The 144,179-nt window shown below is 42.7% G+C and overlaps 1 protein-coding gene across 3 annotated transcripts; it reads left to right on the plus strand.

Annotated features, from left to right (window-relative positions):
• Nucleotides 1-18,353: 18,353 nt before the first annotated feature.
• On the plus strand, nt 18,354-108,265 carry LOC144498672 (uncharacterized). Of its 3 annotated transcripts, none has more exons than XM_078220133.1 (5): nt 18,354-18,435; nt 76,976-81,331; nt 82,464-82,532; nt 84,771-84,854; nt 107,450-108,265. In XM_078220133.1, the coding sequence occupies exons 2-5, from the start codon at nt 77,104-77,106 to the stop codon at nt 107,599-107,601; spliced, it is 4,533 nt and encodes a 1,510-aa protein (XP_078076259.1). In that variant the 5' UTR covers nt 18,354-18,435; nt 76,976-77,103; the 3' UTR covers nt 107,602-108,265. The 3 variants fall into 3 exon arrangements, with proteins under 3 accessions (XP_078076259.1, XP_078076260.1, XP_078076261.1); XM_078220134.1 differs by lacking the exon at nt 18,354-18,435 and adding an exon at nt 72,379-72,493; XM_078220135.1 differs by lacking the exon at nt 18,354-18,435 and adding an exon at nt 72,379-72,482.
• The last annotated feature ends 35,914 nt before the right edge of the window (nt 108,266-144,179 follow it).

Consider the following 144,179-nt stretch of genomic DNA (forward strand, 5'->3'; position numbering starts at 1 on the left):
GCTGATAGATGGTGATATGGAAACATCCTGGACCTTCTAGATGATGATGGTGAAACAAAACTCTTCACAGATGTCAGATTCTCTGTCCGTTTGTTGCTGCAGGAGTTTCTCGGTATAGAATGAGAGTGCAGCATCGTCCTGATATCTCTTTAACAGGTCTTTCAGTTCAGTTCTCTGTTCTTGGGACAGATGACTTAATACCTGATTCCAGTTTTCAAGGGCTTCTGCATTGTCCAATTTGTTTTGAGACGCATCAAAATCCACATCCTCGGGATTTGATGGCTCACTCTGAGGGTACGTAACTAATACCAGTTTCTCCGGTTCCCTCTTCCTGTCATAATATTGCTTGAGTGTGTTCACATAACACACATTAAGAATCTTTTTTCTATCTGGCACTTTCACCAGATAATTTACCTCATTTAATTTTTTTCTAATTTTATAGGGACCACTAAATCTCGCTTTAAAAGGATCTCTTAAATTTTATGAGAGCACCAATACTTTATCCTCAGGGAAAAATATCCAAATTGTAGATTTCTTATCAGCTTCTTGCTTCATTAGGTGCTGTGTCACCTTCAAATGCTGTTTAGCTAATTCACCTACCCTACTTAATCTTTTGGAATTAAACGCCTCTGTTTGATCCTTTACCTGCTCAGGTTTTTCTTTTACCACTTCATCAAACATAGTGTCAACTAACTGAACCTCACCTCCTTCATCTTTCCTTTGTGCTCTCCTGCTTTGACTCATGGCTGTGGGATTTTATCATCACACATCTGACACATTTCTAGGGCATTTTTCTTTTAATTCCTCTTTCCCTGGTTTCTTTCTGACTTTTCTACTACTGTGGGCATCACTCCCACTTGTGATCCAGCTATATCGTTTCCCAGAATAAATTGTATTTCTGAAACAGCCAGGTTTTCTATCACTCCCATTATTAATTCCTCTGACTGGATTGGACTTTCTAGTCTTACTTTATACAGGGGAACACTCCTCCTCCCTCCATTTGTTCCACAGATTACCCTTCTTTCGGCCAGTATTTCAGAAGGAGTGCAAATATTTTCATCTCTTACCAATAGAGACATACTAGCTCCCGTATCTCTCAATATTTTCACTTCTTTACCTACTTCCCCTGTTCTACCTGAGTAAATCTTACCCACACAGGTAAAGTCTTTGGAAAGATCGGGATCTACTTTATCATCCAGCCTGTGCCTCGGCTATGCACTCTCCTTCATCTCCTCAACTTCTTTCGAGATTTCTTTTACTACTTTAACTAGTTGAGCTCTTTTATCACATCCTTTTCCTCAGTGCCTTTCTTAAGCCACCAACACTGTGCCTTTATATGTCCCATCTTATGGCAGTTAAAACACCTGAGGTCTTTCACTTCTTTTCCACCCTCTGGGGTGTCTTTTTTCACAGGCGGTAAATTGGTTCCAGTGTTATCTACCTTTGGATTTTCATGGAAGGATCTCCCCTTCCCCCAATCTCTATCCTTCATGGCATAAGATTGCTGTCGGAAGCCAAATTTTAATTTATGCACAAATGCAAATTAATCCGCCATTTCTGCAGCTCTTCTCGCAAACTGAACCCTCTGCTCCTCAATATGAGTTCTTATCATGTCTGGAAATGAGTTTTTGAACTCCTCCAACGGAATTATATTTCTAAGGGCCTCATATGTCTTTTCCAGCTTTAATGCTCTCATCCATCTATCGAAATTGTTCTGTTTCACTCTCTCAAATTTGATATAGGTCTGACCTGGTTCCTTTCGTACATTCCTGAACCTCTGTCTATATGTTTCTGGTACCAACTTGTAAGCACGCAAAACAGCCTTCTTTACTTCTTCATATTTTCCTGACAACTTCTCTGACAACGCTGCAAACACCTCAGTAACCCTGCCTATCATCCTCACCTTAGTGAACCTGGAATCAATGGGTATCAGGCGACAAGCTCTCTGCTGGTTGGAGTCACATCTGGTACATAGGAAGATGGTTGTGGTTGTGAAGGGTCAGTCATCTCAGCTCCGGGACATCTCTGCAGGAGTCCCTCAGGGTAGTGTCCTAGACCCAACCATCTTCAGCTGCTTCATCAATGACCTTCCCTCCATCATAAGGTCAGAAGTGGGGATGTTCGCCGATATTGCACAATATTCAGCACCATTTGCGACTCTGCGATACTGAAGCAGCACATGTTCAAATGCAACAAGATCTGGACAATATCCAGGCTTGGGCTGACAAGTGGCAAGTAACATTTGCGCCACACAAATGCCAGGCAATGACCATCACTAAGAAGAGACACTCTAACCAACGCTCCTTGACATTCAATGGTGTAACCGTCACTGAATCCCCCACTGTCAACATCCTTCGAGTTACCATTGACCAGAAACTCAACTGGACTCACCACATAAACACAGTAGCTACAAGAACAGGTCAGAGGCTAGGAATATTGCGACGAGTAACCCACCTCCTGACTCCCCAAAGCCTATCCACCATCTACAAGGCAGAAGAATGTGGGAGGAATCTCCAGTTTCCTCCCACATTCTGAAAGACGTGCTGGTTAGGTGCATTGACCTGAACAGGTGTTGAACTGTGGCGACTAGGGGAATTTCACAGTAACTTCATTGCAGTGTTAATGTAAGCCTTACTTGTGACTAATAAATAAACTTAACTTTAAAAAGTCAGGAGTGTGATGGAATACTTCCCACTTGTCTGGATGGGTGCAGCTCCAGCAACACTCAAGAAGCTTAACACCATTCAGGACAAAGCAGCCCGCTTGATTGACACCACATCTACAAACATTCCATCCCTTGAGCACCGACGCTCAGTAGCAGCCTTGTGTACTATCTACAACATACACTGCAGCAATTCACCAAAGATCCTTAGACAGCACCTTCCCAACCCATGACTACTTCCACCTAGAAAGACAAGGGCAGCGGATATATGGGAGCACCGCCACCTGCAGGTTCCCCTCCAAGCCACTCACCATCCTGACTTGGAAATATATCGCCGTTCCTTCACAGTCACTGGGTCAAAATCCTGGAATTCCCTCCCTAATGGCATTGTGAGTCAATCCACAGAATATGGACTGCAGCGATTCAAGAAGGCAGCTCACTACCACCTTCTCAAGGGCAACTAGGGATGGGCAATAAATGCTGGCCAGCCAACGACGCCCATGTCCATGAATGAATTTTTAAAAATTACCCACACATCCTCTAGCCACTTCATCGTAGCCAATTTCTCAAAGAATATGAAAAATGCTTTTCCGTCCTTCCCATCAAATTTTGGTATTATTTGGACATATTTGTATCTATCCTTACCAGGCGGTTGGCTATGCTGTGTCTGCTCATTATCACTTCAATCTGATACTCTTTCTCCTGCCATTTGAAGTATTTTTTCTTCCATTTCCAACTTTTTCTTTTCTAACTCAAACAACCTCTCTCTTTTTCCCTTCTCTCTCCTTTTTCCTTTCTTGTACTAGGGCCTTCCTCTCCCTTTCATTTTCTTCTGCTAGGGCCTTCTCTTTTTCCTTTTCTCCCTCTCTCTTTTTCCCTTTCTTCTGCTATGGCCTTCCTCTCTCTTTCTTTTTCTTCTCTCTCTTTTGCCCTTTCTTCTCTCTCCTTTGCCCTTTCTTCTGCCTCCAATCGTCTCATTTGCAATTTAATTCTTTCTAACTCTACTGTGTTTGACTGTTTCTCTGCTATTCCTAAATGCTTGACTAACTCCTTTACAAGTTCAGCTTTCTTACTATCCCTGGTTAAACCCAATTCCATTCTGTCTGCCAATTCCACAAGTGTCACCTTTCTCTGTTTTTCTAAAGTTTCTTGGCAAATTTCTAACAGGTCTTTATTTTTAAACTGGTGACAACCTTATTAAAACAATTAACAAACTAAATCAAAGCCCAATAGAATGCTGTTCAAATATTACAAGACTCCTTCAGGAATAATGAAATAAATCATTACAGAATTCAGTCACTCTCAATCAGGCATCTTTTTGGAAGGATGAACCTTCTTCAGTGATATTCTCGTCTGGAATACTTTCTGAGTTGGTCTCTCTATTTAGATGGTAATTTTATGATGACGTATATGAAACTGTAGGATTTACATGAAAGCCTCGCCTACCCCCCTTTCAATTTAAGAGATGGCAAGCATACACTGACAGCTACCTGCTCTTGTCTTCCTGCAATCTGACTGGCTTGAGGATGTCAACAACCCTCACATTTGAATTCCATTGGTTCTGTGTCTCTGCATGCTTGCTTTAAATTCACTGATCCAATTCAAAAGCCTGTTTTGGTTAGGTTGGAACACTGACTGCTAAGCTTTGGTACAATGTTGTGAAAACCTGCTTCTGCAATTTAAAATCCATGCACCTGTTCTTTTTAAAGAGACAGTTCTATATGATTTCTCCTTTTTGTTTCAGCATTTCTTTTCACTATTTACTTTTGTCAAACATCACATTTTACATATGCAACTTCACAACATAAGAGAATGAGGACAATGGTGTGTTGGTGGAGTAACCGAGGTGGCCGGTAGTGAGGCCGCAGCTGGAATACTGTGTGCAGTATTGGTCCCCTTATTTGCGGAAGGATATATTGGCCTTGAAGGGAGTGCAGAGAAGGTTCACCAGGTTGATACCAGAGATGAGGGGTGTTGATTATGAGGAGAGACTGAGCAGATTGGGTTTGTATTCGTTGGAATTTAGAAGGCTGAGGGGGGATCTTATAGAGACCTATAAGATAATGAAGGGGCTGGATAGGGTAGAGATGGAGAGATTCTTTCCACTTAGAAAGGAAACTAGAACTAGAGGGCACAGCCTCAAAATAAAGGGGGGTCAGTTTAGGACAGAGTTGAGGAGGAACTTCTTCTCTCAGAGGGTGGTGAATCTCTGGAATTCTCTGCCTACTGAAGTGGTGGAGGCTACCTCGCTGAATATGTTTAAATCACAGATAGATGGATTCCTGATTGGTAAGGGAATTAGGGGTTATAGGGATCAGGCGGGTAAGTGGAACTGATCCACTTCAGATCAGCCATGATCTTACTGAATGGCGGGGCAGGCTCGAGGGGCTAGATGGCCTACTCCTGCTCCTATTTCTTATGTTCTTATGTTCTTACTGCCCAAAGTTTAGACAATACAAGACTCATGAGGCAGGTATCTCTGTATAAAGACCTAACTTTATTTAAAGCAGCAGCAGCTGCCAGGAGACCATCAAAGGGTCAGATGTATACAATTCAAAATAGATCAATTATAGGTTTTTTTAATCAATCATTCCTTCCTTTCAGTATCTTTAAATCAATCATCTTCAATATACATAAATCAACAATAATACCTGTCAAATACTTTAGCCAATCACATTCCACTCCACAGCATAATAGTACTTTATTAGTCCGTGAAATCCGGAAGCTAATTCCTGTCTTGTCTGCCTAGTAGGCTAAGATGCCCTGCCCAGAGTTCAAATAAACATTCTCATGGGTTCCCTTAAAGTTTACTGTCTAACCAGGCTAACTTGTGACACGATGTCTGGGCACCAATTCATCTTGTCCGGATAGTGAATAAATTCTATCCATGAAATATGATTAAGTGCTCTAAACATTCTTTCCAGCTGAAATTTTAACTGATAAATCTTGCATATTTCCAAGGTTCAATTATTCTCTTGAAATATGGCTTCACCCTGATGCCTAGCAGTAAATTGCTTTTGGCTAAAGCGAACAATATTACTTAAAATAATAATAATACATTCAAAATATCAGCATATATGTTTTACAATCATAATCATTCGTTTGAATCAATTATTGCATCTCATATGTGTAAATTGCTTCTTGTTAGTTCATAAACTTATTTTAAAAGTAATTTAACTGAATGCTGCTAGTTCTGTCAGTGCCTTAATGTCTAATGGTTTAAAATTTTTACCAACCATTTAGGTGTTCCACTTACAATTCCCTCCTTCTGGCCATTGGCTAGCCCAATACTAGGCCAGTAAATGAAATGTATCTAATGTTCTAAAAAGTGCTTGGCTCCTTGAGCCCTTTCTTCTTTACCTTGATTATCATTACTAATACTGCATTAAAATCATAATAGCCATTAATGCTAAAAATCACAAGGAAAAGTAATATCTCCTGTATGTCATCAGATAGATGTCTGACAGTACATAATCTCATATGCTGGAGGAGTTTTTTGGGAATAAAGACATCTCTTTGTCCACCTGGATTGATGGTGGAACATGCTAACAAGAAGCAATTTATACATATGAGATACAGTAATTGATTCAAACGAGTGATTATGATTGTAAAACACATATGTTGATATTTTTAATGTATTATTATTGATTTTAAGTAATATTGTTCGCATTAGCCAAAAGCAATTTACTGCTAGGCATCAGGGTGAAGCCATATTTCGAGAGAATAATTGAACCTTGGAAATATGCAAGATTTATCAGTTAAAGTTTCAGCTGGAAAGAATGTTTAGAGCACTTAATCATATTTCATGGATAGAATTTATTCACTATCCGGACAAGATGGACTGATGCTGCACCCGCTATGGATTTTGCTGCCAAAGAACAACAGCATTTAAACATTTGTACAATTACAATGAACGTTAAGATAACAATGAAGAAGAACACTATCCCTTGCATTATGTTTGATCCTCGAGAACTCATCCAGCCAGTTGCCCAGTTCCACAAAGAAAAGGATGTTGGTTTTTTAAGCTTCTTGACCTCCTTTCGAATGTATATGACCAAATTGGTTATGGTTCTCTGAACTGTCAGGTATGTATGTGCAACACTTTGATCCAATCAAAGCACATGTTCCACCCTTAGCAGCTAAGATGACGCCTAATGCTAACCGATGGCCTAGTGGTATTATCGCTTGACTATTAATCCAGAAACTCAGCTAATGTTCTGGGGACCCGGGTTCGAATCCCACCACAGCAGATGGTGGAATTTGAATATAATAATAAAAATCTGGAATTAAGAATCTACTGATGACCATGAATCCATTGTCAATTGTCAGAAAAACTCATCTGGTTCACTAAAGTCCTTTAGAGAAGGAAATCTGCCTTCCTTACCTTGTCTGGCCTACATGTGACTCCAGAGCCACGGCAATGTGGTTGACTTTCAACTGCTCTCTGAAATGGCCTAGCAAGCCAGTTGTTCATGCAGGCAGCCCACCACCTTCTCAAGGGCAACTAGGGATGGGCAATAAATGCTGGCCCAGCCAGTGATGCCCATGTCCCACGAATGAATTTAAAAATAATTGAATTAAAAGAATGACCAGTGAGGGAGAAGGGGGTCCGCTGCCACTCTGCCTGTGATCGGTGGGGAGGGGCCCGCAATCAGTCTGGATGGTGGAGGGGGTGGGGTATAAAGGGATCAGTAATGTTGGGGGTTTGGGGCAATGTCTGTGGGGAACAGGTGGAGGCATTATCCGGCCCAGAAGCGATGTGGCAGGGGAGCCGCATTCTATCTTTTTTTTCCTGCCATGCGCAGTTGGAGGCGCCAATTGGAGCTGCAGGATTTTGGGTGTGTTAAGTCCCACCCACAGGCTTGTGCAGCGCCATTTGGAATCACTGATATTTTTACAGGCAGAGTGTGCATGGTGGGTGCCTGAGAAATGGTCTAAAAGTCAGATCTGAAACACTCCCAGTTTCAAGTCCGCCCAGCATTTAGAATCAAAATGGTAAAATAGGGCCCACAATATCCCTTTTGGTTTCGATTCTGCTTCATTCAAAATAAGGCTGGGTGCTGGAGTGGATGTGTTAAAAACAGGTGAATTCCTATTCATGTGACCTGGCCTACCTGTACAAGATCTATTTCTATAAAGCTCTACTCTATCACAATCTCTAGGAAGACCCAAAGCTACTGCCTTATGATCTCTAAAAGGCTGAGTAAGCTGATTCCATACAATTAAATCTGACCGTGATAGAGGCACTGGATGGAGAGGTATCCCTCCCTCCACATGTATAGGAACATATTGGCTGTTCTAGCATAATTGTATGCCATATACAGATAAGTATTATAGTATGCAGTTCCGGATGGACTGTCTGTGTTAAACATAATAAATTCAACATCAAGAGAACAGAAAAAGTTTGCAATCATTTTGATAATTATCAACTGATGATCTCAATATTATCTTTTATATCTCCCAGCTGATGGTCAATATTAAAGAAGATAAAAATTAATTTACAGAACCGCGCCACCATTATGCCACCTTAAATTTCAAGTCTTGGCCTTGACAATCCGTCTTGGGATTTGATTGTTGATTTTTATGTTCTGTTGACTGCAGTTCTCCAGATAGCTTCATACAAATTCTGTAAACACAAACAAAGTGCCCTGAGGCACTTGAGTTAGTATTACATTAACTAAATCATTTCTCTTTCTTCAACTCTAATATTACCCTGATTTCCCAGTGCCATAATCTGGCCTAATCTAATAACTCGTCTGCAAAACCAAATTAACCCTATTATCAGTAGTGTGGCTACAAAAGCCATAATGATCCTCTGTTCTACAAGATTATCCACCCTCTGGGACAATTTCGTTATTGCTGGAGTGCTCATTAGGGTATGGTTGCAGGTGTGTCCGGTGTCACCATTGCGGACTGTACTTCTCATCAGTTAGGGCGCATGTTAGTCCAGTGACAAATACACTAAAAGACCCTTCCCATTGGACCCCTAACCCTTTATCTGTCAAGAGTTTCACCATTACCTTATCCCCTGGTTTAGGTCATGTAGGAGTGTTTTCCTCTGCCAATTTTATTCAATCTCTATGCTGCTGTTGAAGGATCACTTGCCTTTTGAGAGAATGTAAACAGTCTACTAAATCTCTCATACACTGAAACACTAATTCTCTGCCAACTTCAAGTTCTCCTCCCCTGTTATTACATCTTCCGGGAGGTGCATTGTCCTACCAATCATCAGTTCAAAAGGAGTTCATCCTGTTCCTCGGGATGGAGTGGCTCTCTCTCGCAATAATATTGCAGGCAAAGCCTGTAATCAATTGTTTCCTTCTTCTAAAATGGCTTTGGCTAAACTATTCTTCAATGTTCAGTTCATTTGTTCTACCATTCCTAAGCTCTGTGGATAATATGGTATGTGAAAGCTTTGTTTTATCCCCAACATTCGACAAACTTCTCTTAAAACACTTCTTGTTAAATGAATTCCCTGGTCTGAGTCGAACTGAAGAGGCATTCTCTACCTCGGTATTATCTCATTCGCCAATATCAAAGCTACAATTTTGGCTGTGGCATTTTTACATGGGAAAGCTTCAACCCATCAAGTAAACTGATCAATAATGACGAAACAATAGGCCTCCCCTTTTATCCTAGGTAGTGGTCCTGTGAAATCCATCTGCAGATATTCTCATGGTCCTTTGGGTCTCGGCTGGTTCCCCATTTTAACCTTGCAATGACGACTCGTTCTACCGGGGCACACTGCAAACATCTTTGACAGAATTTCACTACAATTTCCCCCATTCCTTTGCAGCACCAACAATTTCCAATTAAATTGACCATCTTACCTCTGCATGTGTGGGCTCATCCATGGTCCACTTTTAACAAAGTTTGCTGTACTGCTTCTGATGCTATTATTTTCCCTTTTCTCCTCCATATGCCATCTTGACCTTTTTGCCCCACTCGTTTTTCCCACTTCTTCTTCTCTTCCTCTGACACTTTTAATTGTACTTGCCTCACATCAATGTCTGTATTATCACTAACTTGTAATGTTGGCACACCTGCTGTTTGTGTTCCCTTCGAAATTTGTTCTAGCAAATCTTTTGCTGCCCTGTCGGCTTGACTGTTTCCAATCTGGGCTTGACTCTTAATTTTCTTATGTGCCTGTACTTTGATTACAGTTGTTTCTAAAGGACTACGGGCTGCTTGGATTAGATCTCTAATCAAATTTTTATGGAATACATGTCCACCGCTTGAGGTAATGAAACCTCGTCTGTTCCAAGCTATTGTATGGCCATGAATTACCCCAAAAGCATACTGACTATCTGTATAGATGCTAACTCATTTTCCTGTACCCCATTCTGAAGCTTTAGTTAAAGCTAACAACTCTGCTATTTGTGCCGAATTACTTCCTGGGATTTGTTCTCCTGCAATCACTGTTCCTTCGTCATCTACCACTGGCCATGCGGTGTGGGGTTCTCCATTAACATATTTTCTAGCCCCATCTACATATAGGTTAATCACCCCATCACCTTTGAGTGGTTCTTCTGCTAAACCTTCACTTCCTCCCTCATTCACTTCAGCTACACATTCATATTCTGTTCCTTATATTGTCAATCCTCCTGCAGGATTTTTCTTTACATCCCTGCTGATTTCTACATGTCTATCTCCTGGTAAGAAATTTGCTTTCCATTTTGAATGTCTTCCATCAGAAACTCCTTTTAATCTCCCTGCTTCTAAAAGTTGGACAATTGTGTGTGGACTGTGGAGACATATTTTTCCATTCAAGGCGAATGGCACTGAAACGCTTACTGCCCATGAGGCACAGGCTAGTGCTCTCACACACCGATGCATACCTCTAGTAACTGAATCTGGTTGGGTTGAGTAGAAGCCCAGTGGTCTTCAGCTGTCTCCATGTTTTTGGGTTACCACTATGGCTTGCATTCCATAATTTTCCTGACAAAAAATGTGAAATGGTTTCGCGAGGTCTGATAATCCTAATGCAGGTGCTTTTACCATAGCTTGCTTTAAATTGGGAAAAGCCTGTGCTTCTTTCTCTCCCCATTCTATTCTTTCACTGCTAGTCCTTCCTCCTTTAATCAAATCCTGTAAAGGTTTTGCAAACACTGGATAATCTTCCACAAAATGCCTGCAATAGTTAAAAAGCTCTAACACTTGTCTTACTTGTTCTACGGTAAGTGGTCTTTGCATGTTTAGCATAGCTTTCTTTCGATCTTCTGGAATCCCTTTATTATCTTGGGATATAACATGTCCTAGGTATGTCACCTGTTCCTGTCCCAACTAAGCTTTGCTAGGATTTAGCTTGAGACCTATTTCCTGAATTGCTTGAATCACTCTGTGTACGGCTTAGCAATGTGTTATTGAACTGTCTGATACTATCAAAATGTTGTCCACATATTGCAAAATGGTGGTTTGTGCACATTCTAAGGGTTCTATTATCTGTGCCATGTATTTTTGAAAAATCGATGGAGTGTTATGAAATCCTTGTGGCAGACAGGTTCAAGTGTACTGCTGATTCCTAACTCTCAATGCAAACTTATACTGGTATTCCTCAGCTACAGGAATTGACCAAAATCCATTAGCTATGTCTAGTACTGTAAATATCGTCTGCTCTATTTAATTGCGTTCAAGATGCAAGCAGGATTCGCCACAATGGGATGCTCTCGAGTCACGTAGTGATTCAGTGCTGTATAATCGATATTAATCGATAACTGCCATCTGGCTTCCTTATTGGTCAAGCAGGTGAATTAGTCTCAGAAGAGATTTTGGTTACTACCTGCAATGATGCTTTTAACTGCCTCCATTGCTTCTGGTTTGAGAGGATATTGCCTATGTGGAGGATGAACTTTCCCACGAATTGTTATTGGAGGGACATATAAATTTCCACAATCTTGTTTGTGTTCAGTCCAAACCTGGGGATATTGTGCAGTCAAATTTCTCCATATTATTTCACTTTCCTAATTTTGTCGGAGTATTGCTACTTTAGATAAGGAGCAGCTATTCCTCTAAATTGAAGGGTCAGTCACAAGGGAACATAGGTTCAAGGTGAGGGGCAGAGGTTTGGGGGGATGTAAGGAAAAACGTTTTTACCCAGAGAGTGGTGACGGTCTGGAATGTACTGCCTGGGAGGGTGGTGGAGGCGGATTGCCTCACATCCTTTAAAAAGTATCTGGATGAGCACTTGACACATCATAACATTGAGGGCTATGGGCCAAGAGCTGGCAGATGGGTTCAGGTGTTCAGGAGTTCAGGTGACCAATGGAGGAGAATCTGAGAAGAATTGAAGAGGAACTGACTTCACTTGAGGGGAAGATATTGATGTGTCGGTGAGGACTCAATGAGCCAAAGCCTCTTCTGTGCTTTATAATTCTGTGATTCTATCTATGATTCTATGAACAGCTTTGGTGGGCAGTCTATTCTCTTCAGTAACTTAAATAAACTGCCTCACTCTCCTTTCTTCTCTTCTCTGCAGTTGCCAGACCAAGAAGATCGTGTCAATCGTAGATCTTCCAGTTCTGCAACAATGCTGGGATTCAGCGTAGATGTGTTCAGTCAGGATCTGCAATCAGACAGGGGCAACATGCACAAATACCTTTCCCACAACACCTAGTGGGAGATGCCTGGAATGTTGTTACAATTGCTGTGGCCGCCCTTGCTCTTGTACAATCTTGTCACAATCTTTCCATCATGCATATCCTGTGGCAATGCCCCCTCCCTCCCTCCCTCCCTCCCTCCCTCCCTCCCTCCCTCCCTCCCTCCCTCCAACAGAGCAGAGAAGTTTGTGCATATGTTGCAGAAGTGCCATTTCTCCATACTTAATGAGTTCAGGCAGTAAATACCAGGACCTGGAGCTTTGCCCACACCAAGCAAAGCAAAGCAATAACTTTGCTAATTTCCTCCACTGCAGCTTTGATATTCAGCTCTTCCATGTCAGGAAGGCTTTTGATTGTGTCCAGAGTTTCCTCAGTGACAGTGTTCTCCCTAGAATTCAACTCAAGGTAGTGTTCTACCCATCTCTCCAACTGTTTATTGTGATTGCAGTAACCACCCTTACCTTTGTTTTGGCAGAGCCATTTTCTTTGCTGATGGACTTGTTTCCTTTTGAATCATTTCATACATGTCCCTGACATTCTCTGTATTAAAGCACATCAGGAATTCTGGCTGAGTTTTAACCAGTAGTCATTGATGCACCGCCTAGCTCTCTGTTGGATTTTACTTCGAGCGGCTCTTAATGCATTCAGAGTTTTCTCCCTTAGATCTCTCTCTTGTAATGAGGGTGCTTGGCTTCAATGACAGGTTCCACCATAGTGATGTTGGCCTCACACTGTGAAGGAATATAGATTTGAGTATATAAGATAATGTTGACAAGGTGCATATGAAAAGGATGGTTCCCCTTGTGGGTGAGTCCAGAATGAGGGGGCACTGTTTTAAAGTTAAGGGTCGCCCTTTTAGGACAGAAATGAGGAGACATGTTTTCCTTCAGAAAAGATGTGTGACTTTGGAACTCTCTGCCTCAGAAGGCAGTGAAGGCGGGTCATTGAATATTTTTAAGGCAGAGCTAGATTCTTGTTAGGCAAGGGAATCAAAGGTTATCGGGGTAGACAGGATTGTAGAACTCAAAAACACTGCTCTGATTCAGGCAGGGATTTCATAGAGACAGAATAACGTATAGACATATTAATGCAAAGTGCCTGAAAGTTTAGAAGAATGGAGCGTTACAGTCTGTAGGAATACAATTCCATGAAGACTAATAGGCCCAAGTGATAGAGAGCCAAATAATACAACAGATTGGTAAACTAAACTACTGTTCTATTTCATCCAGCCTTTGATAATTCCACATCAAAGTAGTGGAATAATTAGCTCCGTTCTGCATGAGATCTTCTTTCTGGGACATCTTCCAAGATGGATCTTCTATCTTCCCTATCCACTGCAGCGTTGAAAGTTGGTTAATGGCCCACTTATGTTTTTAGTTTTCAGGCAGGTGTCAATGGATTGACTTGCCTCATTGCAAAGTCCTTTTGTAATACATCCAGTTGCAATGGGAATAGGTCCATCTCAGTCTCAGGCGTTGCATTACCTCTGATCTCAAATAACATATTTATTTGGTGTCTCAGTATCTGCAGTTGGGATCACATGGTTTCCAAGTACTGTTGATATGCCAGGAAATGATGACAGACTTCCCATTGTTATAGATTGATCATAATACTGTTATATACTCTCCATTACAAGTATCACACATTTACAATCTGAGAAACCTCAGTTACGCCAGTGGTGGTTGTTTTCCCAAGGTAATGATGATAGTTTTATTAATTTTCTTTATATGAAATGCTGATGATTATACATGATGTTTGATTGCTGTTTTCAGGCTTATCTGACATTCTATAAAGGGATTATCGCTGAGGAAACCGATAATGATATATTTTATCCACCATTATTTGGCACTACTCCAATATCAATTCTGCAGAAATCCTATTAATGTTTCTCTTGAAACAAAGTAACCTCATGTATATAAAGATTTGATAAAGTTTGTGGGTATTTCTCAGATTGTGGTGGGTACCTAATGTAATGGCTGAGCCCTTCCTAATGTTTAAATGGGAGGAAATTGCATGACAACACAGAAGCCATTCACGGGTTGAGGGAGATGGTGGAGAGGTGGATTTGAGTGTTGCTACCATATGTGCAGTATAGCCAGTGATGGGGAGGGACCCTTCGTATTTTCCACTCCCCACCTTCCACTACAAAGAAATCAACATCTGCTCTGTGAAAACAATGGATGTGTGTTTGGGGCCCAGACTCTCCTGCACAGCTGGTGCTGCTGGCAACAGTTGAAATTTATGCAGCATTTTTCACGGCCACCAGACACATTAAATTGCTTTACGGCCAATTAAGTACTTTTGAAGTAAAGCATAATATTGCGGATGCTGGAAATCTGAAATAAAAACAGAAAAATGCTGGATAAACTCAGCAGGTCTGGCAGCATCTGTGGAGAGTGAAACAAAGTCAATGGGCTCTATTTTACCATTTTGATTCTAAGTGCTGTGCGGACTTGAAACTGGGAGTGTTTCAGATCCGACTTTTAGAATCATTTTCAGGTGCCCCCATACGCACTCTGCCTGCAAAAATATCAGCGATTCCAAATCGCGCTGCAGAAGCCTGTGGGTGGAGCTTAACATGCCCGAAATTCTGTGGCTCCGATCGGCGCCTCCAACTGTGCATGCGCAAAAAAAATGATAGAATGCAGCTCCCCTGCCACATCGCTCCCGGACCGGATAATGCCTCCCCCTGGCCCCCACAGACATTGCCCCACTCTCCAAAAAATACTGACCCCCTTATACTCCACCCACTCTGCCACCCAGACCTATCGCGGGCATCTCCCCCCTTCCCCCTCACTGATCTAAGGCAAAGTGGCGGCAGACCCCCCTTCCCCCTCACTGATCTCAGGCAGAGTGGCAGCGGATCCCCCTTCCCCCCACTGATCTAAGGCAGAGTGGCAGCGGACACCCTTTCCTACTCACTGATCTCAGGCAGAAGGGCAGCAGACTCCCCCTCCCCCCTCACTGATCTCAAGCAGAGAGCCATCAAGCCCATCTTCCCCTCCCCACTCTCCCATCGATCTGAAGCAGAGAGCCATCGGACCCACCTCCCCCCTCCCCCACCACTGATCTCAAACAGAGAGCCGTCGGACGCTCAGCACTTACCTCCCTCATTAACTGGAGAGCCCGAATCGGACTTTTGTGGAGCATGCCTGTTTCACGTCGATTCTGGATGGATGAACATGGTGGTAAAGGGGGAAGTGCTGGTAAGGTTGGGCGTGCAGCAATTAAGTCAATTTAAATGCATGCAAATGCAAATGCATTTAAATGGCCGTTGCACCTGTTTCGGTCGCGGTCCTGATCACAGCCATTTTCAGGCATTGGTAAAGGGGGAACCAGCACGGAGGCAGGCGCAGATTGTGCTACTCGGCCTCATGCCCGATTTTACCAAGTTTTTGCACCCGAAAACAGCCACAACTTGATGGTAAATTCGGGTCCAGTGTTTCAAGCCTTTAGGACTCTTCTTGAACAAGCAAAATACCGAGGATGCTGGTAAAACTCAGCAGATGTGACAGCATCTGTAAGGAGAGAATGTAGAGTTAAAGCAGACATTTTGAGTCCTTTGACTCTTTATCATTCAGATGAAGAACCAAAGGACTCAATACATTAGCTCTATTTCTCTCTCCTTCCAGATACTGCCAGACCTGCTGAGTTTTTCCAGCATCATCTGACTCTTCTTGTCATTGTTGTAATGTAGGAAACACAAAATGAGGGCAACATTTTTAAAAATTCGTGCATGGGCTATGGGCTTCATTGGCTACCTGGTGTTGTTAAACTTCTTACTTCATTGGCTACGCCAGCATTTATTGCCAGCACCAATCACTCAAAACCCTTCATGCATCACTTTCCCCACATGTGGCAGAATCTGCAGATTGCACATTAGACTTATTAGCCACATCAAAATCCATTGAAACAAAGTGGACACAAGTCTTTTTTAAGCTTTTTATTCCATTCTTAAAGTTACAAAGCCAGGCGGACCCAACTCCATCTCCTTGCTTGCTCCAAAAACCAAATTCAAATTGAATCCAATTCATGGCCCCTCAAGAGAAACAAACAAGATCAAAGCTGACAAGAAGAGGCATTGCACCCATCTTGGGCTTGATGTTACACTTGATCTTTGAGGCACTGCCTAAGAGAAGTAGGAAGCATGACAGTCAACATGCATGCAACCAACACCCACGCACAGAAATGTAATAATCACCAGATAATCTGTTTCTGTAATGTTGATGGAGGGATAAATATTAGGCAGGACACCACGGTGAACTCCCCTGCTCTTCTTCGAAATAATGCCATAGGACTTTTTACATCCACTCGAGCAGGCAGATCTGCTGAATTTTCTACATTACAACAGCAGTTGCTACAGTTGGCTGTGGAGTGCTTTGAAGGATCTAGTATTTGTGAAAGGCAATTCTATTTTTTGTAAAGGAGGCAGTAAACAAAGTGGAAAAAATGTTTTTCATGCCCCTATGATATTTTTTGCTCTCTCTCTCCTTCTTTGGTTGCTGTCTCCAGCAGTGTCCATATAGAGGCATTCACTATGTGTGAGATGGCTGTGGAGAGAGACTCTCTTGTGGAGTGTTTGTAAAGTAAAAGCAAAAGTGGCACAGTGGTTAGCACTGCAGTCTCACAGCACCAGGGACTGCATAGGTTTCCTCTGGGTGCTCTGATTTCCTCCCACAGTCCAAAAGATGTGTTGCTTAGGTGCATTGGCTAAATTCTCCCTCAGTGTACCCGAACAGGCACCAGAGTGTGGTGACAATGGGAATTTCACAATAAGTTCATTGCAGTGTTAATGTAAGCCTACTTGTGACACTAATAAATAAAACAAAACACAGTGGACGCTGGAAATCTGAAGCAAAGATCAGAAAATGCTGGGGTGGGATGGCTGTGTGTATATATTATATATATATATGTATATATAGAGAGAAAGAGAGAGACTCTCTTGTGGAGGGTTTGTAAAATAAAAGCAAAGTACTGCGGATGCTGGAAATCTCAAAACAAAGAACAGAAAATGTTAGGGTGGGGGAAAATACTCAGTAAGTCTGGCAGCATCTGTGGAGAGAGAAAACAAGTTAATGTGTGGAGTCCAATAGATGACTCTTCTTCAGTTGAGCTACAACAATGATAAACTTCAAGAAGAGTTTGGACTGCAACCGTTAACTCGTTATCTTCTCTCTCTAGGGATGCTGCCTGAGCTTTGCTTTTGTGCAGCATATGCTGATATTTGGAGGGTTGCTTCTTCCCTGTTGCCATCGGACTTTTGAATGGACCTACCTCATATTAAGTTGATCTTTCTCAACACCCTAGCTATGACTGTAATACTACATTCTGCATTCTCTCCTTTCCTTCTCTATGTACGGTATGCTTTGCCTGTATAGTGGTGCAAGAAACAATGCTTTTCACTGTATATTAATACATATATTAATAATAAATCAAATCGTTTATGGGTGCTAACTGTATTCAAAGTGGAATTTTAAGTCTGTAACAGAAATGTTGCTTATTTGGAAGTGAAGCGGACAGAGGCTAGAAATTGAAGTTGTTCTTTCATTTTTAAATATTGTTCGACTGATAATAGTTAAGCTGCATCATTTGTTAGAGTTATATTTAAACAGTTATTAAATAAATTTTGGAGTGAAATTTTGGGGTGAAGCATCCTATCCACACATTTATGCTCAAATAGAAATTGTTGGGAGTCTGGCCTGGCTTTCCTCATGTAAGTTAGAATTTCATAGAAATTCTGGGATTTGAGTAAATTCTGGAGTTTTGGGTCCAGGACCCTAAATGATTGGAAAGGAAGCGGGGGGGGGGGGTGTCAACTAACTCCACAAATCCTAAATTAAAAAAAAGCTCTGGCTGCAGGAAAGCTGGAGTTGACTCTTTCTTCGAGGAAAGGTTGCGAACTCTGGCGCGTGGGGGTAGGAGGGGAGGGGCTGGCGCGCACGCGCCGGGCTGCAGCAGCTGTCGTTGCCACGGAGGGAGGGAGGGGAGGGCGAGTGTGACGTCACAATGGCCGGGCGTTCCCGCGGCGGGCGCGCAGGCGCACGGGCGGCCAGCTGCAGTTGTTAGTTTGTGTTGAGAGCGAGTCGCGCGGAGTTCCGGCTCTCCTGGAGGGAGGGGGGAGGGAAAATCCCGCTGCCTCTGTGCGTTCACCTCTCTACCGCCCTCGCAGCCTTTGACGTGAGTACTTTTCCTTGTTATTGTCGCCTCCCGCACGCTTTCAAATCCCTCGTTTCGCCTCGAGAGCCGCCGCCGGCTGAACCTTTTGCAGCCTTTGTGCCCTTTCTCATTGAGAATAAATCACACCCGCTACCACCCTCCCCACGGTGAGATTTTTGTTCCAACAGCACCCAGGACGGACTGTGTGCCCCATTCCCGCCCAACTGGGCTGGTTTCTCCTTTACGGGGGTTCCCTTTAAACTCTGGGGCGTTTTAGTGGCGTTTTCTTCAGAATCGCCCCCCCCCTCCATACCTATATTTTTAACCGTTTTTTTCAAAAAAAAGATATGCAACGTATCAGGAATCCGGACACAGTTGGAAGTACAATCGTCAGTCAGATGGTGAATACTTTGCCACTTTTTTTTTGTAATTTGAGTGCACCCACAGTGTGTGAAAGATTAAAATTTGTGAAAGCCAGACAGACAGGTACGGGCTTTATTTAATTCTTCAACTACCTGAGGGTGAGAGCCCTGAGAAGTGCCACATTTCTTATCCTTCGCGGGGGGGGGGGGGGGGGTGGGAGTGGGGGGAAGAGACATTCCTATAAACCAAAACCTCTTCCAAAAAAAAACAATGCGCGATGGAAATGCAGGTTTGGATGGAACAATCGTAGATAACGTTCAGGATACCCTGCTTTTTTTCTCAAAAGAAAACCATGAAATGAATTGAACTTTTAATCACAATCCCATTGAAAATGCTCGGAATGGGAAGGTCATCAAAGGGATGTCCAGACACTACATAAGGAGAGCCCCCCCTCCCAGTCAGGAATTCACTTTTACTTCTCTTCGAGCCCATCCTCGAACCAGCAGCTGCACAGCCGTTGCCATGGTTTTGCCAGTCTTGTATCTCACCAGTCCTTTATGACACATCGATTTTTTTTTAAATTCAGGATTTTGGCTGCACTCTGACCATATTGTTTACCTATCCCATTGTTGTTTCAGCTGCCTTCTACTGAATTATCTTAATTGCATTGAGGTTCATTTTAAAATGTCACACAGCGATGCCCATCTTCGAAAACTAGAATGTGATGGTGCACACCAAGCAACATTCTCTTTGTGGTGATTTAATGTTATTTCAGTTACATCGATTATCCTTTCCATCATCCGAATGTTGAAACAGTTCTTTCTTGGGTCCATTTAAACTTAAGTACATAAAATCTCTCCAGGGTTCAGAAAATACTCGTTTAAGAAACCTGTTTGCCTGCATCATGCCAATATTTATCCAAATCAGTATGCAAACTTTAATAATCTCAGGTATCTGGTGGGAGTTTATTGGCTTGGATGAAGTATGATTGAGGAGAGCATGTCCATGTTGCACACTTTTTTCATAGGGATATGATGGGGGGGACGGGACACATCACGCTTGTATGTAATTGTTTAAGACTGGAATTGGTGCTTTGGTTGGGTTTAGATTATACCATTTATACTATTTTATTTCAACTATTATAAAGCGGGGAGGTTGATTTCCCCCTCTACCCCCCCCCCCCCCCGAACTAACACCAAAATCCCAAAAGGGTTTCGTCTCATAATCTGTAACATGTAGTGTGACCTGTGCTTCAGCAACTTCTTTAACAATGATGAAATACAAAAATATCTGACGCACTCTAAAATCAACTCGTAACAATGTATTTATCTAACAGTGAATAACCTTACTAAACTATTAACATACCGAATAAAACAAGATTTTAATGGTATCCTGTTCCAATAAATACAATTCCCATTCATTAACAAAACAAAAGAATTTAGTTACACTCTAAATTGCAACCAGGTTTTGTGTCTTCTGGAACATCTGGGAAGGGCCTTCTCTGTTGATTCTTCTTTGGTACCTTTGCTATCCAGATGGGGCTTTGAGCTAAGAGCTGGGGCAGTTGCTCACTCCTTTTTGTCCCACTGCCCTTTTTTTTTTAATACTTGTATGACATATCAATATTTCCCACAATAGGATTGGCCCTAGGTTGTCAATTTTTTTGGCAAAACAATTAAACCAAATCAAATTAATTGAGGGACAAATCAAAAGGGGCAGTGCCCGAAACAATAGACAAAGTAGATGGGAAACTTAAAACATCAAACTAAAATGTGATTAAAGGGGTTGATGACGCACCCCAATCCCAGTGCTGCCCAGCGGGCATGGAAAGCCTCAACAATGTCCTCGGACACTGCATACTTCCTCTCCAGGGACACTGGCTGCGAATGTAGCCGCAGTATAGGGCAGACAGTTGGGTCGGATGACCCTCCTCTGTCACCCGCTGCCTGGACCTGTTTAAGGCAAATTTAGCCAGGCCCAAGAGCAGGTTCATGAAGAGGTCCTCCGCCTTCCCCACCCCCCTCCACACCGGTGTCTGTAGATCAGGAGCGTGGGACTGAAGTGCAAACAAAACATCAAGATTTTTTAAGTAACTAAAAAGGGTGTGCTGCCTATGACATTCAACGTAGATATGGCTCATGGACTCCATAAGTTTGCAACAAGGGCAGATCTCTTGGGAGCCTGTGAACTAGTGTAACCTTCGATTGTATGGAACTGCTGCATACACCACCCTCCACCCCAAGATAGTGGGGGAGGATCCCTCTGTTGTGGGAAATCACCACTCGGAGTAAGACTTAAAGATTCAACATGCAGTTTATTGGACAAAGCTTTGGGAGAAGTGCTTGGCACCCCGCAGTGCATGCAGTCAACTTTTCCATTTTAGAGCGGCGGTTAGCCTTTTGTACACTTTAATCATGCAGACAACAGCAGTTATCTCATCATTAGCTTTGGGTGGTTACACACATTAGCCAATTAGGTCCCCTAGCAACAATGAGTTTCCAAAACCTTTCCTTCGAAAACAACCGTTAACTAAAACCCACAACTTATTGTTTCGGTTCCGCTTTTTATACAAAAATATGTAGCTCAAAAGTTAGTTCGTTATTGAGTCAGCAACATTAACCACAGAGCCCAGTAGTCACGTACACATTGGTTTCCAAAAGTCACCGTCTTAATTTTACTCCAGCACCTTCATTGGAGACCACTGCCGCTGGATGGCATCAGGGCCTGTCAAGGTGTATCTGGGCGACGGGCAAGGAGACGGTAGTCGAAGGTGTGCAGCAGCAGTCCGTACAGGAAACGCTTCCATGCAGTGACAAAGGGCACAGAGGGCATTTCCGCGAGGTGGCTCGAGCTGTGAAGCACCTGACCCATGGGAAGGGGGGGAGGTCCAGGTTTTTGGCCAATGTGAAATTTCATCTGAGCAGGGGTACGCTCAGATGGGATCCCACCGCACAGTTGCGTGCCTCCTTGAGACTTCGGGTCCAAGCGCAACCGTTCTAAGGTCTTAAATAGCATTGGCTGCGTGCCGGTCAGCCACCCCTGTGCACTGTGAGCTCGTGGAGGTTCATCCAACCCACACCTCCACCACCCAGCACATCCTCGACCCTGGTCGCTCGGCATCCACAGCCCTCCACTCTGCCAGCCACCTGAAGTTATATTGGTGGAGGAGCAGATTCCTGAGCAGCAGCTCACGATCGATAGTTGCTGCTCCAGACGGGGGAGAGCAGTGGTGCGAGGCAATCATGTTCCAGACTTTGAGCAGTTCCTGGTAAAAGAGGGGCAACGTTTGCAAGGAATTCCGAAGACCTTCCAGATCTATGTACAAAAGCTGCACGTCATAATTCAGGCCATGCACTTAGAACATAGAAAGCCACAGCACAAACAGGCCCTTCGGCCCACAAGTTGCGCCGATCACATCCCCACCTCTAGGCCTATCTATAGCCCTCAATCCCATTAAATCCCATGTACTCATCCAGAAGTCTCTTAAAAGACCCCAACGAGTTTGCCTCCACCACCACCGACGTCAGCCGATTCCACTCACCCACCACCCTCTGAGTGAAAAACTTACCCCTGACATCTCCTCTGTACCTACCCCCCAGCACCTTAAACCTGTGTCCTCTCGTAGCAACCATTTCAGCCCTTGGAAATAGCCTCTGAGAGTCTACCCTATCCAGACCTCTCAACACTTGGCGGAAGAAATACGTCGCCAGGGCACACCATAGTGGAGGAGTAAAGGTATCTCTGTAGGATCTGAAGGCAGAAGGTTGCCACCTGGGTGCGAAGCCACACCAGCACCTGACCCCTCCCTACCTCCCTAAGCGGGAGATTCAGAACTGCAACAGTGCAGCTTATTTTCCCAGAAGAACCAGACAAAGGTTCTCTGGATGTTTGTGACAAAGTCAGGGGGAGGGGTCAAAGTGACCAGCTGGAACCACAGCATGGAGGCAATCAGTTGGTTTATGACAAGAACTCGTGCCCTGTAAGACAGCGCTCGGAGCAGTCCTGTCCAGCGACTCAGGCGAGTGGTGACTTTGGCCTCCAGCTCTTGCCAGTTCGCTGGCCTAGATTCCTCAGCTGGGCAATGATGGACTCCCAAGTGGATGCTGGTCTTGTTCCAGGTGAAAGGCCTGAGCTCCTCTGTAAGGGGGTCCATCTGCCACAGACCGATCAGGAGTCGGGAGAACTTGACCCAGGTGATCCTGGTAGAGGATGCGGCAAAGTACACGATCTGACACTATTGCATCGCAGGCGGGCCCTGATGCCATCCAGCAGCCGAGGTCCCCAATGGAGGAATCCTCCCTCACCATCTTGGGGACCTGGGGTGGAGGGTGGTGTATGCAGCAGTTTCATACAATCGAAGGTTACACCAGTTCACGGGCTCCCAAGAGATATGCCCTTGTTGCAAACGTATGGAGTCCGTGAGCCACATCTATGTTGAATGTTATAGGCTGCATCCAGCCGAGTCTATGAACATGAGCATGTCATCAGCGTAAACTGACAGGTTGTCAAAGCCATCAGATTTAAATTTAATAGGTTCTTGGTATCTAAGTGCCTAATTCAAATTGACAATGCAAAAAAATTTAAAAGTCTGTTGTCTTGGTAACACTGCTGCTTGGCCTTTCGATACAAATGTTTCATTTTAGACATTCTTATGTGCTTGCAATTTTAACCTCCAAGCACAAAGTAAACCAACATTTTTCAACAGAACTATGCAATGCTTTCTTATCATTTCACAAACGCCAATCTACAGTTACTCTACCCAACTTCACAACACAACCGCTTGCATCTGTTTATTGAGATTTTTTTTTACCCCCCCACAAAACTAGTGGTAGCTGGGAAGGTCGATTATTTTTACAAGAACAGGAGGTCAACTCAATTTAACAGTTTATTTGTTCTTAGATGGAATTGTTTAATGTAATCTGTCTTTTAAAGCAGAAGTCTCGTTGCAGAGAAGTAGGTGGACAGTGAGATTAGTGTAAGGGCTGATTGCTGTAAATAAACATTCCTGAAGTCGGTTACTGTGGCAATCAACATGACACATGTTCTGTTCGCAATTCCTTTTCCTCTCCATACCAAGACTGAGAAGATGGTCTGGCTTGTTTGGAACACTGTTGTTCCAAACCAGCTAAATATATTGTGATGATACCGTGCCCTTATGAAATGTATTTTAGTTATGTTTCTTGTGTGGGTGGGATCTGCTGAATGTATTCAAAGCCGTTTTGTCTGGTTTCAGCAGCACTCTATTACTGCATGTTTGCTTTAATCTGAACTAATGCAGGGTTCTATTATTTTGCTTTCCACTGGGATATTTCAGAGTGGGGCTTTATTAGATTGACAGGTAAGGTCATATGACTGGGTACAGTTTAGTTTGCACAGAACTCAAGCAGCCTGCTTTTTGGGATCTTGAGAGAGAGAGAGATCACTTTCTCTATTTCTTGCTCTGTCTGAAATGGAGACTGAAATCTGTTAGGAAATAAATCTGAGATTCTACTGTCTGGAGATGACACTTTCTCTGGAAGTGGCCGCATGACAATTAGAAAATACATATCTATCTGGATCACTTTCCGGAGATGTTAAAAGGCCAGAGATCTAGTAGCCACAGAAGCATATTTGTTTTTTAGTGCTAACTGGTTCTAAAGCAGGGATTTATATCTATGGGAGATACTGCTAGATTCGTCCAACAGAGTTGGCTGTTGAAACTTAATACTTTATCATGTTTAAGTATTTTAATTGGTGACAGTTATGGCAATTCTTTTTGTTGTATTCTAACTTTTAAAATAAAGTTGGTTTTGTTAAAGTTTCCTACTGGGTCACTTCAATCAGAAACACTTTATGCTCACCTGAATGCCAAAACCACGTCTAAAAGTTAGGGTCCAGTGTTACAAGTCAGTTGGATACTTCAAGGTGTTCTATGAAGCTCGCCTGACCTGTAATGTTTTGCGTTGAATTTGTCTAGGATGAGCATGAGGTTTCACTCCAGGTGTGATTCAACTGACCCACGAGGGGCTTTTCATCAAAAATAAAGTTTAATTAAGAATATTGTTGACACATATAGTGAGACAATTAGGAAGAACCGTTAACAATTACAAACAAGAAACACAACCACGATAATGTATAACTCTTAAGGAAATATCTCTAATGTGTTCCAACCAAAGCCAACATCCAATATACAAAATCCTCCAAATGAACACAATACAGCATAGATTAATGCCCATTCATTATAGGTATCCAGCCTCCTGGGTTGAACGCTGAAAATCTCTTGTGAAGAAACTTGAGGTTGTAGTCAAATCTGTTTCCCAAAACACAGCTTCTTAAAGAGAAGAACAGGGAGAGGAAGAGACTGCTTCTTAGCTTGCTGCTAAACTGCTTCCCAAACACTGCCCAAAACGAAACTAAAATCCCAAAGGAACAAACCCCTATCACCTGACTGCCACAAAGGAAACTGAAAGCCCTATCAGCTGACTGCTGCAGTAGCTCCACCCCTCCCCCCCCCCCCCCCCCCCAAATGACATTGCTGCAGCTGTAATCTGCATGATTTAAAAAAAAGACTTTTCCTAAAGGTACACTCGCATGACACTAGGCAAACTTCATAATATACCTTGGAGTTTCTGGTCTAGTCCTTAACAGTATTGCAAAGGCACGAGTGAGCCGTTGTAGTAATCTGGTTAGAGACTGTTAACTTTAAAAAAAAATCAGGGTACCTCATTTTAACCAAGTTTATTTATTCGTGGACATGGGTGTCATAGGCTGGCCAGCATTTTGAGGCCCATTCCTAGTTACCTGAGGGCAGTTGAGTCAACCACACTGCTGTGGGTCTGGAGTCACATGTAGGCCAGACCAGGTAGGGACGGCAGATTTCCTTCCCTAAAGTACATTAGTGATCCAGATGAGCTTTTTCAACAATGGTTTTATGGTCATCAGTAGATTCTTAATTCCAGATTTTAAAAAAATTTAGATTTCATCAACTGCAGTGGCGGGATTCAAACCTGGGTCGCTCGAACATTAACTGAGTTTCTGGATTAATAGTCCTGTGACAATACAACTAGGCCATCACTTCTCTACAAACTGATTTCACTATTTCATACTTGAGTCTGGCGTGGGCCTCTAGAGAATTTTCCTTGGCTCCAACCATTCTGAAGTAAAATTTTCATTTAAACTCGAATTTGGGGGTCTCAGTCCCTCGTTCTGATTGCTTTTCCAATACGAGCACGCGAATCTGATTTTTTGCAGTAAGACATTGAGGCCCACTGTAGATTATCTTATGAGTTTCAAAGTAGGCAATCTTCACAAAATTCATACTGAGCGGTCATTGAGGGTTAGTTTTCACTTCACTTCTGGTACAGGTCTATCTAATGTCATTCATTTACTTTGGCTTCCTTCTCCGTGAGCTGCAAGCCACATAAAGTCCAAACTGCAACTGAGAAGCTCTCCCAGCCAACACCCAGATAAATTGCAACTCAGTGTCTTAAGTGTCTGTGGTGGTTTAACCTTGATGTGGAGATGCCGGCTTTGGATTGGGGTAAACATAGTAAGAAGTCTCAACACCCAGGTTAAAGTCCAACAGGTTTATTTGGTAGCACAAGCCACTAGCTTTCGGAGCGCTGCCCCTTCAGGTGAGTGGGAGTTCTGTTCACAATCAGGGCATATAAAGACGCACACTCACTTTACAAAATAATAGTTGGAATGCAAGTTTTTACAGGTAATCAAGTCTTCAAGAGACTTTAACCTGGTGTTGTGAGACTTCTTACGTGGTTTAACCTGCCCTGGGCTATTATCAACAGACCTGTAAGTTAATATCCCTCACTTCCAATTTATTTTTTGATCGGATGAAGGAAATGGATTTTACAGCCTTTCAGGTTTACTAATTTAAGTCTTCCTCCCAAAACAAAAACATCTCTCTAGACTCCCATTGTACTTGAAAGCAAAGTAGACAGTTCTAGCACTTCAGCTCAGAAGGCCCACATGGTGTTTTATAGCTCTTAACTTTTCTACTCTGACTTTATTAAACAAATGTGGGTCACCTTTTCAACTATTTCCAGGAATATCTGAAGCCATTTTAATGATCATATCTTTCTAGCTGTTGACATCCTCGGGCACAATGGCCCAACCTTTAAGTGTAATAGACTTCAAGCTTGCTTTGATTTCATTTATCCCACTTTCTGCAGTTAAACATTGCAACTTGTTTTTAAAAATTTTCTAAAACTATAAGATATGTTCTAAAACATGTAAACCATGACTAAGTTATTCACAACGGGGTCAAGTCATTCATTTCTAATACAAGTGTCCTGTGGGTTTTTTGTGATTAGTAGCTTCATTTGAGCTTGAGAGGCACATTTAAATTTCTATTGTCCTTTTTCAATTTGCTAGAGCATGTTTCAGCCTCACTTGTTCTAATTCAGTTGTTACTCTGAAGCCATGAGAGAGGCTTGTGCAAACTAACTGGTTAACAAACTGCCAGAGAAGGTTAATGTTGGAGGATCTTGCAGATTCTGTCTCCACGTTGATGTGTAGTGTAGTCATTATGTTTGTTACATTGTCTTCCAAAATGATGGTTAAACCTGTTCCATGATGTGGAGATGCCGGCGTTGGACTGGGGTAAGCACAGTAAGAAGTCTTACAACACCAGGTTAAAGTCCAACAGGTTTATTTGGTAGCAAATACCATAAGCTTTCGGAGCACAGCTCCTTTGTCAGATGGAGTGGATATCTGTTCTCCAACAGTGCAAACAGACACAGAAATCAAATTACAGAATACTGATTAGAATGCGAATCTCTACAGCCAGCCAGGTCTTAAATGTACAGACAATGTGGGTGGAGGGAGCATTCAACACAGGTTAAAGAGATGTGTATTGTCTCCAGACAGAACAGCTACTGTTCCAATCAGGGAAAAGAGGCAAAACTGAACTAATTTTATTTCTTGCTTTTCTTGTCTGTAAGCAGAAGTGTTTTTAAATTTTTGCAATTGGTTGAGGCATGTTCCCCCAAACCCTTTGTTTGTGAAATCAATTTTAAAGCTTCTGACAACAGCTGCCTTTGGGAGTGAATCAGAATTTAATTTTTTTATTCATACTGTGATGATCCGATGCTATTTTGCTATTTTTATGTTTAAAGTGGGGCTGCTTTAAGCGTCAGTGTTTTGTTACAAGAGTTGATTTGTCTAGGAAAGCATGCACCTCAAATGCTGAGAATGCTTTGAGCTTGCAATGTGGGCCTTTTGTTTACTTAAGTTCTCCTTGGATTTTAGACTAGGTTGCACAGTCATGAGAGTTTTTCATTACGTTGATTGATGGATAGAATCATGTGGTTAATGGGAGGAACTAAGTTTGCAGGGAAAACAGCTTCATTTTCATTTTAAAAGGGAGCAGTTGCTACCTGGAGCTGATGGAAGAAAGAAGTGTCTCTGTCTCTCTCCAGAGGCTTTCTGAAAGCTCCAAGACTGTTAAATCAAAGCAAGTATGCCTGTGTTTTTCTAACTAATTTTAGAGGTTCAAGTCTGAGAGAAATATTGCTTGATTGGAACTCATAGCAAAAGGTTAGTAGTTAAGAACAGTATTTGTAATAGTTAAACTATGTTAAATTTTGTTTTGACAAAAGCTCCCTAGCTTGTAGAATTGTGATTGGAGTGAAACATCCTATTCTCTCAATGCCAAAATAAAAACATTTTTGGGGTCTATTCTGGCTTCATAATATGCCTTGGGGGTTTCTGATCTGGTACCCTAACAAAAATTGGGGCTTTTTTCTGGGATTAAAAGCTATAAGACAGTGGGTGTTGGGGTATTGGTGTTTTTTTCAGATGGTACATTCGGTTAGTTTAGATGGGGAGTGCCTGGTGGAAAAATGCTCTTTCAGTGACTGACGATTTCCTGGGTCTGGAAGAGGTCACTCGGAGTGGGTTACAAAGGGTGGTTAAAACAACACTTTTGGATTTGGCGAACAAGCTGCAGTTGACTATGCCCGAAGGAGCGAGGAAAGGCAGAGATAATTTCAGTGAAAGCTCAGAATTAAGGGTTATGAGTTAGTGGAGCTGATTCCATGAAAAGATCAGCCATGATCTTACTGAATGGTGGAGCAGGCTCGAGGGGCCAGATGGCCTACGCCTACTACTCCTAGTTAAGTTAATTTAAAATAGACAGAAACACAGTCTTGCTTGGAATTTTCTAAAATTCAATTATGAATGAAATGGTTGCAACAAGAATAAAATGAAACCGCTTGAGCACGGAAAAGAAATGACAGTTGCAACAAGAAAAATAATTGAAACAGTTGCAACAAAAAGATGAGACGCTTGAATTGCAATTACTAGCAAAAGAGAGAGTAGCCCTGGCAGAACAAAAGGAGAGAGAAAAGGGTTTTAAAAAAGCATTAGAAGTTCAGGAACTGAAAAGAAAACTTCAGCTGGAAATGGTGGAAGAGCAAAAATGGTGTGAGTAGCAGCAGCAAAAATGGCAGATGATTTTGAATTAGTTCATAAATCGGTTTGGTTTTCAACATCAATTTCAATCTGTAAAGGATAGAAATTGGGGAAAAGAGAAATCCTCAGGTGGTCAAGGCAAAGGAGATCTCGGTGGAGATAGTAAGGATAGTTTACCTCAGGTTAAAAAGGGAACCAATGAAGGTAGAAGAGAAATAAGAAACCTTAGATGTTTTCATTGAAATAAAGTTGGACACACAGTTGCAGTGTTTGTGGCTTAAGAAAAACACTGGGAAGACAGACATGGTTAAACAGTGTTGTACGATTAAAAAACAGATCAATTATGGTTTTTTTCTTATCAATCATTCGTGCCTCTCAGTAACTTTAAATCAATCATCTTCAAGATACACAAATCAACAATAATTCCTGTCAAATACTTTAGCCAATCGCATTCCACTGCCCAGAATAACAGTACTTTATTAGTCCATGAAATCTGGAAGCTGACTCCATTGCCCGGTCCCCTAGTAGCCTAAGGCGCTCAGCCCAGAGTTCAAATAAATGTTCTCACAGGTTCCCTTAAAGGTCACTGTCTAGCCAGATGTAACTCTTGACACCACGTCTGGGCACCAGCCCATCTCATCCGGACAGTGAATAAACCCCATTCATGAAATATGATCAAGTGTCCTCTATGTTCCTTCCATCTGAAACTTTACTGATAAAGCCTGCATTTTTCTAAGGCCCAAATACCCCCTCGAAATATGGCTTTGCCCTAATGACTTTTACCATGATGCCTTGCGGTAAAATGCTTTTTGACTAAAGTGAACAACATTCCTTAAAATAAATACATTCAAAATATCAGCATGTGTGTTTTACAATCACTCGTTTGAATCAATTATACTTCTTGTTAGCTTATAAAAACTTATTTTAAAAGTAGTTTAACTGAATGCTGCTAGTTCTGTCAGTGCCTTAATGTCCAATGGTTTAAAAATCTTACCATCTCATTTGGGGTTCCGTTTTCAACATAAGGGTTTGAAGTGGCAAAGGAAACAATGATTGAAGCTAATGAGGTGCAAAAGAATGTGCAATGTTCAGAATTGGTTGATAAGCAAGTGACAGATCTTTTTAAAGCTTTTATTTGTGTGGGTAAGGTTTACTCGTCAACTAGGAGGAGTAGGTAAAGAAGTTAAGATCTTAGGATCAATTCAATCTTTCATGGTGAGAGATGAGGAGATAATGTAGTTTGGAAGAAGTATTGTTGCCAGAAAAGGTGCAAATATGTGAAATTAATGGTGAAAAGATTTATGTTCCATTATGTAAGGTAAGGTTGGAGAGTCCGGTGAAAAGTCAAGTGATGGTAGGAGTAAAACAGAAATCTTTTTCAGGAATACAGTTTATCCTGGGTAACGATATAGCTGGATTCCAAGTGAGTGAAGTGATTGAGAAGCCAGTGGAAAATCAAACAACTGAAGTGTTGCAGGAAGTATATCCTGGGATGTTTCCTGACTGTGTGGTTTCAGGAATATAAAGACATGTGCTGAGACAGGAGGAGAGATCACTGAATGAAGATACTGAGGTTCAGTTATCAGAAACAATCTTTGACTATATTGTTGAAAAAGAACAAGAATAGCTGGAAGATGAAGTAGACATCTTTACTTCAGGAAAGTTGGCAGAATTGCAACAGAAAGATGTAGAGATAAAGCAGTTGTATCAGAAAGCGTATGCAGAATGTCTTAATGAGGAAGTGGAGACCTTTACATCAAATGAAAAATTGGCAGAAGTTCATCAAGTTGTATGACTGGTGGGTTGTAGAAAGGAGGTGTTGAGAGTAACGCACGAGGTTCCAGCAGGAGGTCATTTAGGACTAAGGAAAACTCGAGCAAAAATACAAAAAACACTTTTACTGGCCTGGTCTGTGTAAAGATGTAGTAGAATTTAGCCCTACATGTCAGGTAATAGGAAAATCTCAAGCGGTAATCAAACCAGCACCCTTAATACCCATTCTGGCATTTGAGGAGCCTTTTACAAGGGGTCTAATTGATCCTGTGGAACAAAAAGTGAGAATCAGTATTTGACTGTACTGGGCGTGTCTACTGGATTTCAGGAGGCCATACCATTTTGTAATATTACAACTAAAAGGATTGTTGGAAAGTTAGTTAAACTTTTTACCAGATACGGGCTGCCCATAAAAATCCCATCAGATTGATCAAGAATCTAATTTTATGCCCATGTTTTAGGAATAAACTAATTTAAATCAACTGCGTATCATCCAAAATCGCAGGGAGCATTGGAATGGTGGCATCAAACTTTATATACCATGTTGAGGGCCTATAATCAGGATTATCCAGAAGATTGCGATAAAGAAATTCCTTTTGTACTTTTTGCAATTAGGGATGCACCTAATGAATCAACTAAATTAGGTCAATTCGAAATGATTTCTGGGCATGAGATAAGACTACATTATTGGACTGTGTAAAACTTTAGGGAGAAGTTAACTAGGGCTGGTAAGTTGGCTAGACATCATTTAAAAGTGACATGACGTGATGACAAAAGAAGTGCATAAGAGATCAAAAATTGATAGTTTTGTTAGTGAAGAGGAAGTATTAGTATTATTATCAGTAGTAAATGAACCATTAAAAGCAAGGTTCAGTGGGTCATATCAAATTGAAACAAAATTGAGTGAGATGAATTATTTGATAACGCCAGATAGAAGAAAAACTCAGTGTCATGTTAATATGCTCATGATATTTTGATAGGGAAGCAAAACAGGAGGCTAGTTGTTAAAACTCAGGGTAAAGAAACACATTCCGATGATTCTGAATGTGACATTCCTCAAAAGGAAGTAATCAGAAATTGGGATAAATTACTAACTTGCCTTCCAGAGGAAAATCAAAATGACCTGAAAAAGTTTTTACAATCACATAGCTATATGTGGGAACAAACTAAAATAATTGTGCATAAAGTAGATGTAGGAAATGCAGCTCCAATTAAGAAACATCCATCTAGACTAAATCCACGAAAGTTGCCACAGGTTCAAAAAGAGTTTGAAAGCATGCTTAGAATGATATTGACGTGAGTTGCAACGATTGGTGCATAGCTATTGTAATGGTACCAAAGCCAGATGGTACACAACGATTGTGTGGACTATAGAAAAGTCAATGCAGTTACGAAGTGAGATTCGTATCCTATTCCTAGATTGGAAGATTATTGAAAAGATGGGACAGGCAAATTTCATTACAAGGCAACTTGCGTAAAGGATACTGGCAAGTATTTTTATCAGAATAGTAAAGGAAGTTTTGGCTTTTGTGATGCCAAATGATCTATCAGTTTAAATCATGTCATTTGGAATGAAAAATGTGCCAGCAACATTCCAAAGACGAACCAACAATGCCATTTCTGGACTAAATAATTGTGCAGTGTACATAGACGATCTGGTGGTTTCCAGTCAGACATGGAAGGAGCTTTTGGAACATTTAAAGGAATTGTTCATCCGACTACAGGAGACAGGCTTATAAACTTGGCTAAAAGTGAATTTGCAAAGCCCAGGTTGCGTTCTTGGGCCATAGGATTGGACATGAACAGATGGCCCCACAAAATGTTAAAACAAAAATTACTGGGGCGTTCCAAATACCGTCCACAAGATGAGAAGTGCTGAGCTTTCTGGACATAAAGGGTTTCTGTGGGAAATTTGTGCCAAATTTTAGCAGTGTGGTTGCTCCACTGTCTGAACCGCTGAAAAAGCGCAGCACATTTCAGTGGACTTCTGGACGTCAGGAGGCATTTGACAATCTGAAAACTGTGTTAACGAACACCAGTTTTGGCGACACCAAATTATGCAAAGCAATTCAAGGTGGACATTGATGCAAGTGATGTGGACATTGGTGCACAGTACTGTTACGAGAACAGAGCAGATGGATGGATGTATTAATCATTTTTCCAAAAAACTATAAATATTAATCAAAAGAAATATTCAACATTCGAGAAGGAGACATTGAATTTGGCATTGGAATTGCAACATTTTATCATTTATGTGGCCAGCAATTCAAAGACAACAGTTTACACTGAACATAATCCATTGAAGTTTTTGGAGAAGTTTAAAGATTAAAATGCAGGACTGTTTAGATGGAGCTTATTGTTATAGCCGTTAATTTGAAGATTATACATGTGGGAGGAAGAGAGTGCGTGGTTGCAAATGCTTTATAACGACTATGATATGTAAAAAGGATGAAGCATTGAATGTTGGAAAAAGACTGAACTAGGTGATACTGCTCTTTAAATTTACACGATTAGATGTAATAAGATGTATACCCTATAGAGTACTGATTGTGGCTTTAGGTAAATGAAGCCATATTTTAATATTGGGTTTATTTTTTTAAGGGCGGGGGGAGGGAGATATTTTTTATGTTTGAGGGATGTTTAAAAATTCAGCTTTTTGCTACAGGCAGTCAGCATGTTTAGAAGGAATGCAGCTCAGATTTTGGGAAAGCAGGGTAACTCATTTCAACCCTGCGAGTTTTTATTTTAAGTAGAGCTAACGGACTTTTTTTGTCTTAGGTTCCCCTGGGATTTCTGATTAGTGATTGACAGGGTCATGTGATGTGATGAATGTGCCGAGCTGGGTCTGCAGCAGAAAGAAGGGAATGCTTTTTCAGAATGTTCTAGCTGAGTGAAACCTAGTTGAAGTTGCAGGCTTCTAGAACTCTCTCTCTCTCTCTCTCTCAAAGCTCCATGACTGTTAAATGTTAAAACAAGTAGTGGGTTTGATCTATGCATTAATGGGACTTGTTTGGGACTGGAATAATAATTAGCTAGAAAGTAAAGTCGCTGTCTTTTTTTAAAATATTGAGCTGTTCATGGCTAAGCTGAGTAATTTGTTCGAGTTATATTTAAACTGTTGTCAAATAAAGCTTATTTCACCATAAAAGATCCATACTTTACCAGTGGAATCATTCCTGGAAAGAAATATCCTATCCTCACATTTGTGCTGAAAAGGAAAAAATATTGGGCTCTAGCCTGGCTTCCTAATGTAACTTGGGGTTCTGGTCTGGGACCCTGACAATATAATAGACCAAAGCCTGGTGCAGAGTTGCAACAATGTCTAGTTTTAGCGTTTTAACTTTTAGTTTGGGAATTGAATTTTAAATGTATGATAAATGGGGGCGAGGGGAGAAGAGGATTTGAGTTTAAGAAATTAGTGAACTGACTTAAGGTAATTGCAATTTAACAGGGTTAGAGTTCAAAGATGTGGTTCTAGACAATCTCTCAGGATTAAGTTTGACTGCATCAGCCAACTTGGAGCCCAGTGTTGGGTCTGCTAGGAAACTTTTATCAAAGCAGACTCTATTTAGGAACACAGAATATAACAAAAAGACTTAGCATAACTTTTATCCATTAAAACACTTAAACATGATAAAGTATAATTCTTAACTATCTATCTCTATTGTTCCAATTTAAAGCAATATCCCCATAGACAAACACCCTTCTTGAGAATTAGCACAAAAAGACAAGTAAGCTCATGTGGTTCTGGATTTGCAGCCTTTTAATACTTCTGGACAGAGATCCAGTCGGTGGTTTTTTGAGAAGGATACATCTTCAACAGCAGAACTTCCGAAATGAACCCAGTCTTTGGCAGCTCCCAGTCTCCTGACCTCAGACAGAAAGGGATACCTCTCTACAGTTTCCGAAAACAGCAACCCTCAGGGAAAGAGCCACTGTCATACAGCTGAATCTCCCAGAAAGAGACTGATCTACCTATCAATCAACCTAATCAAGTCCTACTCTGCAAAACCCCAGGGAACGTCTCAAAAATGACTAAGCGTTAGTCCAGATTAAAACGAACATTGTAGCAATTGGGATGAATTGTGCTACTGCAGTAACAATACAGGATGCTGGTCACAGACAAAACGGCACTGATAACGCAAACAAATCCTGCGCAAGATACATTTCTTAAAGGCACAGTATCATCTCGCAATAGTATTGGGAGTGAACTGTTGAGATCTTCAGGCCTAAAGAATAAAGGTTTACAAAATAGCGCAAGTTAGGAATACTTTGTTTAATTCTTGTACAGTGAAAGTTTCTGTTTAAAATGTGAAACCTTAATAGCTGGGAGTTTGTTTTCAAAAAAAAAGTTATTGGTCAAGAACATACGTGTTGTTCTACCTCTTTACAAAGTTATCATTATGACTGCACATATATAGCCAGCTTAATTACTGTCGATTCTTACAGATCAGACAAATTGAAAAGCATGGATATACCTTGTCTGTTACCATGATTGCCTACTATCTCTATAACAATGCCCTTCTTCATCCTTCTCTAGCTCATTATGCTGAAATCAATATTTCTGCACTTGTCTCCTGGCTTTGTCTATTCTAATTTGTCTATTCTCCTTTTGGCTGGCTTGTTGCCTTGCACCATTTGTAAACAAGAGCTTGTACAAATCTCCGCTTCGCATCTCTTAACTTGCACCATTCACCTATTGCCCTTGTGCTTGGTCACCTATATTAACACTGTTCCTTGTGTGCTAATTTCTCAACTTTAAAAATTCTCATTTTTGTTCTCAAATCTTTCCATGTCAATTTTTGTTTGATTCTCATTAAATGCTGGCCTAGCCAGCCAATATCCACATTCTGTTGATGAATTTCCTCCAACCCCACAACCATCTTGAGATCTGTGTACCTCCAAATTTGCTCTCTGTACATTCCTGATTTCCATTGCTGTACCATCGGCGACCCTGCCTTCAGTACCTACCCTGCAACCTCTGGAATTTCCTTCCTAAACCTATTTATCTCTCTTTTAAGATGCTCCTTAAAACCTACCTGTTTCCTGTTCCAATACCTCGTGGCTCAGTGTTTTCTTTCAAAAACACTCGTGTTGGTCTTTAGATGTATTATTACCATGCAGGAACTATGCAAATGTGTTTCAGATGTGATGGGGGAGAAAAAGAACATTTCAAGATTGCCTTTGCACCTGTGTGAAAGAGGATCTAAGAGGTAGATAGTGTAAGCTAATCATAAAACCATTTCTTCAAGTCTAAATTTTCCAACATTTAAACCTACCTTCGCAGGCGAAGTTGCTTAATTTTGGTTTAACTTGCTGGTGTGCTGCGTTTGTTGAGAGAATGAAAGATCAGGATCTGGAAGGGTCCAGTGAAGACCAGGGCTGACTCGCAGGTTAAAGATTGGTTATGGGATCTGGGTGTCTTGTGGGGAAACGTAATCGGGTTTGGGAGCAATAAGGAATTTGTAGGGATTGAGTTCAGTCATTTGAGTGTGATGTGGGAACTTTGGGACTCTGGCATGAATAGGTTTAGGAGCATTGCCAGTATGTGTCAGTATTAGAGAGGGGCTTTGGCTGTCCAGGTCCTGTGATGTGGAATTCTCTCACTTAAAGCTTTCATTTCCCCCTCCTCCATTTAAGACCCTTCACAAACCTATTTATTTGACTAAACTCATCATTAATTGTTTTACCATTGGTGTTTGTTTGATTGCACTAAAATTAAGTTATGATGTGGAGATGCTGGCGTTGGACTGGGGTGAACACAGTAAGAAGTCTCGCAACACCAGGTTAAAGTCCAACAGGTTTATTTGGTAGCAAATACCATAAGCTTTCGGAGCACTGCTCCTTCGTCAGATGGAGTGGAAATCTGCTCTCAAACAGTGCAAACAGACACTCCATCTGACGAAGGAGCAGTGCTCCGAAAGCTTATGGTATTTGCTACCAAATAAACCTGTTGGACTTTAACCTGGTGTTGAGAGACTTCTTACTAAAATTAAGTGCCATGGTAAGTTCCTCAATATAAAATGCTGTAAGCTACAGGACTATGGGTTGGGTGCAGGATGCTGGGAAAGAAAACACTGAGCCACGAGGTATTGGAACAGGAAACAGGCACCTGGGTATCCACGGGCTGGCGTGGACGAGATGGGCTGAATGGTCTCCTTCTGTGCTGTAACTTTTCTATGATTCTATGGTTAAAGGCACTATATAAATGTAGGTTATTCTTGTAGTTTTTGTGAAGGATGGAGGCTAAGAAATGGGACCTGAATTGAACTAAACTGCAGCACTTCCCAGCCCATTGACACTCATTGGTCATCCTGTTGTCAGCTGGTTTCTACCTTGTACCACTTAGTGCATTACAAGCTGACTTGCTGACTTGCGTAGCATCCTAGTACTAGGTATTTCTATAAACAAACTGAGTGCTCAGAAATAACTTGTCTAGTTTCCCAGTTTTAAAAATTTCAAAATAGTCTTAATTCTTAAACTGAATTTTCACCATTTTGAGCAAAGTACGTACATTATGAATTAAATTTATTCTGCGTTCCTGTGGTTTATAGTAGTGACTACATTTCAACAGGACTTCATTGGTGGTGAAACGTGCTTTGGCCCATCCTTGGCCCAAGAAAGCACATCTGTTGCTACATAGGCAGTTCTTAATTGGAGTTCTTTTAACTTATTCATCTTGTAATGAAGCTCTGGAAATTTAATCTCCAGCTACTGTTGTTCCCTAAAAAGGCAAACTAAAAATGATCATAGAATGAGGAGGTGTGCCCTTTTAAGTCGAACCTAGAATTGCTGGGAAATTTAGATGTGGTTATAAAACTTTTTCAGCTGATCCAGAGGAAAGTATCTAATTGAAGCTTGAAATGAGAGAGACTGAAGACTTGAAAGTAAAAATGGAGGCGTTAAAACGCAGCAAATTCAATGGGTAAATCATGCAATGGTGATTACATATGCGATGTTATGCTTTTGTTTGTGCCTTATTCTTGGCATTGAAATTTCAGTTATCTGGTTTGTTGTGTAAATGGTCAATTTGACTCCTATGTTTTAGGAATAAAACTTTTAGATTGGGTACTAAAGTGTTAAATGCAAGATAAGTGGGGGGGGGGGGGGGGGGGGAGGGGCTGGGGCAACTGAGCCTGAGAGGTTGGTAAACTCAGGCCCAAGATTACCATTCCAAGGATGTCCTGTGTGTACTTAAAAGATTAGCAATAACAGAGTGAGAGCCATAAAATAGATGGATTTGTTTGGCTGACAACCTGAGAACAGTGCATATGGTAAGATTGCAGTGTTCCCCAATCGAGGTATTAGTTATGTAATGTCTCATTTCAAAAGGGGGTCTAGCAGCGAGTAAACAAAGTAAGGTCTTAAATCCACATTTTATCAGGTCAAAGGTCTAGTCTGGAAATTGAAATTAATTGGTTGAAATCTTGATCTGCATCATGCTAGGTATGCCACCGTGCTGTGGGGAGATTGCAGAGAAGCAGTCCTATTTTGGATTTATCTGCATGTGTTTTACTATTTTTCTGACAAGAAAAGCCATTTCCTTTGAGCTAAAGTAACTTTTATGTGGGACCTTAACAAAAGCTTTCTGAAAGTCTAAATACACCACATCGATTGGTTCTCTTTATGCTACAATTAACACCCTCTGGAAACTTGTGACAGATTTGTCAAGCATGATTTCTCTTTCATAAATCCATGTAGACTCTGCACAAAGTGTCTAGTTATCACATCCTTTGTGATAGATTCATGACATTTTCCCAACTATCTACGCTAAACTTGGCGTCTGTGGTTTTCCATTTTCTCTCTCCCTCCTTTCTGAAATAGTGGGGTTATATTTACTACTGTTTTCCAGAGTGCAGGAACCTTTTCAGAATGTACAGAATTTTGCAAAGTAACTACCAATCCACTATCTTTATAACCACCTCCTTCAATACCCTGCGATGTAGGTCATGAAATCCAGGGAATTTATTAACCTCCAGTCCAATTGATTTTTTTTCAGTTCCTCATCTTCAAAGGTTACTTGATCCCTTGGTATTTCTGATAGATTTTCTGTAGCTTCCTCTAAGGACAGAAACAAAAGTAATTCTTTAGTTTTTCCTCCATTATAAATTCTCCTGTCTTTGCAAGTAATGGACTCACTCACATTTGTCTTTGCTAATCTTTTCCTATTCACAAAGGAAATAAGCTTTATAGTCCACCTTTATAGTTTTCGCTGGCATGTATTCATATCCTCTTTACTCTTTCTTTATCAGTTTCTTGGTCCTCCTTTGGTGAGTTTTAAGTTGCTCCCCAATCCTTGGATTTATCATTTTTTTTCTGGCAACTTTAAAAACCGGTTCCTTTGATCTAAAATCATCTTTGACCTATTGTTGACCACAGTTGATTTACCTACTTACTCTGGGTTTTTGGAACTGAGGAAATACATTTGCTGCAGACCATATAATACTTTAAATACTGGCCGTTGCCTGTTTACTGTCAAAGTTCTTGGCGTATATTCCCAATCTACCATAGCCAACTCATCCCTCATAAGTTCATGTTTTTTGTTGATCAGAATGAACTATGACTTTCAAACTTCTATCATTGTCACTATTTGCTAAAGCCTCCTTCACAGCAAGGCTATTAATTAGCCCTCTCTCATTGCATAATACTAAACCTAAAATAGCCCAATCCCCCCTAGTTGGTTCCTCGATGTACTCCAGAAACCTATCTCGTATGTACTCCAGGAATTCATCCTTCAAAGCATTAGTGCTTATTAGGTTTACCCAATCTATATGGAAATTCAAGTCGCTCATTATTCAAATATAACCCATGTTACATGTGGCTCGAATTTCCTGATGCAGATTGGTGTTCTATAAATAACTGCCACCAGTGTTTGCTGCTATTTACTGCACCAAGTTAATTCTACATTTTGAGCTTTCGATCAAAGATCCTCTCAGTAATGTACTATACTTAATATCAGTGCTACTGTGCTTCCCTTTCCTGATTGGAATTCCTTCCTAAATGCTGAATATTCAGTTCCCAGTAAGTTCAGTTCCCCTGGTCACCCTGTAACCACACCCATAATGGCAATTCAGTCATAGTAAGAAATCTCAACACCAGGTTAAAGTCCAACAGGTTTATTTGGTAGCACAAGCCACAAGCTTTCAGAGCGCTGCTCCTTCATCAGATGAGTGGGAGTCGTGTTCACAAAGAGGGCATATAAAGGTACACACTCAATTTACAAGATAATAGTTGGAATTCAATCATACTCATTTGCCTCTATTTGTGCCTTCAACGCACCTACTGTTGCGAATGCTACTTGCATTCAAGTAAAGTGCCCATAACTCTGCCTTTTTAATATTCTGTCTTCTAATTCTATTGGATGCTAGTCTTCGCTTCGTCTGTCTTCTAATTTCACTTAATTAATTTTCTGCTTGTTACCAGTTTTGCTTCCCTCCAACTGATCTCCCTCTGAGGCTCTCGTTCCCCTGCCAATCTAATTTAAATGTTCCCCAACAGCACTAGCAAATTTCCCTGTGATTGTTAGTCGTAGTTCTGCTCAAATGCAAGCCACCCATCTTGTATAGGTCCCACCTGCTCCAGAATCATTCCCAATGCCTCAAATCTCATGCCCTTCTAATTCTCTAGCCACATGCTCAATCCTCCTCTGCTCACAAGCATGTGACACTGGAATAATCCTGAGATTACTGCTTTTGAGGTTCTGCTTTTAAATGTCTTTGCTAACTCTCTGCTTTGAGGATTTCATCCTCCTTTCTTCCTGTTGGTACCAGTGTGGACCATGGCCTCTGGCTGTTCACCCCCCCCCCCCCCCCCCCCCCCCCCGAATAATGTTTTTCAGCCACTCTCAGACATCCTAGAACCATGAAGGCAACATATCATTCTGGAGTTGCGCCCAAGAACACACACATGCCTTTTTGTTCCCCAGTTTAACAAATTTGTACTGCAATTGCTTTTCCAAACTCCTTTCTACCCTCCTGTGAGCTAAGCCATCCATGGTGTCATGCACCTGGGTGTTGTTGCATTCCCCTGAGGAACCATCGCCCTTACCAATATCTAAAATGCAAATATGGTTAGAGAGTGAGATAAACTCAGGAACTCCTTCATTATTTACTTGGTTCGCTTAGGCTGACTGGTCACCCATTCTCCCTCTGCTTGCATGTTCCTTACCTGCAGTGTGACCACATTCCTAAATTTGTCACCCCTCTAGTTCTCTGCCTTGCGGATGCCCACAGTGACTCCAGTCATCGCTGGAGTTCCTAAACCCAGAGCTCAAGCTTCTGCTGCTGGTCTGCAGACATTTTTGTCTCAGACATATGGTGTATCCATGTCTTCCCACACACCACAGGATGCACATTCCACTCAACTGCACTGCGTTGCCAAACCTTAACTTTCCTATGAATAGACAAACTTACTAGTTGCTCACCAATCAGCTTCCTCTACTGCGTTCAAGTAAGAACCAAATATTAGAGGCTGAGAAAGATAGAGAAGGATAGGAGCACCTCTGCCCCTCCTAAACTGAACTCTCACTTACCAAACACTCAGCTGTGCATTCTCCTCTTGTTTACTATTTGACTGAGAATGAAAAGAGACTTGCAGCCAGCATAAAAGGGAATCTCAACTGTTCTGTACACAAAAAATAAAGAGGAGTGGAGCTAATTAGGGACAAAGAGGATTGATCCATGGAGGTAGAGGGCTTATCTAGGTACAAATTAATTCTTTGCAGCTGTCATTAAGTGTCATTTACATCTGTGAGGGATATTGCAATTTTGGAAGTGAAATAGTGATAATCTAAGTAAAGTTGCTTCCTTTCAATTTCAAATATTGTTCAACTGTTTATACTTAACCTGTGTCATTTGTTATATTTAAACTTTTAAATAAAGTTTGTTTTATTATGAAAAATCCCTAATTTGAGAGTGGAATCATTCCTGGAAGAAAGTATCCTTTCCTCACATTTAGAAAAATTGTTGGGGTAGAGTCTTGGAAGTTTCAGATGAGGCCTTTGTTACAAACTATGGGGCACTGGGACCAGTCTGTACTAATTAGTGATTCACCAGAGAGCGCTGATTCAAGAATTGTGCAGACACTTAAGTTCAGTTACAAGAAATTAGTATATAACCAATCAAAAGATGCTCATTTGCACTGGAATATATCTATTTCCACTCACTATTATTGACTAGGCTCTCATTATGCCTAAAATATGAAAACAATTGACCATTTACAACATGTGCATGTCGACTGGCGGCACAGTGGTTAGCACTGCTGCCTCACAGTACCAGGTACCTGAGTTTGATTCCGGCTTGGGTCACTGTCTGTGCAGAGTCTGCACGTTCTCCTGTGTCTGTGTGGGTTTCCTCTGGGTGCTCCGGTTTCCTCCCACAGTCCGAAAGAATTGCTGGTTTTGATTTGATTTATTATTGTCACATGTATAACATGCAGTGAAAATTATTGTTTCCTGCGTGCTATACAGACAGAACATACCGTTCATAGAGAAGGAAACGAGAGAGTGCAGAATGTAGTGTTACAGTCAAAGCTAGGATGTAGAGAAAGATCAACTTAATGCAAGGTATGTCCATTCAAAATTCTGATAGCAGCAGGGAAGAAGCTGTTCTTGAGTCGGTTGGTACGTGACCTCCGACTTTTGTATCTTTTTTCCGATGGAAGAAGGCGGAAGAGAGAAGGTCTGCAGTGTGTGGGGTCCTTAATTATGCTGGCTGCTTTGCTGAGGCAGCAGGAAGTGTAGACAGAGTCAATGGATGGGAGTATGGTTTGCATAATGGATTGGGCTGCATTCATGACCTTTTGTAATTCCTTGCGGCCTTGGGCAGAGCAGGAGCCATACCAAGCTGTGATACAACCAGAAAGAATGCTTTCTATGGTGCATCTGTAGAAGTTGGTGAGAGTCGTAGCTGACATGCCAAATTTCCTTAGTCTTCTGAGAAGCGTTGGTGGGCTTTCTGAACTGTAGTGTCAGCATGGGGGCACCAGGACAAGTTGTTGGTGATCTGGACACCTAAAAACCTGAAGCTCCCGACCCTTTCTACTTCGTCCCCATTGATGGAGACAGGCATGTTCTCCTTTACGCTTCCTGAAGTCGATAACAATCTCTTTCATTTTGTCGAGAGGGAGAGATTATTGTTGCCGCACCAGTTCACCAGATTCTCTATCTCATTAGGTACATTGAGCATGCTAAATTCTCCGTGTATCTGAATAGGTACTGGAGTGTGGCGACTCGGGGATTTTCACAGTAAATTCAAAGAAACAAAGAACAGTACAGCACCGGAAACAGGCCCTTCGGCCCTCCAAGCCTGTGCCGCTCCTTGGTCCAACTAGACCAATCGTTTGTATCCCTCCATTCCCAGGCTGCTCGTGGGACTATCCAGGTAAGTCTTAAACAATGTCAGCGTGTCTGCCTCCACCATCCTACTTGGCAGCGCATTCCAGGCCCCCCCCCCCCCCCCCCCCCCCCCCCCCCCCCCGCCCCCTGTAAAAAAACATCCCTCTAATATCTGAGTTATACTTCGCCCCTCTCACCTTGAGCCCGTGACCCCTCGTGATCGTCACTTCTGATCTGGGAAAAAGCTTCCCACCGTTCACCCTATCTATCCCCTTCATAATCTTGTACACCTCTATTAGATTTCCCCTCATTCTCCGTCTTTCCAAGGAGAACAACCCCAGTTTACCCAATCTCTCCTCATAGCTAAGACCCTCCATACCAGGCAACATCCTGGTAAACCTTCTCTGCACTCTCTCTAACGCCTCCACGTCCTTCTGGTAGTGCGGCGACCAGAACTGGATGCAGTACTCCAAATGTGGCCTAACCAGCGTTCTATACAGCTGCATCATCAGACTCCAGCTTTTATACTCTATACCCCGTCCTATAAAGGCAAGCATACCATATGCCTTCACCACCTTCTCCACCTGTGTTGCCACCTTCAAGGATTTGTGGACTTGCACATCTAGGTCCCTCTGTTTCTATACTCTTGATTGCTCTGCCATTTATTGTATAACTCCTCCCTACATTTCTTTCGAAATGCATCACTTCGCATTTATCCGGATTAAATTCCATCTGCCACCTCTCCACCCAATTTTCCAGCCTGTCTATATCTTGCTGTATTGCCCGACAATGCTCATTGCTATCCGCAAGTCCAGCCATCTTTGTGTCATCCGCAAACTTGCTGATAATACCAGTTACACCTTCTTCCAAATCATTTATATATATATATAATAGCAGAGGTCCCAGTACAGAGCCCTGCGGAACACTGCTGGTCACAGACCTCCAGCCGGAAAAAGACCCTTCAACCGCTACCCTCTGTCTCCTGTGGCCAAGCCAGTTCTCCACCCATCTAGCCACTTCTCCTTGTATCCCACGAGCCTTAACCTTTTTAACCAACCTGCCATGTGGGACTTTGTCAAATGCCTTACTGAAATCCATATAGACGACATCCATGGCCCTTCCTTCGTCAACTGTTTTTGTCACTTCCTCAAAAAACGACTCCAAATTTGTAAGGCACGACCTCCCTCTTACAAAACCATGCTGTCTGTCACTAATGAGATTGTTCCGTTCTAAATGCACATACATCCTGTCTCTAAGCATCCTCTCCAACAACTTCCCTACCACGGATGTCAAGCTCACCGGCCTATAATTTCCTGGGTCATCCCTGCTACCCTTCTTAAACAACGGGACCACATTCGCTATCCTCCAATCCTCAGGGACCTCACCTGTGTCCAAAGAAGCGACAAAGATTTCTGTCAGAGGCCCAGCAATTGCATCTCTTGTCTCCCTGAGCAGTCTAGGATAGATGCCATCAGCCCTGGGGCTTTGTCAGTTTTAATGTTCCCTAAAAAACCTAACACTTCCTCCCTTGTAATGGAGATTTTCTCTAACGGGTCAACATCTCCCTCCGAGACACTCCTGGTTAACACATCCCTCTCCTTCGTGAATACCGATGCAAAGTATTCATTTAGGATCTCCCCTATTCCCTTGGGTTCTAAGCATAATTCCCCTCCTTTGTCCCTGAGAGGTCCGATTTTCTCCCTGACAACTCTTTTGTTCCTAACGTATGAATAGAATGCCTTAGGATTCTCCTTAATCCTGCCTGCCAAGAACATTTCGTGACCTCTTTTTGCCCTTCTAACTCCCCGTTTGAGTTCTTTCTTACTCTCTCTATATTCTTCCAGAGCTCCATCTGTTTTCAGTTGCCTGGACTTAACGTACGCCTCCCTTTTCATTTTAATTAGATCATCAATTTCCCCGGTTATCCACGGCTCTCGAATCCTACCTTTCCTATCTTTCCTTTTTACAGGCACATGCCTATCCTGCAGCCTTATCAATTGTTCCTTAAAAGACTCCCACATGCCAGACGTGGACTTTACACTCTAACATCCTCTCCCAAACAACGTCCACCAATTCCTTGCGATGTTAATGTAACCCTACTTGTGCCAAATAAATTTTAAACTTTCAAAAGAACTTTTGTTATCTATTTTGATTTACTGCCGGCTACAATTGGTTTTTAACAGAACCTGTGTCTGGCCTGTGGACATCAATTATACTCCCTTGTCTAGTTTTTCCAGTGCTTAATGAATTCTATATTATTGTCTCACAAAGTTAGTTATCTCTAGACAAGAACAATCTCTCATTGTTTTTAAAGACCTTGAAATCTAACACTTGCGAAGTCCTGCCTGGGCACTAACCCCTGGCTGATTGTGCCCTTGGGATGTCTCCCTCCAGCTAGCAGCTTTCCTTTCTTAGACTGAACAAGATTTTCAAACCCTTTTAGTAAGTAGCAGAGATGATAAACGTACTAGAGTTTTAAACTATTTTTTTTCGATATAATGCCCAACACTTGCTTTCCCCCACCCCCTTTTCAGGCTCCAGTCTGGCTTCCTAATGTAATTAGGAGTCTGCCCCAAGCACCCCTATCAAAAATTGGGAACTCTTGCTGGTTATATTAAATGTATAATTCCTAATTTGGCTTGGTAGCTTTGGATTTAAGGGCAGTGATTGTGAGGGACTGCTCTTTTCTTTCAGATATCATTTAGTAATTACTCATCACAAGTAAGCTCACATTAACACTGAAAATCTCCTAGTCGCTGCACTCTGGCGCCTGTTTGGGTATACTGAGGGAGAATTTAGCATGGCCAATGCACCTAACCAGCACATGTTTCAGACTGGGAGGAAACCGGAGCATCCAGAGAACACCCATGCAGACATGGGGAGAACGTGCAGACTCTGCACAGACAGTGCCCCAAGCTGGGAATCGAACCCAGGTCCCTAGTGCTGTGAGGCAGCAGTGCTAACCACTGCCACCGTGCTGTTAGTTTAAATAGAAATAGAATCCCTACAGTACAGAAAGAGGCCATTCGGTCCATCGGGTCTGCACCGACCACAATCCCACCCAGGCGCTACCCCCATATCCCTACATATTTTACCCACTAATCCCTCTAACCTTCGCATCTCAGGACACTAAGGGGCAATTTTAACATGGCCAATCAACCTAACCTGCACATCTTTGGACTGTGGGAGGAAACCGGAGCACCCGGAGGAAACCCACGCAGACACGAGGAGAATGTGCAAACTCCACACAGTGACCCAAGCTGGGAATCTAACCCAGGTCCCTGGAGCTGTGAAGCAGCAGTGCTAACCACTGTGCTACCGTGCCGCCCTAAAATAGGGAGTGCCTTGTGAAAAATGGCTCTTTCAATAGCCAAAGATTTTCTGGGTGTGGTCCCTCAGAATGGTTTACAAGAGGTGGTTAAAACAAAGCTTTTGGAGTTGGTGAACAGGCTGCAGTTGACTGATGGCTGCCATTATGACTGAAGTTGTGGGTGATGGTCTCAGATCCCTGGCATAGTTTATTGGTGCTCAAATTGAACTAAGTGATGTCTAAAGAGACTGGATCTAGTGGAGAAGAGAATCCTGTCAGTTAAGAGGGCAGTTTCCCCTAGTGTTTTTGAGGATTTAAAAAGCAGGGGAGATAAAGGGGAACAAGTAGATGTGGTTATAATGGGGAATTTTCGATGGTGGCCTAATCTCTTAGAAAAACTAAGTATTCTTCTGAAAATTAAATCTCGCAAAAGCAAATTCTCAGCTTAAAGCATACTAAAATGTATTTAGAAACATAGAAAACTACAGCACAAAACAGGCCCTTCGGCCCCACAAGTTGTGCCGAACATATCCCTACCTTTTAGGCCTACCTATAACCCTCCATCCTATTAAGTCCCATGTACTCATCTCGGAGTCTCTTAAAAGACCCCATTGAGTTTGCCTCCACCACCACTGACGGCAGCCGATTCCACTCGTCCACCACCCTCTGTGTGAAAAACTTCCCCCTAACATTTCCCCTGTACCTACCCCCCAGCACCTTAAACCTGTGTCCTCTCGTGGCAGCCATTTCCCCCCTCGGAAAAAGCCTCTGAGAATCCACCCAATTTATGCCTCTCAACATCTTATATACCTCTATTAGGTCTCCTCTCATCCTACGTCTCTCCAAGGAGAAAAGACCGAGCTCCCTCAGCCTATCCTCATAAGGCATGCCACTCAATCCAGGCAACATCCTTGTAAATCGCCTCTGCACCCTTTCAATCTTTTCCACATCCTTCCTGTAATGAGGCGACCAGAACTGAGCACAGTACTCCAAGTGGGGTCTGACAAGGGTCTTATATAGCTGCATCATTATCCCCGGACTCCTAAACTCAATCCCTCGATTGATAAAGGCCAGCACACCATACACCTTCTTAACCACCTCCTCCACCTGCGGGGCTGATTTTAGAGTCCTATGGACCCGGACCCCAAGGTCCTTCTGATCCTCCACAGTACTAAGAGTCTTTCCCTTTATATTGTACTCCTTCATCCCATTTGACCTTCCAAAATGGACCACTACGCGTTTATCTGGGTTGAAGTCCATCTGCCACTTCTCCACCCAGTCTTGCATCCTATCTATGTCCCTCTGTAACTTCTGACATCCCTCCAGACTATCCACAACCCCACCAACCTTCATGTCGTTGGCAAACTTACCAACCCATCCCTCCACTTCCTCATCCAGGTCATTTATGAAAATGACAAACAGCAAGAGTCCCAGAACAGATCCCTGGGGCACACCACTGGTGACCGACCTCCATTGAGAAAAAGACCCATCTATACACACACTCTGCCTCATTTGGGCAAGCCAGTTCTGGATCCACAGGACAGCAGCCCCTTGGATCCCATGCCCTCTCACTTTTTCTAGAAGCCTTGCATAGGGGACCTTATCGAACGCCTTGCTAAAATCCATATAAACCACATCTACCGCTTTCCCTTTGTCAATGTGTTTAGTCACATTTTTGAAGAACTCCACCAGGCTCGTGAGGCACGATCTGCCTTTGACAAAGCCATGCTGAGTATTCTTGAGCATACTAAACCTCTCTAAATGCTCATAAATCTTGTCCCTCAGGATCTTCTCCATCAGCTTACCAACCACTGAGGTTAGACTCACCGGTCGGTAATTTCCTGGGCTATCCCTATTCCCCTTCTTGAAAATAGGAACCACATCTGCAATCCTCCAATCCTCCGGCACCTCTCCTGTCTCCATCGATGACGCAAAGATCATCGCCAGAGGCTCTGCAATGTCTTCCCACGTCTCCCACAGTAACCTGGGGTACATCCCATCCGGATCCGGCGACTTATCTATCTTGATACCCTTCAAAGATTCCAGCCCAACCTCTTTGTTAAAGTCCACATACTCAATCTTTTCAGTCCACCGCAAGCCCACAGTACATCCACCCATGTCCTTCTGTGAAAACCGAGGCAAAGTACTCATTAAGCACCTCTGCCATTTCTACTGGTTCCGTATATACATATAGAACATACAAAAGACAAAAAACATTAAATGACGGCCGAAGGGAGGCCTTCAGATTGCCAAGCAGTACAGAGTGCCACAAAGTTTTTCCGAAGATCTCAAATTTTGTGCCAAAATTCAATACAATTATACGTTTTTCTTATCCAAGTTTATCCTACTAATTAGCTTCATACAATTCCATTTTTTATTATTAATGTGTCAATCCTTATATGACAGATTGCCTCAACCAATTGCGATACGCTACCTGATATAGTGACATTCTATTGGCCTATTCTAATTCCAGATCACCACCTATCTGGCATAACCCATTTCCTAATCTTTGTGTTTCTAAGGAAGAAATTCCTTGTCTACCTTATCAGCAAATTGCCAAAGCATTGATAATACCAACCTTGGTCCCAAAGTTTGATATTTTATGCCTTGACAACATGGGCCTCATTGTTGTTAATATAATGTTTCATCAACTGTTCCCAATTTGAAACATTTGTATTTTCTCTGCTGACTAAGTTATGAACTTCTGAACTCCTGTCACTATTTTTTGCCATGTTTGCATTTTGACAGATGTACAAATTCATTTTTTAAATATTAAAATACATTAAATTTCAATTTAAACATAAAATATTCCACACTCAATCATAATTTTATTTTAATTTCATCCACACATGATCAAACTGTTAACATCTTCGTGTGGCAAATCACCTTAACTCTTTCATTTCTAACTGTTACTATTCTAGCTAGCTTAGAATCCCCTTCCAGAGTGGTGTATTTTAATTCATAAGCTGCCACATCAAAAATTATTACACAAGATAAGAGCATACGGCAGTGCTTCCTAAACTCTGAATGTCTGCCATGGAGCTCAGACTGAGTTTTGGCAGCTGCAAATCTCCTTTAAATCCTTGCATCTTTTTTGATTGTTGGGCATGCCCTAATGTACAGATACTTAAGACCTTAATGCTGCTGCAGCAAAAACAAATCCTGTGGAAAAAGTCAGTTTAAAAAAAGTCAGTTTAAACAAACCCATCATCCTGAAATTCTCCCACTGTTTCAGTTTGGGAAGCATTGGCAAGTGGTTTTGGATGTGATGTATTAGCATGGATAGACGATTTGGCTAACTGATAGGAAAAGGTTAGGAAAAGTGGGTCATTTTCAGGTCGGCAAACTAACTAGTGGGTGCTGCAGGGATTAGTACTGGGGCCTCGACTATTTATGATCTATTTTAATGACTTGGATGAAGGGGCCAAATTTGCTAATGATGTGAAGATAGGTAGGAAAGCAAGTTGTGAAATAGCTACCGAGAAATTTGTGCAGGAATATATATTGGGTGAGCCACGGGGAGAAATTTAGCAGATGAAGTATAATGTGCAAAGATATGAGGTTCTCTATTTTGGCAGCACATTATTTAGGTGAAGAGAGACTGCAGTATGTATGCCACAGTACAGAGGGATATGGGTGTATTGTACATGAATCAGAAAAAGTCAGCATATAGCTACATTAATTAAGAAGGTAACAGAATATTAACCTTATTACAAGGGGAATGGATTACAAAAGTAGGGACGTCTTGCGACAGTTGGACAAGGCAGCGATCACTGCAGATACTGTGCTTTTAAGAAATGTACTTGTCATGTTTCTGGTGCAGGATTTCTTATAGCATTCCTTTCAATTTATTGGTGCCACTTTGTCTGTAGCTGGTAACACCTGTTACTGCAGTAGCATAATTGAGCTTAATTGCTGGAATGTTTGTTTTAATCTGGACTAATGCAGAGTTATGTTAGTGCTTTCCCCTGGGGTTTTTCAGAGTAGGGTTTGATCAGGGTTTTGACAGGGCAGGGTTAGGCTCACAGAGGATCTCCGTTCAGTTGCTGCTTGGGAGCTGTAGAGAAGTAGCTCCTCTCTGAAGATTGGAGACTGGGATCTGCCAGACAATAGGTCTCTTTCTGAAGTTCTGCGGTTTGGAAGTTTCTCCGGAGACTGCTGAATGAGAGTCAGAAGACAGATGTCTGTCTGGATCTCTGTCCAGAGGTGGTAAAAGGCTGACAATCTAGAATCCATGTGAGCTGATTTTTGTTTTTTGAGCTAACTTACTCTGAAGAGGGATTTATGTCTGAGGATATTGCTTACATTGCAACTATAGCGATAGTTATTAAGAATGATACCCTGTTGTGTTTAAGTATTTTCAATTGGTAAGTTATGCTAATTTTTGTTTACTCTTAAATGAAGTTTGTTTTAATAAAAGCTTCCTGGTGGATTAATAGAATCATACCTGGATTGAAACACCTCATCCTCGCACTAATGCAAAAATCAAATGAAGTTGGGGTCTAGGCTAACTTCATTACACCGTGGAGTTTCTGAGCAGGTCTCTGACACCTCACCTAGTGCAGTGTGCAGTTTTAGTCATTTGGTATATTCAAGATATACTTGAATTGGAGGCAGTTCAGAGAAGATTCAGCAGGCTGATTCCTGGGATGAAGGGGTGTCTTTGAGGAAAGGTTGAACAAATTGGGCCTATAATCAAAATTTGATTTTAGAATGAGATATGATCTCATTGAATCATAAGATGCTGAGGGGGGTTTGACGGTAGATGCTGAGAGGATGCTTCCTCTTGTGGGTAATCTAGGACTCGAGGACAGTTTCAAATAAGGAGTCTCCCATTTAAGATTGAGGTGAGGAATTTCTTCTCTAAGGGTTTGTCAGTGTTTGGTATTCTCTCCCCCTATGCGCAGTTAAAGCTGGGCTAGCCAAGGCCGCGTTAGACGGAGTTAATTAGACAAGGAAGGCAAATTTTGGGGGGAACGGACAGAAAAATGGAATTAAGCCCACATCAGCTCAGCTATTATCTTATTGACTGGCAGAGTTAGCTCTAGTGGCCAAGTAGCCTTTTCCTCTTATTTTTGTGTTCACTCTTTGAATAGCAATTACCTCGAGTTTGTTTACCAGATTCTCAGCCGACATTTGCATTCATCCTGTATTAATTCAATCCACAAACTAAAAATTATACTTCTAAACCATATGTATCATTAGACATTTGTGACAATTATTTAAAATTACATTAAAATATAAAACCTCTTGAATATGTACAAATTGGAATTGTTTTGACCGTAATAAAACAACATTGTCTGAGCTTCCGTTTTTCCAGATGCATATTGGAAATTAAGTGCATATTTTATACTTCCATAAGAACAAGAGTAGGCCATTTAGCCCAATCAGCTGTTCCATCAAAACATATAAATAGATTGCTTTGAACTGTAAATGGCAGGGTGACTCTGAGCTTGACTTGGAAAGGCCTCTCCCGCATGCATATGGTATACTCCACTCAGATCTGAAGGCTCAATCTTTAGTAAACTGTTTAACACCAGATAATGGATTACTGCAAGCACTGTCAAAGGACACAACCAAGGCAAAGTTTCAAGAATGGGCAAAGCGTGAGCTGCTTAATGAAAAAGCCGAAACCAGTACGTGACCATACCATGCAGGTATCCCCTTTTCCAGGGGCACGGATATTACAACTGATTTGTATCATCGCAAGAAACGTTGCTCCAATAATGGTCGAATTACTGGTGAGTGGTCATTCCTTAAAAATGGAGGCGGGCACAGAAGCTGCAGAAGATAAAGGCCAGACTAGCCGTTACATGGGGGAACCTTTTCAAGTAAAACGCACCACAATGTCCTCAGTAACTTATAGGCAGCAATCAGCTTGTCTCCCACTCGTTGTATGGGGGCATCGGCCAAGCCTTATGGGAAGAGAATGGCTCCAGTAAATCTGGTTGGCGAAGCATGTGGGGGTGGGGTGGGGTTGCAAAGTTATTGGTAGATTGTTTGAAGTTTTCCAAAAAGATCTCGAGAAAATAAAAGGGGACTAAGGCCAAGATTTGCATTAGTATTTCAGAGTAAGACTAGCCCTATGCCCTATGCTGGAGAAGGTAGAAGCTGAACTGGGGTGCTTTGAAAGTTGAGATATAATAAAGCCTGTGCAATTTGCAAAATGGGCTACCCCCATAATCCCTGTACTTAAGTCCCACAAATCTGTTCATCTTTGTGAGGACAATAAACTAACAGTCACTCGGGTCTCCAAACTCGAAAGGTATCCCCGGTGCTGTGAATTGAAGATTTGTGCACTAAGGAAACAGGCAGCAAGATGTTCTCCAAGTTGGACATGAGCCACTCATCTTCAGCTTGAATTGGACAAGTCCTTGGGACTATGTGACAATCAATGCAAATAGGGGACTCGAGTATATTTGCTTGCCCTTTGAGGTCCACTCAACGTGTGCCATTTTACAACGGGTTGCAGAGCTGACAATCACATTTTAATTTGATGTTCTTAAGTTTCCTTTGTACTTTGATTTCTGTTCGGGCTGTTCCCCCTCCATTTGGGGAGCTGCCCCTTTTTCAAACTTTGTCCTGACTTAATCTGAGTTTGTTTATTTGGTTTGACCTAAAAAGAGGGCAGTATACTTAGATGACACCTTGGTCATGGGATTTCGGAGCAGGAACATCTAGCCAATTTAGAAGTCTTGCAGAGATTTTCCAGAGTGGGAGTTCGCTTGAAGAGGGAGAAATGCATCTTCCAGAAGGCTGAAATAACCTATTTAGGCTACCGAATAGATGGCGGGGTTGCATCCAGTAAAGGATGAGGTAAAGGCCGTCAAGGAAGCACCAACTCCCAAGGAACACCATGGAGTTGGTGCTTCCTGGAATTAGTAAATTATTGTTGAAAATTTGTCCCAAACTTGGCTTCAGCGCTGGTTCCCTTGCAAGCTCCCTTTTACAAAAATGCCAGAGATGGTGTTGGAAAGCTCTGCAGGCCGAGACCTTTCCTAAAATAAAACGTCAGCTACTGTCACAACGTATTTTGACCCGAAGAAAGAAGTTGTATTGGCTTGTGATGTTTCCCCATATGGGGTTGAGTTGGTTCTGTCACATCGCTGGAAAAATAGGATGGAAAAACCCATTGAGTTTGCCTTCTGGACCTTTCGGGCGTGGAGTGAAGGTATTGGCAGATTGAGAAAGAAAGGTTGGCGGTCATATTTAGGTTAGTTTGCCATGTTAAATTGCCCCTTACGGTCAGGTGGACTAGCAGGGTAAATATGTGGGGTTATGGGGATGGGGCCTGGGTGGGATGGATGTTGGTGCAGACTCGATGGGCTGAATGTCCTTCTTCTGCACTGTAGAATTCTATGATTCTATAAGTTTTCTCAATACACCTATGTAGACTTTTTTTTATAGCTACTGACCATAAATCCTTTTGGTCCTTTTCAAAGGCAATCCCCCAATCGCCTCCGCTTGGGTGCAGTGCTGGGCCTTGTTATTGGTAGCCTATGAATATCTTCTAGAACACCACCCTGGAACTCAGATAGCCAATGCTGATGCACTGAGTTGCTTCCCGTTTCCCACAAGCCTGGCTCTTTTACTACCATTAGAAGAGGTTAGGATTACTTTTAATTTTTTGGAGACTTTCCCAGTATCCGCAAGGCATATTAAGGCCTGGACCCAAAATGATTCAATCTTATCTAAAATAAGGCATACAATCCCACACGGTGGATTACAAGGACAACTCTCAGAAATGAAACCCAACTTTATTAAGAAAGACAAACTTAATGTTGAGGACAGGATCATTCTTTGGGGATCCCAAGTAATCATTCCACCTCAAATACTAGATTTGGTCTGACATGGGATTTGTTTTGAATCGTGGCTTCTAATCCTATATGTTATATCCTCCCAGTATAAAGGTCAGCACTCCATGCAATGAACAGTTGAGACCCCAAAATGAATCTTTGTAGGACATTATTGGTCGCTTTGTCACAATAATTCATTATCTCTAGACTGACTCCTACTAATCTCCTAACCAGGTCAACAAGTTGCCTGCTGTGCCATGAACTTCAACTTTGGCCTTCAATCTCCATGAGGGACTTTATTCAATGTCTTCTTGACCTGCACATGGGTATGCTAAAGATATTCTATTGCAGACTATTTTAGTCGCCTCTTCAAAAAAAAACTGGAAACGTGACCTCTTTATAAACCATGATGCTCTCGCTGATGAGCTGAATTTTCAAGATATTCAGTTACCCAATTCTATCCTTAATTATTTACTCAAGCAGTTTCCTGACAACAGATGTTGGGCTAATCCTCTGTCACCTTTTTGGCAGTGTGACATGCATAAATTTCTAGTCTAAAGGAGTCAGTATTTTCTTCCTTGCTGTTATTTTGCTGGCGTTAATTTTGGTGACTCAGTGTTGGGTAGCTTGACATGATGACCTCTTCCTCAACTCAATGCTGATGCAAAGTAATTATTCACCATGTCTTTATCTTTGACAGTATCACTTTTCAAGGGGCCAGCCACATTGCTCCTGGCCGCCCTCTCTCTTTATTGTGATGTGGAGTTTTTTGTGTTGATTTTGTTCTCTTCTTTACAAGCACCCTCAATTTTGCCACTTTTTGCAGTTCTTTGTCTCTATCCCATTGGCTATTTTTGACATTTTTGCATGTTTTGATTTTTGCTTTTAGCATTATGTTGGCTTTACCTCTTAACTGACACATTTTGGAAGTGAAGCTCTTGTCCTCGCATAAACTGTTTTTGTTTCATGTTTATGTGTATTTTTTGAATAATGATTTTCCCATTTATCTTATGTAATCCACTTTATTGTGGACAGTCTGTTTCATCCCACTGAAATTGCCCTTGTCTCAATCTAGAATCCCAGATTGTGTTTCGTGTTTCTCCCTTTCAAACACTAATTAAATTTGATCATATTACGATCACTGTCAGTTAAATGTTCATGTTCAGTTAAGTTGTTTCACTAAATGTGATGGTTACTAAAGTGACTGCTGTAATTTCTTGCTTAACTTTGTGGGTGCATTCCTGAAGAGTGAAACCTTAATTGAAACAATTTTAAGCAAATTGGATTTTCTCATTACGTCTAGTGTAAAAGCCGCAGGTAGCTTCTAATAGGACCTTTCTCGTCAGAAAACTACATGAAAACATTGTGCCCTGCAGGTTGAAATAGTGTTCCTATATTTGTAAATAAAGTTGAAAATAAGATGACTTTTTAAAAATCTTTCAATTTAATTCATTCCACGTGCCTCCTCCTAGCTGCTTCTCTCTCTAACTTGCCTCCCATGTGCCATGAGCCCCTCTCAAGCAATCGCTTAAGCAAGGGTGGCGAGTGACGGAGAAAGAGGAGCTGCGAGTGAGGGGGAAGTGGTTAGTGGGAGAGGTCATTCCATGATGACGGCATTTGGATCGTGGGACGCTGCATCAACCCAAGACTGAAATGATGCCAAATCAGAAATCTCAATGCCAAATGTGCATACCAGTCCTGTTATATCTGGCACTAAAGTGTAACTTCGCTGAATGAAGGAACTTAAAATGGGAACCTATTGCATAGCATACCACCGCTTTGGTTCTAGGACACATCTGAGCCAAAACAACTATCTCGGACATACTCAAGAAGTCCGCGACTTTCTGATGTGCAAGTATGTTTATCCCAATCTATATAAAAGTTAAAATTTCCATTAAAATCTGCTTTTGCTACATGCTTATCAAATTTATAATATCTGCTACCAACTGTCAGCCATGATCTAATTGAATGGTAACTCCACTATTTTGACTCAGCAACAGTGAAGGAATGGTGATATAGTTCCAAATCAGGATGGTGACTTGCAGATGGTAGTGTTCCCATGTCTGCTGCCCTAGACCTTTTAGGTTATAGATTTGGAAAGTAGTATCGAAGGAGTCTTGGTGAGTTTCTGCAATGCATCTTGTAGATGGTGTACACTGCTGTCACTGGAGAGGGCGAATGTTTAAGGTGGTAGATGGGGTGCCAATCAAGTGGGTGGAACAGGCATGCTCGGCCGAATGGCCTACTCTTCTAATGTCCCTGTTCTGCCTGATAGTTTGTAATGTAGTAATAGCTTTCTCTGACCACGCCAGCTGCAGCCTTTTGCCTCGGAGACTTCTATCAATTTCTGGACAGAAAGAGCAAGAGTATGTTCTACCAGGGCTACTTGCCTCCTGACCTTATTACAGCCTTTATCCAAAAAGGGATAAAAGAGCTGAACTCTTGGTGAGGAGAGTGTGTGACTGCTCTTGGTATCAAACCAGTATGTGATGGAGTGTGGCATCAAGGAGCCTTAGCAAAACAAGTCAACGAGGATTAGGAGGAAATCTCTGCTATGGTTGGAGTCATACCTAGCATTAAGGATTTGATTTATTATTGTCACATGTATTGGTATATAGTGAAAAATATTGTTTCTTGTGCGCCATACAGACAAAGCATACTGTTCATAGAGAAGGAAATGAGAGTGCAGAATGTAGTGTTATGGTCATAGCCAGAGTGTAGAGAAAGATCAACTTAATGCAAGGTAGGTCCATTCAAAAGTCTGATGGCAGCGGAGAAGAAGCTGTTCTTGAGTTGGTTGGTATGTGACTTCAGACTTTTGTATCTTCCTGATGGGAGAAGGTGGAAGAGAGAATGTCTGGGGTGAGTGGGGGCCTTAATTATGCTGGCTGCTTTGCTGAGGCAGCAGGAAGATAAGTTATGGTTGATAGAGGTCAACCGTCTCAGTCCTAGGACATCCATCACTACACGAGTCCCTCAGGGTAGTGTCCTGGGCCCAGCCATCTTCAGCTGCTTCATCAATGACCATCCCTTCATCACAAGGTCAGAAGTGGGGATGGTCGTGGATGATTGCGCAATATTAAGTAGCATTCATGACAACTCAGATATTGAAGCAGTCTGTGTTCATATGCAGCAAGACCTGGGTAATATTCGGGGTTGGGCTGTGGTGTGTAGCATTTGTGCCACAAGTGTCAGGCAATGACCATCTCACTTTGACGTTCAATGGCATTTTCATCACTGAATCCCCCACAATCAAGAGCCAGAGTTTCCATTGACAAGAAACTGAACAGTGAGCCATGTAAATACTGTGGCGTTAAAACAGGTCATGTATAGATTGGGAATTCTGTGGAGAGCAACTTGCCTCCTGACTCCACAAAGCCTGCCCACCATCCGCAAGGCACAGTCAGGAGCGTGATGGGATACTCTCCACTTGTTTGCATGAGTGCAGCTACAACAAAACTCGAAAGCTTGACATCATCCAGGACAAAGCAGCCCATTTGATTGGCACCACAGCCACCACCTTTAAACATTCACTCCCTCTACCACTGACACAGCAGCAGAAGTGTGTGCCATCTATAAGATGCATTGCAGCAACTCACCACAGCTCCAAGTTAGAATTCTCATTCTTTCAACAGTCTTCATTGTATTCCTCACATTTAGTTGGGCAGGCCAGTTTCTGAAGATCCTCATCCTCCATCATCTGGCTCCCACCTGTGCTGTGCAATGCTGGACCAATGTTGCACGACCTCGGTCCCATCAATTCCTGTCTTAAACTTGCATGTATAAGACCTGACTGAAGCTTCGTGCAAACTGTACAGATGTTGCTCCCCCTCCCATTAATATTGAGTTTCTCTAACTTGCATTCCAGTCCATTGACTGAGGTGAGACATCTACTGCAGATGTGTTAATTCTGGGACAGCCTTGCTCTCTGGAAGCTCCCATAACAAAGACTCTATGTGCACATGGCTGACTCAGATTTGCTGGGAAGATTCTAACTAGTTGGCTGGTTGATATTGCAATATGGTGTAGCTTTTTTTTGAAGGCACATTATCTGTTTCATTGGTGGTAGCTGACCAGTCAGGGAAACACTAAATGTGACAATACTGGATGGAGGAATAAGGTGCAATTGGAGTAGTTGTGATGGAGCTAAGTCTGCTCCCACCATTTTTTTAAAAACTGAGCCAAACTTCTGGGGCAGTTACTTAGGAATCATGGGTTCCTCCGGTTGCAACTCACAAATGATTCATTTTCTCTGCATTCTCGATGTAATCAAGTTTCCGATGTTAAATAACTTGTGGCTGCTATGGTGATCTCTGCTATGCTGTGTGGTCTTTTATAATGGGACAGATTTTGCAGCCAGTGGCTTTGCTTTTACCTACGGACATTCTGTGCAGTGGAGCCAAAAAGATTCGCTAATGAAGAGCGTGGCATGAACCAGGGAGTGCCAGTCAGAATATTGAAATCCGTATCAAATCATATGCAGAAAGTGAAATAGAAGAAAATAAATATTCAATTGAGCGATGCAACAAAGAAATAGTTAAGAACCAACAGCAACAATAATAGCTGACAGCATGAGGCTCCACACTTGTAAATGTTAATTTTCAATGCCAAAGGTATGGTATTTGAGTTTTACCCCATTGAATTTGAATGCAAATGGACTAGCCCAGCCTTTAAATGGCATGTTTGTATCTGAGGTAAGTACACTAATGTACTTCAGTGGTGCAATATTGTAATCTCTCAGCTTCTGGCAGGTCAGTTCAACTTTGTAACAATTTCCATATTTCAGTTTTTAAATACACGTGACCAGTAGAAGTTACTGTCCAATTTCCATGTAAATGACTATTAGCTTCACTACTTGTAGTGTAAAAGCTAGCCTGTAGTGTCAATTAGCAATCCTATTTAATAGTCCTTCCACCTTGTTGATAGTTCTGCAGGTGTGCTAAAGCCAAGTCTCAGGTTCTTGTTTTACCAGATTAATTTTTGCTGCATTAATTCCAGTTAAACTGTAAATATTGTGTGCAAGTGGCATCCCTTAGCTTTCTCCCTTCAATATCACCTGTGTCACCTATCTGTTTTGGTTCATTTTACGTGGGGAAGTATGGCATTGCATTCACTTCCTTAACTGATTTTGTTACATCTCTATTCATGCTTTATATTTTGTATGTCTGCTGTTGTACAAAAAGAACAGCTTCCATTTCTTTTAGCACCCTTGTATGAATGTCAGCATGCCCAGCTTCTGATCTATATTTAGACTCTTCCTTTTCAACCTCTTATTGACATGACGATTTGCCCACTTAATTTTAGGCACTAAAAATCTAAACCGTAGCACAAGGAGTATGGCATGCCCAAGATTTCTAATGTATTACTAGTGGGTTGTCTCTAGTCTTGCCGAATAGTTGGAGATTACGAGTGATGGGGAGTGTGTGACAGCGAAGGTGATTGGATAGTTTCCCTGTCAGTCCCCTGGATACCACATTGCTGTAAGTGACTGATTTTGTGTGGAATTTGTATCTAGCCACCATTCACTCAGCCCATTTTGCCGTAGAAAGCATCTTTTATCAGAAGTTTATGTAGCTTCAGTAGTTTGTGGTAGCTTGTGTAGACTTTGTAGTTTGCTTTCCATGTGGCTGTTTAAAAAGAGCCCGTCAGCCAAGTGAATTGAATTTGCTATTGTAAAAGGCATACTGTAGTTGTGTCCTACATGCAATCATTTGCTGACCTAGTTTAACTTATTGGTACAGCTCATTGGCAGACCGTGTCAATGGACAAGCTTTTTTCCCCCCTATCCTTCTCCTTCTCTTCCTCCACCACCACACACACACACACACACACACACACACACACACACACACACACACACACACACACACACCCCCCTCTCCTCCACACACACACACACACACACACACACACACACACACACACACACCCCCAAAGCGAGGTGGTATGTAAAATGCACTGATTGAAGTTGTGTATTTGCTGTTTGCTAGTATTGAGTAGGGTGGAGAAGGGGCAGTTTGCAACTGTGTTGTAATTGTAAGTTTTGTTATCATTGAAGGTTGATTCTGTGTTACGATCCAGCTGACAGCCAGTCAGGGACAAGAATGGAACCTGACTCGATAGACCATAACTTAAATTTTTTTTTGGTTTACAAACATAGATGAACAAAGCCACTGGACTGCCAATTAATTTGATTTATTATTGTCACATGTATTAACATAGTGAAAAGTATTGTTTCTTGCGTGCAATACAGACAAAACATACCATTCATAGAGAAGGAAACGAGAGAGAGTGCGGAATGTAGTGTTACAGTCATAGCTAGGGTGTAGAGAAAGATCAACTTAATGCAAGGTAAGTCCATTCAAAAGTCCGACAGCAGCAGGGAAGAAGCTGTTCTTGAGTTAGTTGGTACGTGACCTCAGACTTTTGTATCTTTTTCCCGAAGGAAGAAGGTGGAAGAGAGAATGTCTGGGGTGGGTGGGATTCTTAATTATGCTGGCTGTTTTGCTGAGGCAGCGGAAGTGTGGACTGAGTCAATGGATGGGAGGCTGGTTTGCGTGATTGGGCGACATTCACGACCTTTTGTAGTTCCTTGCGGTCTTGGGCAGAGCAGGAGCCATACCAAGCTGTGATACAACCAGAAAGAATGTTTTCTATGGTGGATCTGTAAAAGTTGGTGAGTCGTAGCTGACATGCCAAATTTCCTTAGTCTTCTGAGAAAGTAGAGGCGTTGGTGGGCTTTCTTAACTATAGTGTCAGCATGGTGGGGGGGAACCAGGACAGGTTGGTGATGATCTGGACACTTAAAAACTTGAAGCTCTCGACCCTTTCTACGTCGTCCCTGTTGATGTAGACAGGGGCATGTTCTCCTTTGCGCTTTCTGAAGTCAATGACAATCTCCTTCGTTTAGTTGACATTGAGGGAGAGATTATTGTTGCCTGCACTCTATCTCGTCATTGTTTGAGATTCAACCCACTTCGGTGGTGTTGTCAGCAAACTTGAAAATCGAATTAAGTTTTAACAAAAGAATAAAACATTTATTAAACTTGAAAAGGACTATCCTTTAACCCACCTTTTTCTTCACAGCTATACAATTTTTAACGATAACACAAGTTACAAAATATATCTTGTACTATAATGTTCTCAGTAACTACGCAGTCTATGTAAACCACCAGGCCACATGTGATCAGACACACCACACTCTGAAACCAAGTGGCAGATGCTTGATACACTGAGTGAACTGGTCTCACTGGAACTCTGATTTCCACGTGAGTATTTGCAAACTCCACTCTTGGGGGAAAGAATGCTTCAGAATTTTCCAAAACAATTTATCTCCGATGCATTTACCAACGATCTACTTCCAGGATTTCAATTTCTCCTTTTATTATTCCTGTGTCTTAGATTGCAATGTGCTTTCACACAACCTCCCAGGTACCAAGCTGTACCAGCTGAACACTACTGCTTCATAGGCTGTATTAAGATGTCACCAAACTTTTGATTTACCTCAGATGTCTGGTTTCTGTTTCTTCAGTCCTCTCTTTAACTTGGAGGACTTTCTCTGCTTTTACTTTTCACCCTTGTTTAACTTCTTGTTCTATGCTCCTTTAATTTGACCGTCTTCTTGTGACATCCTTTTTGTCCCAACTAACTCCCTGGTTTCTGGTCTTGTGTTCTTTTGGGAAGTATTTATTGCAACTCCCTGGTCCCATCCAGCTGGTTCTGGATCCAGTTTAAAACTAAACTCAAAAGTTCTTTCTAACCTAAGGGTGGCCTTTAAATTCTTTAAATTCTTGTTTTCGAGTTGTAAACCCTTTACAAATGCGGGCACAGTTTGAAATGAAACAAAAACCCACAGATATTCAGGAACATTTGTTTAACATTCTGACATTTTAACCCTTTACACAGAAATACAAAATTAAACTTAAAGCTGCATCTTGTTTCTAATGCCCACAAGTACAAATATAGATTATTTTGAACTACTTCTGTTTCCTGACACCTGATAGAATAAAATGCAAGTTCTAGGGTTTGGCTGCTGTAGCGCAATGGACATTTAACATGACAATGGATCCTGGCAAATTGGTTTTTGAGGAATCTGGATCATCAATGTGGTCAGTATTGCTGCCTCACAGCGCCTGGGACCCAGGTTCAATTCCAGCCCTGGGTGGACTGTGTGGAGTTTGCACATTCTCCGTGTATGCATGGGTTTCCTCCGGGTGCTCCGCTTTCCTCCTACACTCCAAAGATGTGTGGATTAGGTTGATTAGCCATGCTAAATTGCCCTTAGTGTCCGGATTACGGGGTCAGGGCCTGGGTGGGATTGTTGTCGGTGCAGACTTGTTGGGCTGAATGGCCTCCTTCTGCATGTAGGGATTCTATGATTTTATCAATGCTGTGCCACAGATGTTTCTCAGATTGCCACTAAATAACTAAAAGGAGTGGTGTCATGGTTATCATCAAACTGCCTCCTCCATCAGTGAGGAAGTTTCGTGAAACCAGTCGGGCAACTTCAGACATGGTTCGTTAAGGTAGCTTGAAAGCTACTTTATAACCTTTGCCTGTGGCTTAAATGTCTCTCATTTCAAATAAATGTAAACAGGCAGGAAGTACAATGTGTGCAAATTGGCCATCCATAATTTCAACAGACTTGTTTAGGTTGACTATTACTTTTTAAGAGGACATTAACTTTGAATCCTGAAATGGGTTTACAGGTAAAATCAAAGGTTGTGGGGGGGGTTGATGGGTGGTGGTGATGGGTAAGCAGCATCTGTGTAGAGGGAGAGAAGCAAGAGTTAACGTTTTGGTCCTTTCATCAGATCTGGAAAAAGTTAGAGATGTAATAGGTTTTGAGCAAGGGGTGTGTGGGGCCAGGACAAGAGGAAGTTCTGCAGAAGGGTCAGAGACAAAAGAGATTGAATGGCAGGAAAGTTTGCCCTCCAAGAGGGCAAAGGGAATGAAGCAAAGGATATATACCTCGACCAGGTGTGCTGTTGATTGAAAGTAAAGCTGAAATCAGTGAAGAAAGGGAAACAAAGTGAGGACCGAGTTTAAAATTGTTGAACTCATTGTCCAGAATGCCTAACTGAACTAGGGGTCATAGTTTGAGGATAAGGGGTAAGCCTTTTAGAACTGGGGTGAGGAGCAATTTCTTAACTCAGAGGGTGGTGAATGTGTGGAATTCACTGCCACCAAATATAGTTGAGATCAAAACTTTGATTTCAGGAGGAAATTAAATATATAGTCTTTGGGGCTAAAAGGATCAAGGGATATGGGAGAAGGGGGGGGGGGGATCAAGATATTGAATTCGACGATCAGCCATGATTAAGATGAATGGCAGACCAGGTTCAAAGGGTCGAATAGCCTAGTCCTACTTCTAGTTTCTATGTAACTGATTTTTATTATAAGCCCACTGACTCCCACATCTATCTTGACTACACTTTTTCATACCTACACCCTGTAAGGATTCTTTCATTCTTTCAGTCCCTCTGTCCCCATCACATCTGTTCAGATGGTGCAACATTCCACAATAGTGCTCCTGAGATGTTGTCGTCTTCTATCCTTGACCAAGTCTTCCATTGTCCTACCATGGTTCACAGGGCCCCCGACTGTGTATCCGCATTGTCCACATGCATTTCTTTTCTCCCAGAACCATGATAGGGTTCTCTTATCCCCAGCGTGATGCCACCACCAAACCCATCTTCCCGTTCCTTCCAGCATGCCAAAGGCACTTTTGTGACACCCTAGGCCATTCCTCTGTCACCCTTCTCCCCCATCCCTTTCCTATGAAACCTTCCCATGCAAAACAGGAGGTGTGTAACCATTCACCTCCCATTCACCACCTCTCTCCTTACTGTCCAAGGCCCCAAACAACTCTTCAAGTAAAGCAGAGACTTAGGCCCGATTTTACCATTGCGGGCACGAAAATGTGGTAAAGTCGGGCATGAGGCCATTAACGCGATCTGCGCCTGCGTCCGCGCAGATGGCCATTTTACCGAGGCCCGGATTTGGCCACGATCCGATTTGCGCCCGAAACGGGTGCAACAGTGATGTAAATGCATTTGCATGTATTTAAATTAAATTAATGAACTGCCCACCCAACTTTATCAGCATTCCTCCCTTTACCACAGCGTTTGTCAATCCGGAATCAGGCCAAAATGGACATGCTAAATAAAAGTCTGTTTTGGGCACTCCAACTGCTGAAGAAGTGAGTTCAGAGCTTCTAACAGCTCTCTGACTCAGATCGGTGGTGGTGGGGAGGGGTGGGTCAGATCATTCTCTAGGGAGGCCCGATCATTGTCTGGTTGGTGGGGGGAGGGAGGCGGGCCTGATCTCACACTGGTGGGGGGGGGGGGGGGGGGGGGCGAGAGTGCGAGAGAACAAAGAAAATTACAGCACAGGAACAGACCTTTCAGCCCTCCAAGCCTGCATCGACCATGCTGCCTGATTTAACTAAAACCCCCTACCCTTCCGAGAACCATATCCCTCTATTCCCATCCTATTCATGTACTTGTCAAGATGCCCCTTAAAAGTCACTACCGTATCCGCTTCCACTGCCTCCCCCGGCAATGAGTTCCAGGCAGCCGCTATCTGTGTAAAAAATCTGAAGAGAAGGGAGGCCCGATCATTTTCTGGTGGGGCGGGGAGGTCAGATATATCTCTGGTGGATGGGGAGGAGGGAGACCCGATCATTGTCTGGTGAGGGGTTGGGGAGGGAGGGGGAGGCGGGTCAGATGTACCTCTGGGGGAGAGGGGGGAGTGAGGCCAAATTTTTCTTTTGTCGGGGGGGGCTGAGGCCAGATAGTTGTCTTGGGGGGTGGGGGGGGTGGTTCTACTGCCACTCTGCGGGCGATCGTTGGGGGGGGGGGGGGAAGGGGATGGGGTCGTGATCGATCTCAGTAGCGGGGGAGGGGTGGATAAGGGGGCCATCGCTCCCACTTTTCACTCCCGGGCCGCTTTCTGCGGCCCGTGTGCAATGTGACAGCGGCGTGCTTTTTCAAATTTTTTCTAACTGCGCATGCGCAGTTCAGAGCTCCGATCGTTTGGGCGCGTTAAGCCCCACTCGTGCCACAATTCAGACCCACGAGTTTTTTTCAGGCTAAGTGCGTATGGGGGTGCCTGAGAGCAGATTTCCTAGTCGGATCTGAATTGCACCCAGATTCAGCACTTAGAATGAAAACAGTAAAATCGGGCTCTTAGTTATGCTTCTTTCAATCCAGTCTGGTGGATTCACTGTTTATAATGTAATCTCCTCTGCATTGGGATGATCAAACACTGATTGCGTAAACACTTTGCAGAACACCTCTATTCTTCAAATATGACTGGCCTGCCATTGTAATTCCCTACCTTACTCTTGTGCTGACACCTCTGTCCTTGGTCTGCTGCATTGTTCCAGTGTTGACTCAATGTAAGCTTCAGGGACAGCATCATATCTTTCAGTTAAGCGCTTTGCAATCTCTGAACTTGACATTAACAGTTTCAGACTCTGAACCCTATCCTTGTTTTGTTTCCTTTGTTTCAGTTTTTTTTCTTTTAGTTGATAGCGTATCTGTTCTTGGCGCATTTCAGTTTTTTTTCAGCTCCATTCCCTTTGGCCTTGGGCAGTGAACTTCCCTGTTATTCAATCTCTCTTCCCCCCCTATCACAGACCAGACTTTTTGTCTTTGTTCCATTCACCCCTTGCTACAATCCCTCAACTTTTCCCAGTGCTGATGAAAGACTACAGATCTGAAATGTCAACTGTTTCTCTCACTACCCAGTCCCTGTCTAACCAGGGTTTCTTTCCCAGCATTTTTTGTTTGTGATTTCCAGCATCCACGGTCCTTTGGTTTTCACGGAATCTGCTTCACGGAATCTGCATCACAGAATTGTTATGGTGCAGAAGGAGGGTGTTCAGCCCATCGTGTCTACATTAGCTCTCCAGATAAGCATTATGGCTTAATGCTATTCTCCTTCCTTTTCCTGTACCCGTGCACATTATTCTATGAAAATAATCCTCTAATATCTTTGACAAATCTCTTATCGGACTAGGACCCGAGTCCACAGCCTCCGCGGACTTAGCACAGCAACCGCTGACCTGATGGTGCCTCCATTATCACCTGGGGCCTACATCTATTGCTTCACCTCTATCTTTGCAACAAGTAACGTCCTCAATGTCAAACATGATTTTCCTTTCATAAATCTATGTTAGGTGGCACAGTGGTTAGCACTGCTGCCTTACAGCTCCAGAGACCTGGGTTCGATTCCTGGCTGGGGTCACTATCTGTGTGGAGTTTGCACATTCTCTCCGTGTTTGCATGGGTGCTCTAGTTTCCTCCCATTGTGCAAAGATGTGTGGGTTAGGTGCATTGGTCATGCTAAATTGCCCCTTGGTGTCCTTGGGTGTGTAGGTTAGAGGGATTAGCAGGGTAAATTGTGGGGCTATGCGGATAGAGCCTGGGTGGGATTGTTGTCAGTGCAGACTCGATGGGCCGAATGGCCTCTTTCTGCACTGTAGGGAATCTATGACTCTGCCCAATCATGTCATTTTGTATTATATTTGCTACTTTCCAGTTTGCAAAAACCTTTCGAGATTTTTAATAATTTTGAACGATAAACACCAATTATTTCCACTATCTTTATAACCATCTCCTTCAATGCTCTGGTATGTAATTCATCTGAACCAGGGGATTTATCAATCTTCAATCCAGTTAATTTTTTGAGTGCTGTTACTTAATTTCTTTCAGTTTCTCATCTTCAAAAGTCCTTTAATCCCCTTGTATTCCTGGGAGATTTTCTGTAGCTTCCAAGTGAAGACAGTCACAAAGTAATTGTTCAGTTTCTCTGCCATTTTCAAAGAACAAAGAAAATTACAGCACAGGAACAGGCCCTTTGGCCCTCCAAGCCTGCACCGACCATGCTGCCCGTCTTAACTAAAGCCCCCTACTCTCCCGGGGACCATATCCCTCTATTCCCATCTCATTCATGTACTTGTCAAAACGCCCTTTCAAAGTCACTACCGTGTCCGCTTCCACTACCTCCCCTGGCAACGAGTTCCAGGCACCCACCACTCTGTGTAAAAAATCTGCCTCGTACATCTTTAAACCTTGCCCCTCGCACCTTAAACTTATGCCCCCTCGTAATTGACTCTTCCACCCTGGGAAAAAGCTTCTGACTATCCACTCTGTCCATGCCTCTCATAATCTTGTAGACTTCTATCAGGTCTCCCCTCAACCTCCGTCGCTCCAGTGAGAACAAACCAAGTTCCTCCAACCTCCTCATAGCTAATGCTCTCTATACCAGGCAACATCCTGGTAAATCTTTTCTGTACCCTCTCCAAAGCCTCCACATCCTTCTGGTAGTGTGGTGACCAGAATTGAACACTATATTCCAAGTGTGGCCTCACTAAGGTTCTATAAAGCATCAACATGATTTGCCAATTTTTAAACTCAATACCCTGGCCGATGAAGGCAAGCATGCCGTATGCCTTCTTGACTACCTTTTCCACCTGCATTGCCACTTTCAGTGACCTGTGTACCTGTACACCCAGATCCCTTTGCCTATCAATACTCCTAAGGGTTCTGCCATTTATTGTATTTTCCTATTCTCCTCCGATATAAATTCTCCAATCTCCACCTGTGCTGGACCCACATTTGTCCGTGCTAATTGTTCCCATTTAATGCACATGAAGAAGCTTTTACAGTTCACCTCCATATTTCTCGCTAGCTGGCTTGCATTCATATTCTCTCTACCCTTTCTTTATTAGTTTCTTGGTCCTCCTTTGCTGAGTTCTAAGTTGCTCCCCAATCCTTGGCCTCACCCTTTTCTCTGACAACCTCAAAAGCCTTTGGTCTAAATTTTGTTAACCACAGTTGATTCATGTTTTCTGTGTTTTGTATTAATGTTGCAGATCATGTAATCATAGAATCCTACAGTACAGAAGGAGGCCATTCGGCCCATTGAGTCTGCACTGACCACAATCCCACCCAGGCCCTATCCCCATAACCCCATGCATTTACCCTAGCTAATCCCCCTGACACTAAATGGCAATTTAGCATGGCCAATCAACCTAACCTTTATAACCATCAACCTGATAACTTAAATACTGGCCGTTGCCTGTCTGCTGTCAAAATTCTTAGTGTATTTCCCAAACTCTCAGAGCCTACTCACCCCTCAAGTTCATAGTTATTGTTGTTCAGAATGAACGATATCACTTCAAAACTTAATGTAAAATTCACTCATTATTGTCACTGTCACAGTGGTTAGCACTGCTGCCTCACAGCACCAGGGGCCTGGGTTCGATTCCCAGCTTGGGTCACTGCGAAGTCTGCACATTCTCCCCAGGTCTGCTTGAATTTCCTCTGGGTGCTCCGGTTTCCTCCCACAGTCCGAAAGATGTGCTGATTAGGTGCTTTGGCCATGCTACATTCTCCCTCCGTGCACCTGAACAGGTGCCGGAGTGTGGCAACTAGGGGATTTTCACAGTAACTTCTTTGCAGTGTTAATGTAAGCCTACTTGTGACACTAAAATTAACTTAAACTTGCTTCCGAAAGAGTTCTTTTACAGCAAGGCTTTTAATTAACTCCCTCTCATTACCTAATACCAAAATTTAAAATAGCCTGATCCCTAGTTGGTTCTTCAACATCCCGCTCCAAAAACCTATCTTGTACACACTGGAAGTTCATCTTCCACAGCATTAGTGCGAATTAGGTTTACTCAGTCTGTGTAAATTGAAGTTGCCCAGTATTATTGTATTGCCCATGATGCATGCAGCTCCAATTTCCTGAGTTGTGCCACCATTACCAATCCTGTTTAGAGGCTTATAAACAACTCTTGCCAATGTTTGCTGCCCCTTGCTGCTGCTTAGCTCACCCAAAATGATTATACATTTTGATCCTATGATGTAAAATCCTCTCACTAATGAACTGATCTCGTCCCTTATTAACAACACTATCCCACCTCTTGTTTCTTTTATGCCTATCCTTCCTAAATGACCTATAGATATTTTAAAAAGGTAAAAGCCAGAGATATTAGTCTTGGATTATCCAAATGCTTGTTTGCAGCTAGTGTAATTTTCCATTGTCGCTGCTGGTACTTAGTTTTGCACCAAATCAGTTACTCTGTGGTCGTGACTAGTTGATTCTCTGTTCTGTTAAAGACAGTTATATTGAGTTGGCATCTTCCTTTCCGAACTCTCATTTTACAGAAATAAGGTCTTCCGGTGAGTTTTCAGATGGCAAATGGGGCTTGGCATCAGAGGTTTGGCATGATGGGGCAAGGCTGTTGCTTCTACTGTCTGTGTGGCAGCCTGCCTTTTAGTTCAAATCTAACATTACTGACCCCTAGAAGCTGAGTCCTGATTTCAACCTAGTGCTTATCTTAGCCATTGTCCTTGAGAGTTCCTCAGATTTTATCTCCATAAAGTGGCTTGTGGCCTTCATAAATGCAAATTAGTAGCAGCCGTAGGCCCGTGTTCTTTGCCAAAAAGTGTTCTTTTCAGATGTATTTGTAGCTCCATCCAGCAGATAAATTAGTATTCTATAAAGCCCATCTTCCTAATATGGGCAATATGGGGGTGGGGAGATTGCTTTGAGTTGCCATCACTTGTAAAGGATGAATATTGGATTTGGTAGAACCATATAGAGGAGGATCCTGATGGAGAAATAGGAGACGGGAGGTTGCAGGGTAAGAAATATGGGATTTGACTTGCTTGAAGACTGCTGCTTCATTGATTGGTGGAACAGGCATGGAGTAGGATGGCTGGACCAGCCAATAGGTTTCTGAGATGGTCACAAAGGTTTCTGGAAAGGCATCTGTCTAAACTTGTTCAGTCTACGCGTCTTTGTTTCATCCTCACTCATCTTCATATACTTTATGCAGAACAATCAAATAGATTTTTGTATTGAATGAAAAACTATGCCATTGTTCGGCTAGTCAAGCAGCAGTAGATTCTTCCGACGAAAGTGTTTACTGTACAGCATTGGACTGCAAATTCTGCCTTCAGCAAAAATAGTAGTTTGGCTATGAGCGAGGCTAGTGCTCAAGTGAAAAATATAGAAAGGAAGACAAAAGATGCAGCTTTATTTATTAGTGTCCCAAGTAGACTTACATTAACACTGCAATGAAGTTACTGTGAAAATCCCCTTGTCGTCGCACACCGCCGCCTGTTCGGGTACACTGAGGGAGAATTTAGCATGGCCAATGCACCTAACCAGCATGTCTTTCGAACTGTGGGAGGAAGCCAGAGCCCCCACGCAGACATGGGGAGAACATGCAGACTCCACACACACTGATCCAAGTTGGGAATCGAACCCGGGTCCTTGGTGCTGAGGCAGCAGTGCTAACCACTGTGCCATCGAGCCACCCCAATTTTATGAATAAATTTAATTAAAGGAATGCTACAGTATTAAAAATATATTGTCTTTGAAAATTATAATCACTGAAAAAAATGAGCAGAAATCTTTTCATTGAAGCATTGAGGATTGTAATTGGTTTATCAAGGGGAGATGGTGGCATAGTCACAGTATTACTGGACTAGCAATTCAGAGACCCAGCCTTGGGACCAAGGGCTCAAATCCCACCACTTCAGCTGGTGGAATTTAATTTCAAATCATAGACCAAGAATATAGATTAGTATCAGTAATGGTGACCATGCGGCTTTCGTTGTTTTAAAAAAAACATCTGGTGCACTTAATGCACCCTAGGGAAGAAAATCTGCTGTCCTTTCCTGGTCTGGCCTACATATGACTTCAGACCCACAGCAAAATGGTTGACTCTTAGCTGCCCTCAGAAATGGCCTAGCAAGCCACTCAATTCAAGGGCACTTAGGGGTGGGCAACAAATAGTGGGGTGGGGGGGGGGGGGGGTGGTGTGTGTGTGTACACAACATGTAATATCGGAGAGACTGGTTTCATAAGTCAAATTGGCTTTTTGATTACATTACAATGTGTTTTGTGAATTGATTTCCAAAGTGAATCCATTTGGCTATGAAGACTTTAAACCCTTTGACGTGGATTATTTAATTGTCCTTGATGTATTTAATGTTTATCATTTGCCCTTTTAAAATAAGATATAAAATATTGGGGTATGCAAGCTGCATGAACTTTGACGAGCTGTGCAGAAATTGGTCAGCAACTTGGGCTGGAAGAGAATTGGAATACAATACAGTGAGTCTGGTACAAACACACAAACCGAATAAACCTTAGAGCACAGACATTTACAAATGGTCCATTTTATATTGTGTGCCATGTTTCACCGCACCCTGCTTCCTTCCTTGTGTGTTTTTCCCCTTTTTGCACTCTCCTCTACCTTGCCTGTCTTCAAGTGTGTGTCCGTGATTGGATGACACAGTTATGGAAGTGCACTGATTGGATCACAGGTCCAGTAAAATGGAGGTTAATTTAATAATCCAGTGACCACACCACGAAAGCCTGAATCTGAATTCCATTAAAAATACAAAATCAACTTTAATGTTTAATGTTCTGTGACCAAGCAGTTTTTGCCTCATCTGGCTAATGTGATTCTCATTCCAAATCAAACCAATGTGCTTAACTTTTAGTTGTCTTCTGAAGTGGTCTTTTGTATTCATTTGTATTAAATCCCCAGAAAGGAATAAAACCCAATCGGCTGCTTGATGGACATTCCCAACCTAGTCAAACCTGTAGCTTCCTCCTCACAAGTGGTGATGGGTGCCAAAGTTAGGAGAGCTGATTCGCAGGTTTTTCGAACAACAGCTGAAGACATTCTTATGGAATAATACCTAGCAGCCAACATTTCATTCTCTTCCATCATTATTCCTGGATTCAAGACAGATCCACCTAAAGTGGGGACTCATGTAGTGGCTGGGATTGGCACTTAGTGAGGTCTGGACCCTGTGCGGAACACTAACACTCATCGTTTTGGGCCAAACATGGGCAAGGAAACCTTCTGCTCACTATGACCTATTTCTCTCCTAGCTGATGGATCAATACTTCATATTGAGTCACTGGGCAGAAACTCTTAGAGGGTAACAAGGGCAGTAAATGTACTCTGGTAGTGAGGCTTAAGAAATTGGCTTGATACCACAACGACTGACTGGACTGGCTGAGTCCTGAAGAACACAGCTGTCAGACAGTAAGTATGGAGTGGAAATTAATTAGTAACATTGTCTTCTCTAATCTACCTGTTACAGATACATCTGTGCATGGCCATATTGATAGGAGTGACCACTGTGCAGTCCTTTTTGAAATCCAAGTCCTGTTTCCAATTCCAGGACAACCTCCATGTGTGCAGCACTACCGATGTGGATTGAAAGATTTATCAGTTTAAAAATTGGCATAACCGAGGAGTTGAATCATCAATAGAACCAAAATTGTATATTGTCACAATCTGGTGCTAAGCATATCCTTCACTCCTCCTTCTCCTTAAAGCCAGATGACTAACTTGGGTTGATGAGATGCATGAAGAGCATGCCAGAAGCAACAATGTTTAACATTATTTAAAAGGATAAGATGCATGCATTTGTAGTGAATGGCTGTGGTGAAGTGGCTTTACAAGTAAATAGATTCAGTTTTAACAATTTGCATTAGGAAATAAATAGGTTCTTGGATTTTCAACTGTTAAATTTCGAAGGGGAGTTTCAGGAACTTCCCCTACTTTTAAAAGGTTTCGTAAGTAAATAAGGGAAGGTTATTACATTTTATTTGACCTGTAAGTGGAGGCAGTAGGAAAGCACGAAAGATGTCCTGTGTGATAGTGTACCTTTAAAGAGTTTTTAAAATTCATGTTCAGAGGCTTAGGTGACGTCAATGGGAGGAGAAAATAACTGTGGGCAGCTCAGGTGACGGGATTTTTCAGTTTTGAGCTGCAGATTTCGAGTTGAGTTTTAGAAGGGACAGCAAGCTAAGAAGTGTTTTCCCCCTCTCCCTGTTGTTTTGCAATTTCTGTTTGTTCGATGAAAACAAGATCTTGTTTTCCTGAAGTGTGAAGACCTGCTGTTCTTGGGGGGGCTGGACCAGAGTGTCTCTGGTGCTTTGGGAAGCTGTCTTGTCTTCAGACTGAATCCAGAGAACTGCAGACTTCAACCAAGGGACTCCAATTTTCATTATCATGTGAGCAATAGTCTGTGCTGTGTTAAACCTGTGAAAAGGGTTTTGTTGTCCAAGGGTTTTGGTTTTAATTGGAACATGAGTGTTATACATTATAGTGGTTGTTTTGCTTTTTGTTTGTAATTGATAAAACCTCTTGCTGATTTTCTTATTATACATGTTAATTATATTCTGAAATAAACTTTGTTTGATAAAAGCTCCCTAGTGGATCACTTGAATTAAACCTGAAGAGAAACATCTCATGCTTAATAGCCAAATTCAAGATGCAAAACCTGATTCAGGGGGCTCCATAAAACACTTCGGAGTTTCTAACCTGAACCATAACACCTGCGATAAGCTCTGCTGAGAGAAGGTGTGAAATCTGAAACAGCCATCCAGTGAGACCAGAAGAGCCTTTATTTCAGCAAACAAACAAAGTAGTTTGTTTTCTGAACACTTACCAGGCTGAGGAACAGAGGCCAGAGGTAGACCAAGGAGGCGAATTACATGACAAGTGACAGGAAGTTTGAGGTCATGCTTGGGGACTGAATTGATTTCTTCCACAAAGTAATCACCCAGTCTAGAAGTTGCCTCAATGTGGTGGTGGCATTACCCTGGAGGTGGCAGAAGATAATTTGAATGCAAATACTGGAGGAGTGGAAGATGAGGACAAGACTAACCATATTGGGGATGGGGGAGGGGGAAGAGAACAACTGTTGAAAATAAACCAGACTTGGCTGAAGGCTTTCAGTGGGAATCCTTGGTTGAGGAAAAAAGATATCCAAAGTGCTGATGTTGAAAGTTGCATCATCGAAACAGATGTGAAAGACCCAGGGACTGAGAATTGAATGGAGTGTGAGCAAATGTCACCCAGGTAGCTGTGGGAGTCTTGTGGGTTTGTAGTGAACAATAGTTGGTTGCCTACCTCCAGAAATGGAAACAGAAGTTGAGGAAGGGAAGAATCAGCAAAGGACCTGGCTGAAGATGAGGGAAGCGTAAAAATTGGAAATAAATTCAATAAAGTTTTCCAGTTCATGCCAGTAGCAGGCAACACTGAAATGGTCATTGATGTACTGGGAAAAAGATGAGAGGGGGGACTGAGTAAGTCTGGAATAATTAATGTTCCACGTATCCCACAAAAAGACATGTATAACTGGGACCAGAGCAATGCCTTTTTATTTGAGCAAGTTACTTGAGGAATTGAACGGAGTTGGAGAGGTTGTTCAGAGTGAGAACAGACTCGGACAGACAGGAGGCTGGTGGAGAATTGATTGGTCCTCTGTTTGTGGAAGAAGCAGAGAGCTCCGAGACCATCCTGGTGGGGGATGGAGGTATGAACACAACTAAACAATTTCACAACGAACAGATCCAGTCAAAGCTTTGTAGTTCTGCCATGTGCAGCTGCAAATGCTAATACACAATTAAGCAGCTAACAATTAACTTGCAAGAACATCTCTTTCCTCAGTAAAAAATGCTCAAAGTCACACTTTGCAACATGTAGTAGCCAATTTAAACTGCAGTAGAGATTAGTCAATGTTCTAAAGAAATATTAACACCACAGAATATCCTCTTAAGATCACCAACAACAAATTCTAACTGACAGTGGGGAAGCATAGGATGAAGGTTCTCTCTGCACTTATTAAAAATGTATTTGTTACGCGGGCCAAATTTGCGGATGATACTAAAACAGGTGGGAAAGCAGGCAGTGAAAAGGATATAAAGATTTTACAGACGGATATGGATAGTTGAGGAGAATGTGCCAAAATTTGGCACATGGCGTTTAATGTGGATAATTGTGAGGTGATCCATTTTGGCAGAAAAACTAGGCAAATTATTACCTAAGTGGAAAGCAGATTCAAAATGCGTCTGGGCAGAGAGATCTGGGTGTCTTGGAGAAGGTGGTGAATTTATGGTACTCGCTGCCCAATAGCGTGGTGGAGTCTGGTTGTTTTTTTCATTCATGGGCATTGCTGGCTGGCCAGCATTTATTGCCCATCGCTAGTCACCCTTAGAGAACAGCTAAGAGTCAACCACAGTGCGGTGGCTCTGGAGTCACATGTAGGCCAGACCGGGTTAGGACAGCAGATTTCCTCCCCTAAATGGCAGTAGTAAACGAGGGTTTTTCCGACGACCAGCAATGGTTTCATAGTCATCAGTAGATTCTTAATTCCAGATGTTTTTTTATTGAATTAAAATTCCACAATCTGCTGTGGTGGGATTCGAACCCAGGTCCCCAGGACATTAGCTGAGTTTCTGAATTAATAGTCCAGCGATAATACCATTAGGCTTTCGCCTCCCCTGGTTTCAAGAAGGGATAGATATATTTCTAATTTTTAAAAAAAGGGATAAGGGTGTATGGGGAGCAGGTGGGGAGAGATCAGCCAGGATTTGATTGAATGGCAGAGCAAACTCGAAGGGCTGAATTTGCCTACTTCTGCTCCTAATTCCGATGTTCCATTGCATACAGTGAGATGATTGTGTTGACACTAATGTCAGTGATAGGGCCTGCAGTTAAATGGTATTTCCTAGTCCAGAGTTATCAAGTGGTGTGAATTTAAATTCAGAACATTATCTGGAGACTGAAGGTGTCCCAAGACACAAAATGTTCTCTGAAGGGTGAGGTTAAAGAATGATAAGATCAGATTTTAATGACTGGCCAAGAATAATGCACAGTTATATCTGCCAAAGATGGGTGTTAGAATTTTTTTTAAAAAAAAACATTTTTTTGGGTTGATCTGTGTATACAGAGTGAACTCTGGATGTCTCCAAGTGCCGGACTAGGAAACTGAGGAGAAGTAAAGAGAATTTCTAAGAGATGTGACATAGCTTGGTTTCGACTCAACAGAAGTGAAGAAAGCCCTAAAGATCTTGAAATGTATAAGGGAACTTTCAGTTGGAAATACAATGGAATGGAGTCTTTTCTGTTGCGATTTTGAGGTGTAAAGGGTTATGAAATTGTTAAATTAGCAGTGCTTGCTTTTAATTCTTGTACAGTGAAAGCTTTTGTTTAAAATGTGAAATCTTGTGGTATATTTACTTTGTTAATAACTGGGACTTCAATTTTTAAAATATTATTGGCCTCCTTGAGAACATAACACATGCCACCTCCTGACTTGAGTTCTCCAATGTAGCCTGCTAAGTTCTACTTTACAGGTGCTTGATTCACCCATAAGTATTGCATGTCTCATCACTCTTTAACATGACTTACTACTGCTAAGCCCATTTCAGACCTGTTTGATTCTAGTTATAATCACTATCTCGAGGTTTTAAACAAATGGCTTGTGAAAACTCCTGGTATATTAGAAGTAATTTGCTGTCTGGCTCCCAATGGGAAAGTATCGTCATCTGGGATAACTTTGGAAACCTGGGGGGATCGCACTGTGTACAATTTTATCGTCATTTAATTTAGTTGTTTTTGTGAGAAACATTTTGGTCTTTAGGTTAAACTGTGTGTTTGTCCATCACCTTAGGAGCTGTGCCAGGATCATTTATAGGTACAGTTTAAAACTCCTAATAATTTCCATTTTTGTTTTGTTGCAGAATTCCTGTATCCCTGTGGCGCAGGCTCTATGTAGGTTAAAGGTTTTGTACCAAGGACCTTAAACAGCTGGCTGACTATGACTCGACTTTGAGAAAAGTGATGACTCCTCTTGTCCGGAACTGCAGTAATGAAAATTTATGATTTCAAGAGGGGACTGCCGCCACCGTATCCGGTATCTAAGCCGATTCTTAATAATGCAGCCTGTGCTGCGAACAGAACATTTGTGCATCCAACACCTCTGCACACTCAGCAGAACAGCAGTGCTAAACCTGTTGAGAACGCCCTGCAAACCCTCAACCAGATGATTGGAACAGTTCAGCCAATGGCACAGTCTCAACAAGTGCTTTCCCTTGTTGAAGCACCAAACACTTTAATCCACAAAGTTGTTTCACAGTCAACGTCTCAAACTGTTGCTGCTCCAGGGAAGAGGCAAGTCGCAATACTTGCCAAAGACAATACAGTAACCAGTAAAAGAGTCCAGCAGTTTGCTGTGAACGGACTTGTGTGGATGACCACCACAACTACTGGGCAAACAATTCAGACTGATGACGTCCACAATATCAATTCTGCCAGGGTAATGCAGGCCTTTAATCCAGTGCTAGCTTATCAAAGTCAAAATGTAGCTCATTCTTCTAAAATGCTCATTTCAGTAACATCTGCAAATGGAACTGTGCCTCAAATTTCAATGGACCAAGAACATCGAAATTTTTCTCAATCCCCTCTTGGTGCAACGACAAATAATTTTGGGAAATGTAATGAACAGATACAAATTCAAACAGCTTATCGGAAGGTGGGTACAGATCAAGATCAGTACAAAACTCCTTCAGCTGTGGCTGGTGCCGCACCTGTTCAGCTTTGTCAGAGAAACTGGCCGGCCCTCACCAATTGTGTTTCTCGACCTAGTCTCCCCAATGGAACACCAGCAAGAGGCAGCTCTTCTCATGGCAGTTTTGAGGTTTCTGAACGGACTGGGCCATCGGTTTGTTTGAGTTTGCAGCCCAATACACAGCACAGTACCCAGCACACTACCACTAATTCTTGGTTTTCACCTGCAAATTCAAATGGACAAAAGAGAATGGTGCTTGCACGGGTTACTCCAATGTCTCATGACTGGAAAAATTTGCAGCAAAGCCAACATACTTTTCAGTGTACTGACCCTTCTAATGTGAAGAACTTGCGTGTTGAAGAGACGCAGTTGCATCATAAATTAAGTGATCAGAATAGAGCATTAGAAAGTGCCAGTTCAGCTCCTGAAAAGTCAGTTGAAAAGAACAATCAAACTACTCAGTCATCCACTACAGAGATCAATGCACAGAGAAACTTTCCCCTTGCACCAGCTGTACCTCCCCTCCCTTTTAAGCCAAGTTTATACAGGCAGCAAAATGTGCACAATATTCACTTCTTTTATACACCTTCAACAATGAATGAACATAGTATTATAACGTCCCCAGTATCTTCAGATGTAAATGCACAACATCATGTAACGTCCCCAGGAAATCGCATTTCAACTGCTAATGTAAGTTCCCAGAATACAATTTCTGCAGGCTCACAATTATCCACTTTGCCTGTTGGACATTACAACTTTGGGGTTTCATCAATAGATGGTTCAAATTCAATTATCCAACAGACTTTGACTGCATCTACAGTTGAAGTGGGGGCTATGTATAACAGCAGTGATCATCAGAGTAGTCTATTGCCTTCAGATCCTCCACATTCTATGAATGTGCTATACTCAGCAATCAAATTGGCATCTAAAGATGTAGGTAAACAAACAATTCAACTTGTTTCTTCAGATTCTAATCTGTCATCTGCAGCCAGCAGTGACAACTCGCTACCCTCCCCTATTCAACTTGTATCTAGAGGAGACTATGGGAAGCAGAATACCCCTGGCCTTGTACTTGTGCTCCCACCTTCTGTGGTTGTGCAGAATTGCCAGAATGCGGAGGCTGCTTCTGCTTGTGGCCCCTCTACAGTATTGACTCAAGAAAAGCATATGCCAGAAAGGCTTAATGAATGCCAAGGTGAAACCTCTAATTCAGTTGTGGAAGTGCCTCCTCCAGTGCCGGAGAAATCTAAAGCAGCATTGTCGTCGGCCTCTGCGCCATCGAGTTGGACTGGGCAGCATTGTGAAAAAATGTCAGGTGTCAGCTCGTCAACTGTGGGAGGATTAACTGAGCAGCAGACAAATTGTGCGAAAGCACCACTGGAACCCAATCAGAAGACTCCAATTGGAGTGTCGTTGTCTTACACGGAGTTAAATGGGAAAAAGAGAAACCTAATTTTGGATACAGGAATATTGTCTAAAGACTCCAGTATCCAACACGATCGGACAGCTTGTGATAGTCAGAAAAACGTAACCGATAGTCCACCTCAAAAAAGGTTTATGGCTTCTGCTGTGGAACATGCTTTAAAGGACGTAAGTAGTTGTAAAAATGCACCATTACCTGTTAATAAAAAAACAACAAGCTCTTCAGAGCTGGTAGCATGCAGAGAAAACTCAGCAAACAATGACGCTACAGTTGCTGATCAAACTGTTACGAGAGATGATGCAGTTCAATCTGAGATCTGTATCACTGGTGTGTTCTCGCTTGGAGACAATACTGGACTGTGGAGGTCTGCTCAGCGGGACTCACCTTGTCCTTTGGTTGACCTAACCAGCTCCTCAGCGGAGGAAGTGAGTGATTCATCTTCAATAAAGAAATCAACAACTGGAGAATCCAGTTTGAAAGACAAAGAAAATCCTGAAGATTGTAATGCGCTTGTTGTGAAGGAAAATCCTCAGTTGGCCTCTGTGCCTCCACCTAATTTGGAAAGCGGACAGTGCTCCCCAGTAAAACCTGCTAAAATGGGAAATGTGGAATTGGTATTAGAAAATTCACTGGAAAGAAACATGAGCCAGCTGACCCCTGAACCTAATGATGTTGCAGCTAACATTTTGATCGATTTAACTAGAGACAAAGACAATCTTACTGAACTTCAACTGACTGATTCTGTTTTACCATCTGATCCCAAAGAGCAGGATGCCAAATTGGTATCTGACCTGAATATCTTGACTGTTGAAATTGATAATCCATCTCTCTTCAAGTTTTCTGACCAGGAAACTCAGGACCTTGATGATTTGTTGCATTCAATTGACACAGAAATTGAAACTTTGCTAAATTTCTGGAATCCCTATGCTCCCACACTTGCATGCGGCAACACTGAGAAGTCAGCTTGCAAACGCTATAATCTACGAGAAGGAGAAACTTTTGAGTGTAAATTACCCAACATTGAAGAAACGCATGTGCCAGATGAAGGTGATAAAGCTGGCCTCCATGAGGATTCAGATTGTCATTCACCTTGCAACATCAAGGTGCTTGGACACACTGAAATTCTGAATCTGCTTGCAGAAATAGCAAAGCCAAATGAGAGGCTGCCTTCAGAAAGTGCATGGTCTGAAACATTCAGTCGCTCAGATGGCCGACTGAGTGTAGAAACTCAAAGTAAAGCATCACAGATTGTCAGCAGTGATGGGTGGAAGACTAGCAGTTCCAAGGCAATGGGGATGAAGCTGGCAGGTAGACAGTGGGGGGATCAAAATCATGCATTACTACAGTCTCTCAGCAATAAGAACGGTGCTGTAAAGAAGGGAAAACAGCGAGAAAAGAAAGAATATTGTTGTATTAATGCCTGGTTAGCTGCATCTGGCGTGCTTGGCATATACTGCCATTGTAAATTATCACAGGGGAATAAAGCCGAAACACAGATAGATTTGCCAAACGCAATACACGATACTCACTATAGCAATGAGACTAGTAATCCAAATTCTATTGTAAAACAGATGGAAATAAGGGCCACTTCACACAGTGTGCCAGCTACTACTCATGAGAAGCATGTCTTAGAAGTATCTGAAAGCTGGAATTCTGTACCCCAGAGCTGCACTAGTATTGTCCCTGACAGTAATCAGGATAAAGTACTGGGAGAAGTGCAGCAAGACGTATGTGGTGTTGAAGTGATGCAGCAGGATTCTGGTGAAAACAACATGAGAGCAGCAAAAAATGAAATCAGTTTGTGCAAGCCAAGCAATGCAAACCTCAGTTCCCATGATATATCTGCAGAATCAGATAAATTGCCATGCGAAGCTCCTCTTGAAAGGAATCTCTATCTGAAGGAAATGGAGCAAAGCAAAGACACTTCTCGGGATGTGGTTGAAATTGAGCCAGATAAAGCAACTTGGACTGTTCTGGCAGAGGAGCATAATGGAGATAAAATAAAAAATGTGAATGAAGATCCTTGTCCGAATGTATTGAGTGAGGAAGCCAGTGACCAAACTCATCAGGTTAAACGGCATCTTGGAGTTAAACTTGGATTTAAGGGTATGGGAAAACTGACTGCTCTTTAGTTCAATGTGATAATTTGGGATTATTGCTTGGTAAAGATGTATTGACATTCTCACTATTCCTTCAATACCAACTTGTGGGATCCTCTTAGCTGCCTTTGTTACGAGAAACATAGGTGTTAACAAACTTTCCCCCTTTTCTGACGATTTCTCCTCTTCATCCACACCCTACCTAAAAGCTTGACTCAACCCTTCCTTCACGTTTTGTTCAAGTAAGACAAATGTGTGGGAGTAATTACAAATCTGTAGTAATAACTCTATCTATTTTAAAGAAGGTGATGTGTTGGAAATGGTTGAGCTGGTGAGTTCTGAAAGGTGGGAGCGCAATAAATAGCTGAAGGATCAGGTGTCAGTAATGGAGTAGACACTGGAGCAAAGAACAATAAATTGGCGGGACAATGTCGACAAGGGCATATGTAAAGGTAATCATGGATATGGGGCCACTCCATGAACAGATTTGAAGACTGAAAGTTTTGACTTTTTATTTGATGCAAGTAGGATCAAGAGTGATAGAGATTCTGGCCTTTTTGTGAATGAGGCCATTGAGCTGTCATTCTGAAAGACTCCAGGATTATGAATGATAGAAGTGGGAACAAAGATGATATGATTTTTAGAAAATTCCAGCCACATGGTAGTTATTTTTTAAAGTAATGGGAGAGGGGTTAGAGATACAGGCAGACAGATGACTTTGAAGTCTTGGGGACTGGTAAAATGTGGGAGAGGAGGAAGGTAAATTGTCTTTTTAATTGTATGCATTTTTATTTGGTCCTTTCTTGTATTATGGTATAAGTTGAAGAATTGACTAATGCAGCTACAATGCCAAATGGCCTACAGAGTACATCAATACCAGCAACAAAACTATTGAAGGATTGTCTCTATGAAATATTTGCATACAAAATTGATGGATAGAAGAATGGAGGCTGATCATCAAGCTTGCCCGACATCAGCATGGCTGCACCATCATGTTAAACCCTTCTTGCCTGTTCACTGCAGCCATTTATTTTCTGGGGAGGGTAGAAAGCATTTCTAGATGAAATATTTCTAAATGTTAAAAATGGAGAAGAAAAAATTCCAGCATTTCCAACCTGATTCATTGATTTTGTTTTTAGTAATCAAAAGGAAACCTGATGCTTCTAATTGTTGGAGTCCACAGAAACAAAGGAAAAGTGATACTCCGGGTGAGGATCTTGTAGTCTCTCTTTTCCTATTTTTAAATTACAAAGAATTCAGGATTAAGTTTGCTATTTGAAATCTGACCATCTTCAGTTCAATGTCGCTAAAGCTGCTGTTTTCCCTGCTGCTTTATGTGGCCGTTAAGCTTCAATGGCTTCGTTTGTTTTTCTTGCTATTAAAATTAACACAACTATTAGTACTTTAAAAGGCGAGCTAAGATAAATTTCTGGTTTGAATCAACTTTCCAGTTTGATTCCACGAGCATCATGCTTGAAGTGCATGATTTTGAGAACAATGACTTGGCTATCGTAAATGCTACCATTTTTCCCACCCTTGAACCTCACGGGTTGCAGGAGGAATTTGGAATTGGATGATTTGACAGTATTAAAATAAAATCAGCGAAACTGACACATGGGTATCCTTGTCAGCACGTATTTTCGAGATGCTTTGTGAAGGCCCATAAACTTCTCGAGTTCCAAACTAGAACTCTTAATTTCGCAGAGTTGATTCACTTGCTCTCGCTGTGACAATCGACCAGTATTATTCGGCCTTCTGGTTCTCCTATGGTGATCTAGTATGGCATGCCAAGATCAGGAGCTCAACATGGTGGAAGCGAGTTGCATCTGTCTGCTCTGGGCCCAGTTGCTCAGACCTTTACTTTGTTATGTTAAATCTCTGGAAATGGGTCAGGGTGTTTACAGTAAGCTCTCTGAGGATTGGTCAGGGTGCTTACAGTAAACTCTCTTGAGGATTGATCAGAAGAGAGGAAAGAGTCCTCAGTGGCATGGCCTGGCCTCAGACCAGCAATCCACAGATTTCTTAAACGTGAAGCTGGTTTTAAATTGAAATCCATTCTTTCCTCCCAATGTCCCCAACCTCAATACCCACTTGCCTCACTGATCAGCCATTCTATTGCTTATCGCCACTAAGGTCAACAGTGTTGGAAATGTTTTGAATGTACATTACTCTGTCTATGCATTGGCCATTGCAAGACCTCTTATACAATTTGTTTAAATTGACTAGATCATGGCTCTCCGTTATTTCCTTCTGCATTGCAGGAGTTGCTATGATTTTCACTTTATTTCACACACACTGGAGTGCCAATGGCTGCATTATGAAATGATGTGTAGTTGAAATTATTTGAATAAATCCATTTGTTTTTAGCTAAATGTATCGTGTTTTTATGTGAAATGCAAGTTCTGTTGTGCAATTTTTATAAAAGTCTATTTTACTCATGGACTAAACTTGGGTGGTTAGTAGAATGGAAGAGGCAACTTCGAAGTCACAGGCGGTTGGACAAAATCTGCACGAGAGTAAAACAGTTACAGGTGAAATTTAATGCTGACATGTTCAAGTGCTGTGTGGGTGATGAGCAAATAAAATCTATGCTGTTGGAATGGACAATAAAGCTGAAAGAACTGTAGATTCAATAACTGGCATGTTCCACCAATTCAGAACAGTCCAAAAAAACAAAATAACGTTGAATGTCTTGGCTAGAATAATGTAGTCAGAGATGTTATAAGTGTGTAGTGACCAGATTAGGTCTGGACACCGAAAGACAAAGCTATGTTGAGATGCTGTAGACACTGCAGGGAGCAGTATCATGGATGTGTTGCCTAATGGTCAGGATGGTGATTTGTAAGGAAAGACAGAACAAACTTGGACTTCAGTTGGAAAGATGCCTTGCAAATTAACCTACAATATCGAGGATGAGATGGATAAATAACACTGTAAATTGCAAGAGAACACCAGTTAGATTTGGAAAATGCACTGTTCGTTTTGAAAAGGTCTCTTTCACACTGATTTATGGAATAGACTTTCAGCTAGGTCAGTGGAGGCAAAACCCTGAAACAGCTATTGACACAAGGCATGTTTCTAGATGGATGAGCTGAATGGCCACCCTCGCCCATAAATACCATTTTTCACAACTTCTGATAAATGATTACAGGGCAGCATTAGCTGGCTACTGGCTTGTCTGCTTGCCTGGCAGTATGTTTTGGGATTAATCACCTGTGCTACCTAGATCTCATCCTTATTCATTTGTGGGTGTACCTATGTATAAGCAACTTTTTGAAAAGTTGAACATATTGTTTTTGTATTGTTTTCATCAAAAGACCTTGGATTTGGTGGAATTTGATTGACTTTAGTAAATCTCGTGAAAGCCTTGGTAAGTGATAAAGTGACGTTTAATAAAACCTTTATTTTCCCCCATTGGTAAAACTTGCTGCTCACTACTCTTCCAGGAAAGAAAACAAAATCTGCCAAGAGCCCTAGTCTGCAGAAGAACAACCTTAGTCCACAGAAGAAAACAAGATATGATGTTGCGGGTGAGGATTTTGTAGATTCTTTCCCTCCTGGAATCTATGGCTGCATTTCTCATATGATGAAACACAAAATTGTGTAACAGTAAAGTAAGAATGGTGCAACAAAGTCACCTTTCCTTCCTGTTAGTGTTCTGTTCTAGTGTGTTACGGGCTTTGATGTCAGCCTTTTAATTGATCACAACTTTACCCTTCAAGTAACCAGACCACATCACGGAGTTCTCCTAAACAGCTTTTTTAATCAAGCTGCATAGCTGGGACCCTGGAAAGTCTCAGGTCAAGACTGCAACTAGCCAGAGTGCAGAATTCAGAAATGCGCAAGCAATTGTAGTTTCAAATTCGATTACAATTAGCATATACCAATCACTATCACCTTGCGCTTGCTTAATTATAATATCCAATCAACGTGAAGGTTTAATCATGTTAGCTGACCTAATCCATCATTGCTACAAGTTATCATTGTCCCAGCTTGTGTCTGTGTATATTCACTCCTTTTCCAGTTCCAGATGTCTGATTTAATGTATTTTCTCAGACTAATGGCCTTTGTGCTTATCTGTTAAAACTTTTATAAAAAGACCTTTACTTCATATCAGTTTAGGTAGTTTTTAAACTTGTATGATTATTAACCCTTTCATAGTGTTTTATACCTCCTTCGAATTTCCGTTAAAATATAAGTTGAAATTACTAGCAAACAGTGAGGACTGGGCAGGGTGTGAGTACGAGCAAAATTGTTCACTTGGAACATATCAAGATTAGATTAACTTTATTAATCTTCTCAACTTGTGTGCACATAGCATCTTTAACTTAGTTTAAAAAGCCCCAAGGAGCTTAACAGGAACATTGTTCAACAAAATTTGAACCAGAACCAAAGCCAAGCCTTGGAAATTGCTGCCTGAACTATGTGTAAGGGACTGAGGAAAATTTGTGGGGAAGACATTTACCAGTGTTCTTTGTCCCTTGTGGGTTTCAGTGTCCTGTTTGCCGGGCGGGTGCTGTGAACAAGATGCTGTTGGTTGAGTGATGTGGGCTGGGCCAATGGGATTGCTCTGGGGGCGGGAGGAAGAAAAAGGCGCCAGGAAGAGGTAGAGCTGAAGAGGGAGTGTGGAGAGAGAGAGCTTTTTCCAGGCAGAGAGAATTCGGTTTGGAGTGAGAGGCAGCCAGGCGTTCCCCTGCCTGTTCTTTTCATTACTGCCGAGGACAGCCTTCAGCGCACTCGACCTACTTTGCTGCACGGATAGCTCGAGGCACCTCTGCCTCCTGCGGCATCATCTTCCGCACGTGTGTCTCCTCTGGACTGACTGTGTGTGTGTCGTGAGTAACTGGTGGGGACTATACAATCCAACTGGAACAGTATCTACAAATGTGTTACTGAGGATGAGTTTCCCCATGTGTGCACCAATGGATGGGCCCCAATGGTTATAGATCAGAGCTCACTGTTTTATGTCTGTTAATTACATTTGTTAAATTTATTTTTGATATTCCGATTACAGTACTGACATTTATGGGTAAACAGGGAATTGGCCAAATCAACATCAACCGCTAGGAATTCGGGATCCTGTTGATTGAATATTTAAATAGTAGCCCCATATAGTGGTCAGCAGGGGGTTACATATGCATTGTACACCAATTATGATTTAGTTTGGGATGTTTTTCCTCCTTTTGTATTTAAAAAGAAATATTTGTTTGTCATGCCTTCCACCACTTTCAGGATGATCTCACTGCCAAAGAAATCATTTTGACACATTGTCACTTTTAAACTGTGGCAACCAACTTACACATCGTAAGGTCTCACTATGATGAACAGTCAGACAGACGAACAGTCAATTCAGAGGTACTAGTTGTGGAATAAATGTGGTCAGGACTCTGGGAGAAATCTCTTGATTCTATTGGATCCCTATTATATAGGAACACAGGAAATAAAAGCAAGAGTAGGCACTTCAGCCTGTCAAGTCTGCCCTGCCATTCAAGTAAATCGTGGCTGATCATCTACCTCATGTCATTTTTCCCCTCGATCCCCATATCCCTCGATGACCTTGTCATCCAGAAATTTATCGATTTCTGTTTTGATCAAGCTCAATGACTAGAGCTTCCACAGCTTTCTGGGATAGAGAATTCCAAAGATTCACCACCCTCTGACTGAAGTCCTCCTCACCTGTCTTAAATAGCTTGCCCTTATTCTGAAATAAGTCTGGTGAATCACTGTTGCACTCCTTCTATGGCAAGTATGTCCTTCCATAGGTAAGGAGCCTAAAACCATGCACAATACTCCAGATGCAGTCTCATCAAGGCTCTATACAATTGCAGCAAGATGGAGAAACAGAAAATAAGAGCAGGAGTGTGGTATTTTGGCCCTTCAAATCTGCTCCACGATTTGATACGATCATGGCTGATCCTCTAACTCAATGCCATTCTCCTGCACTCTCCCCATAACCTTTGACACCTTTAGAGTCAAGAAATCTATCTATATCTTTAAATATATTTAGTAACTTGTCCTCCATAGCCTTTTGTGATTGAGAATTCAACGGGTTCATTATGTTCTGAGCGCAGAAGTTTCTCCTCAAATCCGTCCTAAATGGCCTACCTTGTATCCTTAAACTGTGAACCCCCCCCTTCCCAAATTCACTTCAGAGGAAACATCATCCCTGCATCAAATCTGTCCAGCCCTGTCAGAATTTTGTGTTTCGATGAGATCCCCCCCCCCCCCATTCTTCTGAACACCAGTGAAAACAGGTATCTTGCAGGCCAATTCACCTGAACCGAAAAATAAAATCCTAATCCGACCAAATTTATTTCCCAACTCCAGAGCCAGGCATCATTAGTCTAGTTGCCTGCTGATCAAAAACTGGTTAGAAGCACCCCCCCACCGAAGTTCTAACTCCTCCTCTGGAGCATTACTCTGATAATTCAGAGCGGGATTCATACTCCTCAGGAGTCAACATGAGAATATTATAATTAGAGCTCCCTACTCTTGTCAAGACCAAGTCATACTCAACTCATTGGTCAGGTGTAATCGTGACTCAAACCATGGAAGCGATACCCGCAAAACTGATCAAATCAAGTCCTAACGGAATCTTTATGAAGTAGCCCAAAGGATTTGCAGGACTAGTAAAACAATTGGAAATGCAGTCCTTCGACTTGGAAATTAGGGTTCTCTGGTAATTCAGAGCGCAGTTAATAGCATAGCTTAGAATTAATTTGTACTTGTAGATAATTACTGAATGTAAAATGGATCTCCCAAGGTATGCAAAAACATAGAAAATTGTGAAGGATTGTCCAGTAGAACATTCTTCTGTAGGAAGAAAGGTAAAGGAACATTAAATGGAAAATGGCAAAACATTGCAACTTGGAGGATCTAAGATATCAGTTCTTGGATTATTTCTGCAAATGTTATCCATGCTGGAGATGCTTTAGTTTCTGCCATCACTTAATCAGTTACTGAGGTAACACTAGCCGCCCCCCCCCCTCACCACTCTGCGCCCCCTGCATAAGAGAATAAAGAAAAGCAGAGAAATCAATTAAATGACATGATACCTATGGCTATAAGGGCAGAAAGCACCCTAAGGGCATCCACTGGGGAAGGCAGATTCCTGAGTTGGGCAGGATATTAAGCTAAGGAAGTCCAACCTATCTGAATGTAAAGGAAGTTGGATAGAAAAGGAGAAGCAGAACCAGCAGGGAAGTCACTTCTCCCCTGTCAATGCTGAATAGATAAGCACCCACATTTCAAAATCAGTTCAATACTGGGTGCTTGGGCAAAGACACAAAATGCCTGTCAATGCTGAATAGATAAGCACCCACATTTCAAAATCAGTTCAATACTGGGTGCTTGGGCAAAGACACAAAATGCTTATCAATCTTAGGATCCAGGATAGCAGAGGCAGGACATAAACCTCATCATGCACAGTCCAGTCAGGAACCCGTAATAGCTGAATTGAAAGTGGATGTTAGGGGGACAGGTGAATATTCAAGCTGGCACAGTTAAGCTGATATCCACATGTAACTGGGATCTCCAGAAAGATACACTGTGTGTGTGTTGGGGGGGGGTGGGGGGGGGGGGGGGTGGTGGAATTATGCAATTGTGGAGTGGACCTATGATCTAAGATCGACAGTCTTCAGAAGTATTCGGAAGAGGATGGGCTCAGATTTCTCCGATAAATGGAAGTGATTTAGATACATGGGCAGAGATCTTTCTGGTAAAGAAACAAATAATCGGTTTGCTCCTGAAATGATAAACTTAATGCTGCCAAGTATCACAGAATCAGTAAAATAACCCAGTCCAAAAAATAGGTTTGATGGATGCAATTCTATGAAATGATTGACCTGATCATCAAGTTAGCAGGCTGCAGAGACTACTGGAAACAAGCCAGAATAGCCCAGTCTGTAAATATCCCAGAGGTAATTGAATCATGAATCACCTGGATCCCATTTATGATAAAACAGGATTTACCAAGTCTAAGTCTCATGCTGAAGAGGGAGTCCTTTAATCGTAGCTATTATATGCCTGCAGCGAGCCAATATCTTTGTGTCGGAAGATGCAAGGGTCATCATAAAGATTGTCTTGTAAGATCTTCAAATTAATTGACCTGGGAAGGAAGCCAGATGGTGTTGGTTAGTGGAATTTCACAAACACAAAATAATGTCCTCGTAGGGTATAGTCAATGCCCGCAAAAGGAATGACTGTGAGTTTGCCTTGATGCAAGTACACTTGATTTATTATTGTCACATGTATTAACGTACAGTGAAAAGTATTGTTTCTTGCGTGCTATGCAGACAAAACATACCGTTCATAGAGAAGGAAACGAGAGCGTGCAGAAAGTGGTGTTACAGTCATAGCTAGAGTGTAGAGAAAGATCAACTTACTGCAAGGTAGGTCCATTCAAAAGTCTGACAGCAGCAGGGAAGAAGCTGTTCTTGAGTCAGTTGGTACATGACCTCAGACTTTTGTATCTTTTTCCTGACGGAAGAAGGTGGAAGAGAGAATGTCCGGGGTGCGTGGGGTCTTTAATTATGCTGGCTGCTTTGCCGAGGCAGTGGGAAGTGTAGATAGAGTCAATGGATGGGAGGCTGGTTTGCGTGATGGATTGGGCGACATTCACAACCTTTTGTCGTTCCTTGCGGTCTTGGGCAGAGCAGGAGCCCATACCAAGCTGTGATACAACCAGAAAGAATTGTCATGACCATCCTTGAACATAAGAAATAGGAGTAGGAGTAGGCCATCTGGCCCTTCGAGCCTGCCCCACCATTTAACAAGATCATGGCTGATCTGAAGCGAATCAGTTCCACTTACCCACCTGCTCCCCATATCCCCTAATTCCCTTATCGATCAGAAAACTATCTACCTGTGATTTAAACATATTCAACGAGGAAGCCTCCACCACTTCAATGGGCAGAGAATTCCAGAGATTCACTACCCTCAGAGAAGAAGTTCCCCCTCAACTGTTCTGAACCGGCCCCCCCCTTATTTTGAGGCTGTGCCCTCTAGTTCTGGTTTCCCTTCTAAGTGGAAAGAATCTCTCCACCTCTACCCTATTCAGCCCCTTCATTATCTTATATGTCTCTATAAGATCACCCCTCATCCTTCTAAACTAGCAAATGGGTTTTGGCACATGTTTCTGAAAGTGCAGATTCGCTACAAATGGTCTTCATTTTAGAGGGTTGACAGTCCCAAAGAATATTTTTACCCCAAGGATATTTTAATCCCCAGCAATATTTTTAATGTGAAAGTTGATACACAGGTATTAGAGATTAATCTGTTATGTGGACCGCTTCTATTTACCAATTATGATCATGTGAATCATTTGTGAAAAGTTGAAGTATTTCTACGGACTGAGATGATAGCTTTGTTAATATTAAATCACACGTGGATTTCCTTTGATATTCTCTGACAAAGTATAGAATTATAATTCAAGCATATAATTCAAGCATAAGTGCCAAGTATTACCTCCACAAATACCCCTCATGAACAGTTACTAAGGATCTCTGATATTTTGAACTTCGAATTGTATTTAATTGATTTTCAATTCTACAATATCATCAATAGAGAACAGCCACTCGGGTCCCCATTTTTTCTGGGAAAATGCAGATTAAGAAAAAAATCAAAGATGTAATGGTGAAAGCAGCATTACTTGAAACTAGGTATAAGACTTAATAGCAGAGTAAGATTTGCTAATGTTTACAGCCCTCCAAAAAAATGAAACTAGAAGATTGTTGACTGTTGGGTTTCAGCATCTTTAACTGCAGTACAGAACACTTAGATTTTAAAGAGAAGATGCTGACTTACTGAGCTCTTAGAGCTAAGCTTCAACATTTATCAGAGACAGATGTGACTAGAATGGTTGACGAGGGAAGGGCCGTGGATGTCGTCTATATGGACTTTAGTAAGGCGTTTGATAAAGTCCCTCATGGTAGGTTGGTGCAAAAGGTTGGATCTCATGGGATAAAGGGGGAGGTGGCTAGATGGGTGGAGAACTGGCTTGGTCACAGAAGACAGAGGGTGGTAGTGGAAGGGTCTTTTTCCGGCTGGATGCCTGTGACTAGTGGTGTTCCGCAGGGCTCTCTATTGGGACCTCTGCTGTTTGTGATTTATATAAACGATCTGGAAGAAGGTGTAACTGGGGTGATCAGTAAGTTTGCGGACAACATGAAAATGGCTGGACTTGCAGATAGTGAGGAACATTGTCAGAGGCTACAGAAGGATATAGATAGGCTGGAAATTTGGGCAAAGAAATGGCAGATGGAGTTCAATCCTGATAAATGCGAAGTGATGCATTTTGGTAGAACTAACGTATGGGGGAGCTATACGATAAATGGCAGAACCATAAAGGGTGTAGATACGCAGAGGGACCTGGGTGTGCAAGTCCACAGATCCTTGAAGGTGATGTCACAGGTGGAGAAGGTAGTGAGTAAGGCATATGGCATGCTTGCCTTTATAGGATGGGGCATAGAGTATAAAAGTTGGGGTCTGATGTTGCGGATGTATAGAACGTTGGTTCGGCCGCATTTGGAATACTGCGCCCAGTTCTAGTCGCCACACTACCGGAAGGACGTGGAGACTTTAGAGAGAGTACAGAGGAGGTTTACCAGGATGTTGCCTGGTATGGAAGGGCTTAGTTATGAGGAGAGATTGGGTAAACTGGAGTTGTTCTCACTAGAAAGACGGAGGATGAGGGGTGACCTAATAGAGGTGTATAAAATTATGAAAGGCATAGATAGGGTGAACGGTGGGAAGCTTTTTCCCAGGTCGGTGGTGACGTTCACGAGGGGTCATAGGTTCAAGGTGAGGGGGGGGCGGTGGGAGGTATAACACGGATATCAGAAGGACGTATTTTACGCAGAGGGTGGTGGGGGCCTGGAATGCGCTGCCGGGCAAGGTGGTGGAGGCGGACACACTGAGAACGTTTAAGACTTATCTAGATAGCCACATGAACGGAGTGGGAATGGAGGGATACAAAAGAATGGTCTAGTTTGGACCAGGGAGCAGCGTGGGCTTGGAGGGCCGAAGGGCCTGTTCCTGTGCTGCATTGTTCTTTGTTCATATTTACTGAGGACTAGGGCATAATGGTTCACAAAGCTGTCACCAAGACAAATGTAGCAAATTGCAAGACATTGGAAAGTAGGTGGATTGTCTGATCCATCATACTAAATAACCAAGTTATCTCCAATTAGGAGGAATCAAAATACAATATCCCAGAATTTGAGATAGCTGAAAAGTGTTCAACTTTTTAACACCTGTTGCCAGCTTCACAAAGTGATCATTGCTGATGGATTCTGTCAAAAACTCATGGTAGCAATAGGTTTAACCCGAGTATAATTTTGAAGAAAATGGAGCATATACTGGTGGGACTAGTCTGTAAGCCCCCTTAACAGTCTGCATTTTACAACAGAGTATAAATCGAGACATAATGGGGACTTGTAAAAAAGATGATTTAATCATATTGGATTTGACAAATCAAATTGTCAGATATCCTCGAGGATAAATTCATAGTGTGTTTGGGATAGTTACTTAGAACTGAATGTTGAATAAACCAGGGAACAGGCTATTTTGAATCTGATAATGTATGATGTGACAGGATGGATGGTACTTTGGGGGAGATGATGGCATAGTTGTAGTCCACAGGCACAGGTTCAAATTCCACCACTGCTGCTGGTAAAATTTGAAATCAATGAAAGCCTGGAATTGCAAGTTGGTCTCCATTATGGTGACCATGAAATTATCATTGTTGTAAAAATCTATTTAATTCACCAATTCCCTTCAGGGAGGGAAATCTGCTATCATTACCTAATCCACCCTACATGTGCCTCTAGATCCACAGCAAAATGGTTGCCCCATAAATGCTCTCTGAAACAGCCTAGCAAGCCAGTCAGTTCAAGGACAATTGGGATGGGCTTGCCAGTGATGCCCACATCCCACAGAATAGTAAATTTAAAAAACATTCACATTCATCTCGATAAAGTACCATGAGGAAAGAATTCTTTGAGAACATTACATGTGCAGTGGACAATGGGGAACCTGTGGATGTGGTGTATCTGGATTTCCAGAAGGCATTTGACAAGGTGCCGCACCAAAGACTGCTACATAAGATAAAGGTGCACAGTGTTACGGGTAATGTATTAGCGTGGATAGAGGATTGGTAAACTAACAGAAAGCAAAGAGTGGGGGTAAATGGATGCTTTTCTGGTTGGCGATTAGTGGTGTGCCTCAGGGATGAGCGTTGGGACTGCAATTGTTTACGATTTACATAGATGATTTGGAGTTGGGGACCAAGTGTAGTGTGTCAAAATTCGCAGATGACACTTAAGATGACATTGTAATCTTCCAAAATTCCCTAGATACTGGAAAGGTCCCATTGGATTGGCAAATCTCACATGTAACACCTTCAAAAAAAACAAGGAGACAAATCCGAAAACTATAGGCCAGTCGGTTGAACATCTGTCATTGGAAAGTGCTGGAATCAATAAGGAAGTGGTTAACAAGACATTTTGATTGTTCATTATGCAATGAAGACTCAAAAACATGGCTTTGTAAAAGGAAAATTGTGTCTTAACAAATTTATTAAGAGTTCTTTGAGGATGTAACAAGTAGGTAACGAGGAATGGGTCAGATTGGCGCATTTGGATTTACAAAAAGACATTTGATAAAGTGCACATTAATAGTCACTGCACAAATACTCCTACTACTTGGGGTGAGATTGATAGAGGATTGGCTAACTTGACAGGATAAATGGGTCATTTCAGGTTAATAAATTAACAGGTATCACAATCTTTTTTAATTAGTTGAAGGGACTGAATATTATAGCCATGCTTACTAACCATACAAAGCAAAGTGGAAATGAAATTTGAGGACACAGAATCTGCAAAGGGATTATAGCCTAAATGTGCTGGCAAAACATTGACAGTATATAATGTGGGAAAATGTGAGCTAACCCATTTTGTTAGGGAAAATAGAAATGTAAAATATTATTTAAATAGGCTATGAAATGCCAAGGTATCTTTGTTGATGCATAAAAAAATAGCATACATGTACAGCAAGGAATAGAGAAGGCATTTGACTGGTTTTATTGTAAAGGGAATGGAGTACAGAAGTAGGGAGGTCTTGCTGCAACTGTATATGGTGTTGATGAAATCACACCAGGGTACTGCATACAGTTTTTGCCTCATTTAAGGGAAGAATGTTCAGATTGGAGGTAGTTGAGAAAGTTCACTAGCTTGATCCTGAGATGAAGGGGTTGTCTTATGAGGAAAGGTTGAACGGGTTGGGCCTACACTCATTGGCGTTTAGAAGAATGGGAGGTGACCTTTGAAACACAATTTTGAAAGGACTTGATAGAATGGATGCTGATAGAGTAGATGCCATTCATGTCAGTGGGATTCTCTGGCCATTCATGCCAGCGGGATTCTCTCGTCCACTGCAGTGAATGGAGATTTGGCTAAGTGTTAAATTCTCCGTCCCCTCTGGCAGCAGGGCATGAACGGCCGGAGAATTCCGGCCCAGGATTCTGACCGTTCTCCACTCTGACAATAGATCTGGCCTTACTGCAGAAGTTATGAGGGCAATGTTAATCTCCTCTTCCCTCCTCTCTCTTCCCCATCCTCCTCCTCCTCTGGCTTCCCTCCTGAACCAAGCCTGTTCTTCAGATGAGAGATCTTTGTAAAATGGAAGCTTTTCAGGATAAACCCAATGGTACAAAATTCCATGAACAAGGCCTTGTTCTTGCTGTGTCCAATCTGCCTTTAGAGGCGTGGCACAATACATGAGTTCAATGCAGGTTGATCTGTCCCTCCTGTGGATTGGGGACTTCTGGATTCTTTTTGTTTCCTTGAACCTGACCTCTTGACTCCCGATGTCATTCAAAATTATAGCTTAGCCAACATAACTCTGATATAAATAAAAATTCCTTTGCAACTTTAAAATTTCAACTCTACTTGATGCTTTTCCAAACTACAACTTCCCGGTTTACCTTAGCTGTTGAAACTTCCAATCCACCTTAACTGCTGAAACTACACATTTCACAGCTGTTTGCTGTTGAATGTTCTCTCTTGTCAAGACAATTACTTCAGTCCTGGCAATCCTGTCTATATTGGATCCACTGATCTCTAACACTGGATTCATAGAACATAGAACATTACAGCGCAGAACAGGCCCTTCGGCCCACGATGTTGCACCGACCAGTTAAAAAAAAAAACTGTGACCCTCCAACCTAAACCAATTTCTTTTCGTCCATGAACCTATCTACGGATCTCTTAAACGCCCCCAAACTAGGCGCATTTACTACTGATGCTGGCAGGGCATTCCAATCCCTCACCACCCTCTGGGTAAAGAACCTACCCCTGACATCGGTTCTATAACTACCCCCCCTCAATTTAAAGCCATGCCCCCTCGTGCTGGATTTCTCCATCAGAGGAAAAAGGCTATCACTATCCACCCTATCTAAACCTCTAATCATCTTATATGTTTCAATAAGATCCCCTCTTAGCCGCCGCCTTTCCAGCGAAAACAATCCCAAATCCCTCAGCCTCTCCTCATAGGATCTCCCCTCCATACCAGGCAACATCCTGGTAAACCTCCTCTGCACCCTCTCCAAAGCCTCCACATCCTTCCTGTAATGTGGGGACCAGAACTGCACACAGTACTCCAAGTGCGGCCGCACCAGAGTTGTGTACAGTTGCAACATAACGCTACGACTCCTAAATTCAATCCCCCTACCATTCGTATGGCAATTCTCAGCCCTGTGACTGTTGCTTTAGTCACTAACTAAGCCTAATACTAGGTTCTCAAATTCTCAACCTGTGACAAATACCTGTCAACTGGCAAGATCCAAAGCAAAATTTAGCCCAAGCATGTGCCCCTCTGTCAACATAACTAAAAACTTCAAACCAAATATTTGCAACCCTGATCAATAGGAAGAATGCTCCTAGTTTCTCTAGAACAATCGAACCTAATGTATATCTCTTAACCGGAGGACCCTGGGTTAGCGAGGCTTCAGGCCCCTTCCTGGCTTATGAACATTGTAGCTTTGGCTTCTCTTTTCTGCTGGAGTCCAAACGTGTCCGAGCTATGACATTGCAAAAGACTCACATGTCTGTTCTTAGTTACATCAAAATATTCGGAACTTCCAAGAGATGCTTAGTTTCAAACCTTCTTGACATAACCTAAAATTCACAAATCGTCCAAATAATGCATATGAAGATTTTCCATCACTAAGCTTGTGCATAGTACAATTTGGTAATTTAAGGCTCATTTCATTAGACAAATGTGCCAGCGCAGTGAAGTCTAACAGTTTTGGAGCAGAAATACACAGAGGACTAAGAAGAGTTGGTTCAACTGGAAGCCCCTTTGGATACTGGGTTGGAATTCAAAAATGGAGGTGAAATCTTGACAAACCATTCCACCTATGAAAGGAAGAATACAATTTATTTCCAACAGAGAACCAAAACTTTAATACCTTCTGAAGTGAAAGTGAGTATGAACTTGGACATGTAGGGTATGGAGGGGGGCATGGAAATCTAATGAATTGACTGAATCTGGGAAGAAATTGAAATTTTAATGTCTGTGCATGAGCAAAAAGACACACCTTGGTCAGGCAAGTTGCTAAGGCTGTTGAAGCATACAGCCTGCTGGGCTTGATAAAGTGAGGGTATAAGATAGAAGACTTTACACTTGCCTGGATGAGTGCAGCTCCAACAACACTCACAGGCTGACACCACCTAGGAGAAAGCAACCCACTTGATTGGCACCCCATCCATTACCTTCAATATTTGCTCCCTTCACCACTGACTCTCAGTGACCACTGTGTGCGCCATCTGGAAGATGTACTGCAGCAACTCACTAAGGCTCCTTCGACAGCACCTTTCACCAAATGCATGACCTGTACCACCTAGAAGGGCGAGGGCAGCAAGGGATACATGGGAACACCAACACCTGCAAGTTCCCTTCCAAATCACATCATCCTGACTTGGAACTACATCACCATTCCTTCACTGTGGCTGGATCAAAATCCTGGAACTCCCACACTAACAGCACTGTAGGTGTACTTACACCACATGGACTACAGTAGTTTAAGAAGGCAGCTCATCACCACTACCTCGAGGAAAATTAGGATGGGCAACAAATACTGGCGTAGCCAGTGATGTTGAATCAGCTAAAAAGACAGAACCTGACAATAGCAAGGAATCAAAAAGACAAACTATGAAGGTGATAGCTTGAGGTTGAAGAGCTAACAATTGTGTGGAAAATTTATGGAATCAACTTTGATGAATTTCTCCAACTGGTCTGACCAGTATAGTTATCACAAACTGAATATTTTGGAGTCAAGGAATCTTGATCATATTCTGAGGGGTTATAAAATTGAAATCTGGCTGTGTTTTATTATGCTCTGAAAATTTAAGCTGATTACAAACACAATAGTTATGCAATCCAGTGTATCAGGTTTTTAGAATGTGGGCTACAGTAAACTCAGTGAACTGTGATGCAACACCCTTCAGGTGAATTAAAAAACAAATCTGGGTAAGCTGTATACTTGTGTGAGAACTATCATTTGAAGTGACTCTGTTCATGATCTTCTGATTCGGCTATTAGTTGAGGGAGTATCAGATTTCCTTTTAAACAGGAGAAATAGGAGAAAGTGACTGGAGGCGAAATAAAGTAGCAAAACAATTTTTAAGGTCGAAGCTTAATATGTTTGCTCAAAAAATATGTTGACCTACACTGGTAGGCGAAGAAACAACCGGCAGTATTAAGTGTTCACTGCAATAGGTGTTTTTTTGGATTACTGTAGCAACAACGTTCCTGTTGCTAATTTTGAGTCTGAGGCTAGTGACCGCTATGGAATGGATGCGGCACGAGTGTCAAATTAAATTGTTTTTAGCTGTAACCTTGGGGATAATCCGATAGCATAATGGGGCATAAAGTGAGACAGACTGAATCTGGATTGGAAAAGAGTCCATTGAGGATTATTTCAGATTTGTAGGCTAGAATTAGGAATGACCGTAGTTGTGACCAGGATAATTAGAATGCTTGCAATAGGGTTCATTATTATCCAACATGGTTGAAGGATGAAATTTTCACATTCCAATAGACATAGGATGTGATCTTGCATAGAGAACATAATGAACTGATATTTAAAACAAGTGGGAAAAGTTGAGCAGTAAAAACTTAAGTATTTTCTGGTGTAATGGGGCCTTATGTGAACAACAGCTTGTAGTGCATTTTGGTGCAGTAAAACTAGGTAGTTTTACTGGAGAGTTAGCAAACTAAATTTCTCACCAAGCCAGGATTTGAGGGGCTTCTCAGGGTGATGAGAGAGGTAGAAAAATGGAAAGTTTTAGGGGTGAGAATTCTAGTGCTTGAGGCTCTGGTAGCTGAAGTAATCATAGAAACCCTACAGTACAGAAAGAGGCCATTCGGCACATTGAGTCTGCACCGACCACAATCCCACCCAGGCCCTACCCCCATATCCCTACATATCTTACCCGCTAATCTCTCTAACCTACACATCCCAGGACATTAAGGGGCAATTTTAGCATGGTCAATCAACCTAACCTGCACATCTTTGGACTCAAATGAATAAAATCAGATATGTAAGATGCCAGAATTGATGGAGTGCTGAGATTTTGGTGGATTGTAGGGCTGGAGGAGGTTAGAAATGGAAGGGGTGAGGCCATGGGGAGATTTAAAAATGACAGCAATTTTAAAATTGAGGTGTTACTGCACCAAGAGCCAATGTGAGTAAGGTGAGCACTGAGGCAAAAGTTGGTTTAAATTAGTATATGGGCAGCAAAGTTTAGGTTTATGAAGGCAGAGATGAACTATAGGGTTGGGGGTGTTCAGATGACGTGTTTTGGCGATTAAGCTTATGTAGTCAGAAGCTCATTTCAAAATTTAAATACAACATCAAGATTGCAAGTGACCTGGATTTGCCTCACATTTATCTGGGAGAGATCAGTGGTTGGGGAAAGGAGTTTATGGTGGGCACTGCAGATAATGACTTCCAGTCTTCAGGATATTTGGTTGGAGGAAATTTCTACGTATCCAATACCAGATGTTGAGCATTTGAAAAAAGGTGAATAAACACAAGCATGTTGAAAGACAAGAAGGAAATCATTGTATGGCTATTAAGTGAATTACTTGTTGTAATATCATTGCTGCTGTAGGTTAATGGTAGAACAATTTGAGAAAATGAATTTGGAAATGGCTTTCCGAAAGTAGGGATAAACCTCTTAATCCTGTAGGATATTGAATATTGTGATTTTAAACTTGCTGACCTCACTGTTGTATTTGCCTTATAGAAGGAAATGGCAGACTAGCATCCTTGGGTAACAAAATAGAACAGATTGTAGTTCTCACTTCAGGTAATTGGCCATTTTGTGTTTCAGTTTCATGGGACACTTGTTGCAGTTTATCCATTTTTCTAGGCTGGCCGCATGGAGAGCTTGGCAGGAAGCCCAAGGGATCACCACAAATTAAATCCAATAAAGTAAAACTTCAGCTGAGGATAAAACCACCTCTGTTTGACTTGGTCTTTTTATGATCTAAAAGGCTGTGTTGAGACTGGAGATGTTGTTGGATTATATTAAAACCCACTTCTAATTAATACATCATAAGTAAAGGTCTTACAAAATGAATGGAATGCTCTATGAAATTAGCACAGATATAATCAGTTGATCTTTTGAAAAACTAAAATAAAGCTTAAGTTACATTCCCTACTTGGGTGCTGTAGATCAATGAAACGTTTGCCTATTCTGAAATGTATATTAAACTGACATTAAGGGGACCATATTTGGAACACTAATGCCCCCTTGAATTAGGCAAAACCACAAATGATACACACATCCTCCAATTCTAAATTGGTTAGAAGCTGATAGTTGTCACAGTGTGGTGTTTGGTTACAGGAGAAGTAAACCTGTAATGGAAAGACGCAAGGTTTAGCCAGTGAGCAACAAATTGCTTCTTGGAGATTTATATGAATGTACAAGTTAGGAGGAGTGGGCCAATCAGCCTCGAGCAGATGGCTGGTTTTGTGATGCAAACAGCAGGGGTTCAATTCCCATAGTGGCTGACATTCATGAAGGCCCCACCTTCTCAACCTTGTCCCTCGCCTGAGGTGTGATGATCCTTGGGTTAAATCACCACCAGTCCGCTCTCCCCTTCAAAGGGGAGAACAGCCTATGGTCATCTGGCACTGTGGCAACTTTGCTTTTACCTTACTGGCTCAATAACTGCCAATAAGATTCTGTTTGATAAAAGCAGTCAGGGTTGATGTGCTGTAATGACGAATCATTGACTGCTTGGCAAATAATAGACTGGTGAGCTGAGATTTTTGACTATATTATTGTTGTAAGTAAAGTGTTCTATTATATGCTTGTCTTTGTTGAACTAAGTCACGTGAAGTGAAATTTGTGTAGAGAAATGTGATATTAAATTATGCAGATTTTTAAAAATGACCTACCTACAGGTATTTACTGTATTCTGGCCAAAGGCATGCTCCCTCTCCCTGGCTAGTGATCCAGTCTGAACTGCTAGAGATAGTGGTTAGTGGGGAGCTGTTTGAGATATTTTGGACCAGAACTTATCTATTTGTCCTGAAAAAATCCTGTACTTTAAAGTTAGGTTGTGGGTTTTTTCTCTCCAAACAGTTCCACTCTAATTCTATGAATTCATAGAATCCTACAATGCAGATTTGGTCCATCGAGTCTGCACCAACCACAATACAATCCCAACAAGGCCCTAACCCTATGGATTTACCTTAGCTAGTCTCCCTGACACTAAAAGGCAATTTAGCCTGGCCAATCAACCTAATCTGCACATCTTTGGATTGTGGGAGGAAACTGGAGCACCCGGAGAAAACCCACGCAGACACGGGGAGGATGTGCAAACTCCACACAGACAGTGACCCAAGCCGGAATCAAACCTGGGTCCCTGGCACTTTGAGGCAGCAGTGCTAACCACTGTGCTATCGGGCCACCCCAAAATCAAAGTGGGCATTGATCTCACTACCTCTCGCATGCTGAGTGAGCACTCTACCATTTGAGCTAATTCCCTCAAGCAATTCTGCATATCATTTTGTCATGTTTCGAGCTTTTAAACTATGCTGCTACGTGTGGACCTTGATGGAATGTGTGTTTAACAGTGCAACTGTTGCAAGTAACTTGGCTGTGGAAGGCCAAATTTCATAGGTTAGCTGGGTTGAGATAAAGATGCGAATTCAAATGGGAAATCGGGACTCATTTCCTGGAGATAATGAAAGATATGTTGACGTTCTGAGTTAATTCTATAATGGTTAAGGTGCTCATAATTTGAGGGCATAATGGCTTTTCTGAATCCAAGAAAATATCTCCACCAGATTCAAATTTCTCACCATTAATGGAATTATACTAGTGATTGAAGGCAATTTGAAATAATTGAAAGGTGATTGGGAAAAGGACCGTCATCAATATGCAAACCAAGAGATTGAGCTTGATTTGGAAACAGGGTAAATCATCCTCAAGTCATCACAAGTATCCCACAAAAATGGGAAGACTGGGATGTAAGTTCAGGACCTTGAATGTTGTCCTTGTACAATATTATTTTAAGGCTCCTTCAAGATCCAGACAAGACTAAGCAGCTGCAGATCCAGGTGAGTGTGGGAAAACAATGCAGTGTTAGATGGGAAGAGCAGTGAGTGTGAGACTGACAGGAGTTACTTCAATTATATTCTTTTTATTCTTTGCTGGTTTCTCCAGTTCCTCCAATAGATGTAAATGTGTAGATGATTGTAGATGTGGTGCCAATCAAGTGGGCTGCTTTGTCCTGGATGGTGTCAAGCTTGAGTGTTGTTGAAACTGCACCTGTATAGGCAAGTGGGGAGTATTCCATTACATTCCTGATTTGTAGATGGTGGATAGGCAGTGAGTTAGTCACTGCAGTATTCCTAGCGTCTGATTTGTTCTTGTAGCCACTGTGTTTATATGGCAAGTCCAGTTGAGTTTCTGTTCAATGGTATCCTTAAGGATGTCGACAGTGGGGGATTCAGTGATGGTAACAACATTGAAAGTCAAGAGGTGGTGGTTAGTGTTCCTTACTGATGATGGTCATTGTGTGTGTGGCATGAATGTTACTTGCCACTTGTCAACCCAAGCCTGGATATTGTCCAGATCTTGTTGCATTTGAACATGGACTGCTTCACTGTCTGAGGAGTCACGAATGGTGCTGAACATTGTGCAGTCATTGGCGAACATCCCCACTTCTGGCCGTATGACGGAGGGAAGGTCATTGATGAAGCAGCTGAAGATTGTTGGGCGTAAGACACTACCCTGAGTTACTCCTGCAGAGATGTCCTGGAACTGAGATGACTGACCCTCCACAACCACAACCATCATCCTATGTATCAGTATGACTCCAACCAGCAGAGAGTTTGCCCCCTGATACCCATTGATTCCAGTTTTTCTAGGGCTCCTTGATGCCACACTCGGTTGAATGCGGCCTTGATGTCAAGGGCAGTCACACTACCCTCACCTCTGAAATTCAGCTCTGAGGTCAGGAGCTGAGTGACCCTGGCGAAACCCAAACTAGGCGTAACTGAGCACGTTATTGCTGAGCAGCTGCTGCTTGATAGCACTTTTGATATTATCACATGTATTAACATACACCTGAAAAGTATTGTTTCTTATGCGCTATACAGACAAAACATACTGTTCATAGAGAAGGAAACGAGAGTGCAGAATGTAGTGTTACAGTCATAGTGTGTAGAGAAAGAACAACTTAATGCAAGGTACGTCCATTCAAAATGACAGCAGCAGGGAAGAAGCTGTTCTTGAGTCAGTTGGTATGTGACCTTAGACTTTTGTATCTTTTTCCCGACAGAAGAAGGTGGAAGAGAGAATGTCCAGGGTGCATGGGGTCCTTAATTATGCTGGCTGTTTTGCCAAGGCAGCGGGAAGTGCAGACAGTCAATGGTTGGGATGCTGGTTTGTGTGATGGATTGGGCTACATTCATGATCTTTTGTAGTTCCTTGCGGTCTTGGGCACAGCAGGAGCCATACCAAGCTATGATACAACCAGAAAGAATGCTTTCTATGGTGCATCTGTAAAAGTTGGTGAGAGTCGTAACTGACATGCCAAATTTCCTTAGTCTTCTGAGAAAGTGGATGAAAGTAGAAAGTTGATCCCTTTTATCACTTTACTGATGATCGAGAGTAGGCTGGGCAGTAATTGGCCAGGTTGGATTTGTCCTGCCTTTTGTGTACAGGACATAACTGGGCAATTTTCCACATTGCTGGGTAGATGCCACTGTTGTAACTGTACTGGAAGAGCATGGCTAGGGGAGTGGCAAGTTCTGGAGCACAAGTCTTCAGTGCTATTGCCAGAATGTTATCAGAGCCCATTACCTGTGCACTATCCAGTGCCTCCAATTGTTTCTTGATATCGCGTGGAGTGAATTTAATTGGCTGGAGACTGGCATCTGAGATGTTGGGGACCACTGGAGGAGGTCGAGGTGGGTCATCCACTTGGCACTTCTGGCTGACGATTGCTGCGGATGCTTCAGTCTAATCTTTTGCACTGATGTGCTGGGCTCCTCCATCATTGAGGATGGGGATATTTGTGGAGCCCCCTCTTCCAGTGAGTTGTTTAATTGTCCACTACCATTCACCTTTGGATGTGGCAGGACTGCAGCTCCGAGATCTAATCCGTTGGTTGTGGGATAGCTTAGCTCTATCACATGCTGTTTATTCGTTTGGTATTCAAGTAGTCTTGTTTGGTAGCTTTAGCAGGTTGATACCTCCATTTTTAAGTATGCCTGGTGCTGCTCCTGGCATGCCCTCCTGCACCTCTGCATTGAACCAGGGTTGTGATCCCCTGGTTTGATGGTAATGGTTGAGTGGGGGATATACTGGGCCATGAGGCTGCAAATTGTGTTCGAGTACAGTTCCATTGCTACTGATGGCCCACAGCGCCTCACAGTGCCCAGTCTTGAGTTGCTAGATCTGTTCGAACTCTGTCCCATTTGGCACAGTGATAGTGTCACACAACACGATGGAGGTTATTCTCAATGTGATGGCAGGATTTCATCTCCACAAGAACTGTCCGATAGTCACTCTTGCCAATACTGTCATGGACAGTTGCATCTGCAGCTGGCAGATTGGTAAGGATGAGGTCAAGTATGTTGTTTCCTCTTGGTTCCTTCACCACCTGCTGCAGACCCAGTCTAGCAGTTATATCCTTTAGGACCCGACCAGCTCAATCAGTAGTGTTACTGCTGAGCCACTCTTGGTGGACATTGAAATCCCCCAACCAGAGTACATTTTGCACCATTACCACCCTCAGTGCTTCCTCTAAGTGTTGCTCAACATGGAGTACTGATTCATCAGCTGAAGGAAGATGGTACGTGGTAACAAGTAAGAGGTTTCCTTGCCCATGTTTAACCTGAAGCCATGAAACTTCATGGGGTCCGAAGTCAATGTTAAGGATTCCCAGGGCGACTCTCAGGGCAAATCCCTCCTGCCTCCTGACTATATGCCACTGTGCAGCCACCTCTGCTGGGTCTGTCCTGGTTTGTGGGGTGAGGGGGTGGGGAGCAGGACATATCCAGGGATGGTAATGGTGGTGTTTGGGCTGTTATCTATAAGGTATTATTCCTTGATAATGACTGTCAGGCTGTTGCTTGAGCCCCCAGATGTTAGTAAGGAGGACTTTGCAGGGTCAACAAGGCCATTTGTTTTGCCGTTGTCTTTTCTGGTGCCTAGGTTGATGCTAGTGGTTGGTCTGGTTTCTTTGTTGAAACTTTGTAGCAATTGATACAATTGAGTGGCTTACTCGGTCATTTCAGAGGGCAGTTGAGTGTCAACTACAGTGCTGTGGCTCTGGAGTCACATGTAGGCCAGACCAGGTAAAGACAGCAGATTGCCTTCCCTAAAAGACATTAGTGAACCAGATGGGTTTTTCCGACAATCGACAATGGCTTCATGGTCATCAGTAGACTCCTAATTCCAGATATTTTTTTTATTGAATTCAAATTCCATGGTGGGATTCGAACTCAGATCCTCAGAACATTAGCTGAGTTTCTGGATTGATAGTCTAGCAATAATATTACTAAGCCATTGCCTCCTCCTTGGCTAATGGTTAAATGGTCCAAAGTCCCACTGTACTCTTGATAGTGTTACAAAATCATGGTTTATATTGAAACTGACTTTGAGTGGACTAAAAACCCCAGGATAAGTTTTTAACAGGACTGGTGACGACATTTAAGTGAACTAAACAGCAGCTCTCAAGATGGCTTCAGTATTTGATTCTATAAAGCCAGTCTCAATATTTTCTCAGAAGACTAAGGAAATTTGGCATGTCAGCTACGACTCTAACTTTAACAGATGCACCATAGAAAGCATTCTTTCTGGTTGTATCACAGCTTGGTATGACTCCTGCTCTGCCCAAGACTGCAAGGAACTACAAAAGGTCGTGAATGTAGCCCAATCCATCATGCAAACCAGCCTGCCATCCATTGACTCTGTCTACACTTCCTGCTGCCTCGGCAAAACAGCCAGCATAATTAAGGACCTCACGCACCCTGGACATTCTCTCTTCCTCCACCTTCCGTCGGGAAAAAAATACAGTCTGAGGTCACGTACCAACTGACTCTGGAACAGTTTCTTCCCTGCTGCTGTCAGACTTTTGAATGGACTTGCCTTGCATTAAGTTGATCTTTCTCTATACCCGAGCTATGACTGTAACACTACATTCTGCACACTCTCGTTTCCTTCTCTATAAACGGTATGTTTTGTCTGTATAATACGCAAGAAACAATACTTTTCACTGTATGCTAATGCACGTGACAAATCAAATTAAATCAAAAATGGTGATCGATTGCTGGTAAAATTCCATCTGCGTCACATGTCTTTTGGGGAAGAAAATCTGCCATTACCTGGTCTGACCTATGTGGTTGATTCTTTAATGCCCTCTGAAATGGCCTAGCAAGCCACTCAGTTCAAGGCCAATTTTTTTGATGAGCAACAAATAATGGCCTTGCCAGTGACACCCACATCCATTGAAAGAATAAGGAAATAAAACAATTTAATCATACCAGCAGGTGGACTGTATAGGCCAGCAAATCTGTACGGATGTCCAGAAATCAGTTCCTCCACTGAGGGAAGGTAGCTGACAAGTGTTGATGGCAAGAACAATGTTGTTGCTGGCAGCTTATCAAGGAGCATTTCTCTGCCATTAGGCTAATGCCTTACCCATGTATATATCCGAATAGGTGGATATGTATACTGACCATTTAGCAAGTGAACCAGTTGACATCCAAGAAAGAAAGTAATTTTCAAAGAAAATCTTTAAAAATGTGCATACAAAGATGGAAAGCAAGGTATTATTGGAAACATAACTTTGTCAAGTGAAACTAAGGCCAAAGGAAGAAGAGAAAGAAACTTCTAGGTTCTCATTGCTGATTATTATACAAGGGTCGGAGTTTTGTATCTTTTTGTTTTCCACCCCCTATCAAATGGCCTGATAATACTCTCCCTGTTTGCTCATGAGGAAGTGTCATTTTGGTGACGTATTAGGGCTGACTGAGCTGATCCAGCATGAATCATCACCTTCTGGAGAAAGCTGAAGGACCAAGACACTGTACTAAATGCTGGAGCATTAAGCATAGTTTCAGGTCAGGTACTGAACTATATTAATCAAGGTGGTCCTGAGTTTAGTTCCCTCTGTCTATGCTGAATTAGTTGAAGCAGCAGTATAAGAATAAAAACTGGCCTCTGTTTCTTCAAGATACGTCAGCGAAAATGCAGCCAAAATCCTCCCTGATGGTAAAATTAATTTGGGAATATTGGGCAAGGACAGAATTAGCATCATCTGTGATAAACCCAATCCAATATGATCAAATAACTTGCTAACAATAGTGAATAGGCTTTCACTGTGACGTATTTTTGGGATATCCCAAGGATGCAAAAGGAACTGTCTAAGCTCTTTACATTAAAATGATCACGTGTCCATGCTATTAGATACAATCGTGGAATTGATTGAATCAGCATTTTCAGGAAATGTGGGAGTGAAAAATAAACTAATTTATTGGATAAGCTGACGTGTCACTTGGTTCTTGGGTGCTAATCTTTTTTTTTGTTTGTGACAGATGCCAAACTTCTGCCCAGCTATAACTGCCATGTTATGATCCGGGATAAAACCTACTCCTCGTCAGGAGAACGTGCTGTTCTTGTCAGTCTACTGCCTGTTTCTGGAAAGCCCTGTAAAACCAGGGCGAAAGGCAGAGCCAAATCCCAATAATTGTGTAATGAAGTTTCTATGCCTGGCAACCTTTTAATATTGAGCCTTTTTTTAAAAGAAAGATAAACCATTTATTTGTATGAAACACAATTGTAATTTCCCTCCTGTTACTGTTTTTAAGTATTTAAGTAACATTTCCTTATGATGCTACTGTCGGCATAGTAATTCCATACCAAGGCTAAGAACAAAAAGGATTAATTGTTCATTTGCTGTAAATCAATGTTAATAGTGATCAGATGCTTCATTGGTAGGTTACCTAATGAGGTAAAGTTGTTTCAGGCAATTCCCTTTGGAAATATTATTGATATCCGATTCCATCAAGACACGAGATGGTCCCCTCATTTGCCTTGGCTAGTACCTCAGTCAAACTGTACATAGTACTTGATTTCAATATATAAATCAAGCTGAGTTTTTTTACACTAAGTATTGAACACTGCCACTGGTAACTATGAACTAAAAAACAAGTGGCTAGATGAGGATTCCTTGATCCATTATATTTTCAGAATGTATAATTTTGATCTGAAACACTGGTAAGTTGGCTTCACTATTGTTTATGAAGTCAATTTTTTATATTGAACTTTAATTTTTTTGACCGTTTTCTACTTCCATGTAACTGTAGCATTTTGCATAATGTTTGCAAATGATAAAAGATTCCCAACCATTGTTTTGCTAGTTTGTGAAGTTATTCGCTTTTTTAGATGTCAAAATTGTTTTATTAAAGAATATCGGCAAAGTTCAAGTCTATTTCAAACCTTGCTATAAGATCTGAAACCCGTCAGATTTTTCAGTTTCATTTTTATGGTACTGCAAAAATTTTAAAAACCCTGCACTTCTAAAAGCTTTGTAATTACAGTGTAACTTTAGCACCAAGCTGTCAAAGCACTGTGCTCAGTGTTCATGCCTTGAATGTTTTCTTAAGTGAGCCCTTAATGATCATACCTGCAAAATGCCCCGGTCTGATGCAAAGATTTCTTTTTACAAAAAAATAGGTCACTGAAGAACGTTTATGAATCAACCCTTTGTTACTCATAATATTACTCCAACCATCTGTCAGCCTTGCAGACCTTTTTTTGGTAAGGTTCCCCATTGACTGAGTATTAGAGTTCTTTAGAATCTGAGGCAGATGGTTAATTTTCACACTTTAAATCAACCTAACACTGTTTACACCACATCCTCAGCTCGTTGCTCCCTCTCTCCCAATTCAGCTCACTCTCAATATCTGAAATGCACACAACAGGAAGCGATCCACTTGTTCTGCAACAATTTTTTTTGAGTTTTAAGTTTGTGCTGCACCCAGTTTAGGTTTTTGGATTTAAATGGAACTATGGAACCCAGGTGTTGGTTATGAAGTGACATGTTCCAGTTAGCAGAGCAGCAAGAACCCATAAGGGCGTAAAACATTTGGCTCTATCATATGTAATCCTGGAATTGGAACTTTTGAAAACGAATTGAACAGTCAGATGTGACTTGGTCGCCAGTCTCCATTGGTGTTTATTTGCATGGGTCTTCAGAGAGCCAACCTACAAGCAATTGCTTGTGATTAATGAATCTGCCTTGTGCTTTTCTCAAAGTATGATTGCTTTACTATTTTGAACAGATAGAGTCTGTGGTATGCCAAGCAGACTTGGTGTCAGTCCTTGGAGACCTTTGCGTAATCTGTGCTGTTTTCAATATATTGTAGGTGATTGAATAAATTAGGAAGTCGAGTAGATGACTTGGGCTAACATTCCTCATTCTTCAAAAGATAAATGGCCTCTCCACAGAGCACTTCCCTCCCAATCAACCTATGTCTTTGATTGTATAAGGCCTGGAGATATGCCATGCTTTTATTTTCTTTGCCCAGTTGTCTAATTTCTTGAAGACCATTGTTATAAAGAGAAACCTGATTGAAGATATCCCATATGTGGAGTTTCAGGAATGTTGGGTGTAACATTTGCAATTCTCCAGCTCTCTGACACCATCCCTACTGAGAATCTTTTGAGTAAAATCAGTTTTTAATCCATCCAGTATCTTGCCTACCTGCTATTTTACTGATTTTGACAGCATCATCTTCCTGCTTTCCTGCTCTCTCTCAAGACGGTAAGGAAGGGGAGGAATTTCTGAACTTCATTCAGGATAATTTCATTGATCAGGATGTTCTTGGCACAACTAGAAAGAAGATATTGGATTTGGTACTGGGGAATGCGGTGGACCATTTGGGTAAGAATGATCAGTTTATCATGAGGTTTCAATTAGTAATAGAGGAGACTAATGAATGATCAGAACTTGTGATGAGGGGAGACCATAGACTGATGGGGGGGGGGAAACTAATGGAACAATGGGTGATCTTTAAGGAGAGATACTTCAGCTACAGATTTGATGCATTCAAACAAGAGTGAAAGGTAGCCAAAAACAAGGCTCCCTGGATGATGTGGAAAACTGAGATGATGATGAAACAAAAAGGGAGGGTGTATAATGCATGTTAGGTGAGTTCAAGTTGAAGAGGGGAGGTGAAGAAGAAAATATGACTCGCAAAGAGAGAGTACGAGAGTAGAATGGTATCCAACGTGAATAAAAACCCCAAAATCTTACCAGCAGGTAAACAGTAAGCAGGTGGGTGAAGTGGGTCCTACTGAGGATAAAGAGGTGATGTATGCTTACAGGTATAGGGCAAAGTTGCAATACCTAATGAATTCTATGCATTGGTGTTTATGAAGGAAGAGTGTGCTGATAAAATATTGTTTGCAGCAGTGACAATGGCAGCAAGGGATCGTATGGAAATTTAAGCGAAAAGTACTGGAAAGGCAACTGGTCCAGATGTCTTGCGGACAAGTTGCTAAGGGAAGTGGGATTGACGTAGCAGAAGGGTTTGCCTTAATTTTTCAACTAGCAGAGGATTGAAGAATGGCAAATGTGATAGAGTGCAAGGTTTACAATGGTGTTACAATCCCAGCTGATACTAGACAAGTCAGATCCCAGAGTGAAACTTGGCTTGATAGATCCTAATGTCCTTTTCAGAAATCATGGAGGAAATTTGCTGAATAAATTCATAAGTGTCTGCTGATGAACTCTTAATAAATGCTTTACTTTGTGTTCAAACAAGAAAAATGAACTACACACCAGACCAAAAAAAAGCTGTAAAGCTCTACATACGCAAGATCCATTTTTCTTTACTCAATCCTATCTTTACAAGCATTCAAAACAGTGAAGAGTTATCACTAGCTTGACACAAAGGCTCCTTGCTTGGGATTGACATGCATGTAAACAGTGTTCTTCCAGTGAATTCTTAAGCAGTCGCTTGATGCTTCTCACCCAACTAAGTCCTCAAATCACCAAAACTGCACGCAAAACAGTTGCTTCAATTGAAGAGCAAACTAACATTTATTCTGTAAATTCAGTCACCCAGTAACCTTGAGCTTAAAATTCCTGTCTTGTCCCTCTGACACCCACTGACTGAACTGCCTGTCAGGTCCTGTCATTCTCTTGTCACTTGCGCACTATTGCTAGGCAACAGTAAGGCTTTCTACTTTGCTTTCATTCCCTGAAGGAATGGAGGAACGTGTTTTTGGGTGGGGGGAGGGGGTGGGGCTTGCATGTGCATTGATATTCGTAGGTTGCAGAACACTAAGCAGAGAGATATGAGACTTCTCAAATAGATGTGTTAAGTGCAAAGCAGAGAAATTATATTGATCATATATAAAGGCCTGGTTAGGCTGGGTGAGAGAAAAATGCATTGAAACGGATTCCCAAAGTCTTCCGGTGAGTGCAGGAGACTTTTGGGTAAGGAAGATGTCCTCTTTTTATGCCACTAGCTGCCACAAATCAGGCAGGCTTAATGGTCCAGCCATATTGAGAAGGAAAATGGGCAGAATGGGGAAGGAGGAAACTACTGGGGCCTTGAGAGAAATCTTTGAATCCTCACTGGCTACAGGGGAGGTCCCAGAAGATTGGAGAATAGCCAATGTTGTTCCTTTGTTTAAGAAGGATAGCAACGATAATCCAGGTAATTACAGATCAGTGAGCCTTATGACAGTGGTAGGAAAATTATTAGAGAGGATTCTTTGAGACGGGATTTATTCTCACTTGGAAATGAGTGCACGTATTAGCGAGAGGCAACATGGTTTTGTGAAGGGGAGATCGTGTCTCACTAACTTGATCGAGTTTTTTGTGGAGATGATTGATGAGGGTAGGGCAGTGGATGTTGTCTACATGGACTTCAGTTAGGCCTCTGACAAAGTCCTCATGGCAGACTGGTACAAAAGGTGAAGTTGCATGGGATCAGAGATGAGCTGGCAAGATGGATACAGAACTGGTCGGTCATAGAAGTGTCACAGCGAAAAACCACACTCACCTCCTCAGAAGACAAATACGGCGGACAGAGTACCCTTCGTCGTCCAGTACTTCCCTGGAGCGGAGAAGCTACGACATCTCTGGAGCCTTCAACATGTCATTGATGAAGACGAACATCCCGCCAAGGCCATTCCCACACCCCCACTTCTTGCCTTTAAACAACCGCACAACCTCAAACAGACCGTTGTCCGCAGCAAACTACCCAGCCTTCAGGAGAACAGTGACCACAACACCACACAGCCCTGCCACAGCAACCTCTGCAAGACGTGCCGGATCATTGACACGGATGCCATCATCTCACGTGAGAACACCATCCACCAGGTACTGGGTACATACTCTTGCAACTCGGCCAATGTTGTCTACCTGATACGCTACCTGATATTCACGCGGGAAAAAGACAATTGTCGAGGAGAATACTGAGATACAGGCTATTGGACTAGACAGGATTGACATTCAGAAGGAGGAGGTGTTAGCAATTCTGGAAAGTGTGAAAATAGATAAGTCCCCTGGGCCGGATGGGATTTATCCTAGGATTTTCTGGGAGGCTAGGGAGGAGATTGTAGAGCCTTTGGCTTTGATCTTTATGTCATCATTGTCTACAGGAATAGTGCCAGAAGACTGGAAGATAGCAAATGTTGTCCCCTTGTTCAAGAAGGGGAGTAGAGACAACCCTGGTAATTATAGACCAGTGAGCTTTACTTCTGTTGTGGGCAAAGTTTTGGAAGGATTATAAGAGATAGGATTTATAATCATCCAGAAAGAAATAATTTGATTAGGGATAGTCAACACAGTTTTGTGAAGGGTAGGTCATGCCTCACAAACCTTATTGAGTTCTTTGAGAAGGTGACCAAAGAGGTGGATGAGGGTAAAGTAGTTGATGTGGTGTATATGGATTTCAGTAAAGCATTTGATAAGGTTCCCCATGGTAAACTGTTGCAGAAAATACAGGCGCATGGGATTGAGGGTGATTTAGCAGTTTGGATCAGGAATTGGCTAGCTGTAAGAAGACAGGGTGGTGGTTGATGGGAAATGTTCATCCTGGAGTTCAGTTACTAGTGGTGTACCGCAGGAATCTGTTTTGGGGCCACTGCTGTTTGTCATTTTTATAAATGACCTGGATGAGGGCGTAAAAGGATGGGTTAATAAATTTGCGGATGACACTAAAGTCGGTGGAGTTGTGGACAGTGTGGAAGGTTGTTGCAGGTTACAGAGGGATATAGATAAGCTGCAGAGCTGGGCTGAGAGGTGGCAAATGGAGTTTAATGCGGAAAAGTGTGAGGTGATTCACTTTGGAAGGAGTAACAGGATTACAGAGTACTGGGCTAATGGTAAGATACTTGGTAGTGTGGATGAGCAGAGAGATCTCGGTGTCCATGTGCATAGATCCCTGAAAGTTGGCACCCAGGTTGATAGGGTTGTTAAGAAGGCGTACGAAGTGTTAGCTTTTATTGGTAGAGGGATTGAGTTTCGGAGCCAGGAGGTCATGTTGCAGCTGTACAAAACTCTGGTGCGGCCGCACTTGGAGTATTGCGTACAGTTCTGGTCGCCGCATTATAGGAAGGATGTGGAAGCATTGGAAAGGGTGCAGAGGAGATTTACCAGGATGTTGCCTGGTATGGTGGGAAGGTCTTATGAGGAAAGGCTGAGGGACTTGAGGTTGTTTTCATTAGAGAGAAGAAGGTTAAGAGGTGACTTAATAGAGGCATACAAGATGATCAGAGGATTAGATAGGGTGGATAGTGAGAGCCTTTTTCCTCAGATGGTGATAGCTAGCACGAGGGGACATAACTTTAAATTGAGGGGTGATAGATATATGACAGATGTCAGAGGTAGGTTCTTTTCTCAGAGTAGTAAGGGCGTGGAATAGTGTAGGTTAGAGGGGCTTTAGATTGGTTTCACTGGTCGGCGCACCATCGAGGGCCGAAGGACCTGTACAGCGCTGTTATCTATGTTCTATGATGAAGCGGAACCGAAACAATAAGTTTTGTTAACGGTTGTTTTTGAAGGAATGTGATTGGAGGTCAATTGTTGATAGGGGGGCATAATTGGCTAATACATGGAACCACCCAAAGCTAATGACGAGATAACCGCTGATGTCTGTATGATTAAAGTGTATAAAAATGCAGTTAAAAACGGGTGAAAATTAGGGGAATTTATGGGACTTTCAGATAGAAACAGGAATTGATTGCTTGTGCTGATCGACTAAGGGCAAGGAAGTGCCTGTCACAAACACGCGGCCTTAGACCGGTTGTTAAGAAGGTCAGGACCCTGAAGTGGGCAGAGAGGCACCAAGGCACTTCGGATCGTGAAGCACAAGCAATAGAGGTCATCGAGCATCGAACTCTGTAGTGGTGAACAAACGCAGAGTTTGCCATCTGCTTGCATAAAGTTGTGTAATTTTGGTAGTCTGTCAGTTGTAAAGCGGTGCGGAAAGGAGGTAATCACCCTGACCTAGAGCCGGACTCCGGTGGAGGAAACATGTTGCCGAGGAAGTAATCGTGGCCATGAGTATAAATAGAAATCCCAACGAGGGGGCCTAGAAGCCTGCAAGATGGCAGGTAAGGAAACTAAGTGGGGACCTCCGGGTTCCCTTATTGATAAATATATGACAGACAGACGCTCGTTGATTAAGAAGATGCAAAGGAATGGCTGGGATGTTTCAGACCTTAGAACAACAGAGAAAGTGGGTAGATGGGGAAAAGAAAGAAAAAAAGAAAGGCAGGGGTATTATTAGTACATCAACTAGCTGGACTAATTGGACAAGTAGTCGCCTCCACTAAAAAGTGGAATGAAGACAAGGACAAAATTAAGAAATTAGAATCTAGGGTAAGGGAATTAGAAAAAAGGAATCAATTGTTAGAAGGGAATCAATGGGGAGGGGAAACTGTCCCTTTGCCCCCTTACGAGACAATACAACAGGAAGCAACAGCCCCTCCAGAAGTAACCCGAGGGGGAATGGCCGCGCCGCCAACAGCACATTACAAACCATTCACCCCGGGCGAAAGACAACAGATAATGGCCTCCCTGGGTAAACTGCAACCCAGAAGCGCAAATATGAAATTTTGGGCAGACCTAGATACGGTCTGGGTAGGACACCAACTGTACTTAAGGGATATACACCAACTAGTCAGGGCCGTATGCCCAGCGGACAAATGGAGGCAGGTAGCCGGAGGGCCCGCCGCCCTCCCCGGAGTAGACTACAATGGGGGGGCGCTGGACGCATGCGGTAGCCCTAACGGCAGAGGTGGACGCCCAACAGGCACCCTTTGTCTTGTTGAAAACGGAAGCACAGAGGGTTTTAGGGAATGCTCCCACCAATTGGAGTAAAATCACAACAACCAGGCAACAAAAGGGGGAAGGGGCCTCTGAAAATGGGGAACGGTTGTTCCAGGTATACCAGGAATGCTCAGGGCAAGGAAACCCAGGTCATGGGGATCGAGCCTTTATCCAGGCTTTCAAGGATGGGCTCTCCAGCTTAAAAATGGGAGTGAACATGTCCCAGGATTATGACGAACTGGTGGAATGGGCAAGCGGTGTACACGGAGGGGGGAGAGGAGAAATCTCAGACGAAGATAAAACAGGAAAGAGTAGCCGCCTTCGGTAGCAGGAGCGGAACCAAGCCCAAACTGACCTCTCACAGTTGTGGCCAACAAGGGCACTTTGCAAAGGAGGGCCGGGTCCCAAGGAAAGGAAATAAATTTGGAAACAGCGGGAAACATTATTGTAATTAATTATTGTAATAAAAATGGACATACGGAAGCAATATGTTGGGACAAACATGGGAGACCCCAGCCCCGATCCGTGCCCACAGCAGAATTGGAGGAACTAAGGAACCTCTGAGATCAGCAAGACAGACGGCCTGCAGCCCCCATTAATAAGGAGGGAAGGATCTATGTGTCTGCACTGGTAGGGGGCAGGCAATGTGAGATGCTGGTGGACACAGGAGCATCCATATCTGTCACCGACCTTCCCTTAACCCCCTACAAGTAGGATGATTTATCTAACGGATAGGAGGGAACAAAACACCCGCCTACCTGAGCGAGACCACGTTAGTAGAAATAAATAATTTGTATATACCTATGAGATTCTATGTATGTAAAAATAACAAGGGTACAATAATGGGAAATGATTTAATGAAAAAGTATGAAATTTTGATTGACTGCAGGAAGGGAGAGCTAACCTGGCCAAAATGGGACGGCCAGAAAACCAGAATGGGAAGACTCACGAGTCACCTCGAAACCATCAAGGTGGCCACAGCCACCACCAGGGATTGGCAACTAGAAACAAAGGGGTTTGGAGCCATCTGTGCCTCCGTCCCCAGAGTATGGGCCGAAATGAAATTAGACACTGGCCTAACCAAAACTGACCCGATAAAGGTGCCCGGACCGGAGCATAAGCCCCACCGACAGTACCCGATAAAACCGGAAGCAAAGGCAGCTGTAGAAGAAATAGTTAAAGGGTTAGTGGAGAAAGGAATCCTGAGGGAAACTACGAGTACCTCTGACTCCCCTACCTGGCCAGTGAGCAAACCCGACAGAAGTTACAGACTCACAATAGACTACACTGCCCTCAATAAAGTCACGCCGAAATTGCACCCCATTGTAGCAAGCCCCTCGACAATCCTGAATGGATTGTCACCGGAGCATAACAGTACACTTGGACTCGCCTACCGCAGGGATTCCACGATAGCCCTGCCAACTTCCATCGAGTAATGAGTGACATCCTGAAAAGGGTAGAACTACCAAAGGGTAGCATGATTCTACAAAATGTGGATGATATATTAATAGCCTCAGAATCCAAGTCAGGACATCAGGGAGCACTATACCTAGTGTTGAATGAACTGAAAACCGCAGGGTTAAAGGTGAGCCCCAAAAAGGCACAAATCGGGAGAGCACAAGTCCTGTACCTATGACACTTAATATCACAAGGACTTAAAGAGATGCCAACAGACCAAAAGAAGGCGGTACAACAAATGCCACGGCCAGTCACTGTAACAGGAGTCAGGAAGGTGCTGGGACTGTTTAATTATAGCCGAAGTTTTAACCCGGAATTCGCAAAATTGCAGAGCCTATACAGAGGCTAGTTAAAGGGGGAAAGCCATCTTTAAACTCCGTAGAATGGGGACCTGAGCAAGAAGAGGCCTATAATAAATTAAAGGCAGAACTGATATCAGCCCCTGGACTGGGACTACCAGATTCCAATAAAGATTTCCACATACACTAACAATGAAGGGGGATTCTACTCTATATATGCGGTAGCCCTAACGCAAGATCATGGCGATAAATGGAGACCCATAGGTTACTATTCAACAGCAGAAGCGCTGGTAGTAACCAGACTGCCAAGGTGCATAGCTGCCTTAGATTGCGCCGCCTGGGCAGGAAAGGTTAGTGAACCGATAGTAATTACAGGAAACATAATCCTCCACTCCAAACACACCTTGGTTGAAATGCTAAATACAGGAAAGTTAAGGTCCGTCTCGAACATAAGAAGGGCCAAATGGGAAGCTGTCCTCCTACCTCCCAGCAAATCAGTCATAATAGTAAGAGACACAGGAGATAACCCAGCAGAAGGAATTTTGGATACAGGAGAACCACATAATTGTGGAAATGTAGATATGGATACAGAAGAAGGTAAGATAAAGGATGTACCTTTAGCAACAGCTGAAGAGACCCTTTTTGTAGATGGCTCACGTAAATACGTGGAAGGATCACCCCGGACGGGGTGGGCAGTAGTAAATGACAGATTGGAGACAGTAAAGTCAGAAAGGATTGACGGAGGTCTATCCGCGCAGGTGGCGGAACTAGTGGCACTTACAAAGGCACTAGAATTGTCCGAAGGAAAGATGGTAAATATATATACCGATAGTAGGTACGCATTCAGAGTAGTACATGATTATATGATGGCATGGGGTGGGAGGGGGTTTGTAACCACAGGAGGAACTCCTATTAAACACCAACAAAGGATCGAGGCATTATTAAAGGCCAGTGAAAAACCCCGAGAAGCGGCAGTAATAAAAATCAAAGCACATCAGAAGGAACCAGAAAGGGATAATCCAGATTGGTTAAAATACAAAGGGAACCAAGCCGCAGACAGAGCAGCACAACTAGCGTTAGAACAGGAGGCAGTTGGCGAGCTGCCAATAGCAGTAACGGGCCAGATAGAAGACGAAATAGATATTCGGGACTTACACAAAGATACCTCGGAAGAGGAAAAGGGTAAGTGGGAAGCACAAGGAGTGAGCAGAGAGACTGATAATGTTTGGAGACGCAATGACAAGGTAGTGGCGCCGGAATGCATACAAAACACCCTCTTGGAACTACACCATGGACTCTCACATGTGGGAAGAAAGGCCATGGCTACTAGTATAGGAAAAGAATGGTGGTGGAAAGGAATGGGGAGAGACATAGCCCGACATTGTCACCGATGCGTGACATACATGCAATACAACCCCGGTTGACCCATAAAAATTAAGATGGGACACCAGCCACGACCAAAGGGGCCCTGGGAACATTTGCAAATAGATTTCACAGGGCTACTACCACAATCCCACGGTAAAACCTATTGTTTGGTTATCATAGACCAGTTTACCAGGTGGGTAGAAGCGTTCCCTACCAGAAATTGTACTGCTACCATGGTGGCTGGAATATTGGCGGAGGAGGTAATGCCTAGATGGGGAATACCCATACAAATTGATTCGGATCAAGGGACACACTTCACCGGAAAGGTGGTAAAAACAATGTGCCAACTGATGGGAATAAAACAAAAATTCCACATCCCCCCTTACCACCCGCAGAGTTCTGGAATGGTAGAACGCATGAACCGAACCCTTAAGAATGTTCTGGCCAAGGCCATGCAAACGTCAGGAAAAATGTGGACAGAAGTATTACCTACTATATTAATGAAGTTAAGAGCCACGACAAACCGGACAACCGGATTAACCCCTTATGAACTAATGACAGGAAGGGCAATGCAATTACCAGAAAACATCATAACAGGTGGGGCCGATGTAGACCCACTAAAAGACAAAATTAAACGGTATGATTTGGAACTAAGCGCCCAACTAAAAGGGATGCGTAAAGTAGTAAGAGACAATCAGGAAGAAAGAGATGCAGAGAGAGAGCTTGAAATGCTCCCTGACGACCCGATGGCGGGACGTCGCATCATGGTAAAAACATTACCTGAAAAACCGGGGTTTGCACCAAAATGGAATGGCCCATATGAGGTCATAATCAGTGGAGACACCTGTGCCTGTCTGGACATAAGAGGGAAAGGTGTTTGGAAACATTGGACTCAGTTAAAATTATACAAAGAAACTAATGAATAACATGCAATACTAATCGATGGCCTTTCCCAAACAGATAACGACTACCTGTAAGCTTAATTAAAAGCGTTCGGGTTGGCGATATAGCCTTTGGGGAGTTGTTAATATAGAGTAATAAGATAATTTTGTCCATTGTACCTGCCTCGACACTTGTCTGCCGCGAGCATGTCTAAGATAGCGTATATAATTGCGTCACTCTATTTTGTCACGGTTGCAAAGTTGACAGGATTAGAAGATAACCTATTTTACAAGACCCTTGTACATTTACACAGTAATCGAACCGTGTGTTATCCGCTTGCCCAATCTGTAGAGGCCCTGTTCGTGGCCACCCCTGGGTGGACCCCCCATGACTTGTATACAGCGGATACCTCGGATGCACCCTGTAAGGGACGTACAGGCAAATATAGGAGGGGTGTACAGGGAAGATGTGTGGAACTAATAAACGCCACAGATCCTGTGTGCAGGGGGCTCCGGGGAGTGAAAGGGAGATAATGCTCAGACAATACAAGCTACCCGCTTTGCTTCTCGGGGCAAGGATGGGGGTGTGCATATGCCTTAGTCCCCGAGAATGTTTCCTGTGTACAGACGCAGTGTGCCCGTCAGCGCTGTCAAGTAAACAGAGGCCAGTTTACTTGTACCTGTAACGAGCAAAGATGCCCGAATGTGACTGCGGGGAGGCAATTCATTTGTGGTCAGTGTAATGGGACTCATGTCGGCTCAGCCACATGGACATGCCCATTTGATACTTACCAATTGGTAGGATCAGGTGGAAAGTCAAGTGAACCAGGCAATTGGCGGTATATACAGTTCGTACAGACCAATAACCAGGATGTTAAATGTTACCGAGCCAAGGAGGGATTTGTGTTCCTCCTCGATGGCACCTTCACGACAGCAACACCAACCCTCCCGATCTTCTTTGCAGTAGAAACAATAGGACCACTCACTGTTCCATGCCCTCAAAAGGGGCATATCTGGAGAAAGATAGTAACACGGGCCATCAGCAAGGAATTCTGTGCCGATTGGAAGGATCCGGGATCGTCACTCGGCTACGGGTTCATTGGGGCCCTGTCTCTCGGGGGTGGGGGAGGGGGGGGCAGCAGGAGTAATTAGTGCCAAAAATAGAAACTATCTTATCTGTGGATTAACCATTCTGGGAAACAGCACATCAAAGGGACTGGATGCCATCAACCAAGAACTGGCTGAATTAAGATTGTACACGCAGCAGACCCGCTATGCCATAGATTATCAGTTAGCCCAGCAGGGAGGAGTATGCACAATAATAGGAGACAAATCTATAATGCATGTTACAGATTAATCCTACAACATCACCCAAGCCATTAATGACATAAGAAAGCAGTTCGATGACTTTAGACAAGGCCCCAAGAAGGGGCATAGATGGCTCGAATGGTTATTGGGGAGATCCTGGGGGTCTTATCTAATGTATGGATTAATTATTCTTGTTGTAATAATAATTGCTTGTTGCTTGATTATCGGATGTTTTAATATCTGCTGTAAAGTCATGATGGCTCGGATTGTACCAGGAGTCAGTGTGGTCACCGAAGAAGAACATCTAATGGGAACACACGAAGACAGCAATGACGTAGAGAAGGATGAGATGGAAGATTACCTGTAAACGTGTAACCTGTGAGTTACGGGTCAGGCATACGCACAGAACATCACGGAAGACAAACACCCGAAAGGCTGTGTATTAATTGCCGGACCAGCGATACAGGAACTTTGCTATTGTTGGTCAATCTGATTATTAGTGCATAATCATGACCAAAAGGGGGGACTATTGGAGTAAAAATTGGAACTGTGGCCTTTGAGAGTTAATACGTGCAGAATTATCTGCACACAGCACTTATCTTGTGGTTAACAAAGAACATCCTGTAGTGTATAAAAAACTACAGAACAGACAAAAAACCAGACTTTGAGCTCCAGATGGTCTGCTTAGCTTACGATAAAGAGGAACCGAAACAGATAAAGCGGAACCGAAACAATAAGTTTTGTTCACGGTTGTTTTTGAAGGAATGTGATTGGAGGTCAATTGTTGCTAGGGGGGCATAATTGGCTAATGCATGTAACCACCCAAAGCTAATGATGTCTGTATGATTAAAGTGTATAAAAAACGGCTAACCGCCGCTCCAAATTGAGAAGTTGACTATGAGCACTGCGGAGTGCCAAGCACTTCTCCCAAAGCTTTGCCCAATAAACTGCATGTTGAATCTTTAAGTCTGACTCCGAGTGGTGATTTCCCACAGCACGGATGACACAAATGTTGGTGGAATTGCGGATAGTGATGAGGACCGTCAGAGGATACAGCAGGATATAGATCGGTTGGAGACTTGGGTGGATGGAATTTAATCCGGACAAATGTGAGGTAATGCATTTTGGAAGGTCTAATACAGATGGGAAATATACAGTAAATGGCAGAACCCTTAAGGGTATTGATAGGCAGAGGGATCTGGGGATACAGGTACACAGGTCACTGAAAGTGGCAACGCAGGTGGAGAAGGTAGTCAAGAAGGCATATGGCATGCTTGCCTTCATCGGCCGGGGTATTGAGTTTAAAAATTGGCAAGTCATGTTGCAGCTTTATAGAACCTTAGTTAGGCCACATTTGGAATATAGTGTTCAATTTTGGTCGCTGCACTACCAGAAGAATATGGAGGCTTTGGAGAGGGTACAGAAAAGATTTACCAGGATGTTGCCTAGTATGGAGGCCATTAGCTATGAGGAGAGGTTGGAGAAACTTGGCTTGTTCTCACTGGGATGACAGAGGTTGAGGGGTGACCTCATACAAGTCTACAATATTGAGGGGCATGGACAGAGTGGATAGTCAGAAGCTTTTCCCGAGGGGTGGAAGAGTCAATTACTAGGGGGCATAGGTTTAAGGTGTGAGGGGCAAGTTTTAAAGGAGATGTACAAGGCAAGTTTTTTTTTACACAGAGGGTGATGCCTGGAACTTCCTGCTGGGGAAGATAGCGGAAGCAGATACGATAGTGACTTTTCAGGGGCGTCTTGACAAATAGATGAATAGGATGGGAATAGAGGGATACAATCCCCGGAAGGGTAGGGGGTTTTAGTTCAGCCAGGCAGCATGGTCGGTTCAGGCTTGGAGGGCCGATGGGCCTGTTCTTTGGAAGGTAAGTAGGGGGCTGTACAAGATCATTACAGACAAACAACTTCCAATCAGCTGATTGTACAATGACGAGGGGACACAAAGGAGATTTTGGACAAGAGATGAAGGGGAAATGAGGAAAAGCTTCTTTACACAACAAGCAGCAACATCCTTGGATTCACTGCCCACAATGGTGGTGGATGCAAAAACAAAGATTTCAAAAAGCAATTTGGTAATTGAAGGAAATAAACCTGTAGGGCTACAGGAACTGAATGGGGTAGTGGGACTGACTGTATTACTCTGTGAGAAGCTGGTATGGACTAAATGGGCCGAATGACCTCCACCTGTGCCCTCTGACAGTTTGAACTCTGTGGTTGGGCTCCTTCTTCATTAGGCCAATGATATAACTAGTGCCAGTAGTGATATATTACTGTGCCAGTAAGTACTGCATTAACCCTACCTCTCAATACAGGTTTAAAATATTCAACTTTTAAAAAAAAATTAAAGCAATCTGATTTATAACTTCTGTGTAGATGGGAGATAGTGTATGTATCTCATACCTTTTTCAATTCCAATATGCTATCTGGTAGCACTCATTTATCTATCTGGCTAATTTGATTCTTGATTTTCTGATTTGATCTATTGAAAATCAGTAAATTGATATCATGCATTTCTATTGTAAAAATGACTAGTGAATGATTTCTAACTTAAGATAACTGTTGGTGCACTGCGATTCAGTCCTTCATGCTGATAGTAAATTACATTTATTAGGCTGCTAAAAATCTGGAATATGTCTTTTAATTTTATCTCAAGATTATTAGTAATCTGCTTGAAGAATTTAAAGGCTTTCACATATTGAATTAACACCAAATTTTGTATGAGTTGAAATACTTTGACCTGAGTTTGGGCCACAACAATTTCTATGAAGTTAGTTTATTTGTTGGACTATCGTAACTGCTGTTTCTTAGTCATGGCCCAAGAATTTAACTTGGGTCCTGTTTTTAACCACAGTATCTTAGGTCTTCATCATGGTAATTGGCTCTCAAAAGAATGGCATTTTATAGCTTGAGTGTGGGGCCAGAGTCATGTCGATCAGAACAAGTAGGTCTGGCTGGTTTCTTCCTCAGATATTGTGTCCATGTTTTTTCCCCCATTGTGCCAGCCCACAAATTACAATATTTATTGAATTTAGCTTCACAATTGTACGATGGCAAGTTGTTGACTTAAGTGTCACCAGTCTGGTAGAAATGGCCACTCATCACTACATGGCGACCTTTACTGACTGATCTTTTGGGGAAGGAGTGTAAAGTACCCTTCGAGGGAGAAGTTTGAGTGGATCAAGTGCCCTGTTTATTGCAGTAAACTCTATAACATATCTAAATTATAAAAGAACATAAGAACATAAGAAATAGGAGCAGGAGTAGGCCATCTGGCCCTTCGAGCCTGCCCCGCCATTCAACAAGATCATGGCTGATCTGAAGCGAATCAGTTCCACTTACCCGCCTGCTCCCCATAGCCCCTAATTCCCTTATCAATCAGAAAACTATCTACCCGTGATTTAAACATATTCAACGAGGAAGCCTCCACCACTTCAATGGGCAGAGAATTCCAGAGATTCATTACCCTCTGAGAGAAGAAGTTCCCCCTCAACTCTGTTCTGAACCGGCCCCCCCTTATTTTGAGGCTGTACCCTCTAGTTCTGGTTTCCCTTCTAAGTGGAAAGAATCTCTCCACCTCTACCCTATCCAGCCCCTTCATTATCTTATATGTCTCTATAAGATCACCCCTCATCCTTCTAAACTCCAACGAGTACAGACCCAATCTGTTTAATCTCTCCTCATAAGCTACACCCCTCATCTCCGGTATCAACCTGGTGAACCTTCTCTGCACTCCCTCCAAGGCCAATATATCCTTTCGCAAATAAGGGGACCAAAACTGCACACAGTACTCCAGTTGCGGCCTCACCAGTGCCTTGTACAGTTGCAGCAAGACCTCCCTGCTTTTATATTCTATCCCCCTCGCGATAAAGGCCAACATTCCATTCGCTTTCTTGATCACGTGCTGCACCTGCAGACTGAGTTTTTGCGATTCGTGCACAAGGACCCCCAGGTCCCTCTGCACAGTCGCACGATGTAATTTTTCTCCATTTAAATAATATTCCAATTTACTATTATCTCTTCCAAAGTGGATAACCTCACATTTGCTAACGTTATATTCCATCTGCCAGATCCTCGCCCACTCGCTCAGCCTATCCAAATCTCTCTGCAGACTTTCCGCGTCCTCCACGCAATTCGCTTTCCCACTCACCTTCATGTCATCAGCAAACTTGAATACCCTAGATTCAGTCCCCTCCTCCAGATCATCTACGTAAATGGTAAACAATTGAGGCCCCAGCACCGATCCCTGCGGCACGCCACTGGTCACCAACTGCCAACCAGAAAAGCACCCATTTATCCCAACTCTCTGCTTCCTGTTAGATAGCCAATCCCCAATCCACGCCAACACCTTACCCCTAACTCCGTGTACCCCAATCTTCTGCAGCAACCTTTTGTGAGGCACCTTATCGAACGCCTTCTGGAAATCTAAAAACACCACATCCACCGGTTCCCCTCTGTCAACCGCACTAGTGACATCTTCATAAAAGTCCAGTAGATTCGTCAAACACGACTTTCCCTTCATGAATCCATGCTGCGTCTGCTTGAGCGAACCATTCTTATTCAGGTGCTCTGTTATTTCCTCTTTAATAATGGACTCTAGCATCTTCCCAACTACGGATGTTAAGCTAACCAGCCTGTAGTTACCCGCCTTTTGTCTACTTCCTTTTTTAAACAGCGGCGTAACAGTAGCTGTTTTCCAGTCAGCCGGCACTACCCCAGAGTCCAGCGAATTTTGATAAATTACTACTAACGCATCTGCTATTACCTCAGCCATTTCTTTCAGTACCCTGGGATGCATTCCATCCGGGCCCGGGGACTTGTCTACCTTCAGTCCTATTAGTCTACCAAGCACCACCTCCTTAGTAACAGTAATTGTATTAAGGACCTCCCCTCCCACCAACTCTCGATCTCTAATATTCGGCAAACTATTTGTGTCTTCCACCGTGAAGACCGACACAAAGAACTTATTTAAAGTCTCAGCCATTTCCTCGTTTTCCACTATTAAATCCCCCCTCTCATCTTCCAAGGGTCCAACATTTACTCTAGCCACTCTATTCCTTTTTATATACTTGTAAAAACTTTTACTATCATTTTTTATATTTTGAGCTAGTTTAGTTTCATAATCTATCTTTCCTTTCTTAATCGCTTTCTTAGTTGTTCTTTGTTTTTCTTTAAAGCTTTCCCAATCCACTAATTCTCCACTATTTTTGGCCACTCTGTACGCATCTGATTTTATTTTAATACTCTCCTTTATTTCCTTCATTATCCACGTCCGGTTATCCTTTTTCTTACAGTCCTTCTTTATCACCGGAATATATTTTTGCTGAGTACTTAAAAAAATCTCTTTAAAAATCCTCCACTGTTCCTCAGCTGTCCTACCTACCAGTCTGCTCGCCCAGTCTACATTAGCCAATTCCACCCTCATCCTATCGTACTCCCCTCTGTTCAAGCAGAGGACACTGGTTTGGGACCCTACTTTCTCACCCTCCATCTGTATCAGAAATTCCACCATATTATGATCACTCATCCCAAGAGGATCCTTCACAAGAAGATCCTTAATCCTACCTGTCTCATTGCACAGAACCAGATCCAAGATAGCTCGCTCTCTCGTAGGTTCTGTAACATACTGTTCAATGAAACAATCCCGACAGCATTCCAAGAACTCTTCCTCAAGCCCTCCACGTCCAATTTGAGTCGACCAATCAATATGTAGGTTAAAATCCCCCATGATTATTGCCGTTCCACATTTGCACGCATCCATTATTTGCTTGTTTATAGCCCTCCCCACCTCTAAGTTATTATTTGGGGGCCTATAGACCACGCCTACCAGTGTCTTTCTCCCCCTACTATTCCTTATCTCCACCCACAACGATTCCACGTTTTGCTCCTTAGAGCCTATGTCGTCTCTCACTACCGTCCTGATATTATCCTTTATTAACAAAGCTACCCCACCTCCTTTTTCTACCTGTCTATCCTTCCTAAATGCCTGATAACCCTGTATATTCAGTTCCCAGTCCCGGTCACCCTGCAACCACGTTTCTGTGATGGACACTAGATCATATTCATTTGTATGGATTTGTGCCATCAACTCATTTACTTTGTTTCGAATGCTTTGTGCATTCAGGCAAAGTGTCTTTGTGCCAGCCTTTATCTGGACCCGGTTTGTTGAAGCGCTACTAACATCTCCCAAGCCCTCTCCTCCTTTAGCTAGTTGTTTATTCACTATACTCCTGGCATTAGAGTAGACACCTCTCAATCCTATGGTCTGACCTCTCCCCTTCTCTGTTCCCAGTCCACCTGCCCTCTTGCACTGCCTATAACCCTTCTCTGTTTGCGAGCTACCTTCCTCACTCTCAGTCACGTCGCTTTGATCCCCTCCCCTCAACCTATCTAGTTTAAACTCTCCCCAGTAGCCTTAGCCAACCTTCCTGCCAGGATATTGGTCCCCCTGGGATTCAAGTGCCACCCGTTTTTAGTATACAGGTCACACCTGCCCCTAAAGAGGTCCCAATGGTCCAGGAACCTGAATCCCTGCCCCCTGCACCATTCCCTCAGCCACACATTCATCCTCCACCTCACTCCATTCCTTTCCTCACCTTCCCGTGGCACAGGCAGCAATCCCGAGATTACTACCTTTGCTTTCCTCCTTCTCAGCTGTCTCCCTAATTCCCTATACTCTTTTTTCATGTTCCCTTCCCCCTTCTTACCCACATCAGCGGTACCAATATGTACCGCTACCTCCGGCTCTTCTCCCTCCCACCTCAGGATTTCTGGGACTCGCCCAGCGACATCCTGGATCCCAGCCCCAGGGAGGCAGACCACCATGCGAGACTCCCGCCTGCCTCCGCAAAATCGCCTGTCCGTCCCCCTGACTGTCGAGTCCCCGATTAATACCGCCTTCCTCCTCCTTTCCTTAGCCCTCTGAGTTACAGGGCCGGACTCCACCCCGGAGACACGGCCACTGCTGCTTCCCCCAGATGGGCTGTCCCCCCCAACAGTAGTCAGACAGGAGTACTTGTTATGTAGGGGCACTTCCACCGGGGTGCTCTCAATCACCCGTGTTTTACCCTTCCTGGCTGTCACCCACTTGGCCTCCTCCCGTGGCCCTGGTGTGACCACCTGATGATAGCTCTTGTCTATCACCTCCTCATTCTCCCTCACCTGCCTAAGATCGTCAAGCTGCAGTTCCAGCTCCCTAACACGGGCCCTCAGGAACCGCAGCTCGACACACCCCTCACAGATGTGGATGTCCGGGAGGCCAGGTGCCTCCAGGACCTCCCACATACTGCACTGCGAGCACCACACTGGCTTTACACTCATATTTCACCCTTTCTTCCGAGGTACAGAGAAAAGTAAATTATAAATTAAAAAAAAGAAACTCACCCCTGCTCGCCCTTTCTGCCTAAGCCCGATGAGCCAAAGCCCCTCAGTTCCCACTCAGCTCCCTCTTACTCAGCCCGATGAGCCAAAGCCCCTCAGTTCCCACTCAGCTCCCTCTCACTCAGCCCGATGAGCCAAAGCCCCTCAGTTCCCACTCAGCTCCCTCTCACTCAGCCCGATGAGCCAAAGCCCCTCAGTTCTCACTCAGCTCCCTCTCACTCCGCTGCCAGCTCCCAACGCTGCCCATTAGATAGTGGGGCCTGTTTTTTAAACCTCCCGTGCACTAAAAAAATCTCAAAAGACCCTTCCCAGTAAACCCCGCGGCCACTGCCGGTTTCGCGCCAAAATTTAAAAATAATTAAATAAATAACTAACACCCGCGAAAAAGTACTTTAAATCAAATCTTACCCCAAAAATCCTGTCACCAGTCACACCTCTGCCTTTCTCCAAAGCAACAAAGAGAATCACAAGCACAACTGGATACTTGTCTAAATTAATGTATTTTTTTCTGAGTGCTTAATAAAATAAAGGACTTTTTCATATATAAAAAACATTCCGTCTTTTGCATTGTTCAGTATTGTCACTAGAATCTTGGGTAGAAAGAATCATAGAATCCCTACAGTGCAGAAGGGGGCCATTCGGCCCATCGAATCTGCACCGACAACAATCCCACCTGGGCCCTATCCCCGTAACCCCACATATTTACCTCACTAATCCTGCTATCCTATGGGGACACTAAGGGGAAATTTAGCACGGCCAAAGCACCTAACCCACACGTCTTTGGAGAGTGGGAGGAAACTGGAGCACCCGGAGGAAACGCACGCAGACATGGGGAGAACGTGCAAACTCCACATAGATAGTGACCCAAGCCTCAAACCCAGGTCCCTGATGCTGTGAGACAGCAGTGCTAATCACTGTGCCACCGTGCCGCCCAAGGATAGATTTTAGAGCTGATGTTATCTTTACAATTAATTGTTTGTATGCTAGGTGACTAAAGGCTTGAGAAATTAGCAGAGGCTAAAATTGGCATGAGGATTGGGCAGAGACTTAGCGATGTGAACACTTAAATCAGCGATCTCATGGGGCAGAAGTTCTTGAGTAGTTATGTCACTAGTCCCCTTATAAAAAGTAGAACAAAAACATTTCAAGTCAGGCACCTAGACAAATTCAAAATGGGTTACTTCTGAACAAAAATCCTGGAGCAAAACGCATTAGAACATAAACTCCCAACTATTCACTAAACATTTTAGCTTTCATATAGAGCTTTTAACCCATGAACAATCCATGAGAAATCACCTTAAGTTGAGCTCCAAATTTCCAATTTACACTATCAAACCTTAAATACCTCACCCTTACATGTGAGTTGTGTATCTCAATTCAAACTCCCACATTTCACCAGTATTGCTAGTTCCATTGTGGCCAGCAACAAACTTTTCTTTCTCTCTTTGGCAGTTCTGAGAATGCTAGGCTCGAACCAAGTCCCTGCCAGACAGTTAAACACACAATACAAATGGCAAACTTAAAATAACATCCAAGACAGGACCACAAGAAGTTAAACAACTTTTAGATCCGTGCACAAAACTGGCATACACATATAAACTGGACAGTTGTTTATTTACAAATCAGAAAATCTATAAACACAAATAATCCTAATTGTTAATATAGTATTTTCCTGGAGGTTTCCTTTATTTCTTTATCCAGACATCATAATCTATGCGTTAATCTTACACCTACACCTACACATGGGCGGCACGGTGGCACAGTGGTTAGCACTGCTGCTTCACAGCTCCAGGGGCCTGGGTTCGATTCCCAGCTTGGGTCACTGTCTGTGTGGAGTTTGCACATTCTCCTCGTGTCTGTGTGGGTTTCCTCCGGGTGCTCCGGTTTCCTCCCACAGTCCAAAGATGTGTGGGTTAGGTTGATTGGTCATGCTAAAAATTGCCCCTTAGAGTCCTGAGATGCGTAGGTTAGAGGGATTAGCGGGTAAATATGTAGGGATATGGGGATAGGGTCTGGGTGGGATTGTGGCCAGTGTAGACTCGAATGGCCTCCTTCTGCACTGTAGGGATTCTATGATCTCTCACCTTTTGCTTCTGCCTCTGGGCATTCTCCCAACAAGTTCCAATTTCCCTATCTGAGCATTGATTCTCTAAAGATTCTTATGTACATCATTTTCCATTTTGGTTTAACCCTGCCTTATTTTTCAACTTTTCACATCAATGTGTCCCTGAGCAAACAGCAGCTTTCTCAAACAGGATTGGACCACCTGCGTCAGAAACTTCCAACAGGTGTCAGCCTGACTACTTTATAAAATTGTTTTTTCCCTCTCTTTAAAATGAACAATTGCTGGGCTGATAAAATGGCTCCAACTGATCACATGCTAGCTTCTGGAAGTTTCTGAGCCATTTGAAAGTGAACAAAGGCTAACACCTCCTGGAGTGCAACACCTTTTGTATTGCATAAACATTCCAGCCGAGTCAACACAATGGTCTTGCAGATGCAATGTCTGCCCCAGCCAGCCATGAACAACAAAGACAACTATTTCCATTCTAGTGCTAATGGCCTAAGCATTACCTGTTCCAACACAATGGCTTTCAACCAGAAGCTTTGTTTAACAACCTGAAATCTGTGTCATGTGACACTGATGTCTCAAAGTGCCCTTGTATCCTCTCGAGAGACCCTTCCCAAGCCACATTAGGCTATAGTTGTCTCTGGGCAGCATAATTGGGCAAAGATGAACTCATTAGTTGTTCATAGGTATGACTTGGTGTTGAACCTTATCTTGTTTTATTTACTCATACAGCCTTAAGTTATGCGGAGTCAGGCTTACTTATATTGTACCAAATAGCTGACCAATTTTCCCATCAGGCTATTCCTTAGTTCATACAACTTCACATTCCCTCCTTTTGTCACATCATGACAACTAATTAAATAGGTATATCCATGACCTGATTAAAAATGCATTTGCACAAGCAACCAAGCAATCCTATCCCCAGTAGCAGTAGTAGTAGTAACATGAAGGCCTTAAAGATCCAATCAAATAATCCATGACCCAGCCCATCCTAACCAACCCGGTGGGTCATAATCATGAAATTCACGGCCAATCTCTTGAATTTGATCAGCCTGTCTCTTAATATGGTCGGCCAGGTTGGTGATATTTTCAGAGGCATCTGGGATATAAGTACAGCATTCCTGATCTGCAATGGCGCATGTTCCTCCCTGCGAGGCTAACAGATAATCCAAAGCCATCCGATTTTGTAATGCCACGATCCGGACAGCCACCAGCTCAGCCGAGACCTCGGCCAGTGCCTGTCCAGTTGCCCTGGCATTTGCCGCCGTTATGTTTGCCAGTTGCTCCAATGCTGAGGCCATAAGAATCAGTTCATTGGCTAACCTGCCCCTTCCATATAATGGAAAGGCCATCATAAAGAATCGTTCGGTTCCGCTAATGGTCCTTTTGGCTCGCGGGGGGTGATGCTGAAGGGAAGGTAGGTGGTGCATGTAGGGTACGACGTATCCCAGATAACAGGATCCTATCCAATTGGTAGGAAGCCGCGAGTATGCTTTACTGCCACATATGAAATATGTTCCATTATAGGCCGTAAAATCATCAGCCAATGTCATCCAGGGTATTGGGGAAGTATGTGCCCATGAGCTATTAGAGGTTATATTTCATACCCTGGACCAATCAAGAATAAACATACCCTTGGTGGATAGGTTTGCTACTGGTCCTTGCCACTCAGCTGTAAGGTTGCATCTACTTTGCCCCATCAACTTTCCTTTCCCTGATTTACTAAAACATAGGGAACCTCGCACATCATTCGAGGGGATGGTAAGGGAGAGTGGAAGCAAAGCATGATTATAAGCAGGCTGGTACCAAGCCGAAAACCTAGTCATTTCATAGCCAGCCGATTTCCATTCTTTCATCTCCCTCGAACCCTGTTCGGTTTTGACGCAGAATCCATTCAACTGTCTCTTCTATGTGGAACGGGAGGGATTGGAGAGGTATTCCTTCCCTCGAATGGACGGGGATGTGGGTACAAACCCAACACTTGCTTACATTCAATTTTTCAGCACAAATATATGGCATATATAAATAGGTATTGGCATGCAGTCCCCGGGTAGTTCGCTTTTTCACTACCAAGTGGCCATTAAGGCCAAGTAGTCCAGAAAGTCCAAAAAATATAATGAAGATCTTCATCCTGTGTTCGTATCTGGGTTGGAGACAATCTTCTTGCAGTTGGATAGATGTATCCAACTTGGACGTCCTTCAAGCTTGACGGAAGTCGGTGTGGTCAGTAGTACTTGAAAAGGTCCGCTCCAGCGTTGTCCTAGCTTCTTTCTATCCCAGTTCTTCACCAAGACGTAGTCTCCGGATTCGATCACTGGATATCGAGGGGTGGCTATTCCTGCTGTCACTGGGAGTTGTGCCTGTTTCCCCTGTGAGTGGAGAAACTTCAGAGAAAGTGTTAATTGCTTCAAATAATTCTGCATCTGTTCCCCCATCACATGGAGGTCTACTCCCTCCAGGGGTTTTTCATGGGCATCCCAGGGAGTCCTCATTGGCCAACCGTAGACTATCTCTGCAGCTGACAGTCTGGTCTGCGAATGTGGAGTCACCCGCATGTGAAACAGTGCCAAGGGCAATAACTTTAGCCAATTTAACCCAGCTTCTTCAGTCAATTTAGATAATTTTTCTTTTAAAGTCCCGTTGGCTCTTTCCACAATTCCTGCTGCCTGCGGGTGATACGCGCAGTGCAGTTGTTGTTTAATTACAAGTGCTTCGCACAATTCAGTATTGATCCGAGCCACAAAATGTGGTCCATTGTCTGAGCTCACCATTTTGGGTACCCCAAAACGGGGAACAACTTCTGTCAACAATAACTTCACCACCATATGTGCAGTACAATTCATGGTGGGAAAGGCTTCAATCCATTTACTAAACACATCAATTATTACTAAACAATATTTATTGCAATTTACTTTTGCTAATTCAATAAAATCAAGCTGTATACAGGCAAAAGGACCATCTGGCAAGGGAGTGGTTCCAGGAGGGCATTTAATGTTTTTACCCTTATTATTTCTCATGCAAATGAGGCATCGATCCAGCTGGGTTTGCGCTGCTGTATTCAAATCTGGGTGCCACCAAATCTTTAGAAGTAGCTGTACCATTCCCTCCTTGCCGGGATGGGTACAAGAATGCAAATAGTCAATAAGTACCAGTAATAAAGAATCCGGAATACAAACTTGACCAACTGGGGTAAGCCAGAGATCCCGTGCCAAGGAGTGCGAACACCCCATTGACTTCCATAGTGTGCACTCAGAATCAGAGGCGTCCCTCTGTAATTGTTGAACCTCAGTTATCTCTGGCATGCCCTTCGTCCCTAATGCAGGTACCCGACTTAGAGCCTGATTACCCCCAGTGGGAACAATCACAGAGGCCGATACAGCTGCCGCCTTAGCAGCTGAATCAGCACGGGCATTCCCTAATTGCACAGGAGTGTCCCCCTTCATGTGCACAGCACATTTAATAGCCAATTGACAAGGAAGCTGAACAGCATCGAGGAGATTTTATCCTCCTCTTCCTCTGTATCGCCTGAATAGGGAAACAGCGGCATGCCAGAGCAACTGGGAGGATCCTCCTGTTGTTTAACCTGATGGGCTAGCCCAACCTGATGCTTCCTATCCCAAAGTTCACATTCTAATTTTAAAGTTTCCCAATCCTTTGGTTTCCCGTCCACACATTCATCAATCCCTTTTTTATGGGCATTATCCCTCTAACTCATTAATAGCGATTGTTCATGACGCCTAGTCGACTCTTTTTTCCATATTGAAATTAAAGTTTTCCACTTGGAACCTGCATTTTTCATCCAAATAGCTTTTTCTGCTGCAGTGCAATTATCCAAGTTCCATGTGCCGCCAAGTGGCCAAATATCGTTACCCAATTTACTGTTTAATGCGGCACTTAATCGACGTAAATTATGTTCCTGAGTGGGGGACTCAGAACACATAAAAAGCAAAGGAGAATTTCCCCCTGTTTTGTCTAAACTCTGTCCCATAACGTCAGTATACTGTGCCTCTGTCAAAAACATTAATAAAAAGAATTCCTGGTACCAAAGTCAAGTCACAGGGTCCCTGACCCAGACTATTCAAATCACAGGGTTCCTGACCCAAACTAAGTCTATGTAACCCTGATCCGGATGTAAAATGAGATCAAGGGGTTCCTGACCTTAGGTTAGCCACAATCGGATCCCTGACCCTAAAAACTCTATCGGGATCCTGACCCGAAATACTCTACTCACAGTCCAATTTAGATTAGAATATCGTCACCCGTTAGTGTCCTCCATCAGGGAAGAGGGGTCGTAGCACCGATCCGAGAGAGAGAGAGAAACCAAGGTGAATCTTACCTTGTGCCGGCGTCCGTCACTTCCCTCCAGGTCGTGGCTTGATCACTTCATCAGTCCCCCACAGAATTCGCTCAGGGTATTGGTTTCTGCTCGCAGCGCCAAATGTTGAAGTGGAAACTTTCCTGCTTCTTGACTGTGATAGAAAAACTCAACAAAGTTCGTTCCGACAAAACAACTAGTATTTATTTACGAAAGGCTGCATGCAGTTTTGGCTGAAAACTTGAGTTCAGAGAGCAGTTGGTACAACTTGCTAATTCCTCCTCAAGTCCACAGTTGCACAAAGATTCAGTTCAGTATTTATACATAATCATTATCATCATAGAAACCCTGCAGCGCAGAAGGAGGCCATTCGGCCCATCGAGTCTGCACCGACCACAATCCCACCCAGACTCTACCCCCACATATTTACCCGCTAATCTCTCTAACCTATGCATCTCAGGACTCTAAGGGGCAATTTTTAACCTGGCCAATCAACCTAACCCGCACATCTTTGGACTGTGGGAGGAAACCGGAGCACCCGGAGGAAGCCCACGCAGACACGAGGAGAATGTGCAAACTCCACACAGACAGTGACCCAAGCCGGGAATCGAACCCAGATCCCTGGAGCTGTGAAGCAGCAGTGCTAATCACTGTGCTACCATGCCGCCCCTCAGTTTGCGTGACCAGAGCATATTCAGGAATTTGATCAGTAATAGAATCATAAGCAATATCATTAATCATGGCACAACTTGCTGACCTCCTAGAACTCTTTGTCTCATCATTCATACCCTTATCTTGCCCTTTGATGTAACAGAAGAAGGTCGGTGACTCCATCATCCCTGACCTTATCTTGTTTTATTTACTCATACAGCCTTAAGTTATGCGGAGTCAGCCTTACTTATATTGTACCAAATAGCTGACCAATTTTCCCATCATGCTATTCCTTAGTTTGTACAACTTCACATTGGGCCAACAGAGACTAGCAAAGGGTTTACTATTTTTTCCCTTTTTGCAGACAGTCCAAAGCTCATATGTTTGCTGACTTCAATGATAAGGAAGGACTGTAGAAAAAGAGATAATCAGCCATGGGTATCTAAGGAAATAAAGGAGGGTATCAAATTGAAAGAAAGTGCATACAAAGTGGCAAAGATTAGTGGGAAACTGAAGGATTGGGAAATATTTAAAGGTCAACAGAAAGTCACGAAAAAAGCTATAAAGAAAAGTAAGATGGATTATGAGAGTAAACTCGCTCAGAATATAAAAGCAGATAGCAAAACTTTCTACAAATATATAAAACGAAAAAGAATGGCTAAAGCAAACACTGGTCCTTTAGAGGATGAGAAGGGGGATGTAATAACTGGAATGAGAAAATGGCTGAGGCGTTGAACAGGTATTTTGTGACGGTCTTCACAGTGGAAGACACAAAAAACATGCCAAAAATTGATGACAGGAAGGCTATGGCGGGTGAGGACCTAAAATCTATCATTATCACGAAAGAGTGTTGGGCAAGCTAATGGGGCTAAAGGTAGACAAGTCTCCTGTCCCTGATCGAATGCATCCCAGGGTACTAAAAGAGATGGCGGGGGAAATAGCAAATGCACTAGTGGTAATTTACCAAAATTCACTGGACTCTGGAGTGGTTCCCGCAGATTGGAAAACAGCAAATGTGACGCCACTGTTTAAAAAAGGAAGTAGACAAAAGGCGGGCAACTGTGGGCAGTTAGCTTAACTTCTGTAGTAGGGAAAATGCTTGAATCTATCATCAAGGAAGAAATAGTGAGACATCTGGATGTAAATTGTCCCATTGGTAAAACGCAGCATGGGTTCATGAAGGGCAGGTCATGTTTGACTAATTTGGTGGAATTCTTTGAGAACATTACATGCGGGACAATGGGGAACCTGTGGATGTGGTGTATCTGAATTTCCAGAAGGCATTTGACAAGGTGCGGCACCAAAGACTGCTACATAAGATAAAGGTGCAGGGTGTCATGGGTAATGTATTAGCATGGATAGAGGATTGGTTAACTAACAGAAAGCAAGAGTGGGGGTAAATGGGTGTTTTTCTGGTTGGTGATCAGTGACTAGTGGTGTGCCTCAGGGATCAGTGTCAGGATCGCAATTGTTTATGATTTACATAGATGATTTAGAGTTGGGGACCAAGTGTAGTGTGTCAAAATTTGCAGATGACACGAAGATGAGTGGCAGGGCAAAGTGTGCAGAGGACGCTGAAAGTCTGCAAAGGGATATAGATAGTCTGAGTGGGCGAGGGTCTGGCAGATGAGTACAATGTTGGTAAATGTGAGGTCAACCATTTTGGCAGGGACAACAGCAAAATCGACTATTATTTAAATAGTAAAAAATTGCAGCATGCTGCTGTGCAGAGGGATCTGGGTGTCCTTGTGCAAGAATCTCAAGGAGTTGGTTTGCAGGTGCAGCAGATAATTAAGAAGGCAAATGGAATTTTGTCCTTCATTGCTAGAGGGATGGAGTTTAAAAACAGCGAGATTATGTTGCAGCTGTATAAGGTGCTGGTGAGGCCACACCTGGAGTACTATGTACAGTTTTGGTCTCCTTAATTGAGAAAGGATATACTGGCACTGGAGGGGCTGCAGAAGAGATTCACTAGGTTGATTCCGGAGTTGAGAGGGTTGGCTCATGAGAAGAGACTGAGTAGACTGGGGCTATATTCATTGGAATTCAGAAGAATGAGGGGAGATCTTATAGAAACATATAAGAGTATGAAGGGAATAGATAAGATAGAAGCAGGGAAGTTTCCACTGGTGGGTGAAAGTAGAATTAGGGGGCATGGCCTCAAAATAAGGGGGAGCAGATTTAGAATTTAGTCGAGGAGGAATTTCTTCACAAAAGGGTTGTGAATCTGTGGAATGCCCTGCCCAGTGAAGCAGTTGAGGCTACCTTATTGAATGTTTTTAAGGCAAGGATAGATAAATTTTTGAACAGTAAAGGAATTAAGGGTTATGGTGAGTGGGTGGGTAAGTGGAGCTGAGTCCACAAAAAGATCAGCCATGATCTTATTGAATGGCGGAGCAGGCTCGAGGGGCCAATTGGCCTACTTCTGCTCTTAGTTCTTATCTTCGTATTTAATTTTTTAGAAATCAGCACCTCAAAGAACAAAGAACAATACAGCACAGGAACAGGCCCTTCGGCCCTCCAAGCCTGCGCCGCTCCCTGGTCCAAACTAGACCATTCTTTTGTATCCCTCCATTCCCACTCCGTTCATGTGGCTATCTAGATAAGTCTTAAACATTCCCAGTGTGTCTGCCTCCACCACCTTGCCCGGCAGTGCATTCCAGGCCCCCAACACCCTCTGTGTAAAAAACATCCTTCTGATATCCGTGTTAAACCTCCCCCCCCTCACCTTGAACTGATGACCCCTCGTGAACGTCACGACTGACCTGGGAAAAAGCTTCCCACCGTTCACCCTATCTATGCCTTTCATAATTTTATACACCTCTATTAGGTCACCCCTCATCCTCCGTCTTTCCAGTGAGAACAACACCAGTTTACCCAATCTCTCCTCATAACCAAGCCCCTCCATACCAGGCAACATCCTGGTAAACCTCCTCTGCACGCTCTCTAAAGCCTCCATGTCCTTCTGGTAGTGTGGCGACCAGAACTGGGCGCAGTATTCCAAATGCGGCCGAACCAACGTTCCATACACCGCAACATCAGACCCCAACTTTTATACTCTATGTCCCATCCTATAAAGGCAAGCATGCCATATGCCTTCTTCACTACCCTCTCCACCTGTGCCGTCACTTTCAAGGATCTGTGGACTTGCACACTCAGGTCCCTCTGCGTATCTACACCCTTTATGGTTCTGCCATTTATCGCATAGCTCCCCCATACGTTAGTTCTACCAAAATGCATCACTTCGCATTTATCTGGATTGAACTCCATCTGCCATTTCTTTGCCCAAATTTCCAGCCTCTCTATATCCTTCTGTAGCCTCTGACAATGCTCCTCACTATCTGCAAGTCCAGCCATTTTCGTGTCGTCCGCAAACTTACTGATCACCCCAGTTATACCTTCTTCCAGATCGTTTATATAAATCACAAACAGCAGAGGTCCCAATAGAGAGCCCTGCGGAACACCACTAGTAAGAAGTTTAACAACACCAGGTTAAAGTCCAACAGGTTTATTTGGTAGCAAAAGCCACACAAGCTTTCGAGGCTCTGAGCCCCTTCTTCACCACTAGTCACAGGCATCCAGCCGGAAAAAGACCCTTCCACTACCACCCTCTGTCTTCTGTGACCAAGCCAGTTCTCCACCCATCTAGCCATCTCCCCCTTTATCCCATGAGATCCAACCTTTTGCACCAACCTACCATGAGGGACTTTGTCAAACGCTTTACTAAAGTCCATATAGATGACATCACTACCCTTCCCTCGTCAACCATTCTAGTCACTTCTTCAAAAAACTCCACCAGGTTAGTGAGGCATGACCTCCCTCTCACAAAACCATGCTCACTATCGTTAATGAGTTTATTCCTTTCTAAATGCGCATACATCCTATCTCTAAGAATCCTCTCCAACAAGTTCCTGACCACGGACGTCAAGCTCACCGGCCTATAATTTCCCGGGTTATCCTTCCTACCCTTCTTAAATAATGGGACCACATTAGCTATCCTCCAATCCTCTGGGACCTCACCTGTGTCCAGTGACGAGACAAAGATTTGCGTCAGAGGCCCAGCGACTTCATTTCTCGTCTCCCTGAGCAGCCTGGGATAGATTCCATCAGGCCCTGGGGATTTGTCAGTCTTTATATTCCCTAAAAAACCTAACACTTCCTCCCTTGTAATGGAGATTTTCTCTAGTGGGTCAACACTCCCCTCCGAGACACTCCCAGTCAACACATCCCTCTCCTTTGTGAATACCGACGCAAAGTATTCATTTAGGATCTCCCCTACTTCTTTGGCCCCCTTTTATTTCCTCCTGTTTATTCACTGTTCAGTAACATCAATTCAGTTAATTGGATTGGATAGTTTGTTTAACGAAAGGAGCAACATAAACTGTGCTGTAACAGGTTCCAAATGCTCTGATGCCTCTTGTCTGCCAAGCCAACAGTATATTAAACTGATATTGCACAGAAAAATCCACAACATGTTGAGTACATTAGTGGCCTGAAATAGAACGAAACCAAAGGCATTCTGGAGAGATAGATGTTCAACCAAAGGTTGAAGCATTTATCCCACTTCTATCATATTTTTATTCAATTATACCAATGTTTTTGCTGACTAATTTTAAAGTGAGGTTTATTGTTTGATTGGAACTCAAAGTGATAGGTTAGCAGTTAAGAATTGTATCTTTTCATCTTTAAGTATTGTTCAATTGTTAAAGGTTAAACTAATTCATTTGTTATATTGTGAAATAAAGTTTGTTTTGATAAAAGATTCCCAATTTGTCTGTAGAATCACACCTGGATTGAAACATCTTATCCTCACACTAATGCCAGATTAGAAAATAGCTAGGATCTAGTCTGACTTCATAATTTACCTTGGGGTTTCTAATCTGGTACCCTAATACTGCAATGTTACACTTTTGCAACTTCTATTAATCCCATTATTTCTAACACAGAGGGAAAAACATATTTTCCAGCATTTACTCAAAGGTCAAGGTCCCTCCTTAATCCATACACTAACAAGTAGAGATATATTTTGTCATATTTGTATATTTTAACACTCAGCTAATCTCCATCAGTTTGCCTTGCAGTTATATCAATGCATATATTCATTTAGAAGAATCAAAATATCAAAAAGGATACCACTTGAACTTAGTTTCACATACAATTCAGGTTTGAAAACTCTAGCTCAGCTATCTAATCTCACTTCCCCTTCTGGAATTGTTCAGCTGAGGAACCGCATATAGCATGATCAATTGTTATAATTAGCATCTTGTGAACCATTGTGCTTTATTGCTTAGCTTTCAACCATATAGTTACATACAAGATTTTACGTAGATATCAATCAAATCTGATGATCCAAAGATACATGGATCCACCAGGCAGTGTTTTGGTGGGGATATGGGACAGAGGCTGGAAGTTCTGTTTTGTGTGAAGATTGGGGGGAGCATCTTGGGATGTAAATGGCAGTAGCTACAAATTAGAAGGAGAATTGTGAAAGCCAGTGCTGAGTAAACAGGACAAAGAATCATGAGCTCTGGAGAAGTGAAGAATATCAGCATGGGACAGGAAGAATTGCGGAATAACACACTTACCGAGTATGGAGGGTTAGAAACATGCCAGATTTAATTGGAGGAAGAGGGGATAGAAAGACTCTTATGTTTTTCCATATGATAATTTGATAGCTCTGTTGCTTTCATTTATAAAAAATGTTAAAGTCATAAAATTTAAAACTGTAAAGTTAACCCAAATACTTCCTTTTGAAGGTAAAAAATTAAATACCTTAACTCAGGGTGGCACGGTGGCACAGTGGTTAGCATTGCTGCCTCACAGCACCAGGGACCTAGGTTAAATTTCGACCTTGGGTGATTGTGTGGAGTTTGCACCTTCTCCCCGTGTCTGGCTTTCCTCTGGGTGCTCTGGCTTCCTCCCTCAGTCCAAAGATGCACAGGTTAGATGGATTGACCACGCTAAATGCATGGGGATAGGGTGGCAGGGAGGGCCTGGATGGGATGCTCTTTCAGAGAGTTGGCGTAGACTCGATAAGCTGAATGGCCTCTCTCTGCACTGTAGGGCTTCTATGATTCTGCAATAGCTATCAATTTATCTGATAACTTGTATTGTTATAAATACAAGTTACCTTGTGAAGAAATCCAGCCATGAGAGCATAAACAATTACAAGAGTTAATTTCCCAATCAGCGCTTAAAGGTTTAAAATATTTACATACGAACATACAAATTAGGAGTAGGAGTAGGCCACTCGGCCCTTTGAGCCTGTTCCACCATTTATTACAATCATGGCCGATGTGATTGTAACCTAAACCCAACATTCCTGCCTACCCTGGATAACCTTTCACCCCCTTGTTCGTCTTTCTCATAATAAGCCCCCTAAGTAAATTCTTATCTCACCTTCCGAAGCATACTGCATGAAAACCATATCTTCCAAAGACGTGTGCTTACTGAAGGATAAGTCTTGATGAGATGATTTTCTGCTGATGGCCCAAAGACATAGTCAACCGAATTGTGACGACTAACTAAAACTGCAGCCAACTGAATCGTGACTAATTTACATATCTTGAAACCACAGAAAAAAAATTTGATCAACAAAAGCACTCGCAGGTTGTAAATAAGTGGTATAGTTGGAAAATAAAGTGAGACCAACTTTACTGGGAAATTAAAGTGGGGGAAGGGAGCTGGGAGGGCAACCTTGCTTTCCGTTCAAATACAACATGGAAATCAGCCATCAAAACAGTATTGACTTCAGGAAGCGCAGTGGAGGACATGCTCCAGCCTACATTAACAGTGATGAAGTGGAAATAATCAGAGTTTCAGGTTTCTAGGTGTTCAGATCACCAACAACCTGTCCTGGTTCCTTCACACCGATGCTACAGTTAAGAAAGCCCACCAATGCCTCTACTTTCTCAGAAGGTTAAGGAAATTTGGCATGTCCACTATGATTCTCACCATTTTTTACAAATACACCATAGAAAGCATCCTTTTCGGATGTATCCCATCTTGGTATGGCTCCTGCTCTGACCAAGACTGTAAGAACTGACAAGAGGGTTGTGAACATAGCCCAGTCCATCACACAAATCATTGCCTGAGCTTATTGTTACAGTTTACCTGATAATTTAAACTTGTTCTGACTTATGGCTTCGTGACTGAACTTTTTGCCAGTCTGTTCCCATAACAAATAGGGACTCAAACCACACTCCGCACCACTCTCAATAATGGGGATGTAACAGATATTTGGCAGTTGAATTCATAACCCATTACAGGAACCAATATTTCCCAGTTGCTCAGAATTAGGAAAGTACGAATGTGATTGTTGAGTCTGTTTATTTCAATTTTAAGATCATGTGGCAAGAAGAGGTTTTTGCACTTTAAGTTAAAAGTTGCTGGTTTTAGAATTATTTTCATTCAACATTATTTTTGCAACTGTGGAAAAATCACTGAACAGTTTGTTTTACAAAAGATAAGCTTCAGCCTTGAAACCTTGAAGCTGTTTGGCCGAAATCCAGTTTGGACTGTTTAAAACCTGTTGCTTTGATTTGACTAGAAACCGTTTTTTAAAAAAGTGCTATTTTTTGCAGCTTTAAAGATATTTCTTTAGTTAACAAATGTTGGTTTGAATTTGGTTGGGAATTTTATGGTTAATTAACCTGTTAAGTTATGAAAGCGAGAATTTCATTGTGGCCATGGTGAAGTTCTTGTTATTATGTCAAGAAATGTCAGAGTCCTTAATTGCATATAACAAGGCTCATATGTCACAGATTATAGAGATAGGTAGAACATAGATATTACGTAGTACTGACATATAATTAGGACGTTATACTTTATAATTGAATAAATGGTTACAGACAGCAAATTGGCTCAAGGCAACCATTTTACCCAAAAGCCTTTTGCACACATGGGGGTGATTTTCTGTTCCTGTTTATGGTGGGCAGATATATCAGCACGGTTAGTAAGAACTATCCACAAGATGGATAGGGATAAACAGAGTACTGGAGAATTTTTTAAGTTCATAATTTACCTGAATCATAATCTCTTGTCTGAATTGTGCACAGAGTACGTGTGCTCTAATAACTTAGAACTGTAAGGACTATTGTTGAGCGAGGGGATCTAAAGGTCAGAGTTAGGAATAGCTATAAAAATATTTCCTCTTACCTTGACTCCATCCTCACTCCCCTGGTCCATTCCTTCCCCACCTACATCCGGGATTCCTCTGATGCTCTGCGTCATATTGGCAGTTTCCAATTTGATGGCCCTAACCGCCTCCTATTCACCATGGATGTGCAATCTCTCTACACCTCCATCCCACACCAGGACGGCCTGAGGACTCTTTGCTTCTTCCTTGAAAAGAGGCCTGAACAATTCCTATCCACCACCACTCTCCTCCGCCTGCCTGAACTCGTTCTATCTCTCAACAATTTCTTCATTAACTCATCCCACTTTCTCCAAATCAAAAGACTCGCAATGGTCCTAGCTACACTTGTCTTTTTATGGGGTATGTGGAACATTCCTTGTTCCAGGCCTACCCAGTCCCCTCCCACAACTCCTTTACCAGTACATCGATTACTATATTGGTGCCACTTCATGCTCTTGTCCAGACCTCGAAAAATTCATCAACTTCGCTTCCAGTTTCCACCCCTCCATCGCCTTCACCTGGTCCATTTCAGATATTTCCCTTCCCTTCTTCGACCTTTCTGTCTCCATTTCCGGCAATAGACGATCTACCAATATCCACTACAAGCCCACTGACTCACACAGTGAACAGGACTACAGCTCTTCACACCCTACATCCTATAAGGACTCCATCCCTTTCTCTCAGCTCCTCCGCTTCCGCCGCATTTGTTCCAATGATGCCACTTTCCAAAGTGGTGGTTCTAACATGTGCTCCTTTTCCCTCAACCGTGGATTCCCATCTACAGTTTCGACAGGGCCCTCAACTGCATGCGGTCCATCTACCGCGCCACAACCCTCACCCCCTCCCCTCCTTCCCAGAACAAGGATAGAGTCCCCCTTGTTCTCACATTTCACACCGCCAGCCTCCGCATGCAAAGCATAATCCTCTGCCATTTTTGCCAACTCCAGCGTGATGCCACCACCAAACACATCTTCCCTTCACTCCCTCTGTCAGCATTCCGCAGAGACCGTTCCCTCCGGGATAACCTAGTCCACTCCTCCACTATACCCAACATTTCTCCCGTCACTCATGGCATCTTCCCATGCAATTGCAGAAG

This window comes from Mustelus asterias, chromosome 9 (genome assembly GCF_964213995.1).
Source record: "Mustelus asterias chromosome 9, sMusAst1.hap1.1, whole genome shotgun sequence".
Lineage (NCBI taxonomy): Eukaryota > Metazoa > Chordata > Chondrichthyes > Carcharhiniformes > Triakidae > Mustelus > Mustelus asterias.

Coding starts and splice junctions, on each gene's coding strand:
- LOC144498672 (XM_078220133.1), top strand. CDS start 77,104: ATGAAAATTTATGATTTCAAGAGGGGACTGCCGCCACCGTATCCGGTA. Junction 81,332..82,463: donor AGTTAAACTTGGATTTAAGG/GTATGGGAAAAC, acceptor TTTTGTTTTTAG/TAATCAAAAGGAAACCTGAT. Junction 82,533..84,770: donor AAGGAAAAGTGATACTCCGG/GTGAGGATCTTG, acceptor CTACTCTTCCAG/GAAAGAAAACAAAATCTGCC.